Source organism: Dendrobates tinctorius, unplaced genomic scaffold (assembly GCF_039654945.1).
Source record: "Dendrobates tinctorius isolate UK_male_01 unplaced genomic scaffold, ASM3965494v1 ptg000028l, whole genome shotgun sequence".
Taxonomy (NCBI): domain Eukaryota; kingdom Metazoa; phylum Chordata; class Amphibia; order Anura; family Dendrobatidae; genus Dendrobates; species Dendrobates tinctorius.
The window spans coordinates 14,872,665-15,003,495 of NW_027361696.1; the positions used below are offsets into that span (position 1 = coordinate 14,872,665).

A 130,831-nucleotide genomic window follows, 5' to 3' on the forward strand; every position below is an offset into this window, starting at 1 on the left:
TTCAACACGGCATTGCAAGAAAAGATATTAATCTTACCAGATATGCTTTACCAGGATAACAAACTCAAGTAGGGGAGTTACAGGAGGACAAATAAACATGTGCGTCCCGTGCAATACACAGAAGAAAAATGGCATCTTCCTCATCCCAGATACATTGCTTCAATCCCACAATGCAACACTCTGTTAAAGGCACAGGCTGTAAAAGCTATTAAAGACACAGCTATAAATTGAGCCACCACTAGATGGTGCTATAACTAAACCAGCACATAATACAAACATATTTGCCCTATATTCAGAGGACAGGACAGTTGCTATGAACTGTTCGTGCAGCTGCTGTAAAGGCTGAACTATTTTAACCTTGAACTTTACACATTTTAACCCTGAACTGTCTCCTGTTAAAAGCAGCACACCAATGTGTTAATGGGCCCCTAATTTAGTAAAAGGAGGGAGGGGGAGAAGCTGTGCAGGAGGACCCGAGGAGTGAGCCGGGTCAGTACTACGTGGACTAGTGTTAAGTGGTCATTGTACCACTATAATGGATGGATCCCAGGAGCCACAGGACCGGGGTCAGTCGGAACTCTTTGATTCTAAAGTTTCAACCCAGCCGAGCCGAGGTCAGCAAAGATAATCTTACCCAGGTATTAGTGACCACGATGCCCTGAAGCCTGCACCCACCCCAACGCGCGTTTCAGCGTTGCCTTCGTCAGGGGGCTGTGATGGCTTTATGACCCTATTGGTATGCTGGTCGTACTGGTCAAATGCTGCACCATATATTCGGTATATGTATGATTATCTCATTCATTTGTACCTTGCAGCACTTTCTACCTATGTGGATGGATCTTTAAAAATATTTACTATTTTGATGCCCTGTAATGCTTGTACCTTTTTGGGAATTTTTCCGATGCACATATGCACTTTTTGTCTCCCTCATGTTATTGTTCTCTTTAATTTGATAATAAAGTTTACATCTTTTTCTAAATACCGGGCTTTTTTGATAGCTTTTTTCTTTCCCTTCCTACCATTTGTGACTGATATAAGCCTGTTATAACGCTCTAGTACTGATATAACCTCCAGACATTACATCATATGTGACTGATATCAGCTCCTCTCATAACGCTCCAGCACTGATCTAACATCCAGACATTACATCATATGTGACTGATATCAGTACTGATATAACGCTCCAGCACTGATGATATGACACTCCAGTACTGATATAACCCCTAGACATCACATCATATGTGACTGATATCAGCCCATTTTATATCGCTGCAGTTCTGATATAAAGCACCAGTACTGATATAACGCTCCAGCACTGATGAGGTCACGCTCCAGCACTGATATAATGCTCCAGTACTGGTATAACGCTCCAGCAGTGAAAAAACGCTCCAATACTGATATAACTCTGCAGCACTGATATAATGTTCCAGTACTTATATAAAGCTCCAACACAACAACCCTTGGCTGTGTGCATTATAGCCCCCCTAGTCGCCTCTGCCCCAAAGACAATGCCGTGGGTGACGACTGTGTTATAGCAGCAGCGTGCCATTCCTCGCGGCTCTGTACATTGCTGTGTCCCTTGTGACACCCGATCTCCTCCACATTCCCCTATGGGGGGGTATTTATATAGGGGGACGGTGCGGGGTTGATCTGCGCTTTCAAGTTGGAGCATGACTCAGTGGTCCTCGAGACATACCTGGAGACATGGAGATGTCTGGGATATTACGACCGGGAACATACAGTCCGGGATGAGAATAGCTTCGCAGATGTCATCCCGTCATATATAACATATGGGGGAGGGGCAAACGGCGGTGACAAGCACATGCTACCCCTCACCCCAGAAACTAGTTACATTCACATCAGCATCCGGGAAAAATGGGTCACAACCAACATGTCCTATGCCACTGATCCATCAGGGGTTGTCACCATTTTCCAGACCCCAGCCTTTTTATAATTGTTATATAACAAGTAGTGAGTGCGGGAGGTATTGGCGGCCATATTTATGCAGGAGTGTGGGATGTATTGGCGGCCATATTGGTACAGGAGGAGTCAGGGATGTATTAGCGGCCATATTCGTACAGGAAGAGTCCGGGATGTATTGACGGCCATATTGGTACAGGAACAATCCGGGATGTATTTGTGGCCATATTGGTACAGGAGGAGTGTGAGATGTATTGACGGCCATATTAGTGCAGGAGGAGTGCGGGATGTATTGGCGGCTATATTAGTACATGAGAATGCGGGATGAATTGATGGCAATATTGGTACAGGAGGAGTGCGGGAGGTTTTTGTGGCCAGATTGATACAGGAGGAGTATGGGATGTATTGGTGGCCATTTTGGTACAGGAAAAGTACGGAATGTATTGATGGCCATATTGGTACAAGAGGAGTACAGGAAGTATTGATTGCCTTATTGGTGCGGTAGGTATTGGCGGCCATATTTATGCAGGAGGAGTGTGGGATGTATTGGTAGCCATATTGGTACAGGAGGAGTGTGGGATGTATTGGTAGCCATATTGGTACAGGAGGAGCATGGGATGTATTGGCGGCTATATTAGTACAGGTGGAATGTGGGATGAAATGATGGCCATATTGGTGCAGGAGGAGTGTGGGAGGTTTTTGTGGCCAGATTGGTACAGGAGCAGTGTGGGAGGTATTGGTGACCATATTGGTAAAGGAGGAGAGCAGAAGGTATTGACAGACATATTGGTACAGGAGGAGTACGGGATGTATTGGCGACCATATTGGTACAGGAAGAGTGTGGGTGGTATTGGCGGCCATATTAGTGCAGGAGGTATTGACGGCCATATGTGTACAGGAGGAGTGTGGGAGGTATTGGTGGCCATTTTGGTACAGGAGGAGTGCAGGATGTATTAACAGCCTTGTTGGTACAGAAGGAGTGCAGGAAGTATTGGTGGCCATATTGGTACAGGAGAAGTGCAGGAGGTTTTTGTGGCCATATTAGTACAGGAGGAGTACGGGATGCATTGGAGGCCATATTTATGCAGGAAGAGTGTGAGATGTATTGGTAACCATATTGGTACAGGAGGAGTGTGGGATGTATTGGCAGCTATATTAGTACAGGAGGATTGTGGGATGAATTGATGGCCATATTGGTGCAGGAGGAGTGCGGGAGGTTTTTGTGGCCAGATTGGTACAGGAGCAGTGTGGGAGGTATTGGTGACCATATTGGTAAAGGAGGAGAGCAGAAGGTATTGACAGCCATATTGGTACAGGAGGAGTGTGAGAGGTATTGACAGACATATTGGTACAGGAGGAGTACGGGATGTATTGGCGACCATATTGGTACAGGAAGAGTGTGGGAGGTATTGGCGGCCATATTAGTGCAGGAGGTATTGACGGCCATATTTGTACAGGAGGAGTGTGGGAGGTATTGGTGGCCATTTTGTAACAGGAGGAGTGCGGGATGTATTAACAGCCTTATTGGTACAGAAGGAGTGCAGGAAGTATTGGTGGCCATATTGGTACAGGAGAAGTGCAGGAGGTTTTTGTGGCCATATTAGTACAGGAGGAGTACGGAATGCATTGGCGGCCATATTGGTACAAGAGGAGTGCGGGATGTATTGGCAGTCATATTGGTACAGGAGGAGTGCGGGATGTATTGGCGGCCATATTGGTACAGGAGGAGTGCGCGAGGTATTGGCAGTCATATTGGTACAGGATGAGTGTGGGATTTATTGGCAGCTATATTGGTACAGGAGGAGGGCAGGATGTATTGACAGCCGTATTGGTACAGAAAGAGTACAGGAAGTATTGGTGGCCACATTGGTACAGGAGGAGTGCAGGAGGTTTTTGTGGCCATATTAGTACAGGAGGAGTACGGAATGTATTGGCGGCCATATTGGTTCAGGAGGAGTGTGCGAGGTATTGGCAGTCATATTTGTACAGGTGGAGTGTGGGAGGTATTGGTGGCTATATTGGCACAGGAGGAGTGCAGGATGTATTGACAGCCATATTGGTACAGGAAGAGTACAGGAAGTATTGGTGGCCACCTTGGTACAGGAGGAGTGCAGGAGGTTTTTGTGGCCATATTAGTACAGGAGGAGTACGGGATGCATTGGCGGCCATATTGGTACAGGAGGAGTACGGGATGTATTGGCGGCCGTATTGGTACAGGAGGAGTGTGGGACATATTGGTGGCCAAATTGGTACAGGAGTAGTACGGGAGGTATTGGTGGTCATATTAGTACAGGAGGAGTACGGGATGTATTGGCGGCCGTATTGGTACAGGAGGAGTGTGGGACATATTGGTGGCCAAATTGGTACAGGAGTAGTACGGGAGGTATTGGTGGTCATATTAGTACAGGAGGAGTGCGGGAGGTATTGGCAGCCATATTGGTACAGGAGGAGTGTGGGAGGTATTGGCGGCCAAATTGATACAGGAGGAGTTTGTGATGTACATGAGTAGATTTTTAGCGACTGCAGTCACAGAGGCAACCGATGATGCTGTGTGCTGTGTCCACGGATGTCTGATGACCTTACGTAAAGATAGATGGCGCTTTGCTGCTTGTCCCGGAGTCTTGGTCATCGGTCGTCCCCAAAAGTCGCCGTCTATATATACATCCTGGCCCCTAATACCAGCTCTTATCACTTCATTATCATGGTGAGTTCTGGGCTGTCAGCGGCAGCGGTGATGGACGCCCCAGCCTCAGCTGCTCTCTTTCTCCCTGTGCTGCATGTTTTGGCGCAGGACGAGTCGTTACATCAGTGTATAATGATGAGTCGGATTTCCAGTAATCTCGCTGCTGGGGCTGGCGTGCGAGCTGATGCCAAGGGGGCTCTGGGCTTTGTGGTCACTTTCCTTTCTCGGGAAGAGTAGATTACTGTGGAGTTTATGGATGGATATTAGGGATTCCTGCGTGCACAAATGCTCCCTCCGCGCATACATGTCTTATTACGGCAGTGCTACGAGTGCGGATTGTGTGTCTCCGGGCAGCGAAGACATTCCATCCTCTCTGTTATCAAGTCTCATCACATTTCTGATGTCGTCTCACTGTAATGGAAAGTCCGGTGTATGAGAATCCAGATCAAGAGTGGCCGCAGGGCGGGCTCATAGTGAGCAACTGGCTACTTATCTGTTTGTACATCTTCTGCTCGGTCAAACATCCTCTATGTGGTTCTACATTCTTATTATGGCTATAAAGTGTCTATCTGGTCGTACATCCTCTATCTGGCTATATATTCTTTATCTGCTTGTACATCCTCTATCTCGGCGTAAATCCTCTATCTGGCCATACAGTCTATATCTGGTCGTATATACGGTTGTGCTCAAAAGTTTACATACACCGGCAGAATTCTTTGCTTACTTGGCCTTTTCTTCAGAGAATATGAATGTTAACACCAAAACTTTTTCTCCACTCCTGGTTAGTGGTTGGGTGAAGCCTGTCCTTTTGTCTGCCCTTATTCACACACTGACATCAACTTTGACACATGATCAGGTTTTTAATATTAGACAGTGCAGGACCGCCCCGATCACAGAGTTACCTTGTTGATGGTGGGACGGCTTTTATGCTATATTTGATCAAATACAGTATTACTAAGAACTCTGAATTACTTAAATGCACTTTTACTTTTAAGTTATTTAATTACAGCAGGGTTTTTCTCATTTTGTCTTTTGTAGGTTTTGTATGCTTTATGGCCAATGTGAACATGCGTTTATATGCTGTATGTATACCAACGCAAACCAAGCTCAATTTTCGTGTTTTTTTCATTGTAAGGAGCTGGCCACAGACTAAGGACTATTGGACCAATGCACGTAGAGCGGAGTCCACATCTCTTTGGGTTGCAGACTTTTTTCACCACGGAGCACCGGTTGTTGATATTGTTGTTGTGTTTTATTAGAGATTTGCTTACTCATCAGTTCATCCTCAGGAATCGATGTTTCCTTTCAGTGACAGTAAGGAGAGGAAGGTGTGCAGGCTGGATCTTATGTATACCTCAGGCCAGACAGGAGATTGCTAATGGTAAATCTAAAGCAATCTTTTGTATTATTTCTAAACACTTTTTTCGGTGATTCCTTTGTATCCCTGTACATACTGCACCCACACACACAAATGATACACCATTTGAAAGGTAAACTTTCCCCCTTCAGCAAGAAAATAGCCAAACAAACCACACATCCACGATTCGATCACAAAATACAGTTTAAACATTAATTTCCATAAATCTGCAGTAAGGAAAAATGACCTGCAGGTGGCACCACGGTACCCCAAAGCACACTACTAACACATTTGTAAACGAACTGCTGTTTCGATTATTACTTTGCCCCATAAACACATGATACACCATTTGAAAGGTAAACTTGCTCCCTTCAGCAAGAAAACAGCCAAACAAACCACACATTCACGATTTTATCACTAAATACAGTTTAAACATTCATTTTCATAAACCTGCAGAAAGACACAATGACCTGCAGGTGGCACCTCAACCGGAAATCATTTTTTGGCCTCTACTTATCAAACCAATTTATTGTATTACCAATCTACATATATAAATACCTGTCTATATTGATCAGCTCATGAAATACATTTACATTTAACCAGCTTGCTTTTTCTGAAATTGACTGCGCCCCTGACGACCAATGTGCGAAAGTTTCACACGGGCCAAGCTAGTCATTCTATTAATCTCCTCACTATGCTCCGTTCCATTGGCCTCAAGGACACCGATCTCTCCTGGTTCTCCTCCTATCTCTCTGACGGCTCCTTTACTGTATCTTTTGCCGGCTCCTCCTCCTCCTCTCATCTTCCCCTTACTGTTGTGGTTCCTCAAGGATCGGTTCTAGGCCCCCTCCTATTCTCCTTGTACACTGCCCCTATTGGTCAAACAATCAGTAGATTTGGTTTCCAGTACCATCTCTATGCTGATGACACCCAATTATACGCTTCTTCTCCTGACATCACGCCAGCCTTTCTAGAAAACACCGGCGATTGTCTAAACGCTGTGTCTAACATCATGTCCTCACTATATCTGAAACTGAACCTGTCAAAGACTGAACTCCTTGTGTTTCCTCCCACTACTAATGTACCTATACCCGACATTGCCATTTCCGTGTGTGTTTCCACTATTACTCCCCAGCAACATGCCCCCTGTCTTGGGGTCATACTTGACTCCGGGCTTTCCTTTGTCCCCCACATACAATCACTGGCTCGCTCTTGATATCTGCACCTCAAAAACATTTCTAGAATTCGAACTTTTCTTACTTTTGACTCCGCAAAAACTCTTACTGTTTCTCTTATTCATTCTCGTCTCGACTATTGTAACTCTCTTCTAATCGGTCTCCCTCTTACCAAACTCTCCCCCCTCCAATCTGTCTTGAATGCTGCTGCCAGGATCATCTTCCTTGCCAATCGTTACACCGATGCCTCTACCTTGTGCCAGTCATTACACTGGCTACCCATCCACTCCAGAATCCAGTACAAACTTATTACCCTCACCCACAAAGCTCTTCATGGCTCAGCACCAACCTACATCTCCTCCCTTGTTTCAGTATACCATCCTACCCGTGCCCTCCGTTCTGCTGATGACCTGAGGTTAGCATCCACAATAATCAGAACCTCCCACCCCCGTCTCCAAGACTTTACATGTGCTGCGCCAATTCTTTGGAATGCACTTCCCAGGTCAATACGATTAGTCCCCAATCCCCACAATTTTAAGCGTGCCCTGAAAACTCACTTATTCAGACTGACCTATCGCCTCAACACATTAACCTAATCTATCCCTGTGTGGCACAGCCAAAAGTTTTTACCATAACCAGGTTCCCCGCATCATGTTCCCACTTGCTTTATGCATCCATTAGCCCTCTGTGCCTGTACTGTTACACACTTAACATTATGGCTGGTCCATACAATCAGGGCAACTGTTACCACCTACCTTTCGTGTCTACCTCTTTCCTCATAGATTGTAAGCTTGCGAGCAGGGCCCTCATTCCTCTTGGTATCTGTTATGATCTATGTGATTATTGTTATGCTGTAATGTCTATCGTCTGTACAAGTCCCCTCTGAAATGTAAAGTGCTGCGGAATATGTCGGCGCTATAGAAATAAAATTTATTATTATTATTAATCTCATCTGTGTCTCATTGTCTCAAGCCATTGTGCTTCCAGCAACTAGGCACATTGTGTGGATAGGGATAGTAGACCCAGGGGAGCTGTCACCATGGGGGGGGGGTTGCTCTGACATGCATTCCTAGGTGATGGGGCCCAGCCTGAGTGAGATACCCCCACCAACGCACAGCTAGCTTTGGGAGGGGACTGTTTCCCAAGAACAGGGCTCAATTCTGCGGGGCGGCTTGGGGTATTGAGGATTGACGAGGAAATGTTGTTGTTTGAGTGACGTTGAGGGGAGAAGATCTTCAAGGCTGTGTTCCTGGAGCCATGGATGGATGGTCTATGGAGTTTTGGAGATTGGATACTGGCTGGGCTGGATTCCCTTGCTACATTTGAGGGATCTGTCCTCTGGATTTCATAATCTTTCTTAAGGATTGTTTCTCCTGGATACAGAGATGTCGGTTGTGTTATTTGTAGTGTGGAGGAGCCTGGAGTTTGATTACAGACTATACTGGCGGGAGATATGAAATCTGTGGGCCAACCAAAAGTTGGGAGACAGTGAATATCACCTGATCTTGTTGACTGGGGGCAAAGTATTTTGTCAATCTACCTGGATTTGGTGTACAACAATGGATGTAAGGAATAAAAAATTGTTGCATCATTAACCTGCCTAGGAGATTATTACAACCCACAACCTCAGATCCTCACATACATCCTCTATCTGCTCATACATTGTCTATCTGGTCGTACATCCACTATCTGGGCATACATCCTTTATCAGGGTGTAAATCCTCTATTTGAACATCCATTCTCCATCTGGATGTCCTTCTTCTTTCTGAGCATACATTCCCTATCTGGGAGTACATCCTCTATCCCATTGTACATTATCTGGTCATACATCCTCTATCTGATTATACAGCCTCTATCTGGTAGTACTTCTATCGGGGTGTACATCCTCTATATGGTTATGCATCCTCCGTCTGGGCTATATCCTCTATCTGTCCTTATAGTCTCTATCTGGTTGTACATCCTCTATCTGTTCTTACATCCTCTACCTGGTCGCACATCCTCTATCTGGGCTTATATCCTCATTATGGTTGTACATTATCTGGTCGTACATTCTCTATTTGGGCGAACATTCTCTATCTGGATGTACATTCTGTATTTGGTTATACATTTTCTGAAATTACAACCTCTGTTTGGACTTGTATCCTCTATCTGGGTCTACATCCTCTATGTGGGTGTCCATCCTCCATCTGGGTGTACATCCTCCATCTGGGCGTACATCTCCTGTCTGGCCATACAGTATCTGGTCATACATCCTCAGTCTATCCGGTCTTTTATCCTCTATCTGGGCATACATTCTCTATCTGGGTGTACATCTTCTATCTGGGCATACATTCTCTATCTGGATGTACATCCTCTATCTGGGCATACATCCACTAATTGGATACTCATCCTTTATCTGGACGCCCATCCTCCATCTGGACGCCCATCCTCCATCTGAACGTACATCCTGCATCTGGACGTACATCTTCCATCAGGGCGTACATTCTCTACCTTGGCATATATCCCCTATCTTGCCATACATTATCTGGTCATACATCCTCTATCTAGACATGCATCCTCTATCTGGTTGTACATCCTCTCTTTGGTCATACATCCTCTATTTGCGTGTTCATCCTCTATGTTGGCATCCATTCTCTATCTGGATTTCCATCTTCTATCTGGGCATACATCCTCTATTTGGGCATCCTGCCAGAGGTTTACAGTGTCAGAGAGGAGCCAGAAGACTGCAGCATCTGATTGCTCCTACTCCTGTGCTGAAAAGAAGCACTTCACCTTTTTAAATGGTGTAAAAATTTTTTTGGCAATTCAGGGGTTAATCAGCCATGTTGGGAGTTCTACGTGTCTGGGCTCTCAGCTGAGCTTGGTTAGCCACTCCTATCTCCTATATAGTTTGGGTCCTGACTGACACACATCGTCAGAGTAGCTTATGCTGCATGGTTGAGAGGATAGGAGTCAGTGGTTATATGAGAAGGCTTATAGTGGGTTTATCAGTGGCAGTTGCTTGGCTTAGTAAATGTGATAATTCCCTTCCCTCCTCCTACTTTGGTTTTTCCTTATCCTCCACTCGCTGGTGCATTCCTCTGTTATATGAGAGTGAATATTTGTCTGTTTGGTATTTTCTGTTACCCCTGTTCGTGTTGCCTTGTTTGTCTGGTTGGTGTACTGCGGTGCACAGCAGCGCCCCTCTTCCTTGGATGGAGGAAGGGAACAGACGGAGGGCTGGCTCAGGAGATAAGGCAAGGTACATGGACCCGGCATCTTCACCATCAGAAGAAGCCCAGGGAATAGGGCGAGCTAGGGTGCCCCTTAGCGTTAGGGATAGGGAAGGAGCCCCTGATCCAGGGTCTCCCGACAACCGAGTCGTGACAACAGTTTTTAGTATCCATGATGGATCCTATCACTGCTCTGACAGGTAATCTGCAGCAGCTCAATCTCGAGGTGGCAGATTTACACATGGTGGTTTTGCAGCACTCTAATACATCTGGTGTAGGAATCACGTCTCTCAGGCAAACTGTAGTGGAGCCCAAGGTCGCATTGCCAGACAGGTTCACTAGGGGACGTGACAAGTTTGCTGTTTTCAAGAGACCTTTAAACTGTACTTCCGGTTACGTCCTGTTTCCTCAGGTACTGAGGAGCAACGTGTGGGGACAATAATCTTGCTCATTCAGGGGGACCACCAAGCATGGGCGTTTTCTCTCCAGTCTGACTCTGTCACTCCACATGATTTTTTTGGTACTGGGACTTATATATGATGACCCCAACTGCGTCTCCTTGGCTGAGTCCACACTGTGCCAGCTCCAACAGGGAGACCATCTGATGGAGGAGTATTGCTCTGAGTTTCAGAGGTGGGCCACGGACACCAAGTGGAATGACCCTGCACTCCGTTGTTATTTCTGTGAGGGGCTTAAGTAAAGGTGAAGGATGCCTTAGCTCTGTATGAGACTCCTGACCTCCTTGAGGCAGCCATGTCTCTGGTGATCCAGGTTGTTCACCGTCTTCGCCAGAGACATAGGGAGACACTCCAAGGTAGGAGAGGTACGGGGCCAAGGGAGATCGGGTGTGAGTCATCTGAGGAATCCATGTAGTTGGGTGTGGCAACTCATCCTGGAAGACAGTCTGTTGTTCGGCGCAAAGGGGGAGTGTGTTTTTACTGGGGTAAAAAGGGCCATTTTGTGGGCACGTGTCCTTCTCTATCTCACTGCAAGACAACCGCTGGAAAACTAAGAGGCCCGGGTTGCGGGGAAGTTAGCAACCCGGGTATACTCATCACCTCCGTGAGTAGGACACAATTTTTCCTACCAGCTGTAGTCCACCTGGGTGGGTATAAGGGCCCCGTCACACATAGCGATCTCGCTAGCGAGATCGCTGCTGAGTCACAAGTTTTGTGACGCAACAGCGATCTCACCAGCGAGATCGCTGTGTGTGACAGCTATCAGCGATCGCCCCCCCTGCCGGGTATCGTTCATGAAAGGTCAGGACTTTTTTGGGGTCGTTGGTCTCCCACTGGCCAGCACGCTTCGCAGGCGGGAGAGCAACAACCAGCTAGCTGGTAACCAAGGTAAACGTCGGGTTTCTAAGCAGCGCGCGGTGTTTAGAAACCCGATGTGTGCCTTAGTTACCAGCACGCTGATGCAAGGAGCTGGTAACCAAGGTACACATCGGGTTTCTAAACCTGATGTGTACCTTGGTTACCAGCTCCCTGCATCAGCGCGCTGGTAACTAACGTACACAGTGATGCGCCCGCTCGGCGTTGCTGGTGCTGATCACTGGTGAAGCTGCCTGTTTTGACAGCTCACCAGCGATCATGTAGCAACACACCAGCGATCCTGACAAGTTTATATCGTTGTCGGGATCGCTGGTCAGTCGCTATGTGTGAAGGTTTTCTAATGTAGAGGTGTGTGTATTTCTGGACATTGGCCGGGGTTTAATTTGATCAACGCTAGGTTCGTCCAGGTCCGATGCCTCATCCCACATACTCTGTCCAGACCCATACCCATAATTGCCATCGACTCCGCATCCATGAGACAGGGGCATTTTACTCAAGTCGTCTGAGACTTGTGGCTTCAGGTTGGGGCCATGCACACCGAAGTGTTAGACTGTTATTTGCTAGAGGGTCTGCCCTCACCTGTGGTACTGGGACTTCCTTGGCTCGCTCTGCACAATCCTATGGTAGATTGGCAGACTCAGGAGTTGTTAAAGTGGAGTACGTATTGTCAAGGACAGTGCTTGGGTACCCAGCTTTCTAGGTAGGATACCCAGTCTGTGCCAAAAAACCTGTCTGACTTTGGGGATGTGTTCTCAGAGTAGGGGTGCCAAGAACTCCCTCCTCATCGTCCTCATGACTGTGCCGTTAATCTTGTCCCTGGGGCCAAGCTGCCCAAGAGCAGACTATAATATCTCTGGTCCAGAGAGACAGGCCATGAAGGAATATACCACGGAAAGTTTGGCAAAGGGTCATATCAGACCATCCTCATCCTCCATCACTGCAGGATTTTTCTTGGTAAAGAAGAATGATGGGGGGTTATGCCCATGCCTAGATTTCTGGAAACTCAATCAAATCACGGTCCAGCATCCGTATCCGCTCCCTCTCATCCCAGACCTCTTCAATCAGATTGTAGAAGCAAAATGGTTTTCAAAACTGGACCTCAGGGGGGTGTATAATCTCATTCATGAGTGGAAACCAGCTGTCACCGCTGCTGTGCCTGCCTCCATCCTGCTGTGCCTGCCGCCGCCGCACCTGCCCTTCAGTCACTTACCTGGTCCACCGCGGGTCTTGCATCTCCCCCGGGTCTTGGCGCGCCGCTCCTGCACAGTCCCACCACATCTCTCTTCTGCTTCCGGCCTCTCGCTCTTCTCGGCGTCTGCGCATGCGCCGGGTCCCTTAAAGGGTACCCGCTCCTTTCTCAAGCATTGTTATATCTTGGGATGCCTCAGCCCTGTGAAACTCAGTAGCCAATCTGGGTTAGTCAGGGGCTATTTCTGGACACCTCCTCTATGGGGAGGTGCCTGGTTATTCAGTTCATTTCCGCTTTATAACTCGGGCCTGCGCATGCTGCCTTGTGCGGTCACGTCTCTACAGTTTCCCTGTGTACTCTTGCATTGCCCTGCTTGCTACCGCACTCTCATTCCTTAGTGTTCTTTGAGCCTGCTATATACCCTTACTCTCTTCACAGCTAGCTCCCGCTGCAGCCATCCTGTAGTCCTGTCCTGATGTCCACTTCCGGAGTCCCTCCTGTACCCACCTGTGTCCTGCGATCCGTGTCTCCGGCTCCTGTTTTCTCAAAGCCTTCGCCCTCCCGTGGCTCCACTCAGTATCGCTCCCCAGTCTCTGCTTGAGCTGCCCCTCTTGGTATTGGCTGCCATGGTTCTGTGACCTCTGGGCTTGCTCCTGACGATCCCTGTATAGGGGTCGGCCTCCACTAGGTCCACTCGGCCATGGGTAAGTCAGTTCCACGGTCCAGGGGGTCCACTCTTGCGCTCGCTTCTTTGCAGCGTCACACCAGCATTCAATATGCCTGAGGGATACTATGAGAATGTCACACACAGTGTAGGAAAGACTAAGTGCAATATTAAGGGATGAGGGGAAGGGAGCCCAAGACTAGGGAAGGGAGGAGTGGAGACCCCTAGGCAGATCTAAAGTCACCCTGTCTGCCCTAAATGTCCCTATATAGGTTCTGCTCCTATTGACGAGCAAGAACCTACTCCCTGCCTGACCCTGGCGATAAACCCTGCTTATGGAATGACGGGCTGAGCACTACTCGATCCCCACTATCGCTAAAGATAGCTGGGATAGACAAACAAGGGGAATCCTTATCTTGAGGAGACTCAGAAATGTAAAACAGATGTCCTCCAAACATCAAAGACGAAGATAGCCAACTGCTATAGCTCCAAGACTCAATAGGGGGGGAATAAGGGGAATGGAAATATAACTGGCAACTCCCAGCAGCAGGCTGGGAGTCTATAAACACCCAGGTCCAGGTGTGTCAATTAGAGCTGGAGAAAGGTTGCTACTGGGTCAGAGATTAAGAAAGGTTAAGAAGGTGTCTGCAAAGCCAAACACAGAGAACTTCTGCAGCTAGATGCAGTGCGACTGTCTGCAACTTCTGACATACCCGTGACAAAGAATCTGATGATGCCATTAGGGTTGACAAATGCGTCCGCCGTCTTCCAACACTTTGTCAATGACATCTTTAATCACCTGGTAGGCAGGTTCGTGGTTACCTATCTGGATGACATTCTAATTTATTCACCTGACCTTGAGTCACACCAGGTACATGTTATGCAGGTCTTACATGTACTCTGAGACAATAAATTATATATCAAACCCAAGAAGTGTATTTTCTCTGTTGATGAGAACAATTTCCTAGGATATGTGTTGTCTTCCACCGTTTTTCGCATGGATCCAGCAAAAGACCGGGCGGTATTGGATTGGGATTGTCCGGAGGATTTGAAGGCGTTACAAAGGTCTTTAGGATTCACTAACTACTACCGTAAGTTCTGTGAGGCAGTGACCGGTGTCATATGTGAGGGTTGCTATGTGTCCCCCAGGATGCGCTCAGAAGCGTATTAGATCCGCTGGAGTGCCTTGTGGTCACAGCAGCGTGCCTGTGACTCACAAGGCAGAATAAAAGTAAGTTTGAACCTGGTCAAGTTATTTTGACCAAGGAGCGTGTCCAGGAAAACCCGGTATGGGCTTTTATTTTTGAAACGGACTGCAGGAAGGTAGTGGGTCACGTCCGTTTCCTCCAGCCCAGATCTTATAAGTGGCCTATGGCCACAGATTGGAGTGAAGGAAAAAAAAACCCTGGAGGAAGAGTTTTGGTTGTCAGTTTTGGTCTTGCAAGGAGACAGAGCAGGTGGTCTGCAGAGCACTCCCTGTGTGAGGCAACACATGGCCAAGCGGAGCCAAAAGGTCTGGCACCCCCTGCATACATAGCAGTGCGGTCGCTCACGGCAACTAGCCCCGGACTGTCTTTTTGTTTTCCCGGCTGCGATCCGGAGGATTCAGCGTGCTGTGTACTGTGTGAGCTTTGTTGGACATTAAACACGTTTTGCTTTGAGCTTGCTTGGGTCACTGCCTCATCACTGCACAACGTGGACACCGCTGCACTACAGTTCATAAAACCTTTTTGGTAGTAGCCAAACTGCTGACGAATATGACCAGGAAGGGGACTGACTTCTCCAAGTGGTCCAATCCAGCCAAGAAGGCATTCAGTACCTTGAAAAGGCGTTTTGCATCTGCGCCGATCCTGAGGTAACGTAACCTTTTATCATCTAGGTTGACGTGTCTGAGGTGGGAGTGGGGGTGGTGTTGTCGCAGGGTGCGTCTCCTGGTAAATGGCAACCATGTGCTTATTTTTCTAAAAAACTCATCTGCAGAGAAAAATTATGACATTGGTAACAGGGAACACTTAGCAATCAATTGGGCTTTAGATGTGTGGCATCACATTTTCTGAAAGGAGCGGTTCATCTGGTTATGTTAATCATGGATCATAAGAATCTTGTATATATCTAGAGTTTGCGAAACGTCTAATGCCTCGACAGGTAAGATGGGAATTGTTCTCCACCAGGTTTAACATTTTTGTCACTTATTGGCTGGGGAACAAGAACATTAACCCTTTGCTTTTCTGGGTTAAGAAATAAGTGTGTACCTGTACCTATTCTTCAAAAAGGGGTGGTTATGGCTTCTATAGGCTCTGATTTGGAAAGAGAGGTTGTTGACGCTCAGGGGGCCGCCCCTGCTGCCTGTAAGGATTGCGGACTTTCCTTTGTACCTGTTTACCCTGATCCAAGATGGAGTCTTGTATCTCGCCCTGCCATAGACCTTCCTGTCTGTCCTGATTATTTAAGTCTAGGTTGTGTGCTCCTCTTTGCCTGAGTATTTAGTTGCTGTTGGCTCCTGAGCTCCTGCTGTTCTGCTGGTGGACTCCCTGCTGCTGCTCGTTACTCGGTGCTCTGCCTCTCCTCATTTTGCTGCCTACAGTCCTCTGGGCGTCTCCCTGATGCTGTCTGTGCTTATCTACTGTCTGGACTTCTAGTTAAATCTATTTGCCCCTGGAACTGCTGTGACCTGTAAGGAATCCTGACATCATCTTCTCCTCTAGGTCTGTGTTTGTGTGGGCTGCTGTGCGGGACTTACAGCCCAAAAGGTACACATAGTGAACTTCTCTTGTTAATGCCACTCCTGTATAAAGCTGGATTTCCACGTTTAAGTGCCGAGTGCATTCTCACCTTTATGATTGCTGGACTTCTACAATTTAGTGCTGTGTGCATGCTCATTCTTAATATCTCTGGACTGCCTCGTTAAATGCGGTGTGTTTACTCACATACTTTCTGCTGGATTCCAACGTTTAGTGCCTTGTACACACCTGCGTTATATTACTGTTGGACTGGTTATATTAGCGGTTACTCTGAATATTTCTATATTGAGCTGTGCTTTCGTTACATTTGCAGGAAGTGCTCTGTTAGTTTTGCTTTATTTGCATCATTCCATATTGTGCTGAGTTTTCGTTACTATTGCAGGAAGTGCCCTGCTAGTTTTGTGACACTTGATAAATATACTTATTTGCATCAACTTTGGTCTCAGTGTCATATTATCCCACGCAGATTCCAGAGTACCCATTTAATTGTTACACTGCCTGTCCTCTTGGTAAGTTCTTCCTGTGAATCTCTGTTTTAGAGTCATCAGAGAACATCATGATTCAGTCTTGGCTGGATATCCTCGTAATAAAGCCACAGCTGATTTACTTACTTGGCATTTTTGGAGGCCAGGTGCTCATCAGGATGTCCGGGAGTATGTAGCCGCCTGCAGTGTCTGCGTGAGTTCTAAGACCTCTCATACTTGTCTGGCAGGGTCTCTCCAACCATTGGAGATTCCCAGCAGACCTTTGACTTACTTTATCACGGATCTTTCCATGTCTGCAGGGAATACTGTAATCCTGGTGGTATTAGATAGATACAGTAAAATGTCTCATTTTATCGCTTTACTGAACGTCAAATCCTTGGCGCAAGTTTTCGTCAGGGAAATAGATTACATGGGATCATGACCAATACTGTTTCTGATCGGGGGGTGCAGCTTGTCTCCAAGTTGTGGAGGGCATTTTGCACCCATCTGGGGATCCATTTGTCTTTTCTTCTGCTTTTCGCCCACAGTCTAATGAGCAGACTGAACAGGTTAACCAGAATCTGGAGATGTATCTCAGATGTTTTGTTTCTGAAAATCAGGAGGACTGTGTTACCTATTTACCGTTAGCCAAATTCGCTGTAAATAATTGTTGTCAGGAATCGACCGGTAAGTCCCCGTTTTTCAGGGCATATGGTTTCCATCCTCAGTTTAGTTCCGCCCGATCTCAATCCCAGACAATTTTGTGTCAAACAGGGCTCCTTCCCTTCCGAGCTCTGCCATGCGCCCAAACAGTGGTTTACTCCCACATATGGGGTATTAGCATACTCAGGACAAATTGCACAATAACTTTTGGGGTCCTGTTTCCCTTGGGAAAATAAAAATTGGGGGTGAAAAGATCATTTTTTGTGGAAAAAATATGATTTTTTAATTTACGGCTGTACGTTATAAACTTATGTGAAGCCCATGGGGGTTCAAAGTTCTCACCACACATCTAAATAAGTTCCTTGGTTGGGTCTAGTTTCCAAAATTGTGTCATTTGTGGAGGGGTTTCTACTGTTTAGGCACATTAGAGGCTCTCCAAATGTGATATGGCGCCAAGCCAATTCTGCGTTGAAAAAGTCAAACGGGTGCTCATTCCCTTCCGAGCTCTGCCATGCGCCCAAACAGTGGTTTAGCCCCACATATGGGGTATCAGCATACTCAGGACAAATTGCACAATAACTTTTGGGTCCTGTTTCCCTTGGGAAAATAAAAATTGTGTCATGTCGCGTTTGGAGAGCCCCTGATGGGCCGAAACAGTGGAAATCCCCCACAAGTGACCCCATTTTGGAAACTAGACTCCCCAAGGAACTTATCTAGATGTGTGGTGAGCACTTTGAACCCCCAAGTGCTTCACAGAATTTTATAACGCCCCGGCGTGAAAATAAAAAAAACATATTTTTTCCCACAAACATAATCTTTTAGTCCCCATTTTTTTCATTTTCCCAAGGGTAACATGAGAAATTGGACCACAAATGTTGTCCAATTTGTCCTGAGTACGCTAATACCCCATATGTGGAAGAAAACTACTGTATGGGCACACATCGGTGCTCGGAAGGGAAGTAGTGACGTTTTGGAATGCAGACTTTGATGGAATGGTCGCGTTTGGGGAGCCCCTGATGGGCCTAAACAGTGGAAACCCCCCACAAGTGACCCCATTTTGGAAACTAGACCCCCCAAGGAACTTATCTAGATGTGTGGTGAGAACTTTGAACCCCCAAGTGCTTCACAGAAGTTTATAATGTAGAGCCATAAAAATAAAAAAATCATATTTTTTTCCACAAAAATGATATTTTTGCCACCCATTTTTTATTTTTCCAAGGGTAACAGGAGAAATTGGACCACAAAAGTTGTTTTTCAATTTGTCCTGAGTAGGCTGATACTCCATATGTGGGGGTAAACTACTGTTTGGGCGCATGGCAGAGCTTGAGAGGGAAGGAGCACCGTTTGACTTTTTCAACGCAGAATTGGCTGGAATTGAGATCAGACGCCATGTTGCGTTTGGAGAGCACCTGATGTGCCTAAACAGCGGAAACCCCCCAATTCTAACTCCAACCCTAACCCCAACACACCCCTAGCCCTAACCCTAGCCCTAGCCCTAACCCTAATGGGGAAAATGGAAATAAATAAAAAAATGTTGTTTTATTATTTTTCTCTAACTAAGGGGGGGTTTGATTTACTATTTATGGCGGGTTTTTATGTTTGGCAGCTGTCATACGCCAAAAGACGCTTTTTATTGTAAAAATAGTTTTTGCATCACCACATTTTGAGAGCTTTAATTTTTCCATAATTTGACCCACTGAGTCATGTGAGGTCTTGTTTCTTGCGAGACGAGTTGACGTTTTTATTGGTACCATTTTCGGGCACGTGACATTTTTTGATCGCTTTTAATTCTGACTTTTGGGACGCAGAATGAACAAAGACCAGCATTTCATGAATTTCTTTTGGGGGGAGGCGTTTACACCTTTCCACGTGTGGTAAAATTGATAAAGCAGTTTTATTCTTCAGGTCAGTACGATTACAGCGATACCTCATTTATATTTTTTTTATGTTTTGGCGTTTTGATACAATAAAAACAATTTTATATAAAAAATATTTTGCATCGCTTTATTCTGCGAGCTATAATTTTTTAATTTTTTCACTGATGGCAGCTCGTTTTTTGTGGGGCAAGATGACGTTTTCAGCAGTACCATGTTTATTTATATCCGTCTTTTTGATCGCGCGTTATTGCACTTTTTGATCGGCGGTATGATGATAAAGCATTGCTTTTTGCCTTGTTTTTATTTGAAGGGGTTCACTAAAGGGGTTAACTAGTGGGACAGTTTTATAGGGCGGGTCGTTATGGATGCAGCAATACTAAATATGTATACTTTTATTATTATTATTTTTTATTTACAAATAAAAGAATTTATTAGGGAATATTTTTTCATTTATTTAGGAATTTAAAAAAAAAAATTTTTACACTTCATTTTTTTTTTTTTTTTACTTTATTGTGTGGGGACATTACTATAATGTGTCAGACTGCTGATTTGACACTTTGCAGTGCACTGTGTCAGATCAGCGATCTGACAGGAACTGAGAAAGCCGCTTCCCTGCAGGACCCCGAAGGCCTCCGCAGCCATCTTGGATCCAGGGGCCTGCAGGGAGGAGGCCCTCACATCGCGCTGCTGCGAGGGTCTCAGGGAAGCACGCAGGGAGCCCCCTCCCTGCCCTATGCTTCCCTATGCCCTCAGTACACTGCGATCATGTTTGATCGCAGTGTGCCAGGGGTTAATGTGCCGGGGGCACAGGTGACACCCGGCCGTGATCAGCGGCGCTCCCCCCGTGAGCACCGTGGATCGCGGTTACGTACTATGCCGATCACGGTCGTACGGGCACGGGTCCCGTGGATGGGCTAGTACATCACATGTCAGAAAGGGGTTAATATATTAGTTTTTTCCTCGTCATCTACAACCATTATTTCCTTACAATTTTTTAACAGGGCCTACACTTTCACTTTTGATTCTTTTACTATTGATGTAGTTGAAGAACAGTTTGGGATTAGTTTTACTCTCCTTAGTAATGTGCTTTTCTGTTTCCTTTTTGGCAGCTTTAATTAGTTTTTTAGATAAAGTATTTTTCTCATAATTTTTTAGAGCCTCAGTGGTGCCATCCTGCGTTAGTAGTTCAAACGCTTTCTTTTTACTGTTAATTCCCCCTCTTACTTCTTTGTTTAGCCACATTGGGTTTTTCCTATTTCTTGTCCTTTGATTCCCCTGACAATGCCTATTTAGGATGTCCATAAATCACAGTAGATTTGCACATTTATGTGATGTTCTTCTTTGCATTATAACAGGGTTTGCCAAGTTTATTTGGGTCCAGTAAACAGGACACTGCAAACTGTATACTGCACCAATGTGAACAGATCAGAAGTGCGTGTGTGTGTCTTTCTCTCCACCTCCTGGTGATTTCATGGAAGTGCAGTGACAACCATTTATTCTCTTCTGAATCTGACAACGATAAATTTCTCAGCTCAGTCCAAACCCACAGGAAGCTGCTCCAATGGTCCCTAGTCCTATACTGAAACCCTGGTTAGCTTCTCAGCTACCTATGACACCCCATATCTCATCTCTCTGCACCTAGGACACCCCGTATCTCATCTCTCTGCACCTAGGAACCCTGTATCTCATCTCTCTGCACCTAGGACACCCTGTATCTCATCTCTCTGAACCAAGGACACCCCGTATCTCATCTCTCTGCACCTAGGACACCCCGTATCTCATCTCTCTGCACCTAGGACACCCCGTATCTCATCTCTCTGCACCTAGGACACCCTGTATCTCATCTCTCTGCAACTAGGACACCCTGTATCTCATCTCTCTGAACCAAGGACACCCCGTATCTCATCTCTCTGCATCTAGGACACCCCGTATCTCATCTCTCTGCTTCTAGGACACCCCGTATCTCATCTCCCTCTGCACCTAGGACAGCCCGTATCTCATCTCCCTCTGCACCTAGGACACCCCGTATCTCATCTCCCTGCACCTAGGACACCCCGTATCTCATCTCTCTGCATCTAGGAAACCCCGTATCTCATCTCTCTGCTTCTAGGACACCCCTTATCTCATCCCCCTCTGCACCTAGGACACCCCGTATCTCATCTCCCTCTGCACCTAGGACACCCCGTATCTCATCTCCCTCTGCACCTACGACACCCCTGTAACGGGGTCTCACAAGCTGGAGTACCTCTTTCAGTACCACCCCGTGTTTTCGGAGGTCCACTCTGCATTGGCCGAAGTCTGAATGAATGACGCTGGCTGGAATTCCTTGGTTACATGGGCGCATATAAAAGATCACTGCTTCTACACGTATTTCCAGTCTGACAACATTTTACTCACAGGACACAGAATATATCACACAGATACAGAGGGCAGGCCAATAGAAAAGCGGCAGGCCAGACATGCATTGCAAAAGCCGCAGGTGGACGGAGCCTGCCGATGTTTACTGTGGGAATTACAAAGGTGGGGGGAGGGCGGACAAAAGAAGAATATCGTGTCCCCTCTGCCCAGGGGCGCAGCCTGTGGCTGATGCATTAGGGACATGCATCTCACATAGAACCTATTATACATACATATAACTGCACAACATATTCTGGGTGCTGAGTGGTTCTGTAACATGTAACACGGCTCCCCTTTTCAGCGACGCGATCGGCATACACAGTCTGATCCTCAACGGATCGGTTTGGGGATGACCGAAGTTTATGGGGTTGGTACAAGTTCCGTTTGTCGACTTAGTCCATCGGCGTTACCGTTTTGTTTGCAGGGTCTGTGGTGGATGGTGAAGTTCAGAGGTTGTAGGGCTAAACTCCACCGCAGCAATCTGGCGTTGTCTCCGGAGACCCGATTAAGCCAGACTAGGGGGTTATGGTCCGTTAGGAGGGAAAACTGTCGTCCATACAAATATGGTTGCAACTTCTTGAGTGCCCATACTACCGCCAGGCACTCCTCTATGGCCGCATAGCTTACTTCACGGGGCAGTAGTTTCCGACTCAGGTAAGCTACCGGGTGTTCTTGGCCGTCCGGCCCGACTTGGCTCAGTACTGCCCCCAATCCAAACATAGAAGCGTCTGTGTGAACCAGGAAATGTTTAGTTGGATCGGGTGCGGCCAATACAGGGGTATTGGTGAGGGCGTCCTTGAGTTGGCGGAAGGCTTCCTCACACACTGAGGTCCAGGTTACCTGGCGGGGTTTGGTCTTACGGGTCAGATCAGTGAGGGACTTGGCTACGCTGCTGTAATTGGGAACAAATTTCCTGTAATACCCCGCTGTCCCAAGAAACGCCATGACCAGGGTTTTAGTGCGTGGGTTGGGCCATTTGGCTATGGCCTCAATCTTGGCTGGTTCTGGTCGCTGTTTCCCACTTCCCACCCAATGCCCTAAATACTGAACCTCTGCTTTGCCCACGTGACACTTGTTTGGGTTCAGGGTGATGCCGGCCTGGTGGATCCTGTCCAATACTGTCTCTAGGAGATTTAGATGCTCTTCCCATGTCGCACTGTAGATGTCGATGTCGTCCAGGTAGGCACAAGCATAGTCCTGGAGACCATCCAGAAGCCGGTCAGCCAGCCTTTGCAAGGTCGCCGGGGCATTCTTCATCCCGAATGGCATAACTCAAAACTGGAATAAGCCGAACGGGGTGACAAATGCCGACTTGGGAATAGTGTCAGGACTAAGGGGAATCTGCCAGTAGCCTTTGCATAGATCGATGGTGGTCAAATACTTTGCCCCCGCCAGCCGGTCTAACAACTCATTCACACACGGCATGGGGTATGCATCCGTCACTGTTTTCTCATTGAGCTTACGATAGTCTACACAAAACCGTGTAGTCCCATCCTTCTTGGGCACTAATACTACGGGGGGATGCCCAGGGACTATCTGACTCTTCAATGACCACTAAACGCAGCATCTCTTGTATCTCTTGTCGCATCCCCTCTCGTACAGACTCAGGGATGCGGAAGGGGTTTTGTCGTAGGGGGGTCTGATCCTGGGTCTCAACCTTGTGTTGTGCCAGGCGAGTGTACCCCGGTCTCTCTGAAAACATCCTCTGTCGCAGCCTCAACAACGCCTCTGCCTGCTGTCTCTCCCGGGGGCCTAGGTCTTCACCCAAGTGTACCTGGTCCCATGTTTTAAACTGAGTCCTTTCCCCTAAGACATCCGGCAAGGGAAGTCCGGCTAAATCCTCTGCTTCAGGTACACAGATGGCCACTACCTCTTCAGGGCGCTTCCGGTAGGGCTTCAGCATATTCACGTGGAACATGCGGATAACCCTGGGGTCGTCACAATCGGCGACATTATAGGTTGTGTCGGCAATTTTCCCCACTACCTGGTAGGGCCCCTGCCATGCAGCTTGAAACTTATTCTGCTTAGTGGGCTCTAACACCAGGACCTTCTGTCCTATTTCCAAAGTGCGCTCTCTGGCCCTCTGATCGTACCATACGCGCTGGCGCCGCTGGGTCGCCTGCAGGTTCTCACGTACAACCTGGGTCAGCTCCTGTTGGCGGTCCCGGAATTCCAGCACATAGGTTACAATAGGTACCCCTTCTATGAGGCCCTCCCCCTCCCAGTGTTCCAGCACTAAGTCTAGGGGTCCCCTTACCCGTCTCCCGTATACCAGCTCGAACGGGGAGAACCCCGTGGATTCTTGGGGCACCTCCCGATAGGCAAACAGGAGGTGTGGCAAGAATTTCTCCCAGTCCCTGTAGGTCCTGGTAAAAGTCCCAATGAGCTGTTTTAATGTCCCGTTAAAGTGTTCACACAACCCATTGGTTTGCAGGTGGTACGGGGCGCTTCTAATGGACTTTACGCCGCACAGCTTCCACAGTTGGTTGGTCACTTCTGCTGTAAACTGGGTGCCCTGGTCCGAGATAATCTCCCGGGGAAATCCAACCCGTGAGAAAACCTGGAGCAGGGCGGCCGCCACCGTCTCTGCCAGTATGTTAGGTAACGCAACCGCCTCTGGATACCGTGTGGCATAATCTACCACTGTCAATATATACTTTTTCCTGGACGGGCTGGGTTTGGCTAACGGCCCTATCAGATTGACCGCTACTCGGCTAAATGGTTCCTCCACAATGGGGAGGGGGCGTAATGTGGCCTTGCATCGATCCCCCCTCTTGCCAATGCGCTGACAACTGTCACAGGTCTGGTACTACTGACAAATATCATAGGTTACCCCCGGCCAAAAGAAGTTTTGTGTCAGACGATGCCTGGTGCGACTGACGCTGAAGTGCCCGGCCAAGGGTATATCATGGGAGATGCGCAGTAACTCCTGCCTATACTTCTTGGGAACTACCAGCTGTTGTTTTATAGTGGGGCTCGTCCCTGTGTGGTGCTGCTCTGTGATCCGGTAGAGGAGTCCCTGCTTCCATACAAACTGTTCCCCTTCCAGTACTCCTCTCCCCTCCTGTGCCTTCCCACGATATCCCTCTAATGAAGGATCCTCAAGTAACTCCCTCTTAAATTCATCTGGGGTGGCCCAAGAAATGTGTCTGGCTATGGGAATACGTGTAGGGCTGGGATGTCTTACCTGAGCCTCCTCTGAGTGTGATTCCGCCTCCGCAGCTCGAGCTTGTCTCCGGGTGGTCACAGGATAGGTCTCAGCCAGAGGGGCCACCGAGAATGCAGACAACATGGGCCCCAAGTCATTTCCCAGCAAGACGTCTGCAGGCAAATCCTCCATCAAGCCGACCTCAACAAGGCCATCCCCGACTCCCCAGTTCAGGTGAATCCTGGCAGTGGTCAGTCGATGTATAGCTCCCCCTGCTACACAGACTGCCACTGTCCGGTCCGTCTTCTCTTGGTCCCGGACGAGATGAGGCTTCACAAGGGTCAAAGTTGCCCCAGAATCTCTTAGCCCCTGCATACGTTTCCCATTAACCCACACAACCTGTCAATGCTGTTGTGGATTATCTGCCCAGGCTGCCTGCACGGGGTCTACTTCATGCAGCTCTTCCTCCATCTCTTCCACCCCTTGGTTAGTCGTAGCCCCCAATGCCGGGTCAGCTTCGCCTTGGTAGCAGTGTACAGCAGCCCGGCTGAAGGTAGCTGTTCCCGCCTTTGGCCACTGGATATGCTGAGTCCGGTTGGGACATTGTCTTTGCAGGTGGCCCAGCTGACGACAGGTGTGGCATCGCGCCCCAGGGGGACTGTGGTAGGCCGGGTTTCTAGCTGGCCCCCCTACAATCTTTGGTGGTTTGGGGCCCTCCAGGTCCATGGGCGGACCCCTAGTGACCACCTTTGATCCGGACAACTGCGGCCTCCTGACATCATGATGTTCATCGGCCAGACGAGCGGCTTCCTCAAGAGTCGTTGGCCGCCTGTCCCGAAGCCATTCCTGTGTCTCGGGGTTTAGTCCATTAAAGAATCGTTCTAACAGGAAGAGCTGGAGGACGTCCTCCTTAGTGGTTGCTTGGCTCCCTTGTACCCACTGTAGCAGTGACCGCCGTAATTTACAGGCCCATTCAGCGTGGGTATCGGTTACGCGTTTTATAAGTCCGCGGAACTTTTGGCGGTAGGCCTCTGGTGTTAGCGCATACCGGGCCAAGATCACTTCTTTGATCCGGTCATAGTCCATACAGTCCTCATTCGGTACCGTGCGATAGGCGTCCGCTGCCCGGCCTGTCAACTTGCTGGCCAGAATCTGAACCCGTTCCTCCGGCTTCACTTGATGAAGGGCACACTGCCGCTCAAAGTCCTGCAGAAAACCATCAATGTCTTCCTCTGCCTCCCCCAACTGTCGGAAGGCAATGTACTGGATATTTTTGTGGCTTACTGTTGAAGGTACCTGGTCGAAGGCCAGAGCTCCCCCTGCTCGCTGACTCTCCTCTCTCCGCTCTGCCATCTCCATCTTGGCCAGTTCCACTTTGGTCCGCTCTGCCATCTGCATCTTGACTAGCTCTATCCTGGTCGGCTCGGCCATCTTTTCCTTCAGATCAGTACGCACATCAGCCATCATCTCTCGTATGATCTCTACTGCAGGGTTTAGGCCATAGAACGCCAGTCTGTTCTTTACCTCCCTCTGGAATTCGGTCTCCTCCACATCCACGTTTGGGGGTGCTGCACTGTCGTGTTCAATGATGGCTGCTATCAAATCCGCTTTTGTTTTGTTGCTGGTGATCAACCCTCGGGCTTCCACCAGATCTTTTAATATAGTCCTCTTTAACTTCTGGTAGTTATTTTCCATTCATTCCTTTCCTCCTGTAGAAGGGGTATCATATCCTGCTGTCTGCCACCAGTGTAACGGGGTCTCACAAGCTGGAGTACCTCTTTCAGTACCACCCCGTGTTTTCGGAGGTCCGCTCTGCGTTGGCTGGAGTCTGAATGAATGACGCTGGCTGGAATTCCTTGGTTACATGGGTGCATTTAAGGCCGGTTTCACATTTGCGTTTAGGGCCGCAGCGTTGGCCTGCGCACGGCCGCCGCTAAGCCCCGCCCCCTGCCGCGTCTTCGCCGGTAGCTCCGCCTCCGGGCGCTTGACGCTGCATGCGTCATGCATCCCCTATCTTTATCACTGAGGACGCAGGCCGTACGCAGCATGCGTTTGGCGGCGCCTGCGTCCTTTTGACGGTGCGCCGAGCGCAACCAAATTGCAACAGGTTGCGTTTGGCGCTGGTCGGCGCACTGTCAAAAGGATGCAGGCGCCGCCAAAACGCATACTGCGCACGGCCTGCGTCCTCAGTGATAAAGATAGCGGACGCATGACGTATGCAGCGTCATACGCCCGGAGGCGGAGCTACCGGCGGAGGCGCAGCAGGGGACGGGGCTTAGCGGCGGACGTGCGCAGGCCGACGCTGTGGCCCTAAACGCAAATGTGAAACCGGCCTAAAACATCACTGCTTCTCCACGTATTTCCAGTCTGACAACACTTTACTCACAGGACACAGAATATATCACACAGATATAGAGGGCAGGCCAATAGAAAAGCGGCAGGCCAGACATGCATTACAAAAGCCGCAGGTGGCCGGAGCCTGCCGATGTTTACTGTGGGAATTACAAAGGTGGGGGGAGGGCGGACAAAAGGAAAATATCTTGTCCCCTCTGCCCAGGGGCGAAGCCTGTGGGTTGATGCATTAGGGACATGCATCTCACATAGAACCTATTATACATACATACAGTGGGGAAAAAAAGTATTTAGTCAGTCAGCAATAGTGCAAGTTCCACCACTTAAAAAGATGAGAGGCGTCTGTAATTTACATCATAGGTAGACCTCAACTATGGGAGACAAACTGAGAAAAAAAAATCCAGAAAATCACATTGTCTGTTTTTTTTTTCATTTTATTTGCATATTATGGTGGAAAATAAGTATTTGGTCAGAAACAAAATTTCATCTCAATACTTTGTGATATATCCTTTGTTGGCAATGACAGAGGTCAAACGTTTTCTGTAAGTCTTCACAAGGTTGCCACACACTGTTGTTGGTATGTTGGCCCATTCCTCCATGCAGATCTCCTCTAGAGCAGTGATGTTTTTGGCTTTTCGCTTGGCAACACGGACTTTCAACTCCCTCCAAAGGTTTTCTATAGGGTTGAGATCTGGAGACTGGCTAGGCCACTCCAGGACCTTGAAATGCTTCTTACGAAGCCACTCCTTCGTTGCCCTGGCGGTGTGCTTTGGATCATTGTCATGTTGAAAGACCCAGCCACGTTTCATCTTCAATGCCCTTGCTAATGGAAGGAGGTTTGCACTCAAAATCTCACGATACATGGCCCCATTCATTCTTTCATGTACCCAGATCAGTCGTCCTGGCCCCTTTGCAGAGAAACAGCCCCAAAGCATGATGTTTCCACCACCATGCTTTACAGTAGGTATGGTGCTTGATGGATGCAACTCAGTATTCTTTTTCCTCCAAACACGACAAGTTGTGTTTCTACCAAACAGTTCCAGTTTGGTTTCATCAGACCATAGGACATTCTCCCAAAACTCCTCTGGATCATCCAAATGCTCTCTAGCAAACTTCAGACGGGCCCGGACATGTACAGGCTTAAGCAGTGGGACACGTCTGGCACTGCAGGATCTGAGTCCATGGTGGCGTAGTGTGTTACTTATGGTAGGCCTTGTTACATTGGTCCCAGCTCTCTGCAGTTCATTCACTAGGTCACCCCGCGTGGTTCTGGGATTTTTGCTCACCGTTCTTGTGATCATTCTGACCCCACGGGGTGGGATTTTGCGTGGAGCACCAGATCGAGGGAGATTTTCAGTGGTCTTGTATGTCTTCCGTTTTCTAATTATTGCTCCCACAGTTGATTTCTTCACTCCAAGCTGGTTGGCTATTGCAGATTCAGTCTTCCCAGCCTGGTGCAGGGCTACAATTTTGTTTCTGGTGTCCTTTGACAGCTCTTTGGTCTTCACCATAGTGGAGTTTGGAGTCAGACTGTTTGAGGGTGTGCACAGGTGTCTTTTTATACTGATAACAAGTTTAAACAGGTGCCATTACTACAGGTAATGAGTGGAGGAAAGAGGAGACTCTTAAAGAAGAAGTTACAGGTCTGTGAGAGCCAGAAATCTTGATTGCTTGTTTCTGACCAAATACTTATTTTCCACCATAATATGCAAATAAAATGAAAAAAAAACAGACAATGTGATTTTCTGGATTTTTTTTTCTCAGTTTGTCTCCCATAGTTGAGGTCTACCTATGATGTAAATTACAGACGCCTCTCATCTTTTTAAGTGGTGGAACTTGCACTATTGCTGACTGACTAAATACTTTTTTTCCCCACTGTATAACTGCACAACATATTCTGGGTGCTGAGTGGTTCTGTAACATGTAACAACCCCGTATCTCATCTCTCTGCACCTAGGACACCCCGTATCTCATCTCTCTGCACCTAGGACACCCTGTATCTCATCTCTCTGCACCTAGGACACCCTGTATCTCATCTCTCTGAACCAAGGACACCCCGTATCTCATCTCTCTGCATCTAGGACACCCCGTATCTCATCTCTCTGCTTCTAGGACACCCCGTATCTCATCTCCCTCTGCACCTAGGACAGCCCGTATCTCATCTCCCTCTGCACCTAGGACACCCCGCATCTCATCTCCCTGCACCTAGGACACCCTGTATCTCATCTCTCTGCACCTAGGACACCCGGTATCTCATCTCTCTGCATCTAGGAAACCCCGTATCTCATCTCTCTGCTTCTAGGACACCCCGTATCTCATCTCCCTCTGCACCTAGGACACCTCGTATCTCATCTCCCTCTGCACCTAGGACACCCCGTGTCTCATCTCTCTGCATCTAGGACACCCTGTATCTCATCTCCCTCTGCACCTACGACACCCCGTATCTCGTCAACCAGCTTGGAGTGAAGAAATCAACTGTGGGAGCAATAATTAGAAAACGGAAGACATACAAGACCACTGAAAATCTCCCTCGATCTGGTGCTCCACGCAAAATCCCACCCCGTGGGGTCAGAATGATCACAAGAACGGTGAGCAAAAATCCCAGAACCACGCGGGGTGACCTAGTGAATGAACTGCAGAGAGCTGGGACCAATGTAACAAGGCCTACCATAAGTAACACACTACGCCACCATGGACTCAGATCCTGCAGTGCCAGACGTGTCCCACTGCTTAAGCCTGTACATGTCCGGGCCCGTCTGAAGTTTGCTAGAGAGCATTTGGATGATCCAGAGGAGTTTTGGGAGAATGTCCTATGGTCTGATGAAACCAAACTGGAACTGTTTGGTAGAAACACAACTTGTCGTGTTTGGAGGAAAAAGAATACTGAGTTGCATCCATCAAGCACCATACCTACTGTAAAGCATGGTGGTGGAAACATCATGCTTTGGGGCTGTTTCTCTGCAAAGGGGCCAGGACGACTGATCTGGGTACATGAAAGAATGAATGGGGCCATGTATCGTGAGATTTTGAGTGCAAACCTCCTTCCATTAGCAAGGGCATTGAAGATGAAACGTGGCTGGGTCTTTCAACATGACAATGATCCAAAGCACACCGCCAGGGCAACGAAGGAGTGGCTTCGTAAGAAGCATTTCAAGGTCCTGGAGTGGCCTAGCCAGTCTCCAGATCTCAACCCTATAGAAAACCTTTGGAGGGAGTTGAAAGTCCGTGTTGCCAAGCGAAAAGCCAAAAACATCACTGCTCTAGAGGAGATCTGCATGGAGGAATGGGCCAACATACCAACAACAGTGTGTGGCAACCTTGTGAAGACTTACAGAAAACGTTTGACCTCTGTCATTGCCAACAAAGGATATATCACAAAGTATTGAGATGAAATTTTGTTTCTGACCAAATACTTATTTTCCACCATAATATGCAAATAAAATGAAAAAAAAAACAGACAATGTGATTTTCTGGATTTTTTTTTCTCAGTTTGTCTCCCATAGTTGAGGTCTACCTATGATGTAAATTACAGACGCCTCTCATCTTTTTAAGTGGTGGAACTTGCACTATTGCTGACTGACTAAATACTTTTTTTCCCCACTGTATAACTGCACAACATATTCTGGGTGCTGAGTGGTTCTGTAACATGTAACAACCCCGTATCTCATCTCTCTGCACCTAGGACACCCCGTATCTCATCTCTCTGCACCTAGGACACCCTGTATCTCATCTCTCTGCACCTAGGACACCCTGTATCTCATCTCTCTGAACCAAGGACACCCCGTATCTCATCTCTCTGCATCTAGGACACCCCGTATCTCATCTCTCTGCTTCTAGGACACCCCGTATCTCATCTCCCTCTGCACCTAGGACAGCCCGTATCTCATCTCCCTCTGCACCTAGGACACCCCGCATCTCATCTCCCTGCACCTAGGACACCCTGTATCTCATCTCTCTGCACCTAGGACACCCGGTATCTCATCTCTCTGCATCTAGGAAACCCCGTATCTCATCTCTCTGCTTCTAGGACACCCCGTATCTCATCTCCCTCTGCACCTAGGACACCTCGTATCTCATCTCCCTCTGCACCTAGGACACCCCGTGTCTCATCTCTCTGCATCTAGGACACCCTGTATCTCATCTCCCTCTGCACCTACGACACCCCGTATCTCGTCTCCCTGCACCTAGGACACTCCGTATCTCGTCTCCCTGCACCTAGGACACCCCGTATCTCACCTCCCTGCACCCAGGACACCCCATATCTCATCTCTCTGCACCTAGGACACCCCGTATCTCGTCTCCCTGCACCTAGGACACCCCGTATCTCATCTCCTTGCACCTAGGTCACCCCATATCTCATCTTCCAGCACACAATGACCCCTGGGTGCGAGATCTCTGATGAATGACTGAGTTATGAGCTGACTGATGGGCGGCAGCGGATTCTTGTCTCTAGCATTGCAGGATTGCGTAATCTGCAGAGAACTGACAGATCCACAAGTGTCCTACACAAAATCGCCGCTCCCTCCGCAAACATCACGTCACACACAAATCCATGATCACAATTGTGAATTGTTACCTGGAGAATGTCACCTACTGACCCCTAGAGCCTAGAGGACACAGGTAAAATAATATTACTATTGAGTGATGTCACCACCAGGGGGCAGAGCTGACAACCTCTCACACACGTATACAGGCTGGTTGTCAGCAGTGATCGCTGAGTGCAGGTGATCAGGAGGACACTTGTGCTTTTGCCCCGAGAATTTCACAATTTCACCTTAATAATTATCAATCAAGTGATTGACAAAGTCCCAAATATCCGGATAATCAGCAATGGCAAGAAAAACGAGATCCTCCCTCCTCTGTCTGCCAGGAGCGGAGGCAAGAGGTGTTCACACCCAGAGACGTCTCATCCGAACGACGGTTACTTTGTATCAGTGAGTACAGTGCGTCTTGTTACATTCTTATCATGAAGCCATTAATGAACATCTCTGATTGGACATCCAAAACCAAGAATGGAGGCAACAATGCGACCGCAGCTCCTCGTGGTCACGGGTCAACCCGGTGTATAGACTGAATCATCAGAAAAATGGTGTCTACGGGATAATCTAGTGACTGTGTGTATATATATATGACAGTAGAAGTGGTACTGTGCAGTGTATATATATCTATATATATATATATATATACACAGGACAGGATGAGTAGTACTGTGCAGTGTATATACAGGACAGGAGGAGTGGCACTGTGCAGTTGAAGCGATGGCCGGGGGACCACCACAATGCAGGGAGACTACGGTACACAAGATGAGGTGCAAACAACAAAGGGTTAATTTATTTACAGGCAAGGAATGCAGTGTTAGGAAAGTGTAAACAAGGGTATGCAATGACATAAAACAATTTACAAAACTGATATTCTCTAGCTGGGCCGTACAAATGCCACGGTGCACCAACTATTACAGATCATTGTATTCTTTCAAAAGGCCAAACAAAACAATAAAGTACAGTATGCTGCTACTCTAACTATAGCCTAACTGGCCACTGCTACTTTGGCCGCACGGCTACCATGCTCTGTCTATTGCAGCCTATCCTAAGCCCTAAACATGTGCGCACACGGGGTTAACACTCACGGTAAAGTTGGTGTCTCAGTTCCTTCCTGGGGGCCCCATGCAGTTCTCTGCAAGATGATGCGATGTCCTCCCTGGAAGCTCTGTGCAATGTGGTCTTGTCCTTGTGTGACGATTCCGAACCTGTTCCTAGAAATGGTGAACTCCCTCTTCTGAATTCCTTCCTTGTAGATCTTCGTGGCTTCTCGCAGTAACACAGGAAAACCACCTTCGTTATCCCCAGAAGGGTATACACAATCCCACAAGTTCAGTCAGTTACAAGATGCACGTTTTTCTCCTCATGTCAGTCTCCTGCAGACTCCCAGCTCCAAACTGTCACTGGGAAAAATAGCCCCTCCCCTCTTCATAGCTGGAAGAGCAAACCAAAGCAGTCTTTTGAAGGGTAGAATCGAATGTACCATCGCATCAGCCAAGGGGGTGCTGTCTACTAAAGAGGCAGCGTGTCTCTGCTGTCCATAGTAATGTCAGCCCCTAACACAGTGTATATATACAGGACAGGAGAAGTGGTACTGTGCACTGTATATATATAGGACAGGAGGAGTGGTACTGTGCAGTGTATACTGTATATACAAGACAGGAGTGGTACTGTGCAGTGTATATATATATATACAGGACAGGAGGAGTGGTACTGTGCAGTGTATATACAGGACAGGAGGAGTGGTACTGTGCAGTGGAGAAGTGGTACTGTGCAGTGTATATATACAGGATAGGAGTGGTACTGTGTGGTGTGTATATATACAGGACATGAGTGGTACTGTGCAGTGTATATATACAGGACAGGAGTGGTACTGTGCAGTGTATATGTAGAGGACAGGAGGAGTGGTACTGTGCAGTGTATATATACAGGAGGAGTGGTACTGTGCAGTGTATATATACAAGACAGGAGGAGTTGTACTGTGCAGTGTATATATACAGGACAGGAGGAGTGGTACTGTGCAGTGTATATACAGGACATGAGGAGTGGTGCTGTGCAGTGTATATATACAGGACATAAGAAGTGGTACTGTGCAGAGTATATATACAGTACAGGAGAAGTGGTACTGTGCAGTGTATGTATACAGGACAGGAGTGGTACTGTGCAGTGTATATATACAGGACAGGAGAAGTGTTACTGTGCAGTGTACATATACAGAACAGGAGGAGTGGTACTGTGCAGTGTATATATACAGGACAGGAGGAGTGGTACTGTGCAGTGTATATATACAGGACATATAGGAGTATATATATGAGTATATATACAGGACAGAAGTGGTACTGTGCAGTGTATGTATACAGGACAGGAGGAGTGGTACTGTGCAGTGTATATATACAGGACATGAGAAGTGGTACTGTGCAGAGTATATATACAGGACATGAGAAGTGGTACTGTGCAGAGTATATATACAGGACAGGAGAAGTGTTACTGTGCAGTGTACATATACAGGACAGGAGGAGTGGTACTGTGCTGTGTATATATACAGGACAGGAGGAGTGGTACTGTGCAGTGTATATATACAGGACAGGAGTGGTACTGTGCAGTGTATATATACAGGACAGGAGAAGTGGTACTGTGCAGTGTATATATACAGGACAGGAGCGGTGGTACTGTGCAGTGTATATATACAGGACAGGAGGAGTGGTACTGTGCAGTGTATATATACAGGACAGGAGTGGTACTGTGCAGTTTATATATACAGGACAGGAGAAGTGGTACTGTGCAGTGTATATATACAGGACAGGAGCGGTGGTACTGTGCAGTGTATATATAGGAACAGTGTATATATAGGAGCAGTGGCACTGTGCAGTATATATACGGGAACTGTGGTACTGTGCAGTGTATATATAGGAGCGGTGGTACTGTGCAATGTAAATATAGAAGCAGTGGTACTGTGCAGTGTATATGGGTCGCCCTCACACCCAGGGCTGTGGGGTACTCGGTATCGGGCCCGATGAGCTTCAATGGGAGATGTCACGGCAGCTGTAACCCGGCCCGTGGCCCTGGGCGCCCATTGTAAAAGGGGATGTTTCAGTGTGCTTATGGTGATGCAAGTTTATAAGTGATTTGTGACGCTACCTGTGGTGTTCGGCAATGAAGATATAAGCCGACGCTGCAGACAGATCCTCTGGGACAGATGGTGTGGTGCAGCAATGATGTTATAGCCCTCCACAGGCAGGGCTGTAGTCCCAGGGCAGAGTAAATGAAGTGACACGTAGATGGTGTAGTGTCAGGCGCAAGGGATGTAGCAGTGCTGGGCAGGTTGGCGCAGGAATAAGTGCAGGACACCAGGGCATGTAGTTCCAAAGCTTTACTCACAGTCTGTTGTACAAACAGGTGCCTGCCTCCGTGCCGTGTCCTCCGGGTCAGGGACTCAGTCAACCTCCAGGCCAGATGGAATACTCCCTTCCAACACTCCGCCAACTTGTGCCTTTCTGAACGTCTCCTCTTATAGCGCCTTTAGGTGAAGTACTCCTAGTACTGAGTTACACTGGAGTTCCTCCTGTCCGATGTTCTTATGAACTCTACTTGTACAGCAGACAGCTGTAGCCTGCTTCGGGGACTCCTTGCTACTAAGTCCAGGCTCACTATCCAGTTGCTATTGTGCCCCCAAGTCTTGTGTGGGAATAAATTGGTCACTACTTCTATTCCTCTGGTGTCTGCTGCAGGACCATTAGTATCCATCTAACCTCGGGGACCGGGCCCCGGCCTTGCGCTTAGAACTTCTAGGAAGGGTTCTCTCCTAACCCACGTCCTCTGTTCTCTTTTACTCATGTTCCGTACTGATCTTCCTGTCTATGGAGAGTCAAGCTTTCAGTCTATGTTGCTCTCTCTCCCTTTCCTGTGCCAGCAGACCCAGGTCACTGAGATCTGCTGCAGCACTTCCATCCATCTATCCCTCTCTCCGGGGATCTTCTTCTCTCCCACTCTCTAACCAACTGACCTCCAATCCTAACCTCTTCCCGCTCTTTGTAATGTCATCTAACTCCACCCACCTCCCAGCACGTTTCGTGTTCCAAGCAGGGAGCCACCAATGGGTGCTTTGCTATACTCCAAGCAGGGAGCCGCTGAAGGTGCTTTGCTACACTACTTTGTGGTGTGCAGGTGTTGGAGTGTGGTCAGGAGTCTCCACCTTACCTGGACAGTGGGATACCACACCTCAGGAGGAGGTGCAGTACCTCTGTGGCGACTGAGCCTCAGGGGCGCCACATATATAGGAGCGATGGTACTGTGCAGTATACATAGGAGCAGTGGTACTGTGCTGTGTATATACCGGAGCAGTGGTACTGTGCAGTGTATATAGGAGCGGTGGAACTTTGCAGTGTATATATACTGTAGGAGTGGTGGTACTGTGCAGTGTATATATAGGAGTGGTGATACTGTGCAGTGTATATAGGAGCGGTGGTACTATGCATTGTATATTGGAGCGATGGTACTGTGCAGTGTATATAGGAGCGGTGGTACTGTGCAGTGTATATAGGAGCAGTGATACAGTGCAATGTATATAGGAGCGGTGGTACTATGCATTGTATATTGGAGCGATGGTACTGTGCAGTGTATATAGGAGCGGTGGTACTGTGCAGTGTATATAGGAGCAGTGATACAGTGCAATGTATATAGGAGCGGTGGTACTGTGCAGTGTATATACCGGAGCGGTGGTACTGTGCAGTCTATATAGGAGCGGTGGTACTGTGCGGTGTATATAGGAGCGGTGATATTGTGCAGTGTATATAGGAGCAGTGGTACTGTGCAGTGTATATAGGAATGGTGGTACTGTGCAGTATATATAGGAGCGGTGGTACTGTGCAGTGTATATACGGGAACAGTGGTACTATGTAGTGTATATATAGGAGCAGTGGTACTGAGCAATGTAAATATAGGAGCGGTGGTACTGTGCAGTGTATATAGGAGCGATTGTACTGTGCAGTATATACATGAGCAGTGGTACTGTGCTGTGTATATACTGGAGCAGTGGTACTGTGCAGTGTATATAGGAGCGGTGGTACTGTGCAGTGTAAATAGGAGTGGTGGTACTGTGCAGTGTATATACCGGAGCGGTGGTACTGTGCAGTGTATATAGGAGTGGTGGTACTGTGCAGTGTATATAGGAGCGGTGGTACTGTGCAGTGTATATAGGAGCGATGGTACTGTGCAGTATATACATGAGCAGTGGTACTGTGCTGTGTATATACTGGAGCAGTGGTACTGTGCAATGTATATAGGAACGGTGGTACTGTGCAGTGTATATAGGAGTGGTGGTATTGTGCAGTGTTCTCATGTGCAGGATCTCTCTGGCAGGTGATGTTTCTTCCCGTCTTGCTCAGGTCGGGTCTTGCAGTTCTGCGCTGTCAGGACTTGTGGCTGATTCTGTGGAATTATCCGCCTCTTCTGGCTATGGACTATCGCTATCAGGTGATTTACCTTTGGCGCCGCTGACAGTTATATCATAAAATCCCACTTATTATATTCCATCCGTCTTCTATTATTTTATCTTTTGCCGCCATTTCTGCTCCTAGCTCTTATCGTCACATGGATTTTTTACAATTGAGATCTGTATTCTCCAACCTGCATCTCTCCAGCTGCTGTGAAACTACAACTCCCAGCATGTCCTGCCAGGTATTCTGTGTTTCTCCTTGCACCGTCCTGTGCAGTATCCGGATGTGTCGCTCTTGTATGAATGTGTCAGTCATGAAGACTGTATGTGACATTCTCCATCGCATCGCGGGTAAAGATGGATCATTATCTGACACTTCATGGGTGACTCAGTGGAAACACGAACTATAATAACCAGCGAACCTCAGTGGAAGGTCACACAGGAGGAACCCGGAGTATCGGTGCATGGTCTGCAGTGTGGAATCACAGCACTCGCCACATCACAGTTCGGGCTAATGCCATCAGTCATTACAGCTGGGGAAGCGGACACACGATTAATCTCACACCATTGGTGCAGCTGCAGGGATTGCCTAACAAATAAGGTGCCAGAGTGTGCAAAAGCAGCAGCTCGCCCACGACTACGTCTCTTTGGCACCTTATTTGTTAGGCAATCCCTGCTGTCGGACAGCCGTGAGACATGCAGCCGCAGGGCTTCGAACATAATTTTGGATCACACCAAAGACACTTGGTTAGCACACAAGCATGATCAGAGAACATCTTATTCCAGCACGGTCGCTCATCAGTAATCTCTAGGTTTCCAGACGGACAGACGGATTTGCACAAAAGGATTCTATGGCAATCCACTGCCCCGAGTAACAGGCTCATGCTGTCCCTAGCAGCCTATTGCCTATGACCACTGCTGTCTGTAACTGACTGGGTGGTGGAACCACTGTGCCGTGATCCAAGAAGAGCCGGAAGGGGCGTGACTAGGGGCCTCACCAAGTCCGACCTCAGATGCATGGCAGCTGACGATACCGTGATCGAAGGAGGGACGAGGGAGACGGAACCAGGTGCTACACCAGGACTGACATTGGGTGGATGTCAGCTGACCCCCAAGGGACGGGAGGCAGGAACGGCCAAGAAAAGTAGACTTAGCAAGTTCCTACTGGCAAAGCTTCTATAGTGATTGACACAACAGACACACAAGCAGGCAAGCACTGACGGGCAGGACTGGGATCTTGGCAGTCAGGTGCATGTGGGCACAGAACATAGGCAGGCGGGCACAACTGATAGATAGGCAGGCAGGCAAAGCTGATAAACAGGCAGGCTTGCACGACTGGCAGGCAGGCAAAGCTGCTAGATAAGCAGGCGGGCACGGCTGATAGGCAGGCAGGCACAACTGATAGGCAGACGGGCATGACTGATAGGCAGGCACAGCTCAAATGCGGGACAGGTATACAAGCTCTGGGACCTGAGAACAATCGTGTTAGACACAGTATACAACGTTGCACAGGCAGCTCCATGCAGGTGGAGGTGCCTTAAACAGTACTTGTCTCCCAGCCATTGGATGGAGACATTTTAGGACGGCGCATGTGAGGCACATTCAATAAGGAGGGAGCATGCACGCCTGTTATGAATGAGTCACCGAGGAGAAAAAACAAAAACAAGCTAAGCCACAGAAAACCAGAGAGGTTGATAACTAAGCGGATTGCAGACCCCTGATCCTATCCACACAACTAGCAGTAGCCGTGGAGCGTACCTACGATGATCCTAGATGCCTCGTCACAGCCGGAGAACTAAATAAACCTAAAGCAAGAAAAGGGGAAATCTAAACTGCCCCAGAGCAGACCCCAAAGCAATAGACAGCCCCCAAACATGTATTGTCGGTGAGACAAGATGAAAACACAAACACAGATAGAAAAATAGGCTGAGCAAACGATGGGGCCCACACTACCTAGAAAGGACAGGAAAGGAAAGATGCTGTCTGCAATCACACACAAAACCCTGCCAAAAAATGTCCAACACTTTCTGATAACAAAAAACCCTGAAGTCACTAGACTTCAATTCCCTATATCAGCACTCTGGTATATTCTGAAGACAGAGCAAAAAGAGACCAATCTGATCAGGGACAAAAAGCAAACTGGCATAAACAGAGACATAAGAATGGAAATTCAGCACAGCCCCAGCAGGGGCTGGCTGACCACAAAAACTGAGTAAATCAGACCAAATCTCAAGTGAAAAAATAGCAGAGCACACTTTGCTTGAGAAGGCAGGAACAGAACTGGAAACCAGAACCTCAGGGCAGGAAAATTACCAGTCAGCACAAAATTAGGGAGTCGGCTCTCTTAAATCCAGTCAGAGACTCCTGATGTCCAATCACAGTCCTCCTCCTCAGGTGGCAGGTCTCTGCCATTTAGATCAGCTTCATTACCTACTGTTACCACTAGAGGGAGCCCGGATGGAGAACTCACGACTCCTATGTCAACACATCCAGCTCCACCACCCTCACCAGAAGCCAGAGGTAAACCAGAAAATGAGTTCACAACACATGCCCTAAGCACAGTGCCTGGGGATCTGCACACTTTGTGTGTACTTCAGACATCAGTTGCAGGAGAGGAGTGATGAAGTGTGGAACCTCAGCAGTGAGTGAGTCAGCGTCTCTGCCAGGGAAGGGAGGCAGAGTGCAGAGACGTTGGTGATACAGTAACCCCTCCTTTATGCCCATCTTTTTCAAGCACAGAAGACATCTCTTCAGGAGGAGGTGGGCATGGATGTTCTCCCAGGACCTCTTCTCAGGACCAAACTCCTTCCATTCCACAAGAAAAAGGGTCTGTCCTCTTACTCTCTTGGTGGCCACAATGTTCCCTACCTCAAAAATGTCCTCAGTGCTGACAGGAGCCGGAGTGGTACTGGGATCTTTGAAAATAGGGCTGAGGATGACAGTCTTGAGGAGAAACATGAGAAGAATTGGGAATCTGTAAAGAGGCTGGAAGTCTTAACTTGTAGGGTACTGGGTTGATCTGTTTTTAGTACCTCGAACAGTCCGATGTAGCGAGGACCCAGTTTATAGAATGGTACCTTGAGACAGGCATACTTAGTTATATGTTTTTTGGTTGGCACCTGTTCACACTAGTTTAGATGTGCTGGTCCTTTTTCTCTTAGTTATATGTTTTTTGGTTGGCACCTTTTCACACTAGTTTAGATGTTCTGGTCCTTTTTCTCTATTTGTATCAAACCCCTTTTGGACATGTGCACTCCCACTCCCATTAGCCACAGTTAATTTTAAGCAGATTAGCTGGTTCATTCCTGCCCCATAAATTGTAGGTTTTTTGCCCAGGAGAGGTGACATGTCAGGACAGGGACCCAACATTGAAGGACGCCTTGACACGGCAGTTGGGCTCACATATATTGGCCAATCTATGCGCTGAGTACCTTCTTTTCTACTGTAATCTTTTATAGCAATTTTGCAGATTTCAATGTCCTAGAGTAATCCTTTTTATTCATGGTGCAACCTTATAGTTCTTCAGTACATATTTAGAGGACAGCGCGACCGTGTCCCCAGGACGATCCAGATGTATCTTGTCTGTGTGGTTTTTCATCTGTTCCGAGGCCTTCAGTAATGTGGAATTGGTGTCCTCCCAAATTTTAGAAAAACACTTGACGCAGGACTTAGCAGCTGGAATATCGGAGTTAATAGAGACGGGAAACGGAATATTGTGATGTTGACCGTAAACTACAAAAAAATGGAGATTTGGCAGGAGAATTCGAGCCATGGCAGGAGTTCAGACCTCTCACTGTGGTGGTGGTAGACATTGACGAAGTGCCTTAGGAAGTTGGTCATTATCTGATGGACCCGCTCTGCCTGGCCATTCCATTGATGGTGATAAGCCAAAGAGAAATCCAGAGTGACACTAAGTACTTTGCCCTCCAGAAGCGAGGAGTAAATTGTACGCCTCTATTCAACATAATGTGGATTAAAAGACCATGAAGCGGAAAATATGTAGAAATACTTTCTCTGTGAGCACTGGAGCAGATGGGAGGCCGAGCAGTGGAGTGAAATGGGCCATCTTGGAGAAGCGGTCCACAACCACCCAGATCACGGTACACCTGGCTGATACTGGAAGATCGGTATTTAATTCCATTGTAATATGCTGCCATGGAGCAGATGGCACCGGTAGAAGAAGTAGCCAACCGGTAGGTAGATGTTTCTGAGTTTTGTTCCGGGCACACGAGAGACAGGCAGAGACGAAGTCCACAAAATCCTTGCACAAGGATGGCCACCAATAATGTCAGGAGATGAGGAGAGCCATTTTCTTCTCACCGGCATGACCAGCCACTTTAAACGAGTGACCCCACAGAAGAACCCGCTTCATATTTGGTTCAGCCACGTAAGTCTTTCCGGAAGGGAGCCAACACAAATCCAACTGGTCCTACGCCTGGTCAGAAGACCGGAAGGATCTAGAAAGAGCGTCCGTCTTCACGTTCTTATCTGCTGGCCGAAAACAAAGAGGGAAGTTGAAGCGGGCGAAGAATAGAGACCACCTGGCTTGTCGTGGGTTAAGTTGCTGTGCGGATTGCAGATATGCCACATTCTTGTCGTCAGTGTAAATAACTATCGGATGCATAGCTTCCTCTAGCAAGAAGTGCCAGCCCAACAGAGTCAATTTAATTACCTATAGAATAATTGTGTTCTAGAGCAGATAAGATCTTGGAAAAGAAGCTGCAGGTCACCATGAAACAGGAGGAAGACATCTGAGAAGGAATGGTTCTAACCCCTGAAGAAGAAGCATCCATCCTCTTTTAGCCTAACCCATTCTTCCCTCTACCCATGAAATGTTCTCTGAGCCATTAGCTGCAACACACCCGCAAAGCACAATTGATCCACCCCATGCATAATGGTTGGCAAGATTTTCTACCCTCATCGGTCCACAGGACTTGACTCCAAAATGCATCAGGCTTGTTTAGATGTTCTTTTGCATACTTCTGACAGTGAATTTTGAAGTGAGGACGCAGGAGAGGTTTTCTTCTGATGACTCTTCCATGAAGACCATATTTGTGCAGGTGTCTCTGAACAGTAGAACAATGTAGCACCACTCCGAAGTCTGATAAATCTTTTTGAAGGTCTTTTACAGTCAAGCGGGGGTTCTGATTTGCCTCTCTAACAATCCTACGAGCAGCTCTCACTGACATATCGCTTTGTCTTCCATACCTTATTTTGACCTCCATTGTTCCTGGTAACGACCATTTCTTAATTACATTTCGAACTGAGGAAAGGGCAACTTGAAAATGCTGTGCTCTCTTCTTATTGACTTCTCTTGCTTTGCAGCCTCCACCATTTTCATTTTCAGAGTGCTCGGTAGCTGCTTAGAAGATCCCATGGCTGCTGGTTTTTGGCGCAAGGTTAGAGGAGGCTGGGTTTTTATAAAGCTGGGAAATTTGTATCACCTGGCCTTTTCTAATGATATTGAACAAGCCATAACCCTAACAGGATAATTAAGGGCTGAAACCTTGGTCAAAGTTATCTGGGCACACAAATCTCCAAGGATGCCCAAACTTTTGCATCCGCCCATTTTCCTTTTTGTAATTTTTAAAATGTAAAATATGAAAATATATTTTTTTGCCTAAAATACTAAGGAAATGTGTAATCTGTAGCTTTAGGCCTTTTAGATAATTTCATCTTTAACTTGCTTCATTGTTCACAATAACAGGAATTTTGACCTGGGGTGCCCAAACTTTTACATGCCACTGTAGAGGACAGGGTAAGGTAAAGCACTATGCATATCTCCCACACTCTCATCTCTCCGGCTTGGGTGGTGTTGGTGGATCAGTGGGTTTTATTTTCTGTAGGGATCGATGCGGAGGTTTGGGCGGGTGGTCATGACTTGTTGCCTTCGCTGTGTCATGGTCGGATTACTCGGAGGTTTGATCCTGATACAATGAGTGTAATTATCCGGATAATTCCTGCACAATGATAACATTGTATCCAGTGACAGCTCCACACAGCTCATTAGTGAGGAGTATGCCGATAATGTGGGCTGAGAGCAAAGTGAGCCCTGAGGGGCGATGTGGAGGCTGTGGGGCAATGGAAAGGATGCGGGGCAATGGAGAGGAGGCAGACCGATGGGGAGGATGCAAGGCAATGGGGAGGATGCGAAGCGATGGGGAAGCTGCGGGGCAATGGGGAGAATGCGAGGCGATGGGGAGGATGTGAAGTGATGGGGAGGCTGCAGGGCAATGGGGAGGATGCGGGGCGATGGGGGGGATGCTGGGCGATGGGGAGAATGTGGGGCAATGGGGAGGATGCGGGGCGATGGGGAGGATGCGGGGCGATGGGGGGGATGCCGGTGTCATGGTTTGAACAGGGTTCTTGCCCTGCACTCACAGGGTTAAGTGTTCGTGGCCTCTTTCTGGATCTGGGAGGGGTATTTATACTCACTCTTTACCAGGGTTCTCTGTCAGCTATACTGTTGTTCTGGTGTGTCTGACCCCTAGTGTGCGTGTATTCTGCGTTGCTTGTTTGCTTCCCGTGTATGACCCGGCCTGTTCCCTCACTCTGTACCCCGTCTCTCGCTTTGGTACTACTGTCTTCTCCGGTTCTGACCTCCTGGCTTGGCTATCGTTACTCCGTTACAGTTTGTCCCTATTGTACCGTCTATTGCCCGTTCTGGTTTTCTGACCTATTGCTACGTCCTGACTATTCTTTCTGTCTAAACCCCGTGGTACTGTATTGCTATCTGGTGCTTTGACCCTGGCTTCGTCTGGTTTCTGTCTATGCCCCTTGGTAACATTGCCCCGTAGTTACCTTTCTAGGAGTTTCCCTGCAGCTCCTAGATCTGTGGAGCTTAGGCCATGCCCCCAGCAGTCATGTGATTCAGGTCCTGATACGCTGAAGCACGCATCGTCACCGCTGCTGCCCTGCTCCACAGGTATCTGTGAGTACTGTCTTTGTACTCAGGACACCCGCACTGGCACAGTGAGCAAGTGCAGTGGGGTGTTCCTGACAGCTGGGCGATGGGGAGGATGCGGGGCAATGGGGAGGATGCGGGGCAATGGGGAGGATGCGGGGCAATGGGGAGGATGCGAGGCAATGGGAAAGAAGCGGGGCAATTGGGAGGATGCAAGGCGATGGGGAAGAAGCGAGGTGATGGAAAGGATGCGAAGCGAAGGGGAGGCTGCGGGGCAATGGGGAGGATGGGAGACGATGGGGAGGATGTGAAGTGATGGAGAGACTGCAGGGCAATGGGGAGGATGCGATGCCATGGGGAGGATGAGTTGTGATGGGGACACTGCGGGGAGATGGGGAGGATGCGGAGGATGCAGGGCAATGGGGAGACTGAGGGGCAATAGGGAGGCTGCGAGGTAATGGGAGAGGCTTCAGGGCAATGGGGAGGCAGAGGGGCAATGCTGAGGGTGAGGGGCAATGAGGAGGCTGCGAATGATGGGGAGGTTGAAGGGGAATGTGGAGGTTGAATGACGATGCGGAATCCGAGGGGCAATGAGGAGACTCTGGGGCAATAGGGAGGCTGAAAGGTGATGTGGAGGCTGCAAGACAATGGAGAGGCTGAGGGGCGATGCAGAGGCTGTGGGGCAATGCGGAGGCTGAGGAGTGATGCGGATGCTGAGGAGTGATGCGAAGGCTGTGGGACAATGTGGAGGTTGTGAGGCGATGAGGAGGCTGAGGGATGATGCTGATCCTCCTGGCTGTGGGTTGAAGGCTGACGCTGTGAGGTGATGTGAAGGCTGCGGGCTGATGCGAAGGCTGCGGTGTGATGTGGAGTCTGAGGGGTGATTGTGAGGCTGCAGGGTGATTGTGACGATGCAGGGTGATTGTGAGGCTGCGGGGTGATGTGGAGGCTGCAGGGTGAATGTGGAGGCTTCGGGCTGATGTGGAGGTTGCGTGGTGATGTGGAGGCTGCAGCGTGATGTGGAAGCTGCAGGGTTATTGTGAGGCTGCGGGGTGATGTGGAGGCTGCAAGGTGATGGTGAGAGGTGATGTGGAGGCTGCAGGGTGATGTGGAGGTTGCAGGTTGATGTGGAGGCTGCAGAGTGATGTGGAGACTGCAGGGTGATTGTGAGGCTGCAAGCTGATGTGGAGGCTGCGGGGTGATGTGAAGGCTGTGGGGTAATTGTGAGGGTGAGAGAGGATGTGGAGGCTTCGGGCTGATGTGGAAGCTGTAGGGTGATGTGGAGGCTGCAGAGTGATGTGAAGGCTACGGGGTGATTGTGACGGTGCGGGGGTGATGTGGAGGCTGCAGGGTGATGTGAAGACTGAGGGGTGATGTGCAGGTTGCGGGGTGATTTTGAGGCTGCAGGGTGATGTGAAGGCTGTGGGGTGATTGTGACGGTGCGGGGTGATGTGGAGGCTGCAAGGTGATGTGAAGGCTGCAGGGTGATGTGAAGGCTATGGAGTGATTGTGAGGGTGAGAGGTGATGCGGAGGCTGCAAGGTGATTGTGAGACTGAGGGGTGGTGTGGAGGCTGAGGGATGATGCTGAGCCTTTCGGCTGACACTGAAGTTGTGGGGTGAAGGCTGAGACTGTGAGGTGATGCGGAGGTTGAGGAGTGATGTGGAGGCTGCGGGCTGATGCGAAGGCTGCGCTGTGATGTGGAGTCTGTGAGGTGATTGTTAGGCTGAGGAGTGATGTGGAGGCTGCAGGGTGATTGTGAGGCTGCAGGGTGATTGTGAGGCTGAGGCGTGATGTGGAGACTTCGGGCTGATGTGGAGGCTGTGTGGTGATGTGGAAGCTGCAGGGTGATGTGGAGGCTGCAGGGTGATGTGGAAGCTGCAGGGTTATTGTGAGGCTGTGGGGTGATGTGGAGGCTGCGGGGTGATTGTGAGGTTGCAGGGTGATTGTGAGGCTGAGGCGTGATGTGGAGGCTTCGGGCTGATGTGGAGGCTGCAGAGTGATGTGGAAGCTGCAGGGTGATTGTGAGGCTGCGGGGTGATGTGGAGGCTGCAGGGTGATTGTGAGGATGAGAGGTGATGCGGAGGCTGAGGGGTGATGCGGAGGCTGAGGGGTGATGTGGAGGCTGCAGGGTGATTGTGAGGCTGCGGGCTGATGTGGAGTGATTGTGGTGGTGCAGGGTGATGCGGAGGCTGCGGGGTGATGTGCAGACTGTGGGGTGATTGTGAGGGTGAGAGGTGATGTGGAGGCTGCGAGGTGATTGTGAGACTGTGGGGTGATTTGGAGGCTGAGGAGTGATGTAGAGGCTGCAGGGTGATTGTGATGCTACGGGGTGATTGTGAGGCTGGGGGGTGATGTGGAAGTTGTGGGGTGATGCGGAGGCTGCAGGTGATGAATCCAATTACTCACCCAAGTTTATCTGAGTCGCTGCTCCGTCGTTTTGTGTACTGCAGCACCAGCATAGTAATGATGGGTCAGGAATATTTGGGGTACCTTCCATGTCCCCCGCAGCCCTAAAGAGGTTCTGGGGCGCTACAGTCAGGATCAGCGGTGCCTGAGCTGCCTCATATACTGTACACTTACCGTGACCTTATACGGAGGGATGGTGGTCGTACCGTGCTGTACTCATTGTGGGGGCCCGGCGACTATAGACGTATCACCTGTCATTAACCTCTGCTGCTTCAGGACATGGGGCGCCATGTATATGACACCTCAGGGTCACCCCAACTCTGGGAAACAATGTGCTCAGAGGGCGCGGGCAGCCGAGTGCACACTCACCCTGACACCCTCAATACACAGTGACCCCGATACTGAGCGGGGAAGGGGCGGTGATGTGCAGCTGACACCTCTGTCACCACTGCCTGTAATTGGGGCGACATCCGATCATTAATCCGGAATGTGATAGACGGCGCGAGTCACCTGCGCAATTATACATTCCTGTACCGCGGATGCCACGGGCAGGATAGGATTAGATGCACGGCTCAGCAGTCAGTATCACACAGGAGAGGATTAGATGCACGGCTCAGCAGTCAGTATCACACAGGATAGGATTAGATACACGGCTCAGCAGACAGTATCACACAGGATAGGATTAGATACACGGCTCAGCAGTCAGTATCACACAGGATAGGATTAGATACACGGCTCATCAGTCAGTATTACACAGGATAGGATTCGATACATGGCTCAGCAGTCAGTATCACACAGGAGAGGATTAGATACATGGCTCAGCAGTCAGTATCACACAGGATAGGATTAGATACACGGCTCAGCAGTCAGTATCACACAGGATAAGATTAGATACACGGCTCAGCAGACAGTATCACAGATAATAGGATTAGATACACGACTCAGCAGTCAGTATTATACAGGATAGGATTAGTACACGGCTCAGCAGACAGTATCACACAGGATAGGATTAGATACACGGCTCAGCAGTCAGTATCACACAGGATAGGATTAGATACACGGCTCATCAGTCAGTATTACACAGGATAGGATTAGATACATGGCTCAGCAGTCAGTATCACACAGGAGAGGATTAGATACACGGCTCATCAGTCAGTATTACACAGGATAGGATTAGATACATGGCTCAGCAGTCAGTATCACACAGGATAGGATTAGATACACGGCTCAGCAGTCAGTATCACACAGGAGAGGATTAGATACACGACTCATCAGTCAGTATCACACAGAATAGGATTAGATACACGGCTCAGCAGTCAGTATCACACAGGAGAGGATTAGATACACGGCTCAGCAGTCAGTATCACACAGGAGAGGACTAGATACATGGCTCAGCAGTCAGTATCACACAGGATAGGATTAGATACACAGCTCAGCAGACAGTATCACACAGGATAGGATTAGATACTCAGCTCAGCAGTCAGTATCACACAGGATAGGATTAGATACACGGCTCAGCAGTCAGTATCACTCAGGATAGGATTAGATGCACAGCTCAGCAGACAGTATCACACAAGAGAGAATTAGATACAGGGCTCAGCTGTCAATGTCTATCACACGTGAGCTTGGATACGTCCTCGCTGATATATCATTACATATGATAATGTCCTGGTAATTAGCGCACTTATAATTCGCAGTGATTGGTTATAACTATTATTTTTGCAGTGGTTGGATCCAGTTTTGTGATGATGTGGCCAATGAATCACTCAGGGTGGAGGAATTTTAAGGCCATATGGTGGTCAGCATAGTACTGTATAAAGGGCAGCACGGTGGTCAGCACTGTACTGTATATAGGGCAGCACGCGGGCTCAGTGGATAGCACTATACTGTATATAGGGCAGCACAGCGGCTCAGTGCTCAGCACAGTACTGTATAAAGAGTACTGTGCTGTATATAGGGCAGCATGGTGGTCAGCACTGAACTGTATATAGGGTAGCACAATGGCTTAGTAGTAAGCACTGTACTGTATATAGGGCAGCACGGTGGCTCAGTGGTCAGCAAAGTACTGGATATAGGGCACTGTACTATATATAGGGCAGCACAGTGATCAGCACTGTGCTGTGTATAGGATAGCACAGTGGCTCAGTGGTTAGCACTGTATATAGGGCAGCATGTGTCTCAATGGTCTGTACTTTACTGTATATAGGGCAGCACGGTGACTCAGTGGTCAGCACAGTACTGTATAAAGGGCAGCACCGTGGCTCAGTGGTTAGCACTGTACTGTATAAAGGGCAGCTCAGTGGCTCAATGGTCTGTGCTGTATATAGGGCAGCACAGTTGCTCAGTGGTTAGCAGTGCACTGTATATAGGGCAGCATGTGGCTCAATGGTCAGTACAGTACTGTATAAAGGGCAGCACCGTGGCTCAGTGGTTAGCATTCTACTGTATGATTCTTGAGTTGGAGAATTTCCTCTCCATAAACTCCCTGAAAAACTCTTTGCACAAAGCCTAAGTTAGGATCAAAAGTGTTTTTTGTGGGAATCCTCTCCAAAATTCTGAAAAACTCTTGGAAAACTCTTGCAATTTATTTCAGTGGCACATGAGGAGTTTTTGAGCATTTTCTCTAACATCTGATGGAAAAAAGAGAAACTTCTCTAAATTAGACCCCGCCCAATCAGAACGCTGCACAGAGAAGGATCGTGTCATGGAGGAAACTCATCTACATATCGTCAGGAACAGAAAATGCTCCAAAAAAGGGAAAAGCAGCATTTCTGAAGGGGTTCGTGCTGCAAAACTCATATTTCTGACTGTCTGAAAAAACTGTGTATGTACCCGAAAAAAAGAGAAACGAGGTCTGCGGTCACACGGTGCGTTCGTGATGTGTTTTTCGAACATGCAGTAAAAATGCGGCAATTTTACGTTGTTTTTGGAAAATTGCAGCAAACGCATCGGGAAGGAAAAGATAAAATGTCCAGTCGTATTCTGAGATCTTGTGGCCTTATTACCAGGAGTTTTATGACTTTGGTGGAGGTATCCTACTGATCGGAGGCAGCGATGTGATGGATCTCACCACCAGATCCAGGTGACAACGCGCGATGGTCGCATCCGTCCGTTTTCTGCACGGTTGGATCCGATGTTCGTCCGTCCTGACACCAGGCTCCCTCTGATTGGCTCGTTCACGCCCCTGACTTCTGTACATATATATTAGCTTTGGACAGAAGCCACAGAACTCGCCGCCTCCTGGCAGGAAGACAGGTGAGCGCTCTGTGCAGGTGAGAAGCCACCCGCCCTGGTGACTGACGCCGGCAGACGCCTCCACTAATGAGCCCCGTGCTGCTCAGGTGAAGCTGTCACTGAATTCTTCCCGTCACCCGAAGGAACACAGAGGAAACCATGTCTGAGGCCAGGGCCATCCCCGTCACCTACCGGAGGGCGACCTACCAAGTCTGCGTGGTCGGGATCGAGACTACCATCGACATTCACAGGTGCGTTCAACGGATACGTTCATTTTCTTCTATTACTTCGTTTTCCCAACAATCGGACATTCCCCAGCCCCCTGGTATAAATATCACCCTTTTTTGTCTGTAAACCCTGAGATCTGGCATCTGCAGGGTTAACGCCGTCCTGGGAATAGCCGGGGGACATCTTTTGGGATGATTCTGGGTTTATTTTTTCTCCAGGTTTGACTGAAGTCACAAAAAGGTGAAAGTCTTTAAATAATACAGAATGGATACAATTGTAACAAATCCTCAGCTGTGAGGAGTCTTAGCTCAGGACCAGTTTAGATGTAAGGAAGAATGTTTCCATTCACTGACAGCAAGGAAAGATATTGGAAACGAAGAGGAAACAAAGGTCCAATTCTGATGTAGAGATGAAGTTTTATTGATAGCGGGAAAACTCCATCCTGAAATACTCTGTGCTGTGATGACGGGGTCCGGGCATCACCTGCTGTCAGTTTGGCTTTAAGACAAAACTTCCCTGTGGTTGTGTGATCCAGAAGGAGGTCCTCAGCTCCGGGCCCTAACGCCATCCATGGGGGGCTCCAGGATTAGACACAGCCCTGACCCATAGAGCTGACAAACTAGTCTCCAAGTGTAAATGGCTTGAACATTCGCCATTCAGTCTGTCGGATCCACACACGCCATGGATCGCCACAGATCGCCCGTCTCCATAGCTGCAGTCCACAGATACATTCCAGGATTTCTCTAATTCTTTGAATTTTGAGGGACGAACCCTTCACACTGATGTGATTGACAGGAGTTGGTGACTCAGACTGTGGCCGTATGGGTGATTGACAGGAGCCGGTGACAGACTGTGGCCGGACGGGTGATTGACAGGAGCCGGTGGCTGGATTATAGGGAATTACTGCCGGGCATAAGACGAGGCGACACTCCGCATAACCAGAACTCGTCTCCTCCGTGCCAAGACAACGGTGAACAATAGGCTCTGTTCTTCTGTCTTCTGGGGGACCTCTGGCTTTGGTGCCCCTTCTCTTCTAGCTTTAGTTGGGGGTCTCTTGGGTTCTGTGACATGAAGGATGTTACAATGTATCAGTCTGGATTCCAGGATGTTTACATCATAGAGGACTGGACACATTGTGACGAACCCTCAGCTGTGACAAGTGTTGGGTCTCTATGGGGTTTTGATTTGCTGATGCAAGCTATGAACGTGTCCATTCACTGACAGCAAGAAGAGATGTAAAATGAGAAGCGGTGGAAGCACAAGGCCTAGTAGGAACATTTTGTGCTTATGGCCTCTTCCTGTGATAAATATATGCATACTAGCTGAAGAGCCCGGAGCTGCCCGGGCATAGTAACTAACTACGGTTAGTCATACCAAATTATAATGATTATATCTATATATAAAGCTGAGTGTATAGCCCCGCCCACTCCGCATAGCCACATTCACTGTAAGGCTATGTGCACACGTACCGGAACTCTCGCGGAAATTACCGCGAGAATTCCGGAATTCCATTCCGCGGGAAAATCGCATTTTAAATTCCCGCAATTTTCCCGCGGAAAAACTAGCATTTTGCAAGCGTAATTAGCTTGCAGAATGCTAGCGTTCTCCAAGCGATCTGTAGCATCGCTTGGAGAACTGATTGACAGGTTGGTCACACTCGTCAAACATAGTGTTTGACGAGTGTGACCAACTTTTTACTACTGAGGCTGCCTATGCAGCATCAGTAGTAAAAGATAAAATGTAAAAAAAAATAAAAAATGGTGTTATTCTTACCTTCTGGCGTCCCGCGCAGGCGTTCCCAGTAATCCTTTGCGAAAATGCCCGCGATGACGTCAGTTCTCGCGGGATCGCGACGTCTCGCGGTAATTCGCGATGACGTCGCGCGAATGACCGCGAGACTTCGCGATCCCGCGAGAACGGACGCCATCGCGGGCATTTTTGCAAAGGATTACTGGGAACGGGAGCGTGGAGAGAGGCGGGAAGGCTGCGCGGGACGTCGGAGGGTGAGAATAACAATATTTTTTATTTTAAAATTCTATTTTTTACAGGGATATGGTACCCAAAGCCCAGAGGACAGTCTCCTCTCCTCCGGACCGTGGGTACCATCCGCAATTGTTCTGCTTACTTTCCGCATGGTGCGCACAGCCACATGCGGGAAGTAAGCGGAACAATGCATTCCTATGGGTGCGGGATCGCCGCGATTCCGCAAATTAATGAGCATGCTGCGTTTTTTACCGCAAAGCGATTCCGCTGCGGTAAAAACCGCAGCATTAGCACAGCATTGCGGAATCCCATAGGAATGCATGGGATGCTTATTTTTCGCGTTTTCGCTGCAAAATCGCGCGGTTAAAACCGCCGCGGAAACGCGAAAAAAACGCCACGTGTGAACTCAGCCTAATATCCCACATTATCCCGTCAGCCAGAGCTACCGGACTACTACCCCTAATATCCCACATCATCCCGTCAGCCAGAGCTACCAGACTACTACCACTAATATCCCACATCATCCCGTCAGCCAGAGCTCCGGACTACTACCCCTAATATCCCACATCATCCCGACAGCCAGAGCTACCGGACTACTCCCCCTTATATCCCACATCATCCCATCAGCCATAGCTACCGGACTACTACCCCTCATATCCCACATCATCCCGTCAGCCAGAGCTACCGGACTACTACCCCTAATATCCCACATCATCCCGACAGCCAGAGCTACCGGACTACTCCCCCTAATATCCCACATCATCCCATCAGCCAAAGCTACCGGACTACTACCACTAATATCCCACATCATCCCGACAGCCAGAGCTACCGGACTACTCCCCCTAATATCCCACATCATCCCATCAGCCAAAGCTACCGGACTACTACCACTAATATCCCACATCATCCTGTCAGCCAGAGCTACCGGACTACTACCACTAATATCCCACATCATCCCGTCAGCCAGAGCTACCGGACTACTACCACTAATATCCCACATCATCCCGTCAGCCAGAGCCACCGGACTACTACCACTAATATCCCACATCATCCCGTCAGCCAGAGCTACCGGACTACTACCCATAATATCCCACATCATCCCATCAGCCAGAGCTACCGGACTACTACCACTAATATCCCACATCATCCCGTCAGCCAGAGCTACCGGACTACTACCACTAATATCCCACATCATCCCGTCAGCCAGAGCTACCGGACTACTACCACTAATATCCCACATCATCCCGTCAGCCAGAGCCACCGACTACCCATAATATCCCACATCATCCCATCAGCCAGAGCTACCGGACTACTACCACTAATATCCCACATCATCCCGTCAGCCAGAGCTACCGGACTACTACCCATAATATCCCACATCATCCCATCAGCCAGAGCTACCGGACTACTACCACTAATATCCCACATCATCCCGTCAGCCAGAGCTACCGGACTACTACCACTAATATCCCACATCATCCCGTCAGCCAGAGCCACCGGACTACTACCCCTAATATCTCACATCATCCCGTCAGCCAGAGCTACCGGACTACTACCCATAATATCCCACATTATCCCATCAGCCAGAGCCACCGGACTACTACCCCTAATATCCCACATCATCCCGTCAGCCAGAGCTACCGGACTACTACCCATAATATCCCACATCATCCCATCAGCCAGAGCTACCGGACTACTACCCATAATATCCCATATCATCCCATCAGCCAGAGCTCCCGGACTACTACCCATAATATCCCACTTCATCCCGTCAACCAGAGCCACTGGACTACTACCCCTAATATCCCACATCATCCCATCAGCCAGAATTACCGGACTACTACCCCTAATATCCCACATTATCCCGTCAGCCAGAGCTACCGGACTACTACCACTAATATCCCCCATCGTCCGTCAGCCAGAATTACCGGACTACTACCCCTAATATCCCACATCATCCCATCAGCCAGAGCTACCGGACTACTATCACTAATATCCCCCATCGTTCGTCAGCCAGAATTACCGGACTACTACCCCTAATATCCCACATCATCCCGTCAGCCAGAGCTACCGTACTACTACCCATAATATCCCACATCATCCCGTCAACCAGAGCCACTGGACTACTACCCCTAATATCCCACATCATCCCATCATCCAGAGCCACCAGACAACTACCACTAATATCCCCCATCGTCCGTCAGCCAGAGCCACCGGACTACTACCCATAATACATCATCCCGTCAGCCAGAGCCACTGGACTACTACCCCTAATATCCCACATCATCCCGTCAGCCAGAGCTACCGGACTACTACTCCTAATATCCCACATCGTCCGTCAGCCAGAGCCACCGGACTACTACCCATAATACATCATCCCGTCAGCCAGAGCCACCGGACTACAACCACTAATATCCCACATCATCCCGTCAGCCATAGCCACCGGACTACTACCCATAATATCCCACATCGTCCTGTCAGCCAGAGCCACCGGACTACTGCCACCGGACTACTGCCGCCGGACTACTACCCCTAATATCTCACATCATCCCGTCAGCCAGAGCCACCAGACTACTAATATCCCACATCATCCCGTCAGCCTGGGGTCAGAACCAGAGCGCTGAGTGGAATGGCCCTAACTTCCATACCAGGGATCCCTTTAATAGAAGCCTGGGGTGAGAATCAAAGCGCTGAGGGATTTACCCTAACTTCCATACCAGAGATCCCTTTAAGAGGGGCCTGGGGTCAGTACCAAAGCACAGAGTGGATTTGCCCTCACTTCCATACCGGGGATCCCTTTAAAAGAGGCTTGGGGTTAGAACCAAAGCGCTTGATGGATTTGCACTGAATTCCATACCAATGAACCCTTTCATAGAAGCCTGGGGTCAGAATCAGAGCGCTGAGGGATTTGCCCTGACTTCCATACCGGGGATCCCTTTAAGAGAGGCCTGGGGTCAGAACCAAAGCGCTGGATGGACTTGCCCTAACTTACATATCAATGATCCCTTTAAGAGGGAAGATTTACCTATGGATGGAGGATGTGTGATGTGTATATGGGCACGGGAAGGGGGGATCCATTTCTGTCATGTGCTCTCTGCTCCTTTCTGGGGGCAGACAATGGCTGGGAGCTTATGTTCCCAGGGATGCTAGATTTCTCCCACCATGTCAGTGTCTGCTGAGGTGTTTTCTGGAAAACTGTGGCAAAACTGTTGCTCATAGCAACCAATCACAGCTCAGCTTCTTTTAAACAGCTCTGGTGAAATGAAAGATGCTTCGTGATTGGTTGGTGATACACACACATATTCATTTTTATATATAGAGATATAATGTGTCATCAATATCTGACAGCGGAGGGTCCACTGCAAGAAAGCGAAGGAACTGGGGAGGGGGAGCGTGCCAGGGTCTCGGACTGAGGGGCACTGCCGTGTAATGACTGGTGATCTGTGGGGGCAGGGCATACGGACTCTTTGAAGATTTGTGGGACACGATGAGTCAGGGAGGCCGGTGATTATAAGATTATTCTAATAACTTTGACCTCAGTCACCAACAATGTGACAATTGTGGAAATGTCATTGGATCGGATCCACCCTGGGCCGTCAATCAGGGGGACTTTCCCTTTTTCCTGAAAGAGCCACTAGTTTTCTGCTGAAATACTCTGTGCTGCTGGTAGACCCTGCTCCACTCACTGTGTAACTCTCAGGTCCTCAAAAATGGTGCACAGGCTTCATGAATTGCGCAGAAAATAAAAAAATGCTTTTCTTTTTGTCTTTGTGATTTTATTACAAAAAGTCAGTGATTGAGAGGTGTTCACACGAAGCATCGGTTGGAAATGTAGTGATGAAATCGGCCCTTAATCTTCTGCCTAATAAAACAAGAAAATCGCCACTAAGAACGGTGAAGATCAGCACATTCCTGGAATACTCTGTGCTCCATACTAGGAAAAATCATCTCCATGTCAAGATGAAACTGTGTGACACAAAGAGGTCAGAGGATGATGAGAAGATGAAATAGTTATAATAATTATAATGGCCGATGACACTTTGTATCTATATATATATAATTATTATCCACCAATCACAGCCGCCTGGAGCGAATTATAGCCTAGAGAACGGATGAAAAAGGGATCACGGAGCCGCTGCCCCAAAAACTGCACAACGCCGACCCCTGGAGAGGGACAGATCAAGACAGCGCACAGTGCCACTCCTCCTGTCCTGTATATATACACTGCACAGTACCACTCCTCCTGTCCTGTATATATACACTGCACAGTACCACTCCTCCTGTCCTGTATATATACACTGCACAGTACCACTCCCCCTGTCCTGTATATACACACTGCACAGTACTACTCCCCCTGTCCTGTATATACACTGCATAGTACCACTCCTCCTGTCCTGTATATATACACTGCACAGTACCACTCCTCCTGTCCTGTATATATACACTGCACAGTGCCACTCCTCCTGTCCTGTATATATACACTGCACAGTACCACTCCTCCTGTCCTGTATATATACACTGCACAGTACCACTCCTCCTGTCCTGTATATATACACTGCACAGTACCACTCCCCCTGTCCTGTATATACACACTGCACAGTACTACTCCCCCTGTCCTGTATATATACACTGCATAGTACCACTCCTCCTGTCCTGTATATATACACTGCACAGTACCACTCCTCCTGTCCTGTATATATACACTGCACAGTACCACTCCTCCTGTCCTGTATATATACACTGCACAGTACCACTCCTCCTGTCCTGTATATATACACTGCACGGTACCACTCCTCCTGTCCTGTATATATACACTGCACGGTACCACTCCTCCTGTCCTGTATATATACACTGCACAGTACCACTCCTCCTGTCCTGTATATATACACTGCACGGTACCACTCCTCCTGTCCTGTATATGTACACTGCACGGTACCACTCCTCCTGTCATGTATATATACACTGCACAGTACCACTCCTCCTGTCCTGTATATACACTGCACAGTACCACTCCTCCTGTCCTATATATACACTGCACAGTACCACTCCTCCTGTCCTGTATATACACTGCACAGTACCACTCCTCATGTCCTATATATACACTGCACAGTACCACTCCTCCTGTCCTGTATATATACACTGCATAGTACCACTCCTACTGTCCTGTATATATACACTGCACAGTACCACTCCTCCTGTCCTGTATATATACACTGCACAGTACCACTCCCCCTGTCCTGTATATACACACTGCACAGTACCACTCCTCCTGTCCTGTATATATACACTGCACAGTACCACTCCTCCTGTCCTGTATATATACACTGCATAGTACCACTCCTCCTGTCCTGTATATATACACTGCACAGTACCACTCCTTCTGTCCTGTGTATATACACTGCACGGTACCACTCCTCCTGTCCTGTATATATATATATATATACTGCACAGTACCACTCCTCCTGTCCTTTATAAATACACTGCACAGTACCACTCCTCCTGTCCTGTATATATACACTGCACAGTACAGCTCCGCCTGTCCTGTATATCTACACTGCACAGTACCACTCCTCCTGTCCTGTATATATACACTGCACAGTACCACTTCTCCTGTCCTGTATATATACACTGCACAGTACCACTCCTCCTGTCCTGTATATGTACACTGCACGGTACCACTCCTCCTGTCATGTATATATACACTGCACAGTACCACTCCTCCTGTCCTGTATATACACTGCACAGTACCACTCCTCCTGTCCTATATATACACTGCACAGTACCACTCCTCCTGTCCTGTATATACACTGCACAGTACCACTCCTCATGTCCTATATATACACTGCACAGTACCACTCCTCCTGTCCTGTATATATACACTGCATAGTACCACTCCTACTGTCCTGTATATATACACTGCACAGTACCACTCCTCCTGTCCTGTATATATACACTGCACAGTACCACTCCCCCTGTCCTGTATATACACACTGCACAGTACCACTCCTCCTGTCCTGTATATATACACTGCACAGTACCACTCCTCCTGTCCTGTATATATACACTGCATAGTACCACTCCTCCTGTCCTGTATATATACACTGCACAGTACCACTCCTTCTGTCCTGTGTATATACACTGCACGGTACCACTCCTCCTGTCCTGTATATATATATATATATATACTGCACAGTACCACTCCTCCTGTCCTTTATAAATACACTGCACAGTACCACTCCTCCTGTCCTGTATATATACACTGCACAGTACAGCTCCGCCTGTCCTGTATATCTACACTGCACAGTACCACTCCTCCTGTCCTGTATATATACACTGCACAGTACCACTTCTCCTGTCCTGTATATATACACTGCACAGTAACACTCCTCCTGTCCTGTATATATACACTGCACAGTACCACTCCTCCTGTCCTGTATATATACACTGCACAGTACCACTCCTCCTGCCCTGTATATATACACTGCACAGTAACACTCCTCCTGTCCTGTATATATACACTGCACAGTACCACTCCTCCTGTCCTGTATATATACACTGCACAGTACCACTCCTCCTGTCCTGTATATATACACTGCACAGTACCACTCCTGTCCTGTATATATACACACTGTACAGTACCTCTCCTCCTGTCCTGTATATATACACTGCACAGTAACACTCCTCCTGTCCTGTATATATACACTGCACAGTACCACTCCTCCTGTCCTGTATATATACACTGCACGGTACCACTCTTCCTGTCCTGTATATATACACTGCACGGTACCACTCTTCCTGTCCTGTATATATACACTGCACAGTACCACTCCTCCTGCCCTGTATATATACACTGCACGGTACCACTCCTGTCCTGTATATATACACTGCATAGTACCACTCCTCCTGTCCTGTATATATACACTGCACAGTACCACTCCTCCTGTCCTGTATATATACACTACACTGTACCACTCCTCCTGTCCTGTATATATACACTGCACTGTACCACTCCTCCTGTCCTGTATATATACACTGCACAGTACCACTCCTCCTGTCCTGTATATATACACTACACTGTACCACTCCTCCTGTCCTGTATATATACACTGCACAGTACCACTCCACCCTGTCCTGTATATATATACACTGCACTGTACCACTCCTCCTGTCCTGTAAATATACACTGCACAGTACCACTCCTCCTGTTCTGTATATATACACTGCACGGTACCACTCCTCCTGTTCTGTATATATACACTGCACAGTACCGCTCCTCCTGTCCTGTATATATACACTGCAAAGTACCACTCCTCCTGTCCTGTATATATACACTGCACAGTACCACTCCTCCTGTTCTGTATATATACACTGCACAGTACCGCTCCTCCTGTCCTGTATATATACACTGCACGGTACCACTCCTCCTGTCCTGTATATATACACTGCACGGTACCACTCCTCCTGCCCTGTATATATACACTGCACAGTAACACTCCTCCTGTCCTGTATATATACACTGCACAGTACCACTCCTCCTGTCCTGTATATATACACTGCACAGTACCACTCCTGTCCTGTATATATACACACTGTACAGTACCTCTCCTCCTGTCCTGTATATATACACTGCACAGTAACACTCCTCCTGTCCTGTATATATACACTGCACAGTACCACTCCTCCTGTCCTGTATATATACACTGCACGGTACCACTCCTCCTGTCCTGTATATATACACTGCACGGTACCACTCTTCCTGTCCTGTATATATACACTGCACAGTACCACTCCTCCTATCCTGTATATATACACTGCATAGTACCACTCTTCCTGTCCTGTATATATACACTGCACAGTACCACTCCTCCTGTCCTGTATATATACACTGCACAGTACCACTCCTGTCCTGTATATATACACACTGTACAGTACCTCTCCTCCTGTCCTGTATATATACACTGCACAGTAACACTCCTCCTGTCCTGTATATATACACTGCACAGTACCACTCCTCCTGTCCTGTATATATACACTGCACGGTACCACTCCTCCTGTCCTGTATATATACACTGCACGGTACCACTCCTCCTATCCTGTATATATACACTGCACGGTACCACTCTTCCTGTCCTGTATATATACACTGCACGGTACCACTCTTCCTGTCCTGTATATATACACTGCACAGTACCACTCCTCCTGCCCTGTATATATACACTGCACGGTACCACTCCTGTCCTGTATATATACACTGCATAGTACCACTCCTCCTGTCCTGTATATATACACTGCACAGTACCACTCCTCCTGTCCTGTATATATACACTACACTGTACCACTCCTCCTGTCCTGTATATATACACTGCACTGTACCACTCCTCCTGTCCTGTATATATACACTGCACAGTACCGCTCCTCCTGTCCTGTATATATACACTGCACAGTACCACTTCTCCGACACCCTATGTAACGTGGTACTGGGCGGTAACCATGGGCGATGTTCTCATCTATTACCCCCTGCCACTTTACATGAAGGTGGGGGCCCTGGCTGGGTATGAGGACTTGTGCTCTGGGGGCAGCACCCCTTACAGGCCGCATGTAACCGATGTTACTGGTTTCCAGGACCAGATGTTTCATAGTTCAGTGAGGGAGACCAGAGAAGGGTTAAATACAAGGGATAGCTGGTGCACAGTCTTATGGATGTTTCCTTCCTTCGTCTTCTCTCGTGGCCTCCATGACTGCTGTGTCCCCCCCTTCAGCACATCCCGCTCTCACACTACAGTTCTGATTACCAAGTGTCCTTCACTTGTCCTGCGGTTCCACGTTTTCTCCCTTTAAGGTGCCAGTATGGCCGGTAATGTTGACGTTCTGGAACTCTGGCCCCAGACACTTTGTTACCTTAGTTTTATAAGCCCCGGGGTCTCGTGGCTTGGCATCCTCGCCCAGGACCCGTTTCCGGAAGGCCATTGTGTCTGTCAGTCTCTCCTGCTCCCGATCTCACTATTTTTCTCTTCAGTTTCCTCTCACCTAGAGCCCACCAGAATGCGGAACCTCTCAAAATGGACCTTTAGGCCCATTCTTTTTGTGCTTATATCTGAAATTGTTACTTTCGCTGTAACTGACCTCTCCCACTCTGGGCTAATCCAAAATATTAACTCCAACCGTTCCTAGGGTCAAACTGCTCACATCATTAACGCATGACACTATTCACATTATATGTCACATTATATATCACATTTCACATTGCAGCACATAACAATAAACTTGGCTGTTCCTGAGAATGTCCTCATCTTCACCCTGCACTGAGTGTTACTCCCGGTATCTGGTAATGGCAGGCTTCTTACATAAATCATCGGGGTTTATGACATAAAATTACTTTCATTGTGCTGTAATCGCTCGCTGCTTCTTATAATCTGGCGGTTTTATAGATGTAGGGGAGGGGTGCGGACTGAGGACTGATGGCGGATACTTGTCGCTCTCAGTCCTCAAAATGTGGAAAAGTCTGAATAATAATGGAGAATCTCAAGCAACAGAGACGAGCCATAGTGTGAGGAACTGTATCTAATCCTGTGTGATAGCGTCTGCTGAGCCATGTATCTAATCCTCTCCTGTGTGATACTGTCTGCTGAGCCATGTATCTAACCCTCTCCTGTGTGATACTGTCTGCATAGCTGTGTGTCTAATCCTATCCTGTGTGATACTGTCTGCTGAGCCGTGTATCTAATCATCTCCTGTGTGATACTGTCTGCTGAACTGTGTATCTAATCCTCTCCTGTGTGATACTGTCTGCTGAGCTGTGTGTCTAATCCTATCCTATGTGATACTCAGGGGCGGACACTGACAGCTTGGGGCCCCTGTGCAAGAAACGTGTCTGGGCCCCCCTCCTTTTATGGCGTCAAAGCTACATGTGTATATATATATATATATATATATATATTGATATTATATAGCCACAAACACATACATGTATATATATTACATAGTCTCCTTTATTATGTATATTGTTGTCCCTTACACAGTGCCCTCTCTTATGTACAGTAACGTCCCTTACATATTGAATTATATAGAGCCCTGTTTTTTATTACATACCGTCCTGTCTCGTTAGCTGTATAATGCAATGATGGCTGATGGAGCATGGGAAAGCTTCCTTTCTAATGGAGGAGCTGATGGACTGGTAGTTTGCTCCATCAGCAGTCATTTTATATCTAACAAGAGAGGGGACTATGTAATAAAAGAGGGCACTGTTAATAACAAAATTAACAAGAATACACTATGTAAGAGACAGCACTATACATAACAGTAGAGGAAGCTATATAATAAGGGACGGCACCATATATAACTAGAGAGGATGGTACGTAATAAGGGACGTGTTATACATAATAAAAGATGAAACTATGTAACTAAGGGTGGTGTTATACAGAATTAGTGAGTCCGCTATATACTAAGGGACTGTGTTAGACATAGTGAGTACACTATATACTAAGGGACTGTGTTAGACATAATAAGCGATAACGTCTTCCTCCACCTCCCCCTGTTCCTAAGGCCATTATAAGTCCCCCTTCCTTACATCCCAATCCCCCACATCCCTCATTGTCCTCCTCCCCTCGCATCCCATTATTGTCCTCTCCCCCACCCCATCATTGCCCTCTTCACCACCTCCATAATTTTCTTCTCCCCCACCACTACCTTTGCTTTCTCCCCCACCACTCCCATCATTGCCCATTCCACCACCTCCATCATTTCCTCCTCCTCCACCAGCCCCATTATTGCCCTTTCCACCACCACCAGTGCATTCTCCCCCACCACCCCCATCATTTCTTTTTCCCCCACCACCCCATCATTGCCTTCTCTCCATCACCCCCATCATTGCCTTCTCTCCATCACCCCCATCATTGCCTTCTCGCCATCTCTCTCATCATTGCCTTCTCCATCACCCCATCACTCCCATCATTGCCTTCACCCCATCACTCCCATCACTGCCTGCTCCATCACCCCATCACTCCCATCATTGCCTTCACCCCATCATTGCCTTCTCCATCACCCCATCACTGCCTTCTCCCCATCACTCCCATCATTGCCTATTCCCATCATTGCCTGCTCCATCACCCCATCATTGCCTTCTCCCCATCACTTCCATCATTCCCTGCTCCATCACCCCATCACTCCTATCATTGCCTTCTCCCCATCATTGCCTGCTCCCCATCATTGCCTGCTCCATCACCCCATCATTGCCTTCTCCCCATCACTCCCTTCTCTCCATCACTCCCTTCTCCCCATCATTGCCTTCTCCCCATCAATGCCTTCTTTCCATCACCCCTCATGGCCTTCTCCCATTACCCCTCATGGCCTTCTCCCATTAGCCCGGGCATCATGGCCTTTTCTCCTCATCACAGTCTTCTTCTCATGTCCGCATCTCCTCCAGGGCCAGGCTCCACCTACACACACACACACACACACACACACACACCCACAGACATACATACATACACACACACAGACATACACACACACAGACATACACACAGATAGACATACACATATACATACACACACAGACATACATACACACAGACACACACACACATACACACAGACATACACATACACACAGACATACACACACACAGACATACATTCACACATACATACATACACACACACACACATACACACACACACGTACATACACACAGACATACACACATACATACACACAGACACACATACATACATCCATACATACAGACACACACAGATACATACACACACAGACATACACACACAGACATACACAGACATATACATACACACACAGACATACACATATACATACACACAGACATACACAGACACATACATACACACAGACACAAACATACACAGACATACCCACATACATACACACACAGACATACACACACAGATATACACACACAGATATACACACATACAGACACACACATACATACATACAAGCATACACACAGACATACACACATACACACACATGCACACAGACATACACACACACATACATCATACACACATACACACACAAGTGACTGACCTGCGCTGCAGCCGGACAGAGACAGTCTGTCTCCTCCTCTCCTCCCCCACAGCAGCAGCGCAGCACAGTGTGACTGACTCTGATATCATCTCACCTCAGGGCTAGCTCCTCTCCTCCTTGCGCCTGGCGCCACATGGCTAATTTGAATAGTGAGCCATGCTGTGCTGGAGACTGGAGGGGCCCCATGCAATGCAGGCTGCAGGGGCGGTAGGTCGGCCCCTGGTGATACTGTCTGCTGAGCCAAGTATCTAATCCTCTCCTGTGCAATGCTGTCTGCTGAGCCCTGAATCTAATCATGTGTGATACTGCTACTGTCCTGTCTCTTCCCTGGTGTCTCCTCATTCTTCTTCTCTGACTCTTAAGGGTGCAGACAATCTCTCTTCTCAGGGCCCCACAATCTCCAGGTGACTTTTACACCTCTGACTTCTCCAGGGTGAGCATTTCCTTACAGGGGGGTCACGACCTCTTCCGTCTAGGACAGTCACAGACCATCTCCTGTCTGTATACTCCTGCTCACTTTTCCTACGCTCTGCTCCTTTCTCTGCTCACGCTTCCTGTGCTCAGCTCCTGTCTCTGCTCACTCTTCCTGCGCTCTGCTCCTGTCTCTGCTCACTCTTCCTGTCTCTGCTCACTCTTCGTGCGCTCTGCTCCTGACTCTTCTCACTCTTCCTGCACTCTGCTCCTGTCTCTGGTCACTCTTCCTGTGCTCGGCTTCTGACTCTTCTCACTCTTCCTGCTTTCTGCTCCTGACTTTCCTCACTCTTCCTGCGCTCTGCTCCTGACTCTGCTCACTCTTCCTGCACTCTGCTCCTGATTCTGCTCACTCTTCCTGCACTCTGCTCCTGACTCTTCCCACTCTTCATGCACTCTGCTCCTGACTCTGTTCACTTTTCCTGTGATCTGCTCCTGACTCTGCTCACTCTTGCTGTATTCTGCTCCTGACTCTTCTCACTCTTCCTGCGCTCTGCTCCTGACTCTGCTCACTCTTCCTGCACTCTGCTCCTGACTCTGCTCACTCTTCCTGTTCTCTGCTCACTCTTCCTGTGCTCGGCTCCTGACTCTTCTCACTCTTCATGCACTCTGCTCCTGACTCTAATCACTCTTCCTGTGCTCTACTCCTGACTCTGTTCACTTTTCCTGTGATCTGCTCCTGACTCTGCTCACTCTTGCTGCTTTCTGCTCCTGGCTCTGCTCACTCTTCATTGTCAGGAACACCGCACTGCACTTGCTCACTGAGCCAGTGCACATGTCCTGAGTACAAAAACTGTGCACAAAGATACCTGTGGAGCGGGGCAGCAGTGGTGACGATGCATGCTCCAGGCTCACAGGACCTGAAGCATGTGACTGCTGAGGGCGTGGTCTAAACTCCAGAGAGCTAGGAGCTGAGGAAAACTCCTAAAAGGGTAACTACTGGACAATGTTACCAAGGGGCACAGACAGAGACAGAAACCAGATCAAGCCGAGGTCAAAGCACGACAGTACCAAAGGGTTAGACAGAATGGATAGTCAAGATGTAGCAATAGATCAGAAACCAGAACGGGCAATAGACGGTACAATAGGGACAAGCTGTAACGGAGTAATGATAGCCAAGCCAGGAGGTCAGAACCGGAGAAGACAATAGTACCAAAACGAGAGACGGAGTACAGAGTGAGGGGACAGACTGGGTCATACACGGGAAGCAAACAAGCAATGCCGTGTACACGCACACCAGGGGGGTCAGACACACAGCCAGAACAACAGTATATCTGACAGAGAACCCTGGTAAAGAGTGAGTATAAATACCCCTCCGAGATCTAGAAAGAGGCCACGCACACTTAACCATGTGAGTGCAGGGCAAGAACCCTGTTCAAACATGACAGTATCTCCCTCTTAACGGGGGGCCACTGGACCCCCAGGCTTGTCTGGGTATCTGGCGTGGAAAGCCCGCACCAGACGATCAGCATGCACGAACTGGTCGGAACCCATGACCGATCCTCCAGAGAGTACCCCTTCCAGTGTATCAGATACTGGAGTCTCTGGCGCACCCACCGGGAGTCAACAATGCGCCCTACTTCATACTCCAGCTGCCCCTCTACCAGCACTGGCGGAGCATTTGATGAGGGATCCTCTCTCACCGTCCCCACAGGCTTTAACAGGGACATGTGGAAGACATCAGAAATTTTAAAGGAGGTGGGCAGCTGCAGTCGGTAGGCTACTGGGTTAACAACCTCCACAACTTTGTATGGGCCAATAAACTTGGGGCCCAGCTTTATAGATGGTATCTTAAGCTTGATATTGCGGGTGGATAGCCACACCTTCTCCCCTACTGCAAATGCTGGACCTGGCCCCCTCCTCCTATCAGCAAACCGCTTATAGTTTTCCTGGGCCTTGGAAATATTCCTCTGAACCTCCTTCCAAAGAATTTTAAGATGTTGTGTCGCACCCTCAGCTCCAGGACAACCTGAATCCATGCGGGAAAACTCTCCAAAATGTGGGTTAAACCCATAGTTGATCTGAAAGGGAGACTTCCCAGTAGATTGACTCACACGACCGTTGAACGCAAACTCTGCCATGGGCAATGCCTCACACCAATCCTCCTGCCTGGAAGAGGCCAAGCATCTCAAAATCTGCTCCGATTGGTTCGTGCGCTCAGTCTGTCCATTAGACTCTGATTGGTAGGCAGAGGAGAAGGACAACGAAATCCCCAGCTTTTTGCAAAAAGCCCTCCAGAACCTGGCCACAAACTGTACCCCTCTGTCTGACACCACATTCATAGGCACTCCATGCCACCGAATTATATGCTGCATAAATAAGCGAGCCAGGGTTTCAGCAGATGGTAACGCGGGGAGAGGTACAAAGTGGGATTGTTTTGAAAACCTATCCACCACCACCCATATCACCGAGTTGCCCCTGGAAGGAGGAAGATTTTGATAAAATCCATGGACAAATGTGTCCATGGTCTATCCGGAATTGGCAAAGGCACCAACTCCCCGGCCGGCCGGACCTGAGAACTTTTAAAACGAGCACACACCCCACATGCAGTCACAAACTTTTTAATATCTGTTACCATAGAGGGCCACCAGAAACCCCTCGCAATTGCCCCCCAGGTAGCTGCAATCCCAGGATGAGCACTCAACATAGAATCGTGAAATTCCTGCATAAGTCTGAGATGGAAACGTGCCGGTACAAACAATTTACCTGGGGGTTTACCACCCGGAGCCCGAGCCTGGGCCTCCAAAATCCCTCTCTGTAACTCAGATGAGATTTCGGCCACCACTACTCCTGGCTGAAGATTGGAGGAGGGAGGTTCTGGAGGGGACACCGAATCAAAGCTTCGGGATAAGGCATCACCCTTGATATTTTTAGATCCCGGGCGGAATGTGATGGTAAACTAAAATCGAGAAAAAAAAAGCGCCCACCGAGCCTGTCTGGGGGGTTAATCTCTTGGCAGACTCAATATAGGCCAAATTTTTGTGATCAGTGATAACTGTAATGGGATGAACGGCCCCCGCCAGGAAATGCCTCCATTCTTCGAAAGCCAACTTTACCACCAACAACTCTCTATTGCCGACGTCGTAATTTCTCTCGGCAGAGGAAAATTTTTTAGAGAAGGCGCAAAGCCTCAGATTAGTAAGGGTAGGAGGGCCCTGAGACAAAACTGCCCCCACCCCTACTTCCGAGGCGTCAACCTCCACGACAAAAGGTCTTGACGGGTCGGGTTGTACCAATACAGGGGCTGAAGAAAAGCACTTTTTTAATCTCATGAAAGAATTTTTTGCAGCTACAGACCAATTTTTTACATTAGCTCCCTTGAGAGTGAGGTCCGTTAGAGGCTTTACCACCTGCGAGAAGCCCTTAATAAATTTCCTATAAAAGTTAGCGAAGCCCAAAAATCGCTGCAACCCTTTCAAGTCATGAGGCTGCACCCAATCCGTAACAGCCTGGACATTCTTAGGATCCATGCGGAACCCCTCCCCTGACACAATCAAACCCAGAAAGGATACTTCTTGCATGAAGAATGAGCATTTTTCCAACTTGTCATACAAATGATTCTCCCTCAGTCTCATGAGAACCATCCGCAAATGGTGCAAGTGAGATTGACTGTCCACCAAGTACACCAGAATGTCATCCAAATAGATAACCACAAAACGACCAATTAAATCAGAGAAAATTACATTAATAAAATTCTGAAAAACAGCAGGAGCGTTGGTAAGACCAAAGGGCATAACCAAGTTTTCGAACAGCCCTTCAGTTGTCAGGAATGATGATTTCCATTCGTCCCTTTCCCGGATTCTTATAAGGTTATATGCCCCACGTAAATCCAGTTTAGGGAACCACTTGACCCCGGTGAGTTGGTTACATAGATCAGGAATTAGGGGGAGAGGGTATGTATTTTTCACAGTAATTTTGTTTAATTCCCGAATGTCGAGGCACGGCCGCAAACCACCATCTTTTTTCTTAACAAAAAAGAAGCCCGCCTCCACAGGTGAAACAGAAGGCCTAATATGCCCTTTGCGGAGACTCTCGGTAATGTATTCCTTCATGGCTAGTCGTTCGGGCCCGGGCAAATTGAACAGGCGAGCCTTGGGTAACTTGGCTCCAGGGACTAGATTAATGGCACAATCAAAGGGTCTATGTGGTGGTAGCGCCTCAGCCTCACTTTCGGAAAATACGTCTTCAAAATCTTTCAGGTACTCCGGAATACCTTCCAGATCGACAGACGACACTGACACAGATTTTACTGAGGTGACAAGAGTTGTCAAGTTACAACATAGACCGTTAGCCATACAACCCCACTGAATGATCTCCCCCGTGACCTAGTCAATGGTAGGATTGTGGCGTTGAAGCCAAGGCGTACCCAGTACCAGTCCAGCCGGCAAATTATTTAGAACAAAACACCTTAATTTTTCCACCTGAGTGGAACCCACTTTCAGAGAAAAGGTATCAGTCATGAAACAAATTCCCTCCTGGGTGATAAGAGAAGAATCAATTGCCACGATTTTAATAGGATCTTTTAACCTGACTGTCCCTATCTTATGAAAAGTCACAACTTTGGCATCGATCAGATTAATAGAAGAACCACAGTCAACAAAGGCGGTAATCACAACTGGACCGCCTGTAAGTTCTAGTTCCACCGGAAGCAGAATTTTAGTAAGCGAGGAAAAAGGAACCTGGGAGTCTGGGCAACCTCCTCGATTGTTACCCAGACTCAGTCGTTTTCCTGACGGCTTCACTGAAGAAGGGCAAGAAGGACAGTTCCTTCTCCAATGTCCAGCGGATCCACAGTAAAAGCACAATTGGTTGTTTCGACGGCGTCTCCTCTCTTTTTCCTTCAGTGACGTGGCACCAACCTCCATGGGCTCGGGACTAGATGCAGAGTCTCTCAGATTGGAGAATAAAGGGGTCTCCTGCAACATGACCCCTCTCGCCCGCAGCCTACGGTCCATGCGGACAGCCTGGACCATAGCGTCCTCCAAAGAATCCGGTGGAGGATGAAGGGCTAGGGCATCTTTCAAACGTTCGGACAGGCCTCTACAGAACAAACCCCGGAGGACAGCATCATCTCAGGAGACCTCCGCTGCCCAGCATCTGAACTCAGAACAGAAACATTCAGCCGAGTGTTTCCCCTGGCACACACTCATCACCATATCCTCGGCTAGACTCACACGATTGGGTTCATCCCGAGGGCCTCGAAGAATGCATTCACTGACATTCTCTCAGGGGAGGTAGGGGGAAGGGAAAAAACCCAAGCCTGAGGAGAGCCCCTTAACAAAGACATAATGACTCCAACCCTCTGACTCTCATCCCCAGAGGAGCGTGGCCTTAATGAGAAGAAGAGTTTGCACCCCTCCTTAAAAACCTTAAATGTTTTTTTATCCCCAGAGAAAAAGTCAGGCAATTTAACAGGTGATTCAGGGAAGATTAAGGAAACATCTGGGGTACCCTCACCCCGGGCCCCAGAAGGAAAAGAACCCTGCATGGTATCAGCAACCTCCCTCTGAACCTGTTGCTGCAACTGAGCCAGGGTTCGCTGCTCCACAGGTTCTGCATGATTTGAGTGAGGCTATTCACTTGCTCAGAGAGAGCACGCAGCGGATCCATGACTCAAGGAAAAAAAAAGTGCAAACCTCGCTTAAATGTTTTGGTCAGCTATAATGTCTGGAACACCGCACTGCACTTGCTCACTGAGCCAGTGCGTGTGTCCTGAGTACAAAAACTGTGTACAAAGATACCTGCGGAGCGGGGCAGCAGTGGTGACGATGCATGCTCCAGGCTCACAGGACCTGAAGCATGTGACTGCTGAGGGCGTGGTCTAAACTCCAGAGAGCTAGGAGCTGAGGAAAACTCCTAAAAGGGTAACTACTGGACAATGTTACCAAGGGGCACATACAGAGACAGAAACCAGATCAAGCCGAGGTCAAAGCACGACAATACCAAAGGGTTAGACAGAATGGATAGTCAGGACGTAGCAATAGATCAGAAACCAGAACGGGCAATAGACAGTACAATAGGGACAAACTGTAACGGAGTAACGTTAGCCAAGCCACGAGGTCAAAACCGGAGAAGACAATACTACCAAAACGAGAGACGGAGTACAGAGTGAGGGGACAGACCGGGTCATACACGGGAAGCAAACAAGCAATGCATATACACGCACACCAGGGGGGTCAGACACACAGCCAGAACAACAGTATAGCTGACAGAGAACCCTGGTAAAGAGTGAGTATAAATACCCCTCCCAGATCCAGAAAGAGGCCACGTACACTTAACCCTGTGAGTGCAGGGCAAGAACCCTGTTTAAACCATGACATTCCTGTGGTCGGCTCCTGACTCTTCTCACTCTTCCAGCACTCTGACTCTGCTCTCTTCCTGTGCCCTACTCCTGACTCTGTTCACTTTTCCTTGTGATCCGCTCCTGACTGCTCACTCTTCCTGCGCTCTGCTCCTGTCTCTGCTCACTCTTCCTGCATTCTGCTCCTGGCTCTGCTCACTCTTCCTGTGGTCGGCTCCTGACTCTTCTCACTCTTCCTGCTCTCTGACTCTGCTCACTCTTCCTGTGCTCTACTCCTGATTCTGTTCACTTTTCCTGTGATCTTCTCCTGACTCTTCTCACTCTTCCTGCGCTCTGCTCCTGACTCTTCTCACTCTTCTTGTGCTCTGCTCCTGACTCTTCTCACTCTTCCTGCATTTACTCCTGTCTCTGCTCACTCTTCCTGCACTCTCTTCCTGTCTCTGCTCATTCTTCCTGTGCTCTGCTCCTGACGCTGCTCACTCTTCCTGCGCTCTTCTCCTGACTCTGCTCACTCTTCCTGCACTCTGCTCCTGTCTTCTCACTTTTCCTGTGATCTGCTCCTGACTCTTCTCACTCTTCCTGCGCTCTGCTCCTGACTCTTCTCACTCTTCTCGCGCTCTGCTCCTGACTCTTCACTCTTCCTGCATTTACTCCTGTCTCTGCTCACAATTCCTGCGCTATGCTTCTGACTCTTCTCACTCTTCCTGCGTTCTGCTCCTGATTTTCCTCACTCTTCCCGCGCTCTGCTCCTGACTCTGCTCATGATGTGGAAATTTTGATTGATATAGATATATATCTCTGTGCATGCTGTGGCCTGTCCTAATTAGACAGAGTCTTATTGAGCGCTCAAAGGAAAAGAGGAAGCTACACTTGGTTAGCAACAACTCATTCCAGCAGAACTCTGGAAACTATTGAATATACTTGGTTTTATCAGCTGTACAGAAAGGAGTGGTTACTCATTAACATAAAGGCTGAACTTCTTATCTAATTGGTCAGTTTAAATACATGAACATATATGAGTGTCCGACCTGGGGTTACTTAGACACCACGTGATTTACTGTCCGGAGTCTTGCACTCGTCAGCAAGTCTCCAAAATCGGCTGGACCATCTGGCCTTACTTCCTCGTTCCCTATGTCTGCTAGATATTTCTCAGGTCACAAGACAATGCTATCATGAGATGACTGGGTAGCAGGTCAATTTCCACCAACTAGTTATAAGGTTCAAATTGTGAATATGTATCTGTGTGCATATGGCTATATAAGAATACATAAATATGTGGAGTATATAGCAGTATATAGCCTATAGCAGGCAAGTGAGATCTAGATGAAATACATATACATATATATTTCCATAACAATCCCCCCTTAGATATCACTTGCCCTAAAATCCTGCTCCTGGCCCAAAGCGCTGCAACTCTTTTATGTTGCCAGTGGACTGACATATGCCTAGTACTCTGTACAGACTTTCGCAAATGGGCGGTCAGGAGATCTGTCCCTAAAGGGGGTGTGGTGCAATGTGATCGAAGTCTCTTAGTTAGCAGTCTATGCAGTCAATGCATGTGTATTCTCTGTCAGGTAGGTGATTTATTCAGTCAGGTAGGTCATCCACCACAGCATCATTCCAGCTCAGGTGTGTCCTCTGGTATGAAGGCTTTTTTTCTGCAATGCGGTGCGTGGATCCAGGTGGGGGTTTTCCCTCCAGGTTGGTAGTGTCAGCACTTGGAGAAGGGCCATCAAATCTGGGATCGAGTGCTTCTTCTTACGGACTTTTTCCACCCACACTCAGTCTCCTGACTTCAGGACGTGCATACCAGGCACCGAATCTTGGACCTGGCAATGAGGGAGAAAAACTCGAGAATGGACATTAGCAAAATTCTTGATAAATTCAATTACACATGCAGACAAAGTAATATATTGCATAGTCAACTGCTAAGTAAAGAATACCCCTAACCTGGGTTTAGACCCAAATAAAGTTTCATATCGGTGACAGCCTCTTCTGAGCCTATGGGAGTGTCTAATGCCAGGGTTTGTCTGTCTCGGGCAAATTTTTTAGCATGCTGCTCTTAAGTGTCCCACCTAGTCTATGGTGTGGGATGGTGGGTAGTATGCAGGCCTAAGTCTGACCCTACTGCTAATCAGGTCTCTAGTGTCAGGTTTGCTGTGTATGTGGGTCCCTGATCACTTGCTATTGCTTCTGGAACCCCCATATCTGCACACTTTTTTTGAGAGTAGCTTCTTTGCAGTGGTCTTCGCCAACCGGTTCCTTACTGTGAAGTCTTCAGGCCGGATGATGTGGGAGAACTTTTCCCGCTTGTCCGATGTTGGATTTGTCGGTGGCCAGGCAGCTGCTGGGAATTTTGGCTGTTAAGGTGGGAGTCCAGTCTAATCAGGTCATTCATCTGTGTCTTCAATTCTGTGTGGGGGCCATGTGCCCATTGAACCACCGTAGGGTACACACTTTGAGGTAGACTGGGTCTGTCTTGAGGTGGACAAGTTTCTTGGAGCCCAGTGCTTTTACCCTTCAGCTTCCAGCTTCCCTTCTCCTCCTTCCGAATCTGGTCCTGCTACTTCTTGTGCAGGTTTCGGGAAGTCATTTTGTCAGGTTTTCTCGTCTTCAGTCGTCATGTAGTAGCCGTCCGGCTCTACGACCTCTCCCATTTTCCATATTGTCTTCTTCTTGGCTGCTTCTTTGGCTGCCACGTCTGCTGTTGATGCCCCGTGTCTCTACTGTGTACAGTTTTCCGTGTGCCTTGACCTTCAACACTGCCACCACTTTTTAGTAATTGAAGAGCGTCCAGCAGGTCTCTGATGGCTCCATGGTGCTTCACGGTCGATCCGCTTGCTGTGATGAAGTTTCTTGCAGCCCAGATGGGTCCAAAGTCGTGTGCTATGCCATGCGAGTACCTGGAAGTTTTGCTCTTCGCAATCTGGCAGGTCTTTCGTCAGCTCTATCAGCTCCGTTTCTTGGGCTCTTGGGCTGGCAAACTTCTGGACCATAGGATGTCTTGATTGCTGGTCACTGCACATCCCGTGTGGACCCTTCCTTCATCATCTGCAAAACTGGAGCCATCTACGGTATCTTGCAGATTTTTCATCTGAGGATCCGTATCCGCATCCCCCCTTGGGAGTGGGAGTACAGACAGGTAACGGCCCCCCCCTTGCAACTGGATCCAGGCCGGCTGAGAGATAGTCTAGAGACCTCTGGTTTTCCTCGGCGGGACTGTTTTAGGACTGGCCAGTAGCATGACCTTCTCCATCTTTGTCCTTCCTCTTCCGTTCGGCCAAGACGGGATGGCTTCTCGTAGTAAGGGAGGCCTAGAGCTGGCGTAGAGACTGTGAAGTCTTTCAGTTTCCTGTACGAGATGAAGGCTGCAATTGCAGATGCGTTGATGCAATTGTACAGAGGCTGCATTAAGCCTGGAGCACCAGGGGTCCAAGTTCTGCAGTACGAGACTAGACCAAGGAAGGCCTGCATCTTCGGAGTTGTTGAGGGAGCCATCTTCTCAGCGGTCTTCCGGTCATCTGTCAATTGTTTCGTCTAGTGGGCGATACGGTGTCTTCAGGAACTTGCTTTTGACACCACTGGACTCTGTTTTTGCATAACTTACGTTGCTGCTCCGCCAGGCAGAGTAGAGGAGACATGGAAAGTGCCGTGCAGGTAGCGATGTCGATGACTTCTGCATGCTCCGCAATCCAGTTGATGGGGATGGAGGACAATGCTCTGGCGAGCTGTGAAAGGCTGTTCTGGGCCCTCTTGAGCATCACTGTCCATTTGTTCTGCACCCCCCTTGTGCGTTTTCAGGAACTGGTCGTCCAGGTGAGGGGGAACATTGAGGGGAGCTTCGGGCAGATCCGTTGCTGTGGCTAGCACGTTTGTCAGCAGAGTGTGCAGATCTGCACAACTGGGGTTTCAAGCACGTTGCTTTGCTCACAGCCCTCAGGTTATACACCATTCAACCGAGTCTGGTTCTCCTTTCACAGTCTTCCTTTTGATTGAGAAAAGCTGGGACTGCATGATGATTCCAATGGGTGAGGCGGCTCAATCTGGTCTTGCTTTTCACAGTGCCGTGAGTGACTCCCAACTTCTGGCACAGGGCCGGTAGGAAAACAAGCCGTTTGCTGGGGTCCTCTTCATCAGAGATGACGTCCAGCTGAGCTTTCTTGCTCTCACAGGGGGTCTTTTTGCTGGGGCATCTTCTTTACCAGCCAGCAGCAGTTCCTTTCACCCAGCTTGATCTCAGGTCAGCATCTTGTTAACCAGTTTGAGGAGCTGAGTGGCTGTCTTCTGGTCCAGGGCCTGGATTAACTTTCAGGGAACACCTTCAGAATCTTGACCAAGATGATCCTCTGGCGCCGGAGCCGGAAGCAGTGCAGCCATTTCACGGAGCGGGTGTGGGTCCCTCTGGGTTGAGAGTTTTCCTGGCCCATGCCAAAGTTCTTAGGCCATTTCTTGACCCGCAGTTACACTTAGACCTCCAGTTGGTCCGAGGCAGTTTAGCTCTGGGTGATGAGCAGCGGATGCTGGGCCTTCTGAGCGTCCGGGGTTCCAGACTTGAGTGAAACCCGCTCTGGCACGACTTGAAGTCTCCCTTGGACCATAGGCTTCCGGGTGCTATGTCCAGCATCTCCTTGGGTGGGCTTGCACCGATTGTTCGAGCGAGGCTCTTGTAGGGCCACCAGTATGGGCATGATTGATTCTTCTTGGGTCTGGGGTGGAGAGGAGGTCAAGGTCACATCTTCATGGGACACTTTGGTCACCTTCAGTTCCTGCAGTAGGTCTGCGCTCTTCAGGTGTGGTTGGCAGGTCTCCACCATAAACAGGAACAGGATGGAGTATCCTGGCTATGTCCACATGCTCAGGGGCTTGCATACAAGACACAGAGTGCTCTGATGGACTGGTGGGGTCGGGGATTTCCACTTCTGACTGCAGCAGTGTCCACAAGGAAAGATATGACCGCCCCCAGTGATTTGAGGTATTGGGTCCGCTGATGGGGTTTCACATGTCAGGGGCGTGGCGTCTGGCGGACCTGGTTTTGCCTCTGTCCTATGGACAGGGTTCTTCATTGTCTTTTGTGTTTCTTTCTTGGCCTACTCCTCTGCGTGATGACCTGGGTTGCCGGGGTGCTGTACACTGGTTCCGGAAATGGCCAAGGTTGCCACAGTTGAAACACCTGACAGGTCTTCTCTCTCTGCAGGGTGGTTGCTCCTCCACGTCAGTGGCCACCACAGGAGGGCCTGTCCTCCGCACTCCTGGGAGGGACTCAATTCTTCTGGCTACTGCGAGCAGGACATCTACTGCTATTGTCCTTTACTCAGGCCTGGCCACTATCTGTAGTTTCTTGATTGGTTCTCTTAGTCCATGCACAAAGGCCTGTGCCAACATTTGTCCATGTACCTGATCATGAATAGTGAAGCCTAAAATTTGGACTACTTGCCTCACTCTGCCATGAAACTCGTCTACAGACTCTGTCTCAGCTTGGCTCATGTTATGCAGGCTGAGTGCTTGTCTGGCGTTGGCCCACTCTCTAAGCTGTTCAATTAGCTTTGATTCCCAGGAATGCACATCTAATTCTGATGGAAGCTTGAAGTGTTCCTTCATGATTGGCCAGAGTGTTTCACCTGCTTTTACCTCCATTATGGACCAGAGATCACTCCAGGTTGTAGCATATGTCTGCTGACTCTGCTGTATTCTTCTGTAAAATGGCATGGGGTCCATATCTGGGTCTGGCAGGTTTTTTAGAATACTGAACACCTGACTAGGGGTGAAGAGCACATAGTGTAAGAGTTCTGGCTCTATGTGCCCCTGCCTTCTTGGTGTCTGTGAGTTTCCCCTAGTACTATGCAGCATAATCTCCTCTTCATGTTCATCAGAGGAGGAACTGTGCCATTGTGTGATTGTCTTTCTGTGTGTGGGTACTTCCCCCCCCCGAGACTGCAGCTCCGTGTGGCACATAGGATCTTCAGTCTCAGAGTTAGCAGGTGCAGTGTCTGATGGCCCACACCTCCCTTTTGCTATCTGTTGTATCGGGAGGGCACCTATGTCCCTATGTTGTCATGTGTGGGGAGTGATTCACTTTCTTCTCCCGGTGTTATAGCTGTCTCTCTAGAGAGGGTGCCCTGTGGAACTAGGGACGCCTCATTGTCGGGATCTGGCACTGTGCCAGCTGGTGTCGATGAACTGAGAGGTGGGTGAGGAAATGAAAGAGAGGGGATGGTGGAGGAAAGATTTGGAATAGGAGAAGTGAGATAGTGGAGGAGAGTGAGGAGGTGACAAAAGGGGAGGAGATGGTAAAGACAAGGAGGAGGAGGAGGGAAGAGGAGAGGGATGAGAGGTGGGCGTTGGTGATGGAGAGGGAGGAGAGATAGGAGAGAGAAAAGGAGGAGGAGGGATAGGAGGAGAGATAGATGAAAGAGGGGAGGAGATTGTGAGAATAGCGGAGATAGAGGGAGGAGAGAGATGGGAGGAGGGAAGAGTGGGGAGAGAGGAGATGGGGGGAGCGAACTGCTTCCCCCCCTCTGCCGTCACAGAACGCATTCTTAGACCTGTGGTCCTTCTCAGACGGCACAGATTAGTATGCCACTGAAAACACTTTTCCTACACGTAAAAAAAAAAAAGACCAATCCTTTCCTGTTTACACTATCTTTTAGCACCTTCTGCGCTGTAAAATCCTCTGTCACTTTAAGAAATGCAGACGGCAATTGAGCTCAACTAGCTACTTCCCTTTTTCCTTTCAATTCAATAGATTCAGGAAAAAATGGAGGAAAAAGGAAAGAAAACAAAAAGAATACTCATGAAGTTGGTAGACCTTGCAAAAACACTCCAAAATATTTATAGGAATCTAAAAAATCAGTACAACTTCCAACAATAAAAGGGTTAATGTAGAAATGATGCAGGATACACACACTTCCCCCTTTTTTTTTTTTCTTCTGCCTGCGTCTCAAATCTGAGAACAATGGAAAACAGAAAGTAGTTTGAGACCCAGTTTTCTCGAAAATTCTCACACTACAGTAACAAGAATAAAAATCTCCACCAAAAATGCAAGATAAAACATAAAATAGGGAAAAGCAGAGTACAAAATATAACAATATGAAAAATATATATCAGGGGCACACCCTACAGGCAAAAGAGGAAGTGTACAATAAAAAAAAGGAAAAACTTTTTCTGCTTCAGATCTTTGTGGAAACCTGCAATGAATTCACATATAGACGTCCGGGGAGAGAGATTGAAAGCCCTTATCTTGTGACGCGTATGTGAAACAGCTGCTGGTAACCGATAACTGCCAACCACACTGGGTGCACTGCGCTGGTGACCCGGGAATGTTAACACGCTGTACCAGACGTCCTGCCTGGCTCGTCGCTATCAGTAATGTGATAACTCCCACAATGTTGCCACTACCTGATACCTGGGCCGGCTTCTCCTGTCCTTCCCTGTGACCAGGTGTGTTGGTGGCAACCTGTCAAGTGGTTTGGCTTGCAATATCTCCCCTAAGCTAACACCACCGTGTGGCCTGGTGTGGGTGCTGTTGTCCCTTCCTGTGCACAGGTGTTTGTTGTGATAGCTTGATGTGAGATTCGCCTTGTGATAACTCCGTAAGGCCCCACCACCTGTCCCTGGGCAAGGCTTCTCCTGTCCTCCCCCTGTGTCCAGGTGTATTTGTGAGGACCTATCTGAGTGGGTCATACTCCCGTTATCGGGTTTCCAGCACCCACAAACACAAATCTGTCACAATTTTCCACCAACTCTCTCACCCGGATCTTAGACACACAGGACCACAGCAGACACTTAGCTTATCCCAGGGTTTGGATAAGAGCGTGGACTTACTACCTGGGTTTGGTGACCACACTGACCGGCTAGAGTTGCTGACCAGGACTGGGCACAGGGAACATTCAGGTAAGATAACTAGATTTTCTTACCTTACTTATGGAGTTGCGCAAATCTCCATTCCCATGAGCCAAGACCTTGGCCGGCACCTCTGTCCTCTCTGGTCAGCAGGATCCCCGTGCGTTTTCGTCCACGGCCTCGAGTTGGGCGTCAATTGATGTGGAAATTTTGATTGATATAGACATATATCTCTGTGCATGCTGTGGCCTGTCCTAATTAGAGTCTTATTGAGCGCTCAAAGGAAAAGAGGAAGCTACACTTGGTTAGCAACAACTCATTCCAGCAGAACTCTGGAAACTTTATTGAATATACTTGGTTTTATCAGCTGTACAGAAAGGAGTGATTACTCATTAACATAAAGGCTGAACTTCTTATTTAATTGGTCAGTTTAAATACATGAACATATATGGGTGTCCGACCTGGGATTACTTAGACACCACGTGATTTACTGTCCGGAGTCTTGCACTCGTCAGCAAGTCTCCAATATCGGCTGGACCATCTGGCCTTACTTCCTCGTTCCCTATGTCTGCTAGATATTTCTCAGGTCACAAGACAATGCTATCATGAGATGACTGGGTAGCAGGTCAATTTCCACCAACTAGTTATAAGGTTCAAACTGTGAATATGTATCTGTGTGCATATGGCTATATATGAATACATGAATATATGGAGTATATAGCAGTAAATAGCCTATAGCAGGCAAGTGAGATCTAGATGAAATACATATACATATATATTTCCATAACACTCACTCTTCCTGTGCTCTGCTCCTGACTCTGCTCACTATTCCTGCGCTCTGCTCCTGACTCTGCTCACTCTTCCTGTGCTCTGCTCACTCTTCCTGTGCTTAGCTCCTGACTCTGTTCACTTTTCCTGTGATCTGCTCCTGACTCTGCTCACTCTTCCTGCGCTCTGCTCCTGACACTGCTCACTCTGCTCCTGGCTCTGCTCACTCTTCCTGTGGTCGGCTCACTCTTCCTGTGCTTAGCTCCTGACTCTTCTCACTCTTCCTGCGCTCTGCTCCTGACTCTGCTCACTCTTCCTGCGTTCTGCTCCTGTCTCTTCTCACTCTTCTTGTGCTCTGCTCACTCTTCCTGCGCTCTTCTCCTGACTCTTCCTGTACTCTGCTACTGTTTCTGCTCACTCTTCCTGCTCTCTGCTCCTGTCTCTTCTCACTCTTCTTGTGCTCTGCTCCAGATTCCTCTCATTCTTCCTGCATTCTGTTCCTGACTCTTCTGACTCTTCCTGTACTTTGCTACTGTCTCTGCTCACTCTTCCTGCGCTCTGCTCCTGACTCTTCTCACTCTTCCTGCGCTCTGCCTCTGACTCTGCTCACTCTTCCTGCGCTCTGCCCCATCTCTGCTCAATTTTCCTGCACTCTATTCCTCACTCTGTTCACTTTTCCTGCACCTCATATCCTCCTGTGACGCTCTGCCCTGACCTGAATTCTTCCTCTCTGACAAGAAAGACTTTTTCTTCTTTCGCCACTGATTTTTGTTTTAGAAATTTGCTGACACCATCTGTGATCGGCCCTGATCTCCTCTGATCCCTGATCATCCTCGATCTCCTCTGATCCCTGATCGTCCCCAATCTCCTTTGTCCCTGATCGCCCCCGATCTCCTATGATCCTCGACTGCAGGTCCTTCTGCCTTGGACTGTATGGGTTTTGTGGCGCCCCTGAGGCTTCAGTCGCCACAGAGGTACTGCACCTTCTCCTAAGGTGTAGTGCCCCACTATCCAGGTAAGGTGGGAACTCCTGACCACGCTCCACACCTGCATTCCACACACAGGATTGTTCAGTGGGGCCACCTAACAGCTTCAGGCTGGGGGTTAGCAGAGCACCCCTCGTGGAACAGTGCTTCATAACACGAGATGTGCTGGGAGGCGGGTGGAGAGAGATGATACAAAAGAGTGGGAAGAGTGAAAGTTAGTAGTTAGTTGGTTAGAGGAAAGAGAGGAGAGAAGACGGGTGTCTGAGGGACGTGCTGCAGCAGGTCCCAGTGATCTGGGCTGCTGGCACGAGAAAGACCAGAGAAAGAGACTGATAAGATTGATAACCTAACCTTCCATAAGAGAGAGAGAGAACAGATCGGAATGAAGGAGAATAGAAGGACGGTGGGAAGCAGGTTGAGAAAGAGAGAGAACCCTTCCAGTCCAGAGAGCGCAAAGGCCGGGGCCCGGTCCCCGAGGTTGATTGGATCTTTATGTCCGGCAACAGACACCGGAGGAGTAGTGAGCCGCTAACGCCTTGCTCCCATCATAGACTTGGGACACAACAGCAACTGAATAGAGAGCCGGGACGCAGTGAGGAGTCCCCGAAGCAGGCTACAGCTGTCTGTCATACAAGTAAAGACTAGGAACACCTAGAGAGAGGCATTCCAGGGTAACTAAGTACTGGAGTGCTTCGCACCTAAAGGCGCATTGGAGGAGTCGTTCAGTAAGGTACATTTTGGCGGATTGTGGAAGGGAGACTCCTATCCTGCCTGGAGTTTGGCTGGAGCCCTGACCTGGAGAACACGGTGCGGAGGCGGGCAGTTGTGTGAACTGCAAACAGTGAGTAAAGCTTTGGAACCGCACACTCTGGTGTCCTCCAGTTATTCCCGCACCACTACACCTGGGTACCAGCCTCCATACCATTCTGCGCCTCTCCTCATCAATTGCACCTACACTGCCCTAGGACTACAGCTCCACCTGTGGGGAGCTATACCATCTCTGCTGCACCAAACCATCAGTCCCAGCGGATCTGTATGCAGCGTTGGCTTACCATCTTACTTGCCAAACACCACGGGTGGCGTCACGAACTATTCTTTTTTTTTTCCAATCAATTTTTTATTGTAGGAAGTTACATTAGAAAAAACGAAAAATTCAGGTATCAATGGCATTAATACACAAAGAGAACAACGCTGTAACACGTGGTAGTATATCTTTTGATTATGATTCACATTTCCTATCACACCACCAACAATCATGTCTGATGCAAGTTACAACTTTTTTTTTTTTTTGGTTAATCAACACCTAATACGTATAAAGTCAACCTACCATTTACTCTTTAATCCTCAAAACGAGGGTTTCAAACAACCAGAACCAGAGAGTAAGAAAGGAAGATAAGAAAGGGGAAGGGAGGAAGAGGTGGGGGGGGGGGGAACCATGGATGGTTGCAAAGAGGCAACCAGGGAGGGGGAGGGGGGAGCTAGGGAATTAGATGGCGTTCCGGGGTTGCCCGAGCAGTAACAACAACATAGATATAAACATCTTGAATAATGACATGTGGTATGGATGAACTCCCTGCGTAACACTCTCTTTGACCCTATTTGACCCATTTTATTAATCTCAGACAGTTTCCCTGGAAACAGATGCCTGACAGGGGATGCATATACAGAGTTTAGCCACGTGTCTGAAGTATTTTGTTTTTGGCGCGGATGGAGTGAGCCAGACAGAACTCGTATTGGCACTGGAGATTAATTCGGTTATATAGTTCGCAGGTGTACTTTTTTCAGTTGCTCCAGATGATTTATGCACTTGGAATATTTTTGGATATTTGCTGAAGCCAAGTGCCAGTTTGAAGGAGAGGTAGACACATTCAACTCCACGTCCCATTTATTCATATAAGGAGATTTTTGCTCTTCGGGGGGGTTATTGAGCCATTTGTATGTTGAGGAGATACCTTTGGATTTAATTATCTTTTTAAATACCAAAGCCTTTGTTGTAGGTAACAGAGGATTTGACTTTAGAGGAAATTTAGAGGCCAGAAAATGACTAATTTGGATGTGTTGATAGAAACAACCCTTTAAAGAGGGGTGTTTCCGTACTATTTCATTAAAGGGATTAACACCCAAATCAGAGAATAGATCCGCCAGCACTGTAATACCCGATCCCTCCCACCTGGCCAGATTCAAAAAGGGGATTTGAGATTCCAACGACTTGAGGGAAATCTCTGAAAGAGGAATCTGAATCTTATGAATCAAGTCATTTCGCCAGACCTCCAGGGAAGCTGACATGGTGGGAACACACGGGGAGAACCGTGAACGGCTCAAATATTCTGCTTCCATCATTCTTCTGACCGAGCCCTGGCGGGACAGGAAATTTTCAATCTGAGCCCATCTATGTGAATTGCCTGGACGCCACCATTCCTTTAGTGATTCAATTAGTAAGGCTTTATAATATGCCGTTATGTTTGGGGTGCCCAGTCCCCCTGAGTCATATGGGGGATATAACACTTTACCTGCGACCCTGGCCCTTTTATTACCCCAGACAAATTTGTTAGTCAACGATTGAAGTTTCATCAGGGTTTTGTGAGAAATTTTGATGGGTAAGCATCTGAGCACATACAATATTTTGGGTAAGAAAACCATTTTAAAGGACTGTATCCTGGCCATCCAGGACAACGATATTTTTTCATACCTTCCCAATTCCTTTTTTAAATTTTGGATCAGAGGTTCCAAATTTTCCTTAATTAACATCTGCGATGGTGTCAGCTTAATACCTAAATAAGGTATCCCCCTGTCGCACCATTTGAATTGAAAGGCCCCCTCCAGCACACTCCTGGCCTCCACCGGTACATTAAACGGCAATATCAAAGACTTTGCCGCATTAAGCTTATAATACGACACTTTAGAAAAGTTCGATAATGTGTTCACCACTGCTGGAATCGAAACTACAGGGTTAGAACAGGAAATTATCACATCATCTGTGTATAAACCAAGTTTATGTTCAAATTCCCCATCTCTTATACCAGAAATGGCTATGTTTTTTCGTATAGCTTCCGCCAGAGGTTCTACCACTAAAGCAAAAAAAGCGGGAGACAATGGACACCCCTGGCGAGTGCCATTACTTATTTGAAATTTAGATGACAGAAACCCCGATGCCAACACTGACGCATTTGGGTAAAATAGAGAGCTAGAATGGATGACTTAATTTTCCCCAAGAACCCGAATTTTGTTAGAACTCTCTCCAGGTATCCCCAGTGCACCCTGTCAAAGGCTTTTTCAGCATCAAGAGACAGGAATGCACTGGGTTCACCCGATATCTCCACCAGTCCAATCAAGTCAAGCATCCGTCTGGTGCCATCCTTAGATTGCCTGCCTGTCACAAAACCAACTTGGTCTGGAGCCACTAAGGCCGGGATCACTTTATGAAGTCTATCCGCCACTAGTTTGGCATAAATTTTAACATCACAATTTAGGAGTGAGATGGGCCTAAAATTACCCGGGGTGTCTGCAGGTTTCCCTGGCTTGGGTAGCGTAATAATAATCGCTTCCAAGTTGTCTGGAGAAATTGACCCTTTATTTTGCCAAAAATTGAAGGTTTTTAACAGAAAAGGGGACAGAGTGGATGTAAATTGTTTGTAATATTCGTATGGCAGCCCATCGGGGCCCGGGGCAGAGTTAGACTTAGTCATTTTGATGGCACCTAGGATTTCATGTGTAGTAAAGGGAAGATTAAGTTCCTCTAATTGCTCATCTGAGACCCGGGGAAGATCCAGGGTGTCTAGAAAGCCCTGTATATCCACTTGAGTCGGCTGTGACGTGTTGGAATCATATTCTAATAAATTTTAACACCATTAACATCACCGCCATTGATATTGGGCGCCCAGGGCCACGGAACGGGTCACCGCTGCTGTGACACATTCCCGCCTTGACACCGGCCTGGTACCGAGTACCCCGCTGCCCTGGGTGTGCGAGGGCGACCCAGTTGCACCAATGATATATCCGCCCCTGCGCAGCTCTACAGGGCTGATGACAGATGATGAGATGTATACCAGAGTGGAGACTATGTGCATCCGACCCTGCACACTGTGACCAAAGGAAAACCACTCGCCATGACCGACCACCTCTGACACTGCTCACCATAACTGACAACCTTTGACACTGCTCTCCATGACTGACCACCTCCTACACTACACTGCTCCCCATGACCGACCACCTCCAACACTGCTGCCCATGACTGACCACCTCCAACACTTCTACCCACGACCGACCGCCTCAAACACTGCTCCCCATGGCCGACCGCCTCCGATACTGCTTAGAGTGACCGACCACCTCCGACACTGCTCCTCATGGCCAACCACCTCCGACGCTGCTCCCCATGGCTGACCAACTCTGAAGCTGCTCTTTCTTTTTCAGTTCAGCCCCCCGAGGAGCTGTTTCGTTTGATGTCCGGGGATCAAGCTCATTGGATGTCATCATTGTTTATGACCCAAGAGCTGTAAATAAACCCAAGAAGGGAGAAAAATGGCCACTAAACAAAGTCAAGAAAGTCGTGGTCTCCCCCCAAAAGGCCAGCTCAGATCTCAATGACAGCAAGGTGACTCCAACATATTATCTTATATCATCTTCTCTGGAGAGGTCAGATGTGTAATAGTCTGCAGAATATATCACTGTATCTGTCAGGAGGTTGAAGAGTGATGCTCTGAAGAGAGGTCAGTGGTGTAATAATCTGCAGGATATATCACTATGTATCTGTCAGGAGGTGGAGGAGCGATGCTCTGCAGAGAGGTCAGTGGTATAATAATCTGCAGGATATATCACTATGTATCTGTCAGGAGGTGGAGGAGTGATGCTCTGCAGAGAGGTCAGTGGTGTAATAATCTGCAGGATATATCACTATGTATCTGTGAGGAGGTGGAGGAGCGATGCTCTGCAGAGAAGTCAGTGGTGTAATAATCTGCAGGATATATCACTATGTATCTGTCAGGAGGTGGAGGAGCGATGCGCTGCAGAGAGGTCAGTGGTGTAATAATCTGCAGGATATATCACTGTATCTGTCAGGAGGTGGAGGAGCAATGCTCTGCAGAGAGGTCAGTGGTGTAATAATCTGCAGGATATATCACTATATATCTGTGAGGAGGTGTGATGCTCTGCAGAGAGGTCAGGGGTGTAATAATCTGCAGGATATATCACTATGTATCTGTCAGGAGGTGGAAAAGCAATGCTCTGCAGAGAGGTCAGTGGTGTAATAATCTGCAGGATATATCACTGAATCAGTCAGGAGGTGGACGAGCAATGCTCTGCAGAGAGGTCAGTGGTGTAATAATCTGCAGGATTTACTTTTGATAATTTGTGATTTTACATCTCAGGTGAAGGTTTCCTATTATGGATCCCAAGGTAAAGAAGATCTCCTGGGTAGCGCCGTGTTGTACCTGACCAATGTTGGTAAGTGCGGATTGTGAGGACTATGGATCATGGTGGGGTCTGATCACTATGGATAATGTTGGGTCACTATGGATGATGTTGGGTCACTATGGATGATGTCTGGGTCTGGTCACTATGGATAATGTTGGGTCACTATGGATGATGTTGGGTCACAATGAATGATGTCTGGGTCTGGTCACTATGGATAATGTTGGGTCGCTATGGATAATGTTGGGTCACTATGGATAATGTTGGGTCACTATGGATGATGTTGGGTCACTATGGATGATGTTAGGGTCTAGTCACTATGTATGACGTTGGGTCACTATGGATGATGTTGGTGTCTGGTCACTATGGATGATGTTGGGTCACTATGGATGATGTTGGGGTCTGGTCACTATGGATGATATTGGGGTCTGGTAACTATGGATGATGTTGGGTCACTGGATGATGTTGGGGTCTGGTCACTATGGATAATGTTGGGTCACTATGGATATTGTTGGGTCACTATGGATGATGTTGGGTCACTATGGATGTTAGGGTCTGGTCACTATGTATGATGTTGGGTCACTATGGATGATGTTGGTGTCTGGTCACTATGGATGATGTTGGGTCACTATGGATGATGTTGGGGTCTGGTCACTATGGATGATATTGGGGTCTGGTAACTATGGATGATGTTGGGTCACTATGGATGATGTTGGGTCACTATGGATGATGTCGGGGTCTGGTCACTATGGATGATGCTGGATGTCTATGGATAATGTTGGGATGAGCCACTCAAAAGACCTCATGTGACGATGCTTTTTGCTTTGACGTGGTTTCTCCGTATGACTTGTGTCCTCAGCTCTTTCTCTGGACGTGGACATTTTCCGCACTGGATCGGTGACCCTTAGGGTCAGAGAGAAGGTAACGTGCCACCCACTTTCCATATTTACGTATAATCTAACACACGCGTCTCATCATCTCCTGTCATCATTCGGTAGGACACTTGGTCTTGGGGACATGATGGTAAAGGCGCCATTCTGCTGGTGAACTGTGACAGCGATCGGAACATCTCTGGTGTTACCGACAGTGAAGACAATGGAGCGCCCAACACTGCTGGTACTGACCATCATCATCATACTCACTGCTGTACCCTCAAACTATGATGGTCGGGGTCTTACATTTGTCTCCCCACAGATGTGAAGGACATGTCCCCCATGATCCTGACTGCAGAGGGACCTGACGAGATCTTTGACGACCACAAGGTGATCCTGCAGATTTCATCCTCGGATGCCAACCGACTGCGGGTATATCAGAAGAGAAGTATGTTCCTGTACGATGATACAAAGATACCTTGGCCTTAGGGTCTAAGAATGATCGCCCCCAAGTGTGTAACGAACAGATGCCCCCACAAATCTCACCATGAATCCTTATGAACCGGCACAATCGCCCTGAGGGTCTGTGAATGGCCCGATCAGACTATATAACCAGATGCCCTTACCACCCATCATTATGTCATTATTGTCTTCAGTAGGAGGGATGGTGATATTTTGTTGTCTTTCTTGTAGGGTATCAGTACGTTCATGTCTTAGGAAAGAGCAAAGTCTCCTATGAGGTGAAGAGAGACAACCTCGATGAAATCCCCTTCTTCGTGGAGGGTCTCCAGTTCCCAGACGCTGATTTCTCTGGTCTAGTTTATATAGACCTCATATTCCAGAAAGATGAAGTAAGTCATGGGGGTGACTGGGAGAAGAACAGTGTAACAAGATAGTGCATCAAAAATAGTGCGCAAAAATATTACTGTCACCCCCCCCAAAATACGTACTTATACCACTCAAAAGTAATACTGTCACACACCTACGAATAATACTACTACATTATAGTGCCCAAAAATAATACTGCCACACACACCCAGTAATACTACCATATAGTGCCCAAAAATAATACTGTCACACTTCCAGAAATAATACTACATATCGTGTCCAAAAATAATACTGCCACACACCCAGTAATAATGCTGCCTTGTAGTGTCCAAAAATAATACTCTTACACACCAAATAATAATACTCCATATAGTTCCCAAAAGTAATGCTGCCACACACACCCAGTAATACTACTACCATATAGTGCCCAAAATAATACTGAGACACACACATCTAGTAATAGTACTCCATACAGTGCCCCAAACTAACATTGCCAGGTACACAGTTTTACTGCTACCATATAGGGCTCAAAAATAATACTGCCATACACATACAGTAATAATACTGCCTTGTAGTGTCCAAAAATACTGTCTCACACACACTCAATAATAATACTGCCATATAATGCATACAGGCAAACTCTTTCAGTAATATAGCGCCATATAGCACCCAAAACAATACTACTATATGCCCAACTATAATACTGCCAAATAGTGACCAAAAAAATACTTCCACCTTCCAGTAATAATACTCCATATATTGTCCAAAACTAATACTGCAACACACACCCAGTAATACTTCTACCATATAGTGTCAAAAATAATACTGCAACACACAGTAATAAAACTACCACATAGTTTCAAAAATAACAGTTCAACACTTTGCCAGTTAGTTACAATGCATCAGTGTAGTCAGCACACAGCAGCTCTAGGCTCTCAGCTCTTATTGGGGGATACCGGGCATCACTCTTCTTTTTACAGCATGAATCAAAAGCAATATTACCATGTGACGCCCAGTAATACTACTGCCATATAGTACCACACAGCACCCTATTAAACAGTGCTATGACCACCAGCCAGTGTGTGAGGGGCTTGTGACTGACAGCTGCCAATCATGTGTCAGATCCTGGCAGGAGGAGAGACGTCTGACTTATGCTCATTGCTCTGTAGGATTTGCAGACTGATAAGTTTGTACCCCCCTTATTAGAGCCAGATCTTCTCGGAGCGGGTGGTCTTCAGGATGGCTCCATGGATCATGACTCCGAACACTCAGAAACCTCTGGAGGTTTATGTCTGCAAGTAAGTGCTGCACCCTGGGACATGAGGACCCCACAACATGAGCAATCTCATGGAATCCAGGTGGAATGAAGCTCAGAGCTCCTGATCTGTTACAATGTATCAGCGTAATGTCCCCATTCACTGACAGCCAGCAGAGACTTTGTACCTGCTGAGGGTTCGTGGCACGGCAGCTCTGGGAGAGGCTGCAGAGCTCGCAGGGGCGTAGATGCTGGCACCGGCTCTAGGAGATTTATGGAGGCTGATATTAAAGTCTCGCCCTACAGGAACTGGGTGACGTCTCCCCAAACCTGATCTGAGGAATTACTAATGAGCAGCAGCGAGAAAAGAGGCGCCGAAGCAGCAGCTTCCAGCTGGTGTGTCCTATATAGGGGCGTACTGATTTATGAGGGTCTGTCAGCCCAGACAACTGTCAGGGGTTCTGGAACTCCCGCCCCTGCTGCTCTGATCTGAGATCCTCAGCAGAGCCCCCAGGGTAGGATGGATCACAGGTGCCCATCCTGGTACTTGCTCATGCTGTAAATGGGGCCCCCTGTCCTGGAGACCCCCGATCACAGACAATGGCAGATAACAGCTGTCAGCCAGTAGTGCTGGGTGCTGACTGCACTGATACATTGTAACAAACTTACCTCTGTGTGAGGTGGACTAGATCACTGCAACTTAAGTGTTTTCATTCATCATGGAATGGAAGTGATAATTCTGAATGGTTGCAGATGACCCCGTCCACTTCATACATCCCGCCCTGGATCTCTGCAGCATCTGACACCGCCGATCACCAGCGACTCCTCACTATGCTCTGTTTTATCTACCTCAAAGACATCACTTTCTTTTGGTCCTCCTACCTCTCTGACCGATCCTTCACTGTATCATCTGCTCTTACTCCTCTAATCTTCTTCTTACTGTCGGTGATCCTCAGGGGTCAATCCCTGGTCCTCTCTTCTTACTGTTGGGGTTCCTCAGGGCTCAGTCCTAGCTCTTCTTATTGTTGGGATTCCTCAGTGCCCAGTCCTGGATTCCCTCCTCCTACTTTTGGGGTTCCTCAGGGCTCAGTCCTATGTTGCTGCCTCTTACTGTTGGGGTTCCTCAAGGCTCAGTCCTAGGTTCCCGCTTCTTACTGTTGGGGTTCCTCAGGGCTCAGTCCTAGGTTCCCTCCTCTTACATTTGGGGTTCCTCAGGGCTCAGTCCTAGGCTCCCTCCTCTTACTGTTGGGGTTCCTCTGAGTTCAGTCCTAGCCCCTCCTCTTACTTTTGGGAGTCCTCAGGGCTCAGTCCTAGATTCCCTCCACTTATTGTTGGGGTTCCTTAGGGCTCAGTCCTAGCTTCCCTCCTCTTACTATTGGGTTCCTCTATGTTCAGTCCTAGGCCCCCTCCTCTTACTGTTGGGGTTCCTCACGGCTCAGTCTTAGGTCCACTCCTCTTACTGTTGGGGTTCCTCAGGGCACAGTCCTATGTCCACTCTTACTGTTGGGCTTCCTCAGGAGTCAGTCCTAGGTCCCATCCTCTTACTCTTAGGTTCATCGGACTCAGTCTTAGGTCACCTCTTCTGTCGGAGGTCCTCAGGGTCAGTCCTAGGTTCCCTCCTCTTACTGTTGGGGTTCCTCATGGCTGTCCTAGATTCCCTCCACTTAATGTTGGGGTTCCTTAGGGCTCAGTCCTAGCTTCCCTCCTCTTACTATTGGGTTCCTCTGTGTTCAGTCCTAGGCCCCCTCCTCTTACTGTTGGGGTTGCTCACGACTCAGTCTTAGGTCCCCTCCTCTTACTGTTGGGGTTTCTCAGGGCACGGTCCTAGGTCCCCTCTTACTGTTGGGGTTCCTCAGGAGTCAGTCGTAGGTTCCATCCTCTTACTCTTAGGTTCATCGGGCTCAGTCTTAGGTCACCTCTTCTGACTGTCGGAGGTCCTCAGGGGGGTCAGTCCTAGGTTCCCTCCTCTTACTGTTGGGATTCCTCATGGCTGTCCTAGATTCCCTCCACTTATTGTTGGGGTTCCTTAGGGCTCAGTCCTAGGCTCCCTCCTCTTACAGTTTAGGTTCCTCAGGGTTCAGGCCTAGGCCCCCTCCTCTTACTGTTGGGGTTCCTCATGGCTCAGTCTTAGGTTCCCTCCTCTTACTGTTGGGGTTCCTCAGTGCTCAGTCCTAGGTCCCTGCTTACTGTTGGGGTTCCTCAGCAGGAAGTTCTAGGTCCCATCCTCTCTTAGGTTCCTCAGGGCTCAGTCCTAGGTCCCCTCCTCTTACTGTCAGGGTTCCTCAGGATTCAGTCCTAGATCCTTCTCTTATTGTTGGGGTTCCTCGGGGCTCAGTCCTAGCTCCACTCATCTTACTGTTGGGGTTCCTTTGGACTCCTTCCTAGCTACACTCTTACTGTTAGGGTTCCTCAAGGTTCAGTCCTAGATCCCCTCCTCTTACTGTTGGGGAGTTCCTCAAGGATCAGTTCTAGGCCCCCTGCTCTTACTGTTGGGGTCCTCAGGGTCAGTCCTAGGCCGACTCCTCTTCTCTCTATACACCGCTCCCATTGGGCAAACCATTAGTAGTTTCGATGTTCAGTCCCATCCCTGTTAATGACTCCAATTGTACACCTCGTCTTCTGACATCACCCCACATTTCTTCAGATACCAGTGATTGTCTTTTCACTGTCTCTAACATGATGTCCTCTCTCTGTCTAGGACTGAATCTGTCAAAAACTCATCTTGTCATGTTTCCTTCTTTACTAATCTACCTATACCTCATATTACCATCTCTGTGTGTAATTCTACCATAGCTCCCCAGCAGCATGCTCGCTGTCTTGGTGTCATATATCACAGAGAACTTTCCTTTATTTCCTAAATCTGATCATTTGCTCATGTCACCTGCAACTAGAAAATATCTCCAGAATGTAATGTTTTCTCACCCGAATATTGTCTTGACTTCTGTAACTCTCTACTGATAAGTCTCCCTCTAACCAAACTGTCTCCTCTCCATTCCGTCCTGAATGCGGCAGTCAGGGTCGTATTCCTGTCCAGCCACTACACCGATGCCTCTACCCTGTACCAATCATTGCACTGGTTACCCATCCGCTACAGAATACAATACAAACATATCTCACGGACATAGCTTTCCACAGTGCTGAACTACCCTATATCTCTACCTCATCTGTCTACCATCCTACCCATCCTCTAAACAGTGCTGCAACATTTCCTCCTCATCTCTATCTACCACCATACCGGTCCTCTCCACAGTGCTGAACCACTCTACATCTCCACCTCATATCTGTCTACCACCTAACTGTCCTCTCCATACTGCTGCACCTACATCTCCTCATCTCTCTACCATCCTACCCATTCGCTTCACAGTGCTGCACCGCCCTACATCTTCTCATCTGTCTACCACCCTACCTGTCCCCTCCACAGTACTGCACCAGCTGCTACACCGATGCCTCCACCCTGTGCCAGTCATTGCACTGATTACCCATCTGTTACAGATTACAATACAAATATACCTCACCAACATAGCACTCCACAGTTCTGCACCACCCTACATCTTCACCTCATCTGTCTACCACCATATCCGTCCTCTTCACAGTTCTGCACCACCCAACATCTCCACTCTTCTGTCCACCCTACTCATGCTCTCCATTCCGCATTTCTGCAAGTGATCTAAGACTAACTTCCTCCATAATCTGAACCTCCAAACTCTGTATCCAAGACTTCTCTTGTGCTGCTGTTTTCTGGAATGCACTATCCCGGACGATCTGACTAATACCTAGCTCCCACATTTTTAAGTGTGCTTTAAAAACACATCTCTTTATACAGACCTATCTCCTCACTAATCTAACGCTTTCCTGTTCCCTGTTCTATATTTTTATCAGAACCTGCTCCCCACTGTTCATCTGTCTCCACAGCTTCCTTACAACCAGTAGCACATGGTGACTAGACATAGACAGATCCTGGCTGATGATCAGATCATACATGTACATATACAGATCCTGGCTAATGTTCCGGATCATACATGTACATAGACAGATCCTGTCTGATGACGGATCATACATGTACATATATCGATCCTGGCTGATGTCCGGATCATACATGTACATATACAGATCCTGGCTGATGTCCGGATCATACATGTACATATACAGATCCTGGTTGATGACTGGATCATACATGCACATATACAGACACTGACAACGGATCCTGCAGCTTTATATGAACACGCCTATTTATTATACTGATGGATGGAGAGAGTATATGACATGTTCTGCCAATTGTGCCCCTCACCTGCTCATAGATTGTATCCTGTGGTAAGGACCCTCGCTCCTCCTGTAACAGGTGATATGTGTATGATGTCTTTATTGTCTGCACAAGACCCTGTTTATTGTACAGCGCTGCGGTATATATCAGCACTATAGATATAAATTACACTGCTCAAAAAAATAAAGGGAACACTAAAATATCACATCCTAGATTTCTCTGAATGAAATATTCCAATTGCAATTTTTTATTCATTGCATAGTGGAATGTGTTCAGAACAATAAAACATAACAATTATCAATGTAAATCAAAATTAATATCCCATGGAGATCTGTATGTGGAATGATACTCAAAATCAAAGTGGAAAATCAAATTACAGGCTGATCCAACTTCAGTGGAAATGCCTCATAAGGAAAAGATGCTCAGTAGTGTGTGTGGCCTCCACGTACCTGTATGTCCTCCCTACAACGCCTGGGCATGCTCCTGATGAGGCGGCGGATGGTCTCCTGAGGGATCTCCTCCCAGTCCTGGACTAAAGCATCCGCCAACTCCTGGACAATCTGTGATGCAACGTGACCTTGGTGGCTGGAGCGAAACATGATGTCCCAAATGTGCTCAATCGGATTCAGGTCTGGGGGACGGGCGGGCCAGTTTATAACTTTAATGCCTTCATCTTGCAGGAACTGCTGACACACTCCAGCCACATGAGGTCTGGCATTGTTCTGCATTAGGAGGAACCCAGGGCCAACCGCACCAGCATATGGTCTCACAAGGGGTCTGAGGATCTCATCTCGGTACCTAATGGCAGTCAGGCTACCTCTGGCGAGCACATGGAGGGCTGTGCAGCCCTCCAAAGAAATGCCACCCCACACCATTACTGACCCTCTGCCAAACCGGTCTTGCTGAAGGATGTTGCAGGCAGCAGATCGCTCTCCACGGCGTCTCCAGACTCTGTCACATGTGCTCAGTGTGAACCTGCTTTCATCTGTGAAGAGCACAGGGCACCAGTGGCGAATTTGCCAATCCTGGTGTTCTGTGGAAAATGCCAAGCGTCCTGCACGGTGTTGGGTTGTGAGCACAGCCCCAATCTGTCGACGTCGGGCACTCAGACCATCCTCATGGAGTCGGTTTCTAACCGTTTGTGCAGACACATGCACATTTGTGGCCTACTGGAGGTCATTTTGCAGGGCTCTGGCAGTGCTCCTCCTGTTTCTCCTTGCACAAAGACGGAGGTAGCGGTCCTGTTGCTGGACTATTGCCCTCCTACGGCCCCCTCCACATCTCCTGGTATACTGGCCTGTTTTCTGATAGTGCCTCCAGCCTCTGGACACTACGCTGACAGACACAGCAAACCTTCTTGCCACAGCTCGCATTGATGTGCCATCCTGGATGAGCTGCACTACCTGAGCCACTTGTGTGGGTTGTAGAGTCCGTCTCATGCTACCACAAGTGTGAAAGCACAACCAACATTCAAAAGTGACCAAAACATCAGCCAGAAACCATTGGTACTGAGATGTGGTCGGTGGTCCCCACCTGCAGAACCACTCCTTTATTGAGGGTGTCTTGATAATTGCCAATAATTTCCATCTGTTTTCTATTCCATTTGCACAACAGCATGTGAAATTGATTGTCAATCAGTGTTGCTTCCTAAGTGGACAGTTTGATTTCACAGAAGTTTGATTAAGGCTACTTTCACACTAGCGTCGTGCGACGGCCGTCGCCCTGCGTCGGGGCGACGTACCGTCGCACGTTGTGAAAGTTGTGCAAAACGGGGGCAGCGGATGCAGTTTTTCAACGCATCCGCTGCCCCATTGTAATGTCCGGGGAGGAGGGGGCGGAGTTTCAGCCGTTGATGCGCGGTCGAAAATGGTGGAGACGACGCACAAAAAGTTACATGTAACGTTTTTGTGTGCGTCGCGGCCGACAAAACACGACGCATCCGTCGCACGACGGATGCGACGTGTGGCAATGCGTTGCTAATGTAAGTCTATGGAGAAAAAACGCATCCTGCGGGCAACTTTGTAAGTAGCCTTACTTGGAGTTATACTCTGTTGTTTTAAGTGTTCCCTTTATTTTTTTGAGCACTGTATTATTATTACGTCTCACTTCCTCTTATTTTTTTTAATTGTTTTATTTTTTTTCCAGTGTGAAAACCAATTCAGAGTTTATAAAACTCCTGTCAGACTTTGTGGAGAAGGCGCGCTGCCCCCTGACCAAGGTGACGTACAGTGAGAACCGTGGGGACCAGTGGATACAGGTGAGATACGGGGGCACCGGGCCGAGGAGCTGACAATCCATTGATACTGTCTGCTGAGCTACTCCCTCCCCTATTACCCCGCGTCAGTATCACACAGAATAGAATTACATACACGGCTCAGCAGTCAGTATCACACAGGAGAGGATTAGATACACGGCTCAGCAGCCAGTATCACACAGGAGATTAGATACACAGCTCAGCAGACAGGATCACGCAGAATAGGCTTAGATACACGGTTCAGCAGTCAGTATCACAAAGATTAGATACACAGCTCAGCAGACAGTATCACGCAGAATAGGATTAGATACACGGTTCAGCAGACAGTATCACGCACGATAGGATTAGATACACGGCTCAGCAGACAGTATCATGCAGAATCGGATTAAATACATGGCTCAGCAGACAGTATCACACAGGATAGGATTAAATACACGGCTCAGCAGACAGTATCACGCATAATAGGATTAGATACACGGCTCAGCAGACAGTATCACACAGGATAGGATTAAATACACGGCTCAGCAGCCAGTATCACACAGGATAGGATTAGATACACAGCTCAGCAGACAGTATCACGCAGGAGAGGATTAGATGCAGTTGTCACATCTCTGATGATGGTGTCTTGCAGGATGAGATGGAGTTCGGATACACTGAGGCTCCTCACAAGCGGTTTCCTGTAGTTTTGGATTCACCAAGGAATCAAGGACTGAAGAATTTCCCGGTGTCAGAAGTTCTGGTTGGTGCCGTATACAACTTATATATTACTGTGTATTACCCTCGCCTGAAACATTCTGTGCTGCTGGACAGCTCCTGCCAGGCTGGGCTGATGCTTCTATATTTGGCACTTTGTGATTTTCCATTTTCTTAATTTCTTAGGGCCCGGACTTCGGATACGTGACACGGGAGCCGGAAGACCGCAACACCGTGAACACACTGGATTCCTTTGGAAATCTGGAAGTCAGTCCGCCGGTGACTGCAGGAGGGAAGAGCTACCCGCTGGGCCGGATCCTGATCGGAGATGGTCTACACATGTAATACATGCTGCTACCAAGTGTGATACTGTCCGCTGAGACACGTATCTAATCCTCTCCTGTGTGATACAGTCTGCTGAGCCCTGTATCTAATCCTCTCCTGTGTGATATTGTCTGCTGAGCTGTGTATCTAATCTTATCCTGTGTGATACTGACTGCTGAGCCACGTATCTAACTCTCCTGTGTGATACTGTCTGCTGAGCCGTGTATCTAATCCTCTCCTGTGTGATATTGTCTGCTGAGCTGTGTATCTAATCTTGTCCTGTGTGATACTGACTGCTGAGCCACGTATCTAATCCTCTCCTGTGGGATAGTCTGCTGAGCCATGTATCTAATCTTATCCTGTGATACTGTCTGCTGAGCCGTGTATCTAATCCTCTCGTGATATTGTCTGCTGAGCTGTGTATCTAATCTTATCCTGTGTGATCATGACTGCTGAGCCATGTATCTAATCCTCTCCTGTGTGATACTGTCTGCTGAGCCGTGTATGTAATCCTATCCTTTGCAATACTAACTGCTGAGCCGTGTATCTAATCCTCTAGTGCAGGGTTCCCCAACTCCAGTCCTCAAGGCCCACCAACAGGTCATGTTTTCAGGATTTCCTTAGTATTGCCCAGGTGATAATTGCTTCACTTGTGCAATACTAAGGAAATCCTGAAAACATGATCTGTTGGTGGGCCTTGAGTTGGAGAACCCTGTTTTAGTGAGATACCCATCATGTGCTGCTTTCGGCTTTACTCTCCTGTTATCTGTAGGGGCAACATGCAGATGAGCCAAGTGGTGCGCGACTTCCTGGGGGCTCAGCAGGTGCAGACCCCTGTCCTCCTCTTCTCCACATGGCTTTATGTCGGACATATTGACGAGTTCATGAGTTTTGTGCCGGCGCCGGACAGGAAGGTAAGAGCTAGCAGTATGGGGGCCACGTTAATATGAGACCTCCTTCTGAATGCTGAGTGGCTCACGGTGACGCTCCATGTTGTTTTTGCTCTCAGGGGTTCCGGTTGCTCCTGGCAAGTCCTCGCTCCTGCCTGCAGGTCTTTACCCAGAAGCAGAAAGAAGGGCACGGGGACGCAGTCATGTTTGAAGGTGGGTGCAGGTGGGGTCTGTATACCCCGACATCATATAATGGAACCCCTGGGGTCTGATGACAATATCTGCTTCTCTCAGGATTGGGGACCACAGAATACACCATAGACGACATCTTGGCAGATGAAACCCTGAAGCAGTCGTCAGAGATCTGCCAGGTAACTGAGAACCCCTTAGACACAACCCGCAGGGTGCCCCCTCCCCCCCGACATCCGAGGTTGACGCACAGTTGTCGACGCTTCTGTGTCTTCTCCTCCAGGAAAGTATTAACCTGAACAGGAAGATCATGAAGAAGGAGCTGGGTCTCTCCGAAGACGACATCATAGACATCCCCATCCTCTATAAGTGTGACTCCTCCATGGAGTGTGCAGAGTCCTTCTTCCCCAACATGGTGAGATGCCCCTCTATACACAGATGCCCCCATATATGTGAAGCGAGAGCTCCAGGCAATGAGCCCCACAGACTCCAGGGCGATATCCTTCTACATACAGGTGTCTCCATGTATTTGAAGCTAAAGCTCTAGGCAATGAGCCCCACAGACACCAGGGCGATGTCCCTCAACATACAGGTGCTCCCATGTATCTGAAGCTAGAGCTCTGGGTAATGAGCCCACAGACGCCAGGGCAATATCCCTCTACATACAGGTGCCCCCATGTATCTGAAGCTAGAGCTCTGGGTATTGAGCCTCACAGACGCTAGAGCTCCAGGCAAGGAGCCCCACAGACGCCAGGGCGATGTCCCTCTATATACAGGTGCCTCCATAGATCTGAAGCTAGAGCTCCAGGCAATGAGCCCCACAGACATCGGGGCGATGTCCCTCTACATAAACTTGCACACATAGATCTGATGACGGCACTTATCAGGTGGAGGTGACTTGAGCGTTTGTCCTCCAGCACTCGACACATTAGGTGAAGGTGACTTGAGCGTGTGTCCTCCCTCAAGCAGTCGACGCATTAGGTGGAGATGACAGTGTGTCCTCCAGCACTCGCCGCATTAGGTGGAGATGACAGTGTGTCCTCCAGCACTCGCCGCATTAGGTGGAGATGACAGTGTGTCCTCCAGCACTTGCCGCATTAGGTGGAGATGACTGCGTGCGCATCCTCCAGAACTTGGCTCATCAGGTGGAGGTGACTGAGCGTGTCCTCTAGCAATCGGCTTGTTAGCTTTTTCAGAAAGTCTGACACTTTTATTCTCTCCAGGTGAACATGCTCGTCCTGGGAAAGTATCTGGGAATTCCAAAACCGTTTGGCCCCCGAATCTCTGGTTCCTGCTGCCTGGAGGAGAAGGTGCGATCCTTGCTGGAGCCCTTGGGACTGCGCTGCACCTTCCTTGATGATTTTGCCACATACCACCAATTCCTGGGGGAAGTTCACTGCGGCACCAATGTGGTCAGGAAGCCATTCTCCTTCAGTTGGTGGGAGTGTGACATTTAATGCAGGGTCTTCAGGGTGAACAGTAACGATTGCTGCAGTAAGGGCCCCGACTCTGCGGAGTGTCCCTTCCATAGGAACGCATCCATGTAGTTCTAGGCACTGACCTGGACCAGAGGGGGGACACAGGAGGCAAACTGGTGCCTATCGTCTGAGGAAGAAGCCAGGAGCAAACACTGACCTCAGATAAGGTCCACACGAGGGTTATGGGGCTGCGGGGAAATCTAGAAATTTCTACATAATTAAAGGGCATTAAAACCAAATATTGGCCTCCCTCCAAAGCTCCAGAATCTTCATGTGATCTCCACATCTTGGGATCTCCTGGTCTCCTCCGCTGATAAGTGTCACGTTCTTTAGATTCACTGTTATGATTGGGTCACCGAGGAGGAAAACAAGACCAAGCTAAGCCACAGAAAACCGGAGAGGTTGGTAACTAAGCAGATTGCAGACCCCTGATCCTATCCACAGAACTAGCAGTAGCCGTGGAGCGTACCTATGATGATTCTAAATGCCTCGACACAGCCGGAGAACTAAGTAAGCCTAAAGCAAGAAAAGGGGAAATCTAAATTGCCCCAGAGCATACCCCAAAGGAATAGATATCCCCCAAACATATTGTCAGTGAGACAAGATGAAAACAAACAGGTAGGAAAATAGGCTGAGCAAACGATGGGGCCCACACTAACTAGAAAAGGAAAGACACTGTCTGCAATCACACAAAAACCCTGCAAAAATGTCCAACACTTCTGATAGCAAAAAACTCTGAAGTCACTAGACTTCACCCACTATATCAGCACTCTGGCATATTCTGAAAGCAGAGCAAAAAGAGGCCAATCTAATAAGGGACAAAAAAAAAAAAAAAAACTGGCACAAACAGTAACATAAGGATGTAAATTCAGCACAGCCCCAGCCGGGGCTGGCTGACCACACAAAACTGAATAGACAAAACCAAATCAAATGTGAACAATAGCAAAGAACACTTAGCTTGAGCATGCAGGGACTGAACTGGAAACTAAGACCTCAGGAGGCAGGAAAAATCACCAGCAGGGATAGAGGGAGTCGGCTGTCTTAAATCCAGTCAGACGTCCAATCGCCGTCCTCATTATCAGGTGGCAGGCCTCTGTCAATTAGTTCAGCTCCATTACCTCCTGTAACCACCAGAGGGAGCCCGGAAAGAGAACTCGCGACTCCTCCGTCAATACAACCAGCTCCACCACCCTCACCAGCAACCAGAAGCAGGCCAGAAAGTGAATTTACAATTCACCTTCCCTCGTGTCCAGCAGCTGCATCAGCGGAGCTCGCAGGTTTGACCCAGCAGCCGGTGACCACAGTAGCCCTCATCAAAGCCCACATAATTAGGGATCTTCCCTCTACCTGTGATTAGTCGCCGAAATGTGACATCCCGGACGACTGGGATCCCAATGTGAATGTTCATGGTCGCAGTCACATGACATAGTATATGTATACTGCAGATGCTGCTTTACACTCACACCCCCCTGCTGGTCACTCTGCACCATTGTCATGTCTACAATGTATCAAATAAAGAAACCATGTAACCGACAACCTCAGACCCAAAGTAACCCTTTCCTCCAATTACATGGACTTGCTGGACCCAGATCTGCTGTGGAGTTCGCTTGGAGCTCACGGCACCATCTTGTGGAAAAAATGAGTATTACACATTCCGGCTGCACAATACCCAGCCCTCGCTACTGGACCCTCACACGACTGCTGGAGCCACTCTGTGACAACACGTAGCTGCAGGGGGCTGTCGGGGGGGGTCTCTGTGCCGGATTAGTGTGTGGTTTTCTTTTAGATAAAGTTCAGACACACAAAGACTTTAACATTTTTTATTAAACAATGACCTTCAGAAATATAAAACGCAAAAAAAAACAACAACCAAAGATACAATATGGAGCCCGCGAGAGAAACCGCTTCCATCACCACGAGCGTCGCGGTCACAGGGAGGGGTCAAATCAAAGACGAAACTGTACAGGTAACGTTCAGACAGCGCTGGACACAAATCATAAGCCACGGGCAGAACTTGATGCCGTCCGCTGATCGCAGAATGGTCACAAGTGTTCAGACTGGAGACGCGGGACATCGGGGAGAACAAACGTTGCTTTATTGCCATCTGTGGGAACCCCTAAACTTTCATACAAACAAAGCGGTGGACGAGCGCAGCGGCTATAAAGAGGGGGAGGGGACATTAGCTTTCTATACTTTACAGAACTTTTTTTCCCCCATTTTATACTTTATATCTAACAAATCTAAAATAACAATGAGCTGTATATGTAACAAGGCTGGTAAGGTGCAGGCGGAGCGTGGTACGCACCGCGAGCCAACCACACGCACGTGTAAGTGAAGGCACCAATAGTGCAGCGCTGCTGGACCAGAGCCGCTCATGCTGCCAGGAACACTCGAATCACAAGGCACCGATAATCGGAAACTCGCGAGGAGTCCGGAGCGCAGTTTGGCGCCAAAGGTGGAAGGGGAGAGGAGGGACATCGGAAGGAGACTGAGGAAGCAGCGTATGGCAGAGTAAGAAAGGGACAGCCAGGTCCTGGACTTCTCGCCCTTGCATTGTCAAAGAAACATGGCCGCCAAGGAAACAGCAGATATTTAGTTTTTTTTGTTTTCCTGGAAAAGTGGAGGAATGTTTATGAATGGTTTCCAGTCCCCTGGGGTTGGGTTCAGCTGCCTCACCTCTGTCAGTGCTGGCACCACCTGCCACAGCGGTGGGCACTGCAGGGGTCACTAGGGTAGGATGAGAGGAGTGGTTCTGTCTCCTCCCTAGCCAGGAAGGGGCTGTAAAGTATCACAGGGTGCGAGGGTTGTACTCCGGGAGCTTCTTCAACTTTTCCTTGTCTTGCTCAGTTTCATCCCGCGCCACAATCATGGTATGAGAGTAGCCCATGGCCACCTATAGGGAGAGGAAACAGGCAGGCGGCGTCAGGGGTGGGGGAGAGCGACCTCAGGCAGGAAGGCGGCCCCAGGAGAGGAGAAAGCTGCCCCAAACAGCCGGCCGGCCACAGTTTAGGGGACAGCGGCTCCAAGCAGGCGCGCAGACCCAGGGGAGGGGAGACTTCAGTGGAAGGGAGAGCGGCGCCAGGCAGATGGGTAGCAACAGGGGAGGGGGAGAGCGCAAACAGGCAGGAGGGCATCGTCAGGAAAGGGGAGAGCACAAACAGGCAGGCGGGGTAAAGAGGGAAAAGAGGTAACAGGCAGGTGGCAAAAAAGGAGGGTAGAGAGGAAACGTGCAGGCGGTGTGAAGTGGGATGAAACAGTCAGGCGTTAGGAGAAAGATGTGGTGTCAAGAGCGGGGAGAGAAAACAAGCAGGCAGCGTTAGGGGAAGATAAGTGTCACATTTCAGGTGGGTGGAGGATTGTGAAAGGAAAATGGGCGCACATATCCCAAGTTTGGAAGGATCACAGCAGCACTGGGCGGAATGGACTCACCTGCTCAGAGTAGATGCCATCAAGCGTCTTCACCTCCTGAGCGGTGGTCGAAGACTTGGCCTTGTTGTCACCATAACCCTATAGAGAACAGACATTAGAAAGAGGCCAGGCTGCAGCTCTGATAATGGCAGCAGTTTGCAGGCTGGATAAGGGGGCAATGAAGAAAACCTTAATGTTACGAGTTGCTGGAGAGATATCCATTCACATCACCAGATGAGAGATAAGTCAGCTCCTACACATTCAACCTCCAGAGCCGCGTCTCACTGCTGCCCCATAGGACAGATGTCAGTACCGGGGGCGATGTGCAGCACTATTCATGTCTGCACCTGGCAAAGTGCAGGACAGATCAAGGTGGTCAGCATCTGACTGCGCAGGGAGAATCATGTAAAAGACCATGCAATCGCAGAATCGTGACCGCAGCTTTGGAGGTGACTGGAGGACAAGACATGATGAAATAGCAGAATAGTGACTGCAGCTCTGGAGGTGACTGGAGGACAAGACACAATGTAACAGTAGAATAGTGACTGCAGCTCTGGATTATAAGACACGATGTGAACTCACAAATAATGGCACGAGCACGACATACTCACCAGCTCCCCGAAGGTGGGCGAGGGTCCCCAGCTTATGGTGCTCTCGTCGGCTGCCACAATAACACTGCTTTTACTACAGAAACAAAGACATGAGCAGAATTAGTTCACAGGTCAGATAACTGTAGAATGAGCAGCGTACGGAAGGGTGGACGCCATATAGTGACACCTCATTACATTGGCAGCACTGGCCAGTCATAGCTTCAATTACCCCATATGTCTTCAGTGGTCGACAGCAGTTAACCAGGCATGCTGGGACTAGTTGTGTTGGGATCATTATGACTACTATCAGGATCTTGGAAAGCTGGGTGACACACTAATCATTCACTCCCACAGCGGTCACACAGCTTTCTCAGAATTAAACCCTTAGCACTGCAGAACAGCACAGAACCAGAGCAGGACAGGGAGGTGACCTGAGTTACATCGCAGCAGAGTCAGCGCCATGAATCTCAGCAGCCGCTTGAGAACTCACCCACAGGCCAAATTCCGAACTTTCCAGCCGCATAGATCCTGTACACTTTTGGGGTACATGGTGGAATCACGGGATGTGTTTGTTGCTCCCCAGAAGAACAGACCACCTAGAAAGCACATTTCGGTCAGAGACCCCACATAAGCTTCCAGTCCCTACTGCCCTCCGTACAGCACTCACCCATCTCACTGACTGCAAAAGAGGAGGTGGATCCGGCGTAGATCTGGGAGGCACCGCGTCCAGGAAAATCAAACAGTTTCACAAGTCGTGGGACCATCTCATCTTTTTGCTCAGCATGCCCCAACCGCCCGTACCCGCCAAATCCCCAGGTGAAGACACGTTTCTGAGAGTCCAGCACTAGCTGTAAACGCAGACAAATGTTGAGGAGCCCCCAAAAAAACTTAGAAAAACATCACACTGCTTGTAGGTTAATAGCGCAGATCCCTTTACTGCAGCTCGGGGTAGAGCATGATTCACAGCTGACTTCTCACCGTGTGGTTGATGCCGCAGGCGATGTCTCTCACAACCACATTGGTCACCGGAAGAACCTGTCCGTCCTTTGTCTTTTCAATAAAAATGGCAATCCGGCGCGGTATCAGCTCGCAGTCGTACTCAATCCGATGCGCTCGTGCTATGTACTTGCCATCTGAGTTGTGGCCTGTTTGGGGGTAAATGGACAAGATCTCCATTGTCAAATATGACTTCACTAGGAGCAGACGATGAGGGGAGTAGTACAATACTGGCGACTTACCCAGCTGTCCGTACTCGGGGGATCCAAAAGAATATAGGTTCCCTTTGCAGTCCATTATCATGCTGAACTCTGCGCCGCACGCCACCTTGGTGATCGGCTGCCCATTATACAGTATCTGGGAAAGAAGCATGTGCCAATCGTTACATGAGATCACAGGCAGACAGGCGTCACATGGAGCCAGGCACTCACCTGAGCTGGGCTGGACACAGCATCCGTCTTATTACCCAGTCCGAGCTGACCCATCTTGTTTTCTCCAAATGCATACACAAATCCGTTTTCTGCAGAGAGAACAATATGCTGATTAAATGTGCAAACCCCGCATTCAGTGCAGTCACCCTCCAAACATGCCGATATTGTGCTGCGTACCTGTGAGCGCCAGCGTGTGGTTCCTGCCGCAGGACGCGTTCACAAACACTTCCTCCTTTACACTCTCAATAGGTTTGGGGGCGTCCACTCTCTTGATGTCTCCGTGCCCGAGCTGACCCTTCTCGTTTCGCCCTGCAATTAGATGATTTATAGAAGCAGGACACATCAAAATTGGTGCTCATTAGGCGAGGGTTAACCCCTTAGTGACAGAGCCAATTTGCTGCTTAATGACCAAGCCAACTTTTACAATTCTGACCATTTATTTTATGAGGTTATAACTCTGGAACGCTTCAACGGATCCCACTGATTCTGAGATTGGTTTTTCGTGACATACTGTACTTCATTTTAGTGGTAAAATTTCTTCTATATGACTTGTGTTTATTATAAAAAAAAAAAAAAAAAAAAAACACAACAGAAATATGGCAAAAATTTAGCAATTTTCAGTCTTTGAATTTTTGTGCCCTTAAATCACAGAGATGTGTCACATGTGTCACACAAAGTACTTAATAACATTTCCCACATGTCTACTTTACATCAGCACAAATTTGGAAGCAAATTTTTTTTTTTTTTTTTTTTTAGGAAGTTCTAAGGGTTAAAAGTTGACCAGCGATTTCTCATTTTTACAACAAAATTTACAAAACCATTTTTTTTTTTTTTTAGGGACATCACATTTAAAGTCACTTTGAGGGGTGTACCGTATTTTTCGGACTATAAGACGCACCAGACCATAAGACGCATCCCAAATTCTGGGGTGAAAATAGCAGAAAAAAAAAAAAATTATAAGATGGGGGTTCGTCTTATTTTCCGAATTTAAGATATCTTACCTGAGGGTTGGCGGTGGTACAGGGTCACAGGAGGCATTGTCCCCTCCTCAGGATAAGTCCAGTGTCGGCGGTGCTGATGTTCGGTGTGGGCTGAGGAAAGTGCACCTTAGCAGGGTCTCTTCCTGCTAAGGTGGGCGATGCCGCGGCCAGGTGTCTACAGGGGGTTGCGGCAGTGGTGTGGCGGCGGGAGAGCTGCGGTGATGCTGAGGCGCAGTGGGCGGTACGTCGTGCACCTGAGCAGGGTCCCTTCCACAGGTGAGGTGACGCCGCGGCCCAGTGTCCAAGGCGAGCAACAGAGTCAGGTAAATCACGGGTTTCTTGGTGGCAGCGGCCATCTTCCTGAGGCTGCGCATATTGAATACTCTGCTTCCGGGGGCTTCAGGAAAATAGCCGCGGGAGGCAGCAGCGTGTGCGCAGATGGAGAGCGCGGCGGCCACTTTCCTGAAGCCGAGATCTCAATCTGCAAACTCTGCTTCAGGAAAATGGCCGCCGCGATCTCAATCTGCGCACGCATGGCCTCCCGCGGCCATTTTCCTGAAGCCCCGGGAAGCAGAGTACTCAATCTGCGCACGCATGGCTTCAGGAAGATGGCCGCCGGGAAACCCATGATTCACCCGGGTCTGCTCTCCGTGGACACTAGGCCGCGGCATCACTTCACCTGAGGAAGGGACCCTGCTCAGGTGCACGCCGTATCGCCCAACGCGCCTCAGCATCGCCACACCACTGCCACAAAAGAACGCTAAAGAACGCTAGTTTGAAATCAGCCTTATAGTCCGAAAAATACGGTACGATAGAAAATACCCAAAAGTGACACCATTCTAAAAACTGCACCCCTCAATGTGCTCAAAACCACATTCAAAAGTTTATTAACCCTTTACATGCTTCACAGGAACTGAAGCAATGTGGAAGGAAAAAATGAATATTTAACTTTTTTTTCCACAAACATTACTTCAGAACCAATTTTTTTTATTTTCACAAGTGTAAATAGACAAAATGAATCACAAAAGTTGTGCAATTTCTCCTGAATACGCCGATACCCCATACGTGGGGGTAAATCACTGTTTGGGAGCATGGCAGAGCTCGGAAAGGAAGGAGCGCCGTTTGACTTTTTCAACGCAGAATTGGCTGGAATTAAGATCAAACGCCATGCCGCATTTGGAGAGCCCCTGATGTGCCTGAATAGTGAAAATCCCCCATAAGTGACACCATTTTGGAAACTAGACCCAAAGGAACTTATCTAGATGTGTGGTAAGCACTTTGAACCCCCAAGTGTTTCACAGAAGTTAATAACGCAGAGGCGTGAAAATAAAAAATCCTATTTTTTTCCACAAAAATGAACTTTTCGACCCCAAATTTTTATTTTCCCAAAGGGTAACAAGAGAAATTAGACCCCCAAAGTTGTTGTGCAGTTTGTCCGGAGTATGCTGATACCCCATATGTGGGAGTAAACCACTGTTTGGGTGTACGGCAGAGCTCTGAATGGAGGGAGCACCGTTTGACTTTTTGAAAGCAAAATTGGCAGGAATCAATGGTGGCGCCGTCACGTTTTGGGACCCCCTGATGTACTTAAACAGTGGAAATCCCCCAATCCTAACCCACCCCAACCCCTACCACTTATGCCCAACCCACTTTCTAATGGAAATATATTTTTTTATTTTTCCCTAACTAAGGGAATGATAGGGTTCTATATACTATTTCTTATATTTTGATCACCGTGACAGGGTCTATCACAGTGATCAAAATGAACCAATAGGAAAAATGTCCTATTGTTGCCAGGTGCCAGCCAGCATATCTCGGTGGGCGCACTGCGCATGGACCCGCCATTTTCTCCCGGAAGACGATGCCGGCAGACTTCATGGGGGGATTCCTGGGCACCAAAGGTATCGGGGGGTGATTGGAGGCCCCTATCATCACATCAGAGGAGAGAGAAATTACACGGAGAATCAGACTTTCGAACCGAATCATGTTCTCTGGGGTCTTGGCTACCCCCGGTAACCGAGGCCCCAGAGAAAATCCGACTCTGGGAGACGCTATACACTTTAACCTCAGCTCCATTAAAAAGCGGCGCTGTGGTTTAAGTAACCTTAACTGCAGCTGTTAAAAGGCTTATCGGCGTTCGTTAAGGGGTTATAATAATTCTGCTTGCGCAAAGAGATATGACGCCATCGTGCTAGACTTCGCTTTCTTTCAGTTACCAGCATGTTCTTAAAAGTACACGGTAGGACTCGGGGCCTGAGACTCGCACACCAATTGCCTAAGTAACTGTTCAGAAATTGCTAGACTCCTGCATGAGGACGCACACAGCGATGTATGTGCTCAGTACTAAGTCTGCGCTCTGCTCTGAGCACGCCTTCATTGGTGGTGGTCTCACACAGATCAGCAGGACATGCAAGCAGAAAAAGCATGTTAAAAAAAATATAAAAAAAAAAATGAGGTCCAACATGGACCTGTGATGCCTTAGAAGGGGTTAAAAAGTGTTATGTAGCAGCTACCCCCTTTTCCCCCCCATAAGTGGCTGGCGTGCAGAACCTTAAAGGGCAAAGCATGTACAGGAAGTCCGGGACCGCCATGAGAGCCATGCTCTGTCCCTGCACCAGTTGGGACACCAGGGCATTAAATATGGCGCTATTCTTCATGATTGTGTAGGCAAATATAAAAGCCAACCAGAGACTGACGAAGTGATGTAAATGTGGCCGTAGACATCTTTAGGGACTTTTGTGTATCGTGTGTGTCGCCCCCTTCTGTCTTCACGTTACTGGACCGAGCAGGAGACGGACCCCAGATGTAGTGTGACCGTGGTACTCACCCCAACTCCATATCTTCCCCTCTGTGGTGATGAGTATACTGTGAGCAGAACAGGGCCCGGAGGCCACAGTCCGGACCTGGACGCCCGTCAGGCAGCCGTATCGGTGAGGTCCCCACAGGTTCTGGCCCAAGTTACGATAAGCAGCTAAAGAACACAAAAACATCTGTATGTAAGATGACAAGAAGCACCCCCTCCAGGTGGAGGCTGCGAAGACCCCTGAATCTCCCTCCCTACAAATTTAAACCTAACACCAGTGATCACAGTCAAAACCACTTGTTCCAACAGCTGTGTCTGATTTGCTCACCTTGCAATTTAGGCACTTCTTTACGGCCAATCAAATCCCAGTTGGTGGCTCCAAAAATCAATAATTGACCATTTGCTTTGGAGCCTTCAAGTTTCTGGTGGAAAAAATAGAAATCAGAACACATCCGAACGGGACACCTCAATGAGGAAAGGCGAAGGCAACCGGCCGCCATGGGTCGGCAAGAGATAGGACAGCCCATTGTGGTTACATGGCGACATATCGGAGGAAGAGGTCCAGCATCATCATCACTGGGGCGGCAGAAGACAATTTCCAGCCCGGCACATACAAGCCACAAAACTGGATCTAATCCATCCATTACTGAGGATTATAACTACTTAGAGGCTGTAATAATGCAGACATAACACATGACTCAAAACCATGCCCCTGTCAGAGAAAGAGGGCCCCCATAACATTAATCCTTACGATCTTCTCCTTTGTGTGCTCGGGCTCGTTGACTACGACAGCCGCTTGTGCAGGAGATTTGCTGCCGCCCTTTCCACCGGCTCCACGTTTGCTGTTAGGCCCCTGGAATCCATCAGAGCCCGGGCTCCCGTCCAGGTCGTCATCATCGCTGCTGAACTCGTCCCGGTCTCTCTTCCTGCCTGCTGGCTTCTTCCTGCCTCCAGGACGGGCAGCACCATTCCCAGGTCCAGCTCCATCTGTCACCTTCTTCCTTGGCATGATGAACGAGGGGTTCACTGTGGAGAGCAAGAGACGTAGGGTGAGACACACACACTGACCCCACTGTACACTACCAGTGAGCCCCAAAAGTCACCCAACCTTGCCGTACGCAACCAGAGACCCAAAAAAACACCCAACATCGCCGTTCGCAAGCATACAGCCCCAATAATCACCCGACCTCGCCGTCCGCAAGCATACAGCCCCAATAATCACCCGACTTTACCGTACGCAAGCATACAGCCTCAATAATCACCCGACCTCACCGTACGCAAGCATACAGCTCCAATAATTACCCGACTCTGCCGGACGCAACCAGAGCTCCAATAATCACCTAACCCGGCCGTACGCAACCAGAGCCCCAATAATCACCTGATCTCGTCGTATGCAGAGATCCAAAAGTCACCCAACCTTGCCATAAGCAACCAGAGCCCCAAAAAACACCCGACCCTGCCATCAGATATACCTCTCTAGCCCAGATGTCACCTCTACTCTCCAGAATCCCAAAGTGTCTATCAGCCATATCCTCCTACTCCTCTCGCTTCCTCAAACTCAATGTGGACAAAACTGAACTAATTATCTTTCCTCTATTTGGCATACCTTCCCTACCTGACCTATCACTATAAATGAAACCACACTTTCCCCTGTCCCGGTAATCCGCTGCCTCTGAGTAACTCTTGACTCTGCCCTGTCCTTCAAACCGCACATCCAAGCTCTCGCCACCTCCAGCTCAAAAATATTTCCTGAATCTGCCCTTTCCTCAACCCTCACACTACCAAAATGCTTGTGCATGCCCTTATCTCCAGCCTCGACTACTGCAACATCCTCCTCTGTGGCCTACCTTCTAACACTCTCGCACCCCTCCAGTCCATCCTTAACTCTGCTGCTCGACTAATAAACCTCTCTCCTCGCTACACTGCTCTTTGCAAATCCCTTCACTGGCTCCCAATTTCCCAGCGTATATAGTTTAAACTACTAATACTGACCCCTACAAAGCCATCTATAACCTTTCTCCTCAGTATATTTCCGAACTAATTTCTCAATATCTTCCCTCACAATCTCCAGTCCTCCGAAGACCTCCTTCTCTCCTCCACACTTATTCGCTCCTCACCCAACTGCCTCCAAGACTTCTACTGAAAATCCCCCATCCTCTGGAATTCTGTGCCCCAACACGTCTGACTATCAACCACATTAGGACCCTTCAGATGGGACCTGAAAACCCACCTCTTCAGGAAAGCTTACAGCATGCAATGAGCCCGCTGCCTCCTCACCACTACCAGAGCTGCTGCAACCCCCCAACCTACTGTCTCCTTCCCCACCATCCTGTAGAATGTAAGTCCGCCAGCGCAGGGTCCTCTCCCCTCTATAGCAGTCTCTCATTGTTAGTTTACTGAAAGTGATATCTGTAATTTGTATGTAACCCCTTCTCATGTACAGCACCATGGAACCAATGGTGCTATAGAAATATGCAACCAGAGAGACCGAATAATCACACGACCCCGCCGTACACAAGAGAGCTTCCCCCCAAATAATAATAATCAACCGTCCCTGATGTACACAGCAAGCATGCCCGAAAAATCATCCAATTCCGCCGTATGCAACCAGCACCCCTCCAAAAAAAAACCACCCAACCTCACTGTACACAACCAGAGAGCTACCAAAAATCACTCAAGCCCGCCATACGCAGCCAGCACACCCCAAAAGTCACCCAACCCCCCTGTATACAGCAATGATCTGTAGTATTGTAGCTCCTGCGACCCCCAATAACCTCTGCACAATACAGCACAGCTCCTCTGTGACCCCCCCAATACTAAGCTGCGACCAATGGAGGCACAGCGCCCTCATTATACCAGCAGAAAAACACAATATCAAAAAACTGTGAAATCCGATGTGAGGGCACCCCGACACCAACACGGTGACCCCGAATAATGCGAATACAGCTCAGCTGGGACCCCAAGATTTACTACCCTAGTAATTACCCTGGCCAGCCCCGGTATTACCGCTCCCGTCTCCCGGTGAGGCCTCTCACGCGCGCTCGCGGTGCCCTGAGTCCGGAGAGAGCGCGGCCCTTTGTCCGGAGCCGCCGGTGACTGCTGTGAACAATGGGCTGTGTGTGTCTGAGCTCCGGCACCACGTGGTTCCGCCCCCACGTCCCCTCCCCCCCCCAAACACACAGAGCCCCGGGGACCGAGGTGGCGGAGCTCACCTGACTCAGCACCGGCTGCACGTCACACCGATAATCTGTCTGTCCCGACAGCAGAAATTCCAGTCACGACAAGGCCGCCCGGCACAACACCAAACACAGGCACATGGGGGAGCAACGAGATGAGCTTGTCTAGAGCGGCCCAGAGTGACGTAGCGACCACTGGAGGCGGGAGGAGCGCACTGCGACGCGGAGAGAGCACCTCACAGCGACGCCTACAGGCGGGAAGAGCGCGGTCACCTAATCCCTGAAGGCGGGAAGAGCGCGGTCACCTAAGGCCTCTTTCACACATCAGTTTTTTGCCTTCAGGCCGGATGGCATTGCGTTTCATCCGTTTTTTGCCGGATCCGGCAACTTGTCTCATTCCGGCGTCTGGAAAAAACGGCTACTGTAACGTTTTTTGTCTCCGGCGAAAAAGCCGGAAGCGCCGAATCCGGCGCTTCCAGCTTTTTGCTACAATGAAAGTCTATGGGCGCCGGAATGCGCCGGATCCAGAAAAAGACGGATCCAGCCACCGGATCCGGTTTTTTAAAGTCTGCGCATGCTCAGATCCAATTGGCCAGCCCCCAGGAACAGAGACGGATCCAGCAAAAAAACGGATCCGTTTCTACAGTTCTCCAAAATTTATGCCGGATCCGTTTTTTCTAAAAAATAGCCGGATCCTGCCTGACGGCAAAAAACTGATGTGTGAAAGTAGCCTAATCCCTGAAGGCGGGAAGAGCGTGGTCCCTTAATCCCTGAAGGCGGGAGGGTTGAATCTAAAAGTTCCTGCCTAAATATAGCATTCCTTCAAGGCAACTACCAAAATACCGCCTCGTCCCTGACTCCCCTCTGTACTATCTTCCTCTCCTCCACACGTCAGCGATCCTCTGCAGCGCCATCATTCCCTCCTCACCAGCATTGTCCCCTCAAGCTTTTCCACACTGCCATCATCCCCTCCACACCGCCGTTGTCTCCCTGCACCGCCATTGTCCCTTTCTCTACTCCATACTACGGTACCATCGTCTCCGCCGCACCGCGATCATCCTCTCCTCTACACTGCCATCGTCCCCTCCTGTCCTCCGCACCGCCATCGTCCCTTCCTCCACACCTCCATTGTCCCCTTCTCCATACCTCCATTGTCCCCTTCTCAACGCCATTGTCCCTTCCTCACTGCCATCGTCCCCTCCTCCTCACTGCCTCCTCCTCTGCAGTGCCATTGTCCCCTCCACGCTGCTATTTTCCCCTCTGTAATTGGGACGCCCTCACACCCAGGGCTGTGGGGTACTCGGTACCGGGCCCAATGAGCCTTAAAGGGAGATGTCACGGCAGCTGGGACCTGGCCCATGGCCCTGGGCACCCATTGTAAAAGGAGAATGTTCAGTGTGCTTATCATAAGTGATTCGTGACGCCACCTGTGGTGTTCAGCAATAGAGATGTAAGCCGACGCTGCAACGACAATAGAGATGTAAGCCGTGGGAATAAAGCGGTCACTACTTCTATTCCTCCGGTGTCTGCTGCAGGACCATTAGTATCCATACAACCTCGGGGACCAGGCCCCGGCCTTGCGCCTAGAACTTCTAGGAAGAGTTCTCTTCTAACCCAAGTCCTCTGTTCTCTTTTACTCCTCACGTTCCGTACTAATCTTTCTTTCTATGGAAAATCAGGCTATCAGTCTATGTCGCTCTCTCTCTCTTCCTTTCCTGTGCAGCAGACCCAGGTCACTGGGATCTGCTGCAGCACTTCCATCCATCTATCCCTCTCTCTGGGGATCTTCTCTCTCCAACTCAACAACAACTCTGACTCTCCACACCTAAACTCTTCCCGCTCTCTTTTATGTAACTAAGCTCCACCTACCACCCAGCACGTTTCGTGTTCCAAGCAGGGAGCCACCAATGGGTGCTTTGCTACACTCCAAGCAGGGAGCTGCCGAAGGTGCTTTGCTACACTACTTTGTGGTGTGGGGTGCAGGTGTTGGAGTGTGGTCAGGAGCCTCCACCTTACCTGGATGGTGAGGCACGACACCTCAGGAGGAGGTGTAGTACCTCTGTGGCGACTGAGCCTCAGGGGCGCCACATACCCCCCCGTTAAACACAGCACGTCCGCGGGCTGCAAGGAAACAAAGTTGACAATACAGGAACATACAAATTTTTATATTGCATAATGAACATGTCTTATACTAAACTTCCCAACGTGGGAGGCACTGTTTCTTGAACGCTACACAAACAATCCAACTGTCTATCTATATTTAAAGTTATGTTACCTAATTTAAAGTGCTATGGAAGCAAATTCAGCTTGAGTAACACATTTTCTGGCAACACATTTTTTTTCTGTTATCTTTCACATTTTCTACTCTCTTCTTTCCTTTTGTCTTAGGAGTGACAACCGTTATTGCCTGATTCGTCATCTGCATATTTTTATTCCATTCTCACATCTTTATTCAAGCATTGTAAAACATTCACTGTATTTCTTTCTCAATTAAACCCTATGAAATCTGTCATTAATACTTTCACTTCACACTATCACTTTCTAGTTTCTTGTTCAAAAATACTAAGCATTATCAATAAGTGCAAAGAGTAGACATTGGACCGGCCATCATGTCTGGAAATGTCCTTATAACAAGGTAGTCCTTGTTCCAAGGGCAGGTTCCTATGTAAAACCAAGAGAAAGCACCTAAAGAGGTGCAAACTATGTACATTAGCAGTTCTGGATCACTCAGCGTCCATGATCTCCACAGTTCAAGTGTAAAGGCTGCCAACCAAACTGGGCAGAAAACAAAAACATGATAACCTAAAAAAGATAGAAAACAAGAGCAAAGGGTGCAAATACCCTCCTGGGCAACAAAAGTTAGTTTAAATCAACATTATAGCTAGTTATCCCCTCCTGGGGTTCCGGAAGCTGGTTGCTTGGGCTGCTTCCAGGGGAGATGCTCTGAGTGTCCAGATGAGGAATCGCTGATCCTCAGTAGAAATTCTGGAAACAGCTGCTGCCTGAGGTACAGATGGGGTAGTGATTTGTACCAAGGGACGCTGGATTGGTACAGACGTAGCTTGGTTTACAGGCGTGGGTACCAACACAGTTTTGGTGATCACGGTGGGAGGTACCGGGGAAGCGCAGGCCTGTTCCTTCTTAATGGTGGCGAGGAAATCCTCTGGTATCCGGCGTACGTTTAAAGCGTACCAGCCACAGAGCCCTTCATGCCGTGTGAAGGTCACATATTCCCCCGGTTGTAGGTCTCGAGCAGGGTGTCCTTTCCGGAGATGAGACTCCACATCTCTCCGGCTAAAGAACAGGTCGGAGATCCATGTAGGGTCGGCAATAAAACTGAACCCTCGCTCGTGGTTCACGTTAAGGACCTGGCCCATCCTGCCGAGTCCCGGGACCCGTAGTGACCAGCACGGGCTTTCTCCTTGCAGTCCAGATCAGGGCCCAGCACAGCCAACCTCCGCTGTTCTCTCTCGCGCTGCTTGGCTGCCAGCTGGCGGAGGGTCTCCTGGCATCGGGCTCTTGTTTCCTCTTCCCGGGACTGGCCCCTGCCCACTGTGGACCGCGGCACCGCTGTCAGGGGTTCAGGTGCTTCCCCCCGGGGACTGATATCCCGATCCCAAACCAAGTCCAGCACCACCTTTCCGGCCGCTGTAGCCGGCGGGCACCCAGTTGCTTCCCTAACTTCAGGGCCGACGGACATACCTGGTGCTTCCCGGCGGTGTTGCGGTTCCGGTGCAGGCCTGAGACGGTGGGCAGCTGCAGGGGTATCCACCGGGGTAGCGGGTCCAGATGCCGGCGGTGGTGGATCTGATAGAGGCTCCGGGTCCGCGGGGGTTTCTGGTGGGACCTGCATGGCCACGTCAGGTCCAGGCGGGAGCTCCTCTTCCTCCGCTTCAGCTCCCAATGCCTCACACAGCGGCAGTGGTAACGGAGAGATTGCAGGGGATGCTGCCGGTGGTGTTGCAGCGGTCGCAGGCTCGACAGGGTTTGACTGGGGGAGATCAGGTGCAGCGATGGCGGGCACCAGTAACTGGGGTACCGCGGGTGTAGGCCACTTCCTGCAGAGCGACTCCTGCTTCAGCCGCAGTTCGTGAGTCAACCGGGCAATCTCCTCCTCCAGCTGTTGACAGTCCATCCTGGAAGCCGGGTCAGAGCCTTCAGCCATTGCCCCAGGGAGATTCAGCTCAACCTCCTCGCGCTCCGCAGGCCTCCTCCCTTCTCCTTCCAATATGGCGTTCTCGCATTCTTCTTCCTGCCTGGACTCTTTTCCCGCCACTGGCTTCCGCTCCTCCTTCTGGATGCGGCGTCTTCTTCCAACTCCTCCATACCAAGCAAGTATACGAACCCCTTGGGGGGCGGGCTATGTCGCTGTTGCACAGAAGTTCAGACGGGGAGGCCCAGGACAGTTCGCGGTCTTTTCTTAGGACCACCCATGTTGTCACGCCCTTCACCGCGCTGGCGGCCATTTTTAGCATTCATTTTATAGTCTATTAAATTAGGTCTTCTGCACATTTCCAAAAAGTTTTAAGTTCAACAGATCTCAGGCACACAGAACCCGATGGCATCGGGTCTCGTCATCCTGTTCGTGATGCCAAAATGGGACGCCCTTACACCCAGGGCTGTGGGGTACTCGGTACCGGGCCCGATGAGCCTTAATGGGAGATGTCACGGCAGCTGGGACCCGGCCCGTTGCCCTGGGCGCCCATTGTAAAAGGAGAATGTTCAGTGTGCTTATGATAAGTGATTCGTGACGCCACCTGTGGTGTTCAGCAATAGAGATGTAAGCCGACGCAGACAGATCCTCTCGGACAGATGGTGTGGTGCAGCAGTGATGTTATAGCCCTCCACAGACAGGCAGAGGCGTATCTAGGCTTTCTGGCACCCGGGGCAAGAATTTGGTTCGGCGCCCCCGCCCAAAGTACATATGTGACTTGCACAGTTAGTCATGTACCCACGAGCTGCTCTCCCTAATCCTCTCAATGTTCAGTGAAAAACTGAAAGCAGGAAGAGACGCTCGTTGTCCCAGGACCATACCTATGAAAATCGCATAAGAGTGAAGTGTCCATGTGATGACACTGGAACCTGTAGAGCTGAATCCTGACATTGCAGGATTCTGAATTCTCTAATGCACTGCACACTTTTAGGATTCTCCCGTGCCGATGTACAGTCATGTCAGCACAGGTATGTGATTTGTATACTTCTGGCCACATTCCAACTAGACGTGCCCAGCCTCGCTCTGTTCATTTTCATTGAGTGAGGCCACACATGTCTAGTCAGCATGTGACCGCATGTATGTAAATTACCGGCACGAGAGAATCCTGACAGCGTTCAGTGAGCACTGTGAGAATTCAGAAGTCTGCAGTCACATAGAATGACTGTAGTCTCAGCATAAGCCTGGACAACCCTTTTAATGTTCCTAACAAATAAAAATATGATGATTAGTCAGTATCACAAATAATATTTACATCCAGGTACCTTATAGATGACATCGTCTCTGCAGTCGGTCTCCTTTTCTTCTTCTTGTCCAGACCCCATGATGAGTTTTCTCATCCACAGCTGTCTCTGTAGACGTCCATCTTCTCCGGTCTTCTGCAGCAAATCTCCACACGATCCCCTTAAAGATAGAAGTGTCATTATAATGCTCTTAAATAAAAATATCTGCAATATACTGTCGCCTCACACTATTGCCCTCCCTCCTCATACTGTCTCTTATAAAATCCCACCTGTTCACCATACTGCCTCCTCATATATTTACCCCCTCACTCTCTATACTGTCTGCTCACACATTCCTCTCCCTCCTCATACTGTGTCCTCTAACATCCCCTCTGTTCACCATACTGTCTCCTCATATATTTACCCCTTCACTCTCTATACTGTCTGCTCACACGTACCCCCGTCTCCCCATACTTTGTCTTCACACACCCCATCACCCTCACTCCCCATACTGCGTCCACATACATTAACCTGTTTGCTCCCCATACTGTCTGCACCCATCCCCCATACTATTTCCTCATACATACTCTTCATTTTGTGTCCTCAAATCACCCCACACACATTAAATCCCCCATCCCTCACACACATTAAATAACCCCCCATCCCTACTCCCAAATCCCCCCACACATTATGTACCCCCATCCCCACTCATTAACCCCCCACACATTAACCCCCATCCCCACTCATTAACCCCCGACACATTAACCCCCATCCCCACTCATTAACCCCCCACACATTAACCCCCATCCCCACTCATTAACTCCCCCACTCATTAACCCCCATCCCCACTCATTAACCCCCCCACACACATTAACCCCCACACACATAACCACCATCCCCACTCATTAACCCCCCCCACACACATTAACCCCCATCCCCATTCATTAACCCCCTACACATTAACCCCCATCCCCACTCATTAACCCCCACACATTTTAACCCCCATCCCCACTCATTAACCCCACACACATTAACCCCCATCCCCACTCATTAACCCCCCACACATTAACTCCCTTCCCCACTCATTAACCACCCACACACATTAACCCCCATCCCCACTCATTAACCCCCCCACACATTAACCCCCTCACACACATTAACCCCCCACAAATTAACCCCCATCCCCTCATTAACCCCCACACACATTAACCCCATCCTCACTCATTAACCCCCCACACATTAACCCCATCCCCACTCGTTAACCCCCATCCCCACTCATTAACCCCCCCACACAATAACCACCATCCCCACTCCAAATCCCCCCACACATTAACCCCATCCCCACTCTAAATCCCCCCACACATTAACCCCCATCCCCACTCATTAAACCCCTACACATTAAACCCCATCCCCACTCATTAACCCCCAACCCCACTCATTAACCCCATCCCCACTCATTAACCCCCCCATACACATTAACCCTCACACACATTAACCCCCATCCCCACTCTTTAATCCCCACACACATTAACCCCCATACCCACTCATTAACCCCCCCACACACATTAACCCCCCACAAATTAACCCCCATCCCCTCATTAACCCCCATCCCCACTCATTAACCCCCCACACATTAACCTCCATCCCCACTCATTAACCCCCCACACATTAACCCCCATCCCCACTCATTAACCCCCCACAAATTGACTCCCATCCCCTCATTAAACCCCCCACACATTAACCCCCATCCTCACTCATTAAGCCCCCATCCCCACTCGTTAACCCCCACACACATCAACCCCCATCCCCACTCATTACCCCCCCACACACACCTTAACCCCCATCCCTACATTAACACCCCCCATCTTCGGTGTCTTCAGCTCCACAGTGGAGCACCAGCGTTCGCTCTGGGCGCCGGGGAGTGACGTCAGCAGCGTGATCACATGACCTGATCACGCTGCTGATGTCGCTCTGGCCCGGCGGTCAGAGCTGCAATTGTACTGGCGTCTATACTGACGCCAGTACAATTGTTCCCTGGGAGCCGGCACGCGCACCTTCTCTGCGCCAGCTGTCAGCTTGACAGCTGACACAGAGAACCGCCGACTCTCAGGCCGGGGGGCGGCAGAACACAGCCACCAGGGAGGACACTGCGGACCGCTGCATTAGGCGGCCCGACTGCGCCCCTTGCTGGCTGCGCCCGGGGCAGCTGCCCTGGCTGCTCCCCTAGATACACCCCTGCAGGCAGGGCTGTAGTCCCAGGGCAGTGTAGGTGAAGTGACACTTAGATGGTGTAGTGTCAGGCGCGAGGGATGTAGCAGTGCTGGGCAGGTTGGCGCAGGAATAAGTGGAGGACACCAGGGCATGTAGTTCCAAAGCTTTACTCACAGTCTGTTGTACAAACAGGTGCCTGCCTCCGTGCCGTGTCCTCCGGGTTAGGGACTCAGTCAACCTCCAGGCCAGATGGAATACTCCTTTCCAACACTCCGCCAACATGTGCCTTTCTGAACGTCTCCTCTTATAGCACCTTTAAGTACTCCTAGTACTGAGTTACACTGGAGTTCCTCCTACTTGTACGGCAGACAGCTGTAGTCTGCTTCGGGGACTCCTTTCTACTAAGTCCAAGCTCACTATCCAGTTGCTGTTGTGCCCCCAAGTCTTGTGTGGGAATAAAGCGGACACTACTTCTATTCCTCCGGTGTCTGCTGCAGGACCATTAGTATCCATACAACCTCGGGGACCAGGTCCCGGCCTTGCACCTAGAACTTCTAGGAAGAGTTCTCTTCTAACCCAAGTCCTCTGTTCTCTTTTACTCCTCACGTTCCGTACTAATCTTTCTTTCTATGGAAAATCAGGCTATCAGTCTATGTCGCTCTCTCTCTCTTCCTTTCCTGTGCAGCAGACCCAGGTCACTGGGATCTGCTGCAGCACTTCCATCCATCTATCCCTCTCTCTGGGGATCTTCTTCTCTCTCCAACTCAACAACAACTCTGACTCTCCACACCTAAACTCTTCCCGCTCTCTTTTATGTAACTAAGCTCCACCCACCACCCAGCACGTTTCGTGTTCCAAGCAGGGAGCCACCAATGGGTGCTTTGCTACACTCCAAGCAGGGAGCCGCTGAAGGTGCTTTGCTGTACTACTTTGTGGTGTGGGGTGCAGGTGTTGGAGTGTGGTCAGGAGCCTCCACCTTACCTGGATGGTGGGGCACCACACCTCAGGAGGAGGTGTAGTACCTCTGTGGCGACTGAGCCTCAGGGGCGCCACATAATGCCTCAGAGATTTCCTGTGGGATGATCCGCTGTTATGCTGGGAGCATTAGTGCCACTGCAGATCAGTAGGTATTCCCAGCATAACAGTGGGTCACCCTACAAGAAAATGTTTATAAATATATGTTGGGTGTTCACTAAGTTATCAACCCCAGCAGTGTGGACCTACAAAGAAAGTAAGATTTCTGGAGCTTTGTTCCATGATCATATTCCTTACAAAGGATGAAATGAAATCCATGAAAAGATGATTGCTGTATATGGTGAGGATGCACTTTCTTACTTACAAAGTTTTGGGCCAAGCAATTTAATGGGGTAATGAGTCAGCTGAAGATGACCCCCGTCAGGGTGACCTGCCAAAGCTCCGTCAGAGGAAATGTAGCATAAAGTGGGGGCCATGACTTTGGAAGATGGGTGGGTCAAAGTCCGTTTTATAGCTCATGAATTAGGCATTTCAGTTGGCACGGTTTTCCAGTAACATTCATGATGTTTTAATGATGTCACAAGTCAGTTCCTGGTGGTTGCCATGAGGCTAAGTGCACACGTAGATTTTCCTCCCGCGGATTTTTCCACGCAGATTTGAAGAAATCCGCAGGTCAAATGACCTGCATTTCTCTTGCGGATTTCTTCCTGTTTTTTGCGGTTTTCTTCCGGTTTTTGTGCGGTTTTCCACTGCGGTTTTCCCCCTGCGGATTTGGAGAATGGAGCAGGTGGAAAACCGCACAAAAGAAGTGACATGCTGCTTTTTGAACGTTGATGCCTGAACAAAAAACATGTTGCAAAGAAAACCACCATGAAAAGTTATTGACAAATGTGTTGTAGCATCACAACAATATGCCAACTCACAAATCATAAGCTGATTTCAGGGAATGTGGCTTCATGGAGTTTAACCCTACAGTCCAGACCGAGCTCCCAAGACTCTCTATTTTGGAAAAGTAACAGGGTTCCTGCAGCAGCAAGGAGTCTCTTATTCTGAGGGCAGCCGATCACTATAAAAACCGTATATACTCGAGTATAAGCCAAAGCACCTAATTTTGCCACGAAAAACTGGGTAAGCTTATAGACTTGAGTATACGCCGGGTATGCATTGTCCCCTCATCACTGTCCTGGTATGCATGGCTCCCCCATCTCTGTCCTTGTATGCATGGCTCCTTATCTTTGAATGCATGGCTTCTTGTTAGCAGCGGATTAATCAGCGTAACATCCAGAGTCAGCAACACAGAATGTAGATTTATTCATATCCAGGTTGAACAGCTTACAGCATGAAATGTGATCAGTCTGGTATCTGCTGTGGCTTGCAGCATGGGAGCATTACAACAAGAAGGGAAGAGAAGGAGGGGGCATCCTGTCTGTTTTTTTTGTCACTGAACTTTGTTAACAATCTCACAATATGCACAATATATAAAACAGTACAGTAGTAGTTGTTGCAATACATACAGATCAATATGCATTATTCCAGCACCCCCACTCAACAACTACTTATCCTCTTAGTCCCAGTGTGGTCCTCAATTCTTGAAACCTGGCTCGTGGCAATGGCTTTGTCATAATGTCAGCTGCCATCTTATCAGTTTCAAAATGCTGGTTCAGAATTTCAGCCATTTTTCCAATTTCTGCGTCTTCCTGATGAACTACAATCACATCGTCCACATATAAGAGAATATACATCCACTTTCCATCTGTATATTTTGTGTATAAGCATGGATCCGCTTGACCTCTTTTAAAACCTTCTTCCAACAAGACCTTATTCATCTTGGTATTCCATGCTCTTGCTGATTGCTTAAGACCATAAAGGGATTTTTGTAGTTTGCAAACAAGATTCTCTTCACCCCCTTTTACATAACCTTCAGGTTGAGTCATGTATAAGTCCTCCTCAATGTCACCATTTAAAAAGGCAGTTTTTATATCCAAATGTCTGACATTCATCTTTTGTACAGCAGCTACAGCTAACAAAGTTCTGAACGCGGTCTGTTTAGCGACTGGAGCAAACATAGCATCGTAATCTTCGCCATACTTTTGAGAATATCCTTTTGCCACCAACCTTGCTTTAAATCTGTGGACTTTACCTTCAGAGTCATATTTGGTTTTGAAGACCCACTTGCACTTGATTGCTTTTTTGCCCTGTGGCAGCTTGGTGAGTTTTCAAGTTTGAAGTTGATGAAGTGATTTGATTTCCTCATTAGCAGCATTGATCCACTTTGTTCTTTCATGGACAGGTAGTTCTTGCATTTCATCCCATTGACTGCGGCTCTGATTCAGGTAGTGTCTTGACTATGTAGGATAGACGTTTAGCTGGTACGCCTCTGTTTGATCTTGAAGATCTCCTGATTTCAGATTCACCTGATTTTTCTGTCGTTCCTTCAGTGGTTGAAGAATCCAGCCAGACCTCTACATCCAACTTGTTATTGTCTTGTAATTGTGACTTCAGCTGGACTACTGGCGTGATGTCACAAAACTTGGGGGACACAAAGTTCTCATCAATCACTACACCTCTACTTATTGTGACCTTGTTTGTTTCTGGGTGTAGAATCCTATAACCTTTCTGGGTTTCACTGTAGCCTACCAGGATCCCTTCCTTAGCGTGGGATTCACACTTAGTTCACCTTTCTTTGGGAACATGTACAAGCACTTTACTTCCGAATATTCTTATATGATGTAGTTTTGGCTTTCTGCTGTTCCATTGCTCAAACGGAGTTTTCTCTGTAGCTTTACCTGGTTGTCTGTTCTGAAGACAGCAAGCTGTAATGATTGCTTCACCCCAATATGCTGTGGGCAGATTTGCATCAAACAACATACTTCTTCCACTTTCACAGAGTGTTCGGTTCCTTCTTTCCGCTACACCATTTTGCTCAGGATTGTACGGTACAGTGGTCTGAAATAGGATTCCATTTTTCTTTAAAATGCTCTGTGTCTCATTACTTGTGTATTCAGTCCCATTATCTGCATGTAGAATCTTTGGCATTCTCCCAAATTTATTATATACCTCAGCTAGATATACTTCAAGCTTCTCTGGAACTTCTTTCTTGCTGTGAAGCAGATGGACACCTGTATATCTTGAATGATCATCAATAAATGTGAGAAAATATCTCTTCTTCCCAGGAGTCTGAGTGCTCATTGGACCACAGACATCTGTATGTATTAAATCCAGTGTCTGTTCTGTTCTTGTAGTACTTCTCTTAGGAAAAGCTTTTATAGACATTTTCCCTTTGATGCAGCTAGTACATTTCATTATCTGGTTACATAGATCAATTGTAATGTCCTCAGCTAGTTGCTTTTGAACTAACTTCCTTATTGCTTCTGGGTCTCTGTGTGCTAGGCGCCTATGCCATACATGAATGCAGTTATTGTGCCTTTCTTCCTGAGCAGTGTACACACACTCTTTGCATTTAAGCTGGTAAAGTTCATTTGTGATTTTTCCTTCTGCTAGTGTGTGGCCCTCTTTTGAGATGATGCAGCTATCATGCTTAAATGTAACTTAATTTCCTTGTTTTGTGAGTTTCTTCACAGATAGTAAATTACTCTCAAGACTAGGCACATAGAGCACATCTTTTACTGGGATCTTCTTGCTTTGTGTTGGTGAGATTTGACAATCCATATAACCATCTCCTATACCTTGTGAAGTCATGTACTGACCATTAGCCATAATCACTTTCTCTGACTTACTTTGGTTAAGCTTAGAAAAGAAGTCCCTGTTATTAGTCATGTGACTAGTTGCTCCAGAGTCTATACACCATGCATGCTTTGATGTATTTACACTGACAGTAAATGCAGTTTCAGTATTCACAGAATCATTTTCTGCAGACACAGCACTTTTAACCCTTTGAAGACTGCTTTGCTTTTTCAGCTGATTCATTCTAGCTTTCCAGACTCTGCAGTCGGCTTTCAAATGTCCTGATTTCTTGCAGACAAAACATTCACAAGTTTCTTTTAGGTGCTTTCTGTTATCATTTAGATTTTGTGTCTGTAAAGCAGATTCTGCATCGCATGTCCTGCTGTTTACACCTTCCGTTTTCCGCTTATATTAATCTATGAGCTTCCCTCTGACATACTCCAATGTAAGCTCATCATCTGGGTGTGCATCTAGTGCGGTTACAAGCGTGTCATAGTTTTCTGGAAGACCACTAAGCAGTAATGCGCCTACATGAAAGTCCTTCAAATCTTCCCCAATGCCTCTCAGGCGTTCTACAATCTCTTGAATGCTTGTTATGTAGTCCTGCATATCCTGGCCATTCTGTAGTTGAGACTGGTACAATTTTCTCATGAGGTAAAGTTTATTGCTTAAATTTATCCTCTCATGCACATTTTGCAGCTGCTCCCACATTTCTCTTGCAGTTTCACTTTTACACACATGCACAATCTGATCATCATCTATACTGAGCGATATGGTACTTTGTGCTTTATAATCCATCTCTATCCACTCCTGTGATACTGGGTCAGGTTTAGGCTCCTGCGTGTATTTCCACGTACCTTCTCTTATCAGCAGCATTTTCACTTTGAATTTCCAGGATTGATAATTCTGGTTAGTGAGACTTGGTACTGTAAACTTCATGGAGTTGCTGCTGCTGGTGGCCATCTTTGCTTGCTGTCTTCCTTTCTTTTCTTTTCTCTGTGCTCTGGGGATCTGGGACTCTAGGACTCTGGGCCCATAACCTGTTAGCAGCGGATTAATCAGCATAACATCCAGAGTCAGCAACACAGAATGTAGATTTATTCATATCCAGGTTGAACAGCTTACAGCATAAAATGTGATCAGTCTGGTATCTGCTGTGGCTTGCAGCATGGGAGCTTTACAACAACAAGAAGGGAAGAGAAGGAGGGGGCATCCTGTCTGTTTTTTTTTTTTTTGTCACTGAACTTTGTTAACAATCTCACAATATGCACAATATATAAAACAGTACAGTAGTAGTTGTTGCAATACATACAGCTCAATATGCATTATTCCAACACTTCTTATCCCCTATCCTTGTATGCATGGCTCCCCGGTCCATGTCTTTGCATGCATGGCTCCCTCCATCGTGTATGCATGGCTCCCCTGTCTCTGTCCTTGTATGCATGTCACCCCCATCGCTGTCCTTGTATGCATGCCCCCCCCTCGCTGTCCTAGTATGCATGGCTCCTTATCCCCTATCCTTGTACGCATGTTTCCTATTAAAAAAACAAACATCCTACTCACCTTCCTGCGTGCCCTCGATGCATCTCGTTCCGGTTCCAGCAGCTCTTCCTGCCGAGCGATCACGTAGCCCTGCTCATTAAGGTAATGAATATTGCCAGAATGCCTATGGGATTGGAGAGGCATGCATAATGAGCGGGGCCACATGATTGCTCGGCTGGAAATGCTGCTGGCTCCGGAACCAACGAGAAGTAGCAAGGAAGGTGAGTAGGATTTCTTCTGGAAGCCGGCGGCTGCAGGTGTCACTGTGCTCGCTATAATAAAAATGAATATTAATTTCTCTTTAGCAGCGGGCACAGTTACAACCACCGGCTCCTGCCTCCTGTGACCCGCTGCTCACCCTCCGGCCATCTGGGACAATTGACTCGTGTATAAGCCGAGGGGGGGGGGGGCGTTTTCAGTACAAAAAAAATTTGCTGAAAATCTCGGCTTATACACGAGTATATACGGTAAGTCTGTTGAAGTCAAGGGGAGGGTTACATTAAAAAGCAGTTCAGTGTTCTCAGAAAAATTTTGTTTTAATATTTATGAATATACAGGTGCTTCTCATAAAATTAGAATATCATCAAAAAGTTAATTTATTTCAGTTCTGAAATATAAAAAGTGAAACTCATATATTCTAGAGCAGGGGTGGGCAATTCATTTTCCTGAGGGGCCACATGAGAGACCGTGACTGTTGTGGAGGGCCGAACCAATAGGCTGAAATTAATTCTGCTCAATATTAATATCAATATACAGTGCCTTGCAAAAATATTCGCCCCCCCCCCTTAACTTTTCAACCTTTTCCCACATATCATGCTTCAAACATAAAGATACCAGATGTAAATTTTTGGTGAAGAATCAACAACAAGTGGAACACAATTGTGAAGTTGAACGAAATTTATTGATTATTTTGAATTTTTGTGGAAAGTCAAAAACTGAAAAGTGGGGCGTGCAATATTATTCGTCCCCTTTACTTTCAGTGCAGCAAACTCACTCCAGAAGTTCATTGTGGATCTCTGAATGATCCAATGTTGTCCTAAATGACTAATGATGATAAATATAATCCACCTGTGTGTAATCAAGTCTCCGTATAAATGCACCTGCTCTGTGATAGTCTCAGGGTTCTGTTTGAAGCACAGAAAGCATCATGAAGACCAAGGAACACAACAGGCAGGTCCGTGATACTGTTGTGGAGAAGTTTAAAGCCGGATTTGGATACAAAATGATTTCCAAAACTTTACACATCCCAAGGAGCACTGTGCAAGCGATTATATTGAAATGGAAGGAGTATCATACCACTGCAAATCTACCAAGACCCGGCTGTCCCTCTAAACTTTCATCTCAAACAAAGAGAAGACTGATAAGTGATTGAGCCAAGAGGCCCATGATCACTCTGGATGAACTGCAGAGATCTACAGCTGAGGTGGGACAGTCTGTCCATAGGACAACAATCAGTCGTACACTGAACAAATCTGGCCATTATGGAACAGTGGAAAGAAGAAAGCCATTTCTCAAAGATATCCATGAAAATTGTTGTTTAAAGTTTGCAACAAGCCACCTGGGAGACACACCAAACATGTGGAAGAAGGTGCTCTGGTCAGATGAAACCAAAATCGAACTTTTTGTCAACAATGCCAAACGATATGTTTGGTGTAAAGGCAACACAGCTCATCACCCTGAACACACCATCCCCACTGTCAAACATGTCGGTGGCAGTATTATGGTTTGGGCCTGCTTTTCTTCAGCAGGGACAGGGAAGATGACTAAAATTGATGGGAAGATGGATGGAGCCAAATACAGGACCATTCTTGAAGAAAACCTGTTGGAGTCTGCAAAAGGCCTGAGACTGGGACGGAGATTTGTCTTCCAACAAGATAATGATCCCAAACATAAAGGAAAATCTACAATGGAATGGTTCACAAATAATCGTATCCAGGTGTTAGAATGGCCAAGTCAAAGTCCAGACCTGAATCCATCGAGAATCTGTGGAAAGAGCTGAAAACTGCTGTTCAGAAACGATCTCCTTCAAACCTCACTGAGCTCAAGCTGTTTGCCAAGGAAGAATGGGCAAGAATTTCAGTCTCTCAATGTACAAAACTGTAAGAGACATACCCCAAGCGACTTGCAGCTGTAATCGCAGCAAAAGGTGGCGCATCAAAGTATTAAGTTAAAGGGGCCGAATAATATTGCACGCTCCTCTTTTCAGTTTTTGAATTTCAACAAAAATTTAAAACAACCAATACATTTCGTTCAACTTTACAATTTTGTCCCACTTGTTGTTGATTCTTCACCAAAAATTTACATTTGGTATCTTTATGTTTGAAGCATGATATGTGGGAAAAAGCTGAAAAGTTCCAGGGGGACTGAATACTTTCACAAGGCACTGTATTATTATTATATTAGTGTTAATTATATTAATATTAATTGTATCACATAATATTGAGTAGAATTCAGTACATACACTGCGTGAGCCCCACAAAGCCTCCCCATACACTCCATGAGCCCCACACAGCCTTCCCATATACTGAGTGAGCCCCACACAGCCACAAAGCCTCCCCATATACTGCGTGAGCCCCACACAGCCTTCTCATATACTGCGTGAGCCCCACACAGCCTCTCCATATACAGCGTGAGCCCCGCACAGCCTCCCCATATACAGCGTAAGCCCTGCACAGGCCTCCTGATATACAGCAGGAGCCCCACACAGCCTCCCCATATACAGCTAGATCCCCATACAGCCTCCTCATAAACAGCATGAGCCATACACAGCCTCCCGATATACACAATGAGCCCTACATAGCCATCCCATATATAGCATGTGTGGTGCCCCTCAGGGTTCAGTCGCCACAGAGGTACTGCACTTCCTCCTGAGGTGTGGTACCCCACTATCCAGGTAAGGTGGAGACACCTGACCACACTCCAACACCTACAACCCCACACCACAAAGTAGTGTGCAAAGCACCTTTGACGGCTCCCTGCTTGGAGTATAGCAAAGCACCCATTGGTCGCTCCCTGCCTGGAACACGAAACGTGCTGGGAGGCGGGTGGAGTTAGTTCACATAAAAGAGCGGGAAGAGTTGAGTCAGTCAGTCAGTCTTTCATTCAGGCAGTGAATGAGGATGTATAAGGACAGAGTGTGAGACAGAGAAGATCCCTGGGAGAGGGATGGAAGAAGGAAGTGCTGCAGCAGGCCACAGTGATCTGGGTCTGCTGGCACAGGAAAGAGACAGAGAAAGGAAACTTGATTCTCCATTGGGAAGAAGGATTAGCATGGAACGTGAGGAGAATAAGAGAACAAGTACCAGGGTTAGAGGAGAACCCTTTTCAAGTTCTAAGCGCAAGGCCGGGGTCTGGTCCCTGAGGTTGTACGGATACTAATGGTCCTGCAGCAGACACCGGAGGAATAGAAGTAGTGACCACTTTACTCCCACACAAGACTTGGGGGCACAACAGCAACATATTAGTGAGCCGGGACTTAGTAGCAAGGAGTCCCCGAAGCAGGCTACAGCTGTCTGCCGTACAAGTAGAGTTCATAGGAACATCTGACAGGAGGAACTCCAGTGTAACTTAGTACTAGGAGTACTTTATTCAAAGGCGCTATAAGAGGAGACGTTCAGAAAAGGCACATATGTTGGCGGAGTGTTGGAAAGGAGTACTTCATCTTGCCTGGAAGTTGGCTGAGCTCCTGACCCGGAGGACACGGCACGGATGTGGGCACCTGTACCTGCAACAGACTGTGAGTAAAGCTTTGGAACTACATGCCCTGGTGTCCTCCACTTATTCCTGCGCCAACCTGCCCAGCACTGCTGCATCCCTTGCGCCTGACACTACACCCTCTAAGTGTCACTTCACCTACACTGCCCTGGGACTACAGCCCTGTCTGTGGAGGGCTATAACATCACTGCTGCACCACACCATCTGTCCCAGAGGATCTGTCTGCAGCGTCGGCCTACATCTACATTGCTGAACACCACAGGTGGCGTCACGAATCACTTATAAACTTTCCCCTTTTTACAATGGGAGCCCAGGGCCATGGGCCGGGTCCCAGCTGCCGTGACATCTCCCATTGAAGCTCATCGGGCCCGGTACCGAGTACCCCACAGCCCTGGGAGGGTGACCCACATGAGCTACACACAGCCTCCCTTTATACAGAATGAGCCCCACACACACAGCCTCCGTATATTATTATTATTTATTTATATAGCACCATTGATTTCATGGTGCTGTACATGAGAAGGGGTTAGTACTGTAAGTTTTTAAATGCTTAGGAAGCCTTTGCAGGTGATTATTTGTTAATTATTATAATTTACTGAGTATATATCTGTGTATGTATGAGTGTGTCAGCCACACCCACTCCACATAGCCCCACCCAATCACTAAGCATCTTTCATTTCACCAGAGCTGTTTAATAGATGAAAGCTGAGCTGTGATTGGTTGCTATGAGCCACAGTTTTCCCACTCCACAGCACCTCAGCAGACACTGACCGGGTGGGGAAATCTAGCATCCCTGGAAACATAAGCTCTCAGCCATTGTCTGCCCTCCAGAAAGGAGCAGAGAGCACATGACAGAAATGAATCACCCCCTCCCTCCTCCATCCCATAGTCCAGTGCCCATATACCCTTCACACATCCCCCATCCTTGACCACACCAGGTACACTGCCTGTGTTGCCCATAGCTACCAATCACTAATCATCTTTCATTTCACCAGACCTTTTTAAAAGATGAAAGCTGAGCTGTGATTGGTTGCTATGAGCAACAGTTTTCCTATCAGACAGTTGTGGGAACTGAGGCCTATTATTCTTATCATTTATACGGTGTTGTTGTCCTTCTGTAAAGCTGGAAATAACACAATTTATTACCGTGCCGACACAGACCCCCCTCTAACACAGACTGCAGGGAGAGCCCAGTATCACACAGGATAGGATTAGACACACAGCTCAGCAGTCTGTATCACACAGGCTAGGATTAGATACACAGCTCAGCAGACAGTATCACACAGGATAGGATTAGATACACGGCTCAGCAGACAGTATCACAGGATAGGATTAGATACACGGCTTAGCAGACTGTATCACACAGGAGAGGATTAGATACACGGCTCAGCAGACTGTATCACACAGGATAGGATTAGATACACAGCTCAGCAGTCAGTATCACACAGGATAGGGTTAGGTACACAGCTCAGCAGTCAGTATCACACAGGATAGGATTAGATACACAGCTCAGCAGTCAGTATCACACAGGATAGGGTTAGGTACACAGCTTAGGCCTGTTTCACACATACGTTTTTTAGATCAGTTGCAATCCGCGAAAATGGCGGAACACGGATCCGTGACAGTGATAATACCAATGTGTGGTACCGGACCGTTGTATAGACGGATCCGGCAAATGGTGAAATTTAAAGGAACCCGTGCCTGGGAAAAAGGAGAGAGAAAGAGAGAGAAAGAGAGAGAGAGAATATTTGTCAGCCGCCAGAACGGGATTTAGGGTTAAATTTCCTGCAAAGGCAATTCTTCCGGGCAATTGCGGATCCAGCCAGCAAAAAAAGTTTCGTTGTCCGTCCAGTCATGTCAGCGGACGCCAAAATTTTGGCAGATCCGTGAAAAAACGGATCCTACGGATCCGTCAAGATCCGCCGATAATGCATGTCAATGGGAAAAAAACGGATCCGCCAAAAAAAATGGCGGATCCGTTTTTTTTGCATAATGGCGGATTTTGACTGATGGGGACAGAAGGATGTGTGAAAGAGGCCTTAGGAGACAGTATCCCACAGGATAGCGTTAGATACACAGCTCAGCAGACTGTATCTGTCAC

The 130,831-nt window shown here is 48.3% G+C and overlaps 2 protein-coding genes across 5 annotated transcripts; one reads left to right on the top strand and one right to left on the bottom strand.

The window, feature by feature from the left end:
* The first annotated feature begins 4,478 nt into the window (after positions 1-4,478).
* LOC141085136 (protein-arginine deiminase type-1-like) lies at positions 4,479-99,038 on the top strand. 2 transcript variants are annotated; one of them, XM_073570270.1, is made up of 16 exons: positions 4,479-4,624; positions 84,748-84,928; positions 85,701-85,776; positions 86,603-86,664; positions 86,742-86,859; positions 86,938-87,063; positions 87,309-87,466; positions 88,650-88,741; positions 95,105-95,216; positions 95,845-95,952; positions 96,093-96,247; positions 97,003-97,144; positions 97,240-97,333; positions 97,415-97,491; positions 97,593-97,724; positions 98,533-99,038. In XM_073570270.1, the coding sequence occupies exons 1-16, from the start codon at positions 4,494-4,496 to the stop codon at positions 98,764-98,766; spliced, it is 1,998 nt and encodes a 665-aa protein (XP_073426371.1). In that variant the 5' UTR covers positions 4,479-4,493; the 3' UTR covers positions 98,767-99,038. The 2 variants fall into 2 exon arrangements, with proteins under 2 accessions (XP_073426371.1, XP_073426372.1); XM_073570271.1 differs by lacking the exon at positions 4,479-4,624 and adding an exon at positions 49,693-49,945.
* A 1,555-nt stretch (positions 99,039-100,593) lies between these two features.
* Positions 100,594-111,413, bottom strand: RCC2 (regulator of chromosome condensation 2). Of its 3 annotated transcripts, none has more exons than XM_073570272.1 (13): positions 111,208-111,413; positions 108,747-109,021; positions 108,324-108,417; positions 108,020-108,163; positions 104,390-104,521; positions 104,213-104,301; positions 104,024-104,138; positions 103,764-103,930; positions 103,453-103,633; positions 103,276-103,381; positions 102,807-102,879; positions 102,217-102,294; positions 100,594-101,680 (listed from the first exon to the last, which is right to left on the bottom strand). In XM_073570272.1, exons 2-13 carry the CDS (start codon positions 109,002-109,004, stop codon positions 101,576-101,578), a joined length of 1,542 nt encoding a protein of 513 aa, XP_073426373.1. In that variant the 5' UTR covers positions 109,005-109,021; positions 111,208-111,413; the 3' UTR covers positions 100,594-101,575. The 3 variants fall into 3 exon arrangements, with proteins under 3 accessions (XP_073426373.1, XP_073426374.1, XP_073426375.1); XM_073570273.1 differs by lacking the exon at positions 111,208-111,413 and adding an exon at positions 110,981-111,134; XM_073570274.1 differs by lacking the exon at positions 111,208-111,413 and adding an exon at positions 111,002-111,104.
* Between the last annotated feature and the right edge of the window lie 19,418 nt (positions 111,414-130,831).

Bases quoted from the DNA above. Each gene is read 5' to 3' on its own strand.
- LOC141085136 (XM_073570270.1), top strand. From the start codon at position 4,494: ATGACCTTACGTAAAGATAGATGGCGCTTTGCTGCTTGTCCCGGAGTC. The intron at 86,665-86,741 runs GTAACGTGCCAC...ATCATTCGGTAG, and splicing joins CCCTTAGGGTCAGAGAGAAG to GACACTTGGTCTTGGGGACA. The intron at 88,742-95,104 runs GTAAGTGCTGCA...TTTTTTTTCCAG, and splicing joins CTGGAGGTTTATGTCTGCAA to TGTGAAAACCAATTCAGAGT.
- RCC2 (XM_073570272.1), bottom strand. From the start codon at position 109,004: ATGCCAAGGAAGAAGGTGACAGATGGAGCTGGACCTGGGAATGGTGCT. The intron at 108,164-108,323 runs GTGAGCAAATCA...TGTGTTCTTTAG, and splicing joins AGAAGTGCCTAAATTGCAAG to CTGCTTATCGTAACTTGGGC. The intron at 103,931-104,023 runs GTAAGTCGCCAG...ACCCCCAAACAG, and splicing joins CCCCGAGTACGGACAGCTGG to GCCACAACTCAGATGGCAAG.